The 144,179-nt window shown below is 38.1% G+C and overlaps 6 protein-coding genes across 7 annotated transcripts; 2 read left to right on the plus strand and 4 right to left on the minus strand.

The window, feature by feature from the left end:
* Positions 1-23,901: 23,901 nt before the first annotated feature.
* Positions 23,902-27,615, plus strand: slc35g2b (solute carrier family 35 member G2b). Its single transcript, XM_030123684.1, has 2 exons — positions 23,902-24,232; positions 25,476-27,615. Exon 2 carries the CDS (start codon positions 25,505-25,507, stop codon positions 26,753-26,755), a length of 1,251 nt encoding a protein of 416 aa, XP_029979544.1. The 5' UTR covers positions 23,902-24,232; positions 25,476-25,504; the 3' UTR covers positions 26,756-27,615.
* Positions 27,616-29,064: 1,449 nt separating this feature from the next.
* Positions 29,065-58,273, plus strand: nck1b (NCK adaptor protein 1b). The gene is given in 6 exon segments (XM_030123349.1): positions 29,065-29,260; positions 38,994-39,046; positions 39,619-39,805; positions 39,808-39,858; positions 52,651-53,405; positions 54,662-58,273. Coding segments are annotated over 4 exon segments (1,179 nt in total). The 5' UTR covers positions 29,065-29,260; positions 38,994-39,046; positions 39,619-39,633; the 3' UTR covers positions 54,863-58,273.
* Positions 58,274-59,253: 980 nt separating this feature from the next.
* Positions 59,254-68,175, minus strand: bdh1 (3-hydroxybutyrate dehydrogenase, type 1). The gene is made up of 5 exons (XM_030123350.1): positions 67,637-68,175; positions 65,694-65,804; positions 63,986-64,127; positions 63,736-63,888; positions 59,254-60,558 (listed from the first exon to the last, which is right to left on the minus strand). The coding sequence occupies exons 1-5, from the start codon at positions 67,841-67,843 to the stop codon at positions 60,092-60,094; spliced, it is 1,080 nt and encodes a 359-aa protein (XP_029979210.1). The 5' UTR covers positions 67,844-68,175; the 3' UTR covers positions 59,254-60,091.
* A 4,216-nt stretch (positions 68,176-72,391) lies between these two features.
* On the minus strand, positions 72,392-85,783 carry gyg1b (glycogenin 1b). Of its 2 annotated transcripts, XM_030123579.1 has the most exons (8): positions 85,648-85,783; positions 83,814-83,949; positions 83,529-83,703; positions 83,252-83,414; positions 75,805-75,931; positions 74,863-75,079; positions 74,517-74,555; positions 72,392-73,260 (listed from the first exon to the last, which is right to left on the minus strand). In XM_030123579.1, exons 1-8 carry the CDS (start codon positions 85,652-85,654, stop codon positions 73,117-73,119), a joined length of 1,008 nt encoding a protein of 335 aa, XP_029979439.1. In that variant the 5' UTR covers positions 85,655-85,783; the 3' UTR covers positions 72,392-73,116. The 2 variants fall into 2 exon arrangements, with proteins under 2 accessions (XP_029979439.1, XP_029979440.1); XM_030123580.1 differs by lacking the exon at positions 74,517-74,555 and having other exon boundaries at positions 73,117-73,260; positions 85,648-85,782.
* A 2,287-nt stretch (positions 85,784-88,070) lies between these two features.
* cpb1 (carboxypeptidase B1 (tissue)) lies at positions 88,071-95,041 on the minus strand. The gene is made up of 9 exons (XM_030123943.1): positions 94,980-95,041; positions 94,802-94,895; positions 93,414-93,515; positions 93,210-93,314; positions 92,234-92,344; positions 92,047-92,137; positions 91,761-91,963; positions 89,258-89,342; positions 88,071-88,352 (listed from the first exon to the last, which is right to left on the minus strand). The coding sequence occupies exons 1-9, from the start codon at positions 95,030-95,032 to the stop codon at positions 88,165-88,167; spliced, it is 1,032 nt and encodes a 343-aa protein (XP_029979803.1). The 5' UTR covers positions 95,033-95,041; the 3' UTR covers positions 88,071-88,164.
* A 3,045-nt stretch (positions 95,042-98,086) lies between these two features.
* On the minus strand, positions 98,087-103,564 carry agtr1b (angiotensin II receptor, type 1b). Its single transcript, XM_030123942.1, has 2 exons — positions 103,367-103,564; positions 98,087-99,319 (listed from the first exon to the last, which is right to left on the minus strand). Exon 2 carries the CDS (start codon positions 99,212-99,214, stop codon positions 98,132-98,134), a length of 1,083 nt encoding a protein of 360 aa, XP_029979802.1. The 5' UTR covers positions 99,215-99,319; positions 103,367-103,564; the 3' UTR covers positions 98,087-98,131.
* Positions 103,565-144,179: the final 40,615 nt, after the last annotated feature.

The following is a 144,179-nucleotide window of genomic DNA, read 5'->3' on the forward strand; positions in this document are numbered from 1 at the left end:
CATGGCCGCCTCCTAAACATAAAAACACAGTCCGCTTGTTTACATAACAAACCAAAATGTCACTCGGGCCTTTTTTGGAAATTTTGTCGCAAAGTGCATTGTGGGAATGGGAATTCCACGCAGCAGCAATTTCACTGTCTCTTTGTGAGTGCTGAACCCAAATATGGCCTTTACCTCCATTTGCCGACTAGACTCATTCTTTAAAACAACCCTGGTGGACTGGAGAATTCTACATTGTAGCGATCTGGCTCAATTTTTTACTGAATCTGTGAGAAACCGCTTTCACTTGGTCACCATTCCCACAATGCACTTCACGCAAAAATGTCCAAAAAGGCTGGAGTGACGTTTTGGTTTGTTATGTAAACAAGCGGACTGTGTTTATGATGGAGTCAATTTTGAAGTTGTTCACTGTGAGGGAAGCGATTTAGGTGGATAAACAGAAAGATTAATGGATTAGTGATAATTAGGCTGTCGCTCAGTTTTGACAAATTTGAAAAATAATTTCTGATGAAAGTCATACGGTGCTTTAAATGACAAGTAAAGAATCTGAATCTGAGAACTGAAACAGCAAAAGAAAATTAAGTTACAGTATTTATTAGAACTTATCTATCTATCTGTCTGTCTGTCCGTCAGTCCGTCCGTCCCCCCCTCCCTCCCTCCCTCCCTCCCTCCCTCCATCCATCCATCCATCCATCCATCTATCTATCTATCTATCTATCTATCTATCTATCTATCTATCTATCTATCTATCTATCTATCTATCTATCTATCTATCTATCTATCTATCTATCTATCTATCTATCTATCTATCTATTTCTTTTTTCTTTTAATTCTACTTTGTATTTCTCTGTGATTTCCTTTGATGTTGATGAGATTTAACACTCAGAGGTTTTGAGTCTAAAAGTCAAAACCAAGGTTTATTTTTTTACTCTGATGTATATTGGTTCCAAATATCAGTTTGTGGTCTCCTTGATTACAAATAACCAGGATCAGCCCTGAAAAACACACATCACAGTATAACCTTATTTGCCCCTCACACCCACTGGTTCTAGCCTAATTAAAGACAGTCAGACATTTTGTATCTGAGGTTATGTTTTCAGGGATTTTTTACTGTGATGTATATTGGTTCTAAATATCAGTATCTATAGTGGTCTCCTTGATTAGGAATAATCAGCATCAGCCCTGAAAAACACACATCAGTAAATCCTTATTTGTCCCTCAGGCTTATTGGTTCTTTCTTTTTTTCTTTCTTTCTTTCTTTCTGAACACAACACTTAAACTTTATATCTGGTTTTGCTGAATACATGAAAAATGAGTATTATTGACATTTTAATTATTCTAAAAGTCAAAGCCAAGGCTACATTCAAGGCTACATATCAGTGAGTGGTCTTGATTATTAACCCTTTCATGCATAGTGGTCACTACAGTGGACAGTTATTCTACAGCTGTTTTGTTATATATGCACTGGTTTTGTTGTTTTAGGTCCATATCAGCCAACACAGTGGACACTTAAGCACCATCCCATACACTGACACTCATACCATTACTGTAACTTAACTGTTCTTGATAAACCTTATCTAGAGTAACATGTTTAAGTGTAAATCAGTTACTTTTGTTGTTATTAGTCTGTAATTAAGTTTTTTTTAAACAAAAGTTGTTGGGTTTTTTTGCATTATATCTCCATGAATTGTGTAATGACTGGTATTAGTGTTAAAATGTTAGAAAACATTAGATTAGCAGCATTAAAAATGTCTGGTAAAGGTTCATACTGTCTTCCACATATAATTATTGTAGGTAATTCATTTATCAGACAAACTAATAAAGCAAGTAAACAAACAACTACCCCTGTCTGGTAAATGAATTACCTAAAATAAGCATTAAAAATGTTTTTATTTCATAGTTTTCACACAATATATCAGTAAATACATGTTTATTTGCTTCAAATATTAAACACATGGTGTCCAACTGTGCAGACATTTTTGCGGCTCCATGTAAAATAGGTTCAGAAGAAAATTTTCTTTAGGCATGTTTTTTTCATGTCTAAAGAGGAATAAAAACACTCAGGAAATAATAAAATCTTGATTCAGGGTCTCATAATTCATGCATGAAAGGGTTAATAATTAGTATTAGCCCTGAAAAACACACATCAGTTCACCCTACTGGTTCTTTCTTAATTTTCAAGATAGTTCAACAATTTGTGGTTACTTTTTTCTTTAAAAAAATAAATAAAAATGGGACGGTACTTTCTAATTTCTAATAACAGCAAAGAGCTCTGGTTTTAAACAAGAAAGTCCTCAAATTGCTTTTATTGGGACTACTTCCAGCTGTGGAAAACATACATTTGTTGTGCCTGTAATTGTTTACAGCACCAGGGCAATGTGTGTTCATTACGCGTTGTAATGAAGAAGCATGTCCCCTGGTGCAGCTAAGTGAATATCTGTAAATAGTTTTATGGACACCATTGGTGGTCCAACGACTTAGAGGAATCAGATGTATCCGTTTTTGGCTTTAGGGCCAGTACTAATCAGGTTATTAATGGTCCTAGTTTTCTCATGGAATCTGTCTGTAAAGATTCAAAGCTATGATGATACTGAGCATGTTGTTTAAATTAGGCAGTTTCTCACCGGCCACCCAGGACTAGCTTTTCCCTTTCCATGAAGCAGCTTGTCTTTAAAGTCGGAGGTGCATCAACATAAATTCTCATTTTATGGAGTGGTGTTATCAAAGAGAGTACATGTGATGATAAATTGGAGGATTTTGATTTAAGTCTGTTTCAGATGAGGCTCCAGTGGATCCATAATCCCCATCGTAAATCAACATGCGCTCCGACCCTTTTCATAGCCAGTACTTCATCTTTAGACACCAGGGCTCGGATGCAGATGATTTTCCGTCAAATAATGGATGGTGCTCCCTGATAATCCGGCCTCATATTACCCTGTAATTACTTGTGTGAATCACGATACTGTCACATCAGTCAAAGGCCAGTTTGTTGAAAAGAGCCATCACACTTCCCTCACCTCACCTCTTCATTCTGCATTATCTGGGTAGAAATGCATCAGGTATTGAATTTGATGAATGTATCTGACACCTGCACAGCTTGTTTTGAGGCAGGCCAGTGAATCCACAAAGGACTTTGAAGGACACATTTATTCTCAGGCGCTGCAGTCAATCTGATTTCCCCCGCTGCTGGATGAGATTGATTTTACCCAGGCCCTTGTTATAGCGTACGCTTCATTGATCCGTTTTTTTGTCTTTCATGGTTTGTACCACTGTACTGTGATATTACTATTTCACTTCTAATAACAGGCCAATCTAATAGACTTTTAGCATATTCAGTTGTGATCCGAGGGGATTTCTCCTAAAATCTACATTCAGACAAGACACACAAATACCATTTAGGGGTCGTAGGAGTATGATTTCCCCCTAGGGAGCTGTATTTCAGTGGAAAATGTACTTCTTCGTCTTATAAAGTGAAGACAATCAACCCATAGGTGTGTTCTAAAGTCTTCCCAAAAAGCTGTTAAAGCATTTTTCAGGTGTCTGTGACCTTTCAGAACCTAACAAAGAGTTTATAAAGACTACTTTCTTCAAAAGTGACTTCATATCAAAGCAATTTATCATGATGGATAGAAAAATATGTCAAGAACTCTCATTCTCATCACCTCAAAACCTCTTACCTTCAGAGAGAACAATGCACCTGTATCTTAAACACTGGCTACTGTCTGATTTATTTCTGAAATGTGTCTGTAAACAAATGTGTTCGTCTGCACTATCACGTATTTACATAAACACTATTCCAGAGTTTTTTTTTTTTCCTTTAAGTTAACCCATAAAGACCCAGAGCTACTTTTTGGAGGTTCCTAAATTTATTTATTTTTTTCCTATATTTAACTTTTCTTAAGTGATTTATCACTATTTATTATGACATTATCGTCTGTATTTTGTATTTATTCAGTGAACATCAGATATTTTCCTATTTTAAATTTACTGATCATGTTGATGTTTATAAAAACTCAGATTAAAGTTGAGGGTTACTATATCAAAAACAGAGAAAACTGAAGAAAAAAGTGACATTTTCAGCAAAATATATCATTAACTGAACATAAACCAATTGTGTCCATCCACTGTCATTGATTCAACTCCATGGGTTTTATTGGGGAATCGATGTTGTAGAAGATGACGGTGTTTTCACGTTCACTACGGAGCCTCTGAACATCCAAATGGGTCATATCTGATGACCATGAAAAGATGACAAATTGTATTTTACACCAATTATTTACATGTATTGATAGGATTAGTGGATCAGAAGTTATTCAACATTTTAGATTAGTACACAGGTGTCAAACATGTGGCCCGGGGGCCAAAACTGGCCCGCCAAAGGCTCCAGTCCGGCCCGTGGGATGAATTTGAGAAATGCAAAAATTACGCTGAATATATTAACAATCAAGGATGTTGAAATCATTTTAGGTCTGTTCAATCTGAAGTGGGTCGCACCAGTAAAATACTATCATAATAACCTATAAATAATGAAAACCATTTTTTTTTCTCCTTTCTTTTAGTGTAAAAACAGTAAAATTACACAGACTACAGACTAACCTTTTACAAAAAATGTGAATAACCAGAACAAAAATGTCTTAAGTATGTGGAATTTTAACAATATTCTGCTTGTTACTCAATGTTGTATTTGTAGATCCACTGTGATCTGTAAGTTGTGATGCACATGTATAAATGATAAAACTAAGGCGTAATATTGTTAAAATAGCATTTATTTTTCTTAAGAATTTTCAGGTTGTTCCTATTTGTTGATGTTATGTTCAAGTGCAGTTCGTACATGTCAACCTTTTCATTAAGGAATTTTCCTTTTTCACTCAAAAACACAGAGAAAACATTGGAGTTGACATTATTTATCAGTTGTTATTCTATCATTTATATTATTTTACTGGTCTGGCCCACTTTAGATCATATTAGGCTGAATGTGGCCCCTGAACTAAAATTAGTTTGACACCTCTGGATTAGTAGATGCTTTTGGTCACCGGTGGCTGTTTGAGTCTTTATGGGTTAAAAAAGCAAATCAGTGTTTCTCTCAAATACAGCAGAAGTTAACGGTGAGCGAGTGCACATTAGATGGACATTTATGCAAAAATCTGATAAGCTTGTGTTCATAAATGGGCTGAAAGCAAGAATTATTTCCGTTATCAAGTAGTCTGCTAATCTCTTTCTCAACTAGAAGCACGCGGAGAGCGCAGAACTCCGCCAAGGGTGATCAGTGGCCCCCCCCGTGGGCCCCCCTACGCCAAGGAGGTTATGTTTTTGCCAGGGTTTGTTTGTCTGTCTGTCTGTCTGTCTGTTTGTCTGTCTGTTAGTGTGCAACATAACTCAAAAAGTTATGGACAGATTTTGATGAAATTTTGTGGTCTGCGGCCCCCCCGTGGGCCCCCCCACCCCCGATCACCACCAAAATTTAATCATTTCTTCCTTATCCCATTTCCAACAAACCCTGAAAATTTCATCAAAATCTGTCCATAACTTTTTGAGTTATGTTGCACACTAACGGACAGACAAACAAACAAACAAACAGACAGACAGACAAACAAACCCTGGCAAAAACATAACCTCCTCGGCGGAGGTAATAATGTGTATGATCCCAAGTGAAATCTTGCTTTTTTTTCCAATATGTATTAAAAACCCAGGGATATTTAGAGCTAGCCATAGAAAGAAAGGAAAGCAGTAACATTTTAGGAGCCAGAATTAGCATGAGAAAAAAAATCTTGAACTATATTTAACCCAGCAAAAAGGTGTTAGATAAATACTTCAATGATTGATGTGTTTCATTACCATAATTGATGCAGTGAGTATCTTTTTGTCTCTTAATCCCATCAGTTTGATAGACAGCATAAAGATTGGACTGTGTTTCAGTGGAAAACGGTTATGTGGTCTGATGAGTCCAGTTTGACCCTGTTCCAGAGAGGTGAAGTTATTACCCATCATGCCTAGTGCCTACAGTAGAAATCTGTAGGAGCAGTGTTTTGATCTGTGATTGTTTCAGGTGATCAGGTCTAGGTTTTGTAATGTTACAGAAATAAATGTTGTGACATTGCATAAGTGTGTTAAAACACGTCACAGTGAATATTAAAGCTAAAGGCAATTAAATATTAGACATATTCAAGTGTGGGGTTTTTATTTATTTATTTTTTTGGCCAGGTAGTGTAGAAACAATTAATCATTATCAGGGTTTCACCCATTAATTCTTGCCCCGTACAACAGCAGGTCCCTGAAAAAGGCTAGAAGCATTATTGCTGATTCGAGTCATCCGTTATCTGACGAATTCAGATTGCTTCCATCAGGCTGTAGATACAGCCAACCACTGTGCAGAACCAATAGGTTATTCCATCTGCCATCCGGCTGGTTAATGACACTCTTTAATTATTGTATTGTTGTATTTGTTTTTATCTGTTGTCTGCTTGCTGACTGTTCTGCTGGCTGCAAAATAAATTCCCCTTCGAGGATAATAAAGATATCTCGAACCTTGAACCTTAATTTCTTCTGTTAGGTAATCAATTATTGTAACTGACTAATGATTTTGTGTAAAGCAGTAAACCATGGTAATCTATTAAATGTACAGACAAAAGCAGCAATTTTATAGCACTGATTTATGTGGAGGCATGTAGCACAAAATTATGTAATCCTACTATAATGGACATTTCTGTGTCCAGTGCGTGTTTGTTCGGCACATGTTTGTCTGATCGATGTCCTGATGTTGCAGCACAGGAGGGCGTTTGTATGGGTTTTCCTCATTGTCGACTAGGCACAATTTTATGCCCGTATTCAAATGTTGTGAGGTATGCTGGGCAATTTTAACAGGGTCCTAGCTCACCATAGACCGGATCCCTGCTAACCTCGGAACGGATCCCAGCTCACCACAGACTGGGTCCCTGCTCACCTCTGACCGGGTCCCTGCTCACCTCGGACCAGGTCCCTGCTCACCAAAGACAGGGTCCCAGCTCACCTCGGACCGCGTTCCAGCTCACTTCGGACCAATTCCAAGCTCACCACAGACCTTCACACGCTCGATTGCTGCCAAACTCACCAAATGAATACAAACAGTACCTGACTATCTACTAGGCACAATTTCATGTCCGTATTCAAATGTTGTGAGGTATGCTGGCCGCTTTATCCTCTCATGCTATTGTATAGTGGCACCACGGGTACAATGCCGCTAGTAATGGTAAAATATGTAATAATGCTATAATTTTTCACCTCATTATGTATCACATTTTGTAATAAAATACTTGAATGCATTTTGTAATAAACTTTTCTGCATTTTACTTATTACATATTGCAACACTTATTACAAAATGTGGGTATAGCACTTTTTTGAAGTAAGAAATGTAATAATTTGGTGCATTATGTAATAAACCATCAAAATTGATGCCTTGATTGGAATTGGCATTCCAGCTTAATTAGAATTCCTTAAAAAAACTAGTAGGATGTTTCATTGGTCGAAGCTAAATCAAATGTAACTGTATTCATTGTAGTAGAGAATGTGTTTGTAAGCTAGAGACAAATGCTGCACTAATTAATTTTTACTGACAAGAAACTTGCTGGTGCAATGACATTTTGAAGACACAATACAATAATTTATTACAAAATGTGGCAAAGTTTCTTACAAAATGCGTTCAAGTATTTTATTACAAAATGTGGTGTTATTGCATAATGAGGTGAAAAATTATTACATTGTTACATATTGCACCATTATTACATAATGCAAGGCGACATGGTGGTGCAGTGGATAGCACTCGTGCGTCACAGCAAGAAGGTCCTGGGTTCGATTCCAACACTAGTCGATGGGGGTGGAACCTTTCTTTGTGAGGTTTGCATGTTCTCCCTGTGTCTGCATGGGTTCTCTCTGGGTACTCTGGTTTCCTCCCACTATCCAAAGACATGCACTGATAGGATAATCTGTTAATCTAAACTGCCCATAGGTGTGAATGTGAGAATGATGGTTTGTCTCTATATATGCCAGCCCTACAATGAACTGGCAACATGTTTAGGGTGTACCCCGCCTTCATTCATAAATAGCTGGGATAGGCGCCAAGTGACCCCCGTGACCCTAGTGAGGATAAAGCGGGTTCAGAAAATGAATGAATGAAAGAATATTACATAATGCAGCACTACAAGGCAAATGAAAAATAATGGTGAATATCCCATAGTTTACAGTTTCTTTCTCCTTGCCTTAGATTTACATACTCAGTAGACTGACACCGGTTCCTGAGCCAACTGCTGAGATGCTAATCAATACCTATCGATGTAGAGTAGATGCATTTGTCTTGTGCTGCGGGTGTGAGCTGCTGACTTCTACATCACCATATACAACCTTTACAGCACCTACTGTCATAAAACACTCACATCAATCTTGTTATTGTTCCGTGAACAGGAACTACAACCTGCTTCGCTCTCTCACAGAGTGAGAGTGTGATTAATGCTGTCCCACTGTGCTTCATTTTGCAACTCATAATTTGACCGACGCTTTCTTCTTGTTTTCCATAACTGCATGATGGATGCACCCACACTGTAGAGACATTCTGGCTGCCGCAGTTTGATGACAATAAAAGCAAAACATCTTCTTTTCATGTTTGCATACTGACTTCAATAGCTCCATTTATCTGTCTCTATCTAGCTTATATCTATGTTGGAGACCATAAAAAAAATCAATGGCAGATAATGATCCATTTGTACATTTGCATAATTGTACATCTAATAAATTGAGCAGAACATTTATTTGTGATGTGGGAGCAGAGGAGATGTAACATTTTAATGGGTAGAGAAGACGTCAAGTCAAAAGCTTTACATGCATTATAGATTAGTGCACACACAGTGTAAGTTACCCACACAAAAGATTGCTGTTTCAGACCAGGCTGTGGCATTCATCTGAAGGAGGCTGATGCACAGGCTAATGAAAACCAGAAATGGCCATGTCTTAATCACAGACTCTGACGTAAGGTTAAACTACCTGGGGCGAAACGGGCTGTGTCTGCTCCAGATGGTATTTCTAATCTCATTTTAAAATAGAGCTGCATGTTTTCTGTGAATGTCATGCTGTAGTGGTCTTTTTTTTTTGTTTCAGATTAATCTATAGTAAACAAGGGCCTGTAGTTCAAGAAGCCAAGCAAATCCACTCAGTCTATTGAACAGTGCAGAGGTGCTGTACCTCAGTGCTCACTCATGTGCTTGACTTGACTCAACTGTGTCCACCCACGGTGAAAGCTGCAGACGTCTTATCCACTCGTGTGCTCTTGAGCCACGCTTTACAAGCTTACACTTGTAGTCGCAGTGGCAAACAACACGGCTCGCTGTCATCCCAGACCTCTACAAGTCCCCTCAAAATGTCACTGAGGCATCAGTGTCACAGAGGGTAATATCACACCTGCTCTTACTTTGTGTCATGTCAAACTGATCTCCATACAGAGATGGACGGGTAATCCGATAGATTCAGGTGTACATGTCAAAATGTATCTTCCGGTCTGATTTTATTGAATATTCCACACCTTCATTTGATACGAGACAGACAAGACACAATGGAAAAGAAATGTGGAGTGACATGGAGCTGGGTATGTCAAGACTTTAAATATATATTTAATATGTATTATATTTTTACCTCTCAGCCAACTTCTGGCCGAAGGGTTATAGTAATCGTTTTGTCATCTGTCCATCCATCCGTCTGTCCATCCGTCCGTCTGTCTGTCTGTCCATTCAACGACATAATCACATTATCTAAAGGATGCATTGATATATCTGCACCAAATTTATACTGTGGATGCATCTTGGCATGGAGTAGAAGCCTATTTAAAATAAGTGACCATGACCTACTGTTTCAAGGTCAAATGGTCTTGTGCAGTTATAATATCTGACTACCTTCAAATATAAATATGATTGTAATAAGTTTTACACAAATCCATCCATCCATCCATCCATTATCCACCACTTATCCGGGGCCGGGTCGCAGGGGCAACAGTCTAAGAAGGGATGCCCAGACTTCCTTCTCCCTAGACACCTCCTCCAGCTCTTCCGGGGGGACCCTGAGGCATTCCCAGGCAAGCCGAGAGACATAGTCTTTCCAACGTGTCCTAGGTCTTCCCCGAGGCCTCCTACCGGTGGGACATGCCCGGGACACCTCCCCAGGGAGGCGTCCAGGAGGCATCCGAAGCAGATGCCCGAGCCACCTCAGCTGGCCCCTCTCGACGTGGAGGAGCAGCGGTTCTACTCAGAGTTCCTCCCTGGTGGCTGAGCTCCTCACCCTATCCCTAAGGGTGCACCCAGCCACCCTGCGGAGGAAATTCATTTCGATCGCTTGTATCCGGGATCTTGTCCTTTCGGTCATGACCCAAAGCTCATGACCACAAATACAATCTAATCTAAACTGTAGGGCAGTAACTTTCAACAGAGTCTCACACTATATTTAGCCGAGGGGTATTGAAAGTGTGCAGCACATTATGTTTTATATATGTAGACATTGTATATGTTAACATCAGCTCTTGTTTGGGGGTGGCCATGGCTCAGATGGTAGAGCGGGTCGTTCAATAACAGAAGGGTTTGAATCCCGCTCTGTCCCAGTCATGTGCTGTTGTGTCCTTGGGCAAGACACTTCATCCTCCTTGCCTCCAGTGCTGCTACTCACACTGGTGTATGAATGCGTATGAATGTTTGGTGGTGGTCAGAGGCGCAGTAGGCGCAGATTGGCAGCCACGCCTCCGTCAGTCTGCCCCAGGGCAGTTGTGGCTACATATGTAGTTTACCCCCACCAGAGGCAGAATGTGTGAGTGAATGAATAATGGATCCACTGTATGCACTTTGAGTATGCATTCATATAAATCTAATCCATTATGATTATTATTATTATTGTTTGTTGGCTTAATTATTACATGTCTGAAATAGGGATTCTAAATTTAACAGAGCTTTGTCATTATAGCCATGAAATACAGAAAGCAGTGGTACATTTTTCTGTCTGAGTGATGAAAACTTCTTACTGCACCGCGAAATGTCACAGTAATAGGGAGAAAAAAAAAGGAACAAAATTAACAGCTGCCGGAGCTTTAGGATCCAATTATGCTCGGCCTCGGCTGCTCAGAGGAGCTGATAATATCACAGTAAGCGAAAAAAAAAAGTGTAAAATCTCATCATCTGCTACATCGGGTACAAGTTTGATGAGCAGAGTGAGGAGCACGATGAAAACTACTTTTTTCTTGGCTTTATGTAACTGTGATTGGATTAATATTTTGGACTTTTTCATGTTAAACATAGAATTTTATTTAGTGAAAATGTTAGGACATTTTCTGAAATGTGATAAAACAAATGTGTGATTTAGTAATTCACCTTTATTTAACTGACAAACATGCAAAGACAGGTCAGTGTTTTCCAGGTTGTGACACAAGACAAAAACAAAAACTGAGAAGTTAATGGATAGATATACAAGATATGCATTTCTGTCAGATTCCACAGTTCACAGGTTAACTGGGTAAGGGGTAGAATTTGCACAGTAAGATGGGTCATTTGCACCATGTTTCACGGGAGAATTGTCAGTAAGTATAAAAAGAATATTTCTAACTGAAAAAGTGTGAGGGTTTTCAGTCTTTTACCATTAGCAGAACATATTACTGCGAAAAGATACAGGGACTCAGGTCAAGCCACTACTGAAAATGAGTGACCTTCGAGCCCTCAGGTAGCATTGAAGTAGAAACTATTATGATACTATGATGAATATAACCATATGGGCTCAGGAGGACTTTACAAAACCAGCACAGTGTCCTGCCTCCTCCAGAAATACAGCCTGAATCTGTATTACATAAGAAAGAAGCCTTGCATCAGTTTCTGTGCCGAGTTCTCCACACCCAAGCTCATCTCAAATAAACCAACAATGGAAATGGAAATGAGACCATGTTTCAGCTTGTTTTCATGAAAAATACTTTTAACAGTAGTCGCTTTTCCATTGACCCTCAAACTGCACCTATATAACTTCAAACTTTGCCTAATGGAAAAACGCCAAAACACTTGTTTTTCAATGAAAAGTTTTTGCGCTAGCAAGAGGTGTTTTTTTTGGGTGTAGCAAAATTGGTATATCGCGTAAAATTGCAATGGAAAGACCTTTTTGCACAACTAGAGTCACGTGAACCAAAAAAACAGATGTAGACGGATGTTGCAACAAGCAAGGAAGAAGACTTTTATAACAAATATGGAGGTATGTGTAGACACACAAGGAAACCGAATAATTTCTCAATTTAGTAGGGGATAGTGGGGTAACGAGCATTCTAGATTCAAAACAACGGTTATTTACTGTATGTTCATTGCCATGTTTATGGAATGACTTCTCACAATAAGAAACAAATCATCACATTTTTGATTTAATGGAAAAACCGACATTGTGCTTTTAAATATCGGTAAAGTTTTGCGCATACACTACCAGGCAAAAGTTTGGACTCACCTTCTTATTTAAATGACATGAGATGGACCACAGATGGCCAACAAGAGCTCAGCATCATTTGGAACTCCTTCCAGACTTTTGGAAAACATTTCAGGTGATTACCTCATGAAGCTCATCAAGAGAATGCCAAGAATGCACAAAGCAGTAATAAAAGCAAAATGTGGCTATTTTGAAGAATCTAAAATATAAAACATGCTTTGAGTTTTGTCACACCTTTTTAAACTACATAATTCCATATGTGTTCATTCATAGTTTTGATGCCTTTAGTGAGAATCTACAATGAAAATAGTCATAAAAATAAAGAAAAACCAGGTGAGTCCAAACTTTTGCCTGGTAGTGTATGTCCAATGGAAAAGCGACTAATGACAAGTACAAAACCAGCATTTGTGATGGTGTGAGACTTCATGAGTGCTGACTTGCAGATGTGTGAAGGTACACTGCAAAAAAGGGGTGTCTAAAAACAAAATAAAAACACTAAATCTGAGGAAAAAGGTACTTGAAACAAGTGAAATATTTGTCCATGCAGGAAGATAATTTCACTTGACAAGATTTCTTGAATTAAGATTATTAAATGTAGAAATAATCATGTCTACAGATGCATGAACACTGAAAATAAGAAATTAACTCTTAAAACAAGATAAATGATCTAACACTTCTAAATCTATGTTGTTGTTTTTTTTATCTTGGTAAGAACCAAATAATTTGCAGTGTATAATCAAAGGGAAGAAATCAGTTGGAATTACAGAGAGATTTGACAGATTTTTCTTTGTTCTGCATGAGTTCCAACAGGATAGGTTCAAGGTCACAGAGGTACTGGACTCTCCTGCCTCCACAGTCCACCTCTGTGTCCTATTTATAATGTGTAGATATCATGAAGAGGAAAATCAAACAACAGCAATCTTAGACGGTTGAGCGGTTTGTCTTGTAAACAGCAAGAGTGAATATGAATTCCAAAAGAGAAAGATGATGTAACAGTGGTGAACATGCTTCTGTTCAAAATCTATATATATATCTATACTGTTGCCCATAAAGTTGGAATCATTTCATTTACAGATATATTCCTCATTTAACCTTCCTCTTGTGTGAGCTTTCTCTTTCCATCTCCTATGTTGACAGGTTGGTTTTAACCCATGTTTTAATCAGCTGTAAAATACACTGAAAACAATTATCTATCATCCAATTAGTTTCCCATCTCTTGCTTACCTTGTCAGGCTTCCTTATCCATGAAAATATTGGTTTTAATATTTTTGGCCTCTGAACCTTTTTTTTTTCTGTATACCCCTGGACGTGCACTCTGCAAGTCACCAACTCTATACTGAATTGACCTCACATGTCTGGACATGTCCGTCTTTGCTTGTTTTGTTTTTGTGCAGGTATACTGGATAACAAGGCAAAATGAGAATCCCCAAAATTTGTTTGTTTGTCTGTCTGTTAGCTCGATAACTCAAAAAGTTATGGAAGGATTTTGATGAAATTTTCAGGAAATGTTGATACTGGCACAAGGAAAAAATGATGAAATTTTGGTGGTGTTCGGGGGGGATACGGACACTGATCTGCCTTGGTGGAGGAGTGCTTTTCTAGTTGCTTTATAATCTTATTTTTATAACTGGGTTGAAACTGATCCTAACAACACAAAGGTCATAATTTCAACCAGAGCATTTCATAATTTAATGACAAAATATTTTTTTTGTATTATTTTACAAATTTACTCATTTTTATATGGTTCATTTATGTATTTAAAACCTAAAATGGGTTGGTGCCGACCCTAATGCAAGAGGAAGGTTAAGTCCTATTTAAACACATCAGTAATCACCTTTGACCATGTACAATGAGTCCCAGTTATACGTTATCTATCAACAATAAATCACAATTGTTTCATGAGAGAAGGTAAAAATATTTTATTGCAGCTTTATGGGCAATAGTGTCTTTAGGTAATATAGACCAGGGCTTTTCTGTGTAGAGTTTGTGTGTGTTCCCCATGCTGGGTCCGTGTATGCTAGGTTGATTTTCCCTTCACTGGCCAAGTAGGGTCCAGAGTACAGCCAGTAGTGGAAATGCTCACCTGACCAGGCCTTAGCATTCCAAACCCTCCAGTCAGTGGAAGCTACTGGTCTAGACCTGGAGTTGGTCCCCACGTGTCTTCAGTGGCATTGTACGCACAAGGGCGTATTAGGATGGGTTAAATACAGAGGTAGATATTTCCTATGGGGACAGTAAAAGGGAATTTTACTTTTCTGTATTTTACTTAGGTCAGGGAAAAAAGAAAATCTGTGCTGCTTAATATTTTTATCACTTAACAACTCAAACTGGCAACAAATCACAGGTTTCATTGTGTGATTATATCTTGTATTGACATATGGGATATATATATATTATATATATATATATATATATATATATATATATATATATATATATATATATATATATATATATATACATACACACACACCCGTAAAGACCCAGTGCTACTTTTGTGTCAGTTCCCAAATGAATTTTTCTTTCTATTTAACCTTTCTTAGATGATTTATCACCATTTATTATGATATTATCCTCTGTATTTTGCCTTTTTCACAGTAAATCATGTATTTTCCTATATTCGGTTTCATATATTTTATCTAGATATTCATGAAAACTCAGATTAAATTCAATGTTAATATATCAAAACAGAGAAAACTGAAGAAAAAGTGACTTTTTCAGCAAAGATATCAATAAGTGAACATAAAACAAGCGTCTCCTTCCACTGTCAGTTATCAAACTCCATGGGTTTTACTGGTGAATCAATGTTGTAGAAGATGGCGGTGTTTCCATGGTAACTATGGAGCCTCTGAACGTCCAAATGGGTTATATCTGATGACCATGAAAAAATGAAAAACTGTATTTTACACCAATTATTTACATGGATTGATAGGATTAGTGGATCAACAGGTATTACATAGTTTAGATCAGCAGATGATTTTGGTCGCCAGTGGATTTTTGGGTCTTTATGGGTTAAGTAGGTCAGGGAAAAAAGAAAATTTGTGCTGCTTAATATTTTAATCACTTAACAAGTCAAACTGGTAACAAATCACAGGTTTCATTATATGGTTGTATCTTGTATCGACGTATGGGATGTATATATATTAAGACGGTGTATTATTACACTGTCTCATTCTTGTATTTTCATTTAGGGTCAAAAAGCATCGCAATACAACAGAAGAAGCTCCTCTTTAGGAAAGTGGGAATCCTCTTCCACTGATAAATAATTTAGAGGGCCAGATTTAGAACAAAGTGCTGACTTGGCCTATTTATGATTCATGGATGTATGACGTTCTATTTGACTTGCGTTCTTCAAACAGACAGAAACACCAAAGTGCCGAAAGCTTGCCGGGGGGAAGGAGCTATTCTTAGATGTTTAATGTTTAGAGGTGGCTGAGCTGGAACAAAAGTTTGAACTGGTCTTTCTGAGACAGAGTAAGTCAGTAATGCAGCGGTGAGGAAGTCCATGATGTCTTTATTTGATTCTGAGAAAAATGATAAAATGACTACTAATACTTTTTAATGAGTATATATTTTGCGTCCCATTATGCTTGCATTAATATTACATTCAGCTAGATCCACTCACTTGCTTCTCAGCCCTGAAGGTGAACAAAACAAGAGCCACATCTATTCTCTCTCGACTGCCCTCATCAGTAACACCCACACACAAATTATCTATTTATCCTGCATTTATTCTGCTTTATTTCCTTCATGTCAGCTCTTGACCTGCTCTTATCTTCTATATGCTCCATAAGTCTGTCAGTCCCTTTACCAAAAGAGGGGATGGTAGTTTGTCGCTGCCTGCTTTCCAGCCAATAAAACCATGATATTACTGCTTAATCAATGACAGATGGCTGTGGCTGCAGACAGAAGATAAATGACCCACGCGTCTGTTGTGAAAGCCTTTTAGAAGGACTGGACCAGCAGGGAGGAAAATAGGTGATCAATAAAAGGCACACCTCAAGGCTTTTATATTCTCTTTACACACACCCCCAAAAAACACAAAACAAAACAAAACAAAAAACAAAGGTAGTTAGGGGTAAGGCATGTACAGAAAATAAATGATTAAATAGACAAAGGAGGTGAAGATAAGGCAGAATTTCGACTCCTTTTAATAATTCGTCTACAAATATCACTGTAAAAGCATGTGCATACAGAAATAAAACAGATTAAATACATCAAACAAGAGTACACAATATTACACTCACACTTAACTCTCTGTATAAAAAACCCCTGAGATCATTAATTAGTCAAGTGTGCTTATAATTGCTCTTGTCAAACACGACAAGCCCTGACACAACAGCTCAGTTTCTGACATGAGCTATTTCTGATCCAAATAAGATACAGCAAATGATTTTGTTTTTCTCTCATGGGTGAGATTCATTCCAAAATGACATAACACGAGGCATGAGGAGTGTTATTTCGATGTGCTCTGATGCATGAGTAATCACCTAAATGCAATATCTGTACATATACTGTTTCCACCTTCGCTATATGTTACAGCGCAAATTCGATCCAGCTCAAAAATCGCCTCAAAACAAATATCTATTCCATATTTTTAACCACAGATCTGTTTAAAAAGCACAATTAGCCTTTTTGACTTTAATAATTGGGTGTTTAGTGTTGAATTGAAGTTTCAGAGTGCAATAAGAATGTTTTTTTTTTTAGACTTAATTCCACTCATTCATGCAAAAAAGCAATGACTATCACACAATGTCATGTCCAATGAGGATTTAATATGCAGTTCTGTGTAATAGTCTTAGGCCACCTTCAGCTTCATGATTTTGAAGGGCTGAAATAAGCATACATGTTTATTTTATATTCTCTTTTCTTCAGATATAACAATAAAATACAATGAATACACGCACAGCCTTAAAAGACACACAAAAAACTGAACTATATGTGTTCTACAGGTTAAAGGGAATATATAGTGTGAACAGTTGGAAACATCTGACGTGTGCATAATGAAACCTGGCATAAAACACCCAATCCAATCCAACTTTATTTGTAAAGCACTTTAAAACAACCACAGTGGACCAAAGTGCTATACAGAAGAATAATTACAACCAAAATAGAAGAATAAAACACAGAATAGATTGAAAGACATAGAACTGTACAAAAAAGAAAACAGTGCTGAACAGAAGACTAAATAAAACCCAAATAAAAGAATATAATACAAGAATAGATTAAAAAACATAAAAAGCCATACGATTAAAAAAAAAAAAAGAACAATAAACCACTACCAAATAAAAACAATAGAATAAAAATAATACCTTCAAACATCTCACATGGATTCAAAAGCCAAGGAAAAAAAAAAACATCAGAAGATGTATGCAATAAATGTCATATTGTCTGAACAAAAGGGGTAACGACATGTAAAGTGCAAAGGGAGGTTACATTAAATACAACCACTTAGGTTTACAGGAGCTGTTTATTCCCTGTATTTTTTGTTTTTCATGTTGCACATACTTCATATACTGTATATCCAGATTGTATCTAAACCAACAAACCTAATGTTGACATAGGACTTTTGCACATTATTGTACATCACTGAAAATAATATCTGAAGTCCATTTCAGACCTGAACCAGCTTCAATATGCAAAAAATTGCACTCCCTTTTACATTTAATGAACATATTTCCTTTTTTGAAACTTTTGGGTCAACATCTCAGAATAAAAAAAAATATCCCAGTGATACATAGTTTTTTTTTTTACTGCTGTTTAATGACCCAAACAGCATCTAATTGTGACATTTGCCTGTTTTATAGGAATACTCTGAAATTCAAAATTTCCAATATTAGTGTGTTATTGGAGGACATAACAAGACTTTATTAGTTTTGTGAAAATTTTCAAAATCTTTTATTGTTATGTAGAAAATCAAGGTCATTGAAGTTCCTTTCTCATATGTGGCAAAATAAGTAAACAAATCCAGGAAGTACATATAAAAAATACAAGAAAAACACATATAAGGTGAAAGGAACATGTATTTTAGAACATTAGAACATCACATTTGGAACATTAGAACAACAAAAGTGCTGATCCAGGCACCTGTCGACATACACATTATCCCTTTGAACAGCCTTACTTATGGAATTTTTCAAAATCTTTTATTGTCATGTAGAAAATCAAGGTCAGTGAAGTTACCATATTTGGTTCCTTGGCCATATGTGGCAAAATAAAGTAATTAGTCAAAAATAAATAAATAAATCCGTGAAGTACATTTAAAAAATACAAGAAAAAACACTTGTTAAGTGAAGGGAACATGTATTTTAGAACATTAGAACATCACATTTGTAACATTAGAACATCATCCAGACCCCTGTCCACATCCACATGATCCCTCTGAACATCATTCCTTACATTAGTACCATTACTTCATGGTACCTAACGAAGCAGGTACACTCACTGTTCATGCAGAGGTGGACCTTACACACCCTGCAGACCACACTGGACCTGAGATTGTTGACTCACTGTAATTGTTGCTTTCACTGACTTGTAATGTGTGTGGAAATGCTCAAAAATAGTCACTTGTCCAATAAAGAGTTAAAGCAGTGTTTTTCAACCTTGGGGTCGGGATCTCATGTGGGGTTGTCTGGAATTCAAATGGGGTTGCCTGAAATTTCTAGTAATTGATGAAAATAAAAATTTACTTATAAAAAATACAGTGAGTTCAGAGAAACGATCACAAACATAAAAGACATGACAAACGCTGAAGCTGAAACTGAAGCACTGTGGTTCTGTTTATCTTTCAAATGTTCATTGTGGCCAGTTTCAGATGCTGCAGCTCTTTCATAATTCATAGTTTGAGTTATTGTTTGTTCAGTATTAATTGTCAGCCTTGTAAATACAAACTGAATGAATGAATGAATGAATGAATGAATGAATGAATGAATGAATGAAATCTTTATTTCGAACATGTAAACACAAAAGCAAAAATCAACCAGCAAAATATAAGTACTGGCACATAAATGACTGATAAGCAAACAAACCACAAAAATAATAAATAAATACTAATAGTAATTATTATTATTATTATTATTATTATTATTATTATTATTATTATTATTATTAATAATAATAATAATAATAATAATAATAATAATAATAATAATGATGATGATAATAATAATAAAACAAATGAAATAGAATTATACATGCTCGAAAAGGAGTAGGAAGAAGTAAAAACTTATGTACTCCTACCCCCAATAACTGGACTGACTGTACATATCCTGACGAAGGAAAATTCACACTTTGTGCAGTAATCTCAATCTGGCTTTTTTGTCTCTGTCCATAATAATATACATTATATAGCCTAAATATCATCTAAAATTAACGTTTATTGTGCAACATAGTATAGCAAACTATTACATGATCAAAAATGTTAAAGTTAGAATTAGAGTTAAAGGTATAGAAGTGCAGAAGCTGAAGTGTGTTTTTTTTTTGCATTACAGAAAATAATAAACTTTCTAATCGTCCATTGGCAGCAATTTGTCTTCATTATGTACTCACATCTGTACAGAGATTTCAGTAGATTCAAAGCAGTTCACGAGTGCGGACACTGTGCAGCTGAGTACACAAGCTTCTTACAGGAGGGTTACTTGTAAAAGGACTGCATCTGACTAGCGTCTCCCACACCAGCTAATAAAATCAATAATCTCTTATGACTAAGAAAGTAAGGATACCATCTGTCTGTGGAGCCTCTCAGCTGCCTGACATGAAATTAGTGTAGTCAGGATTAAGAAGGCTTAAAGGGCTATCTCCCCTGAGATATTTCTTAAATCAAACTCATTTTTTTTCTGCACCACTGTTTAGAAAGATAATATAAAGACCTCCAGCATTTCAGTTCCTTGAGCTCATCTTCAAGAGCCTGAGTTGTTCTTTAGGCAAAACATCCATGAATTTCTTACATCAGATGGTGAAAGACAAAAAAAAAAAAAAAAAAAAAAAAGCACACTATTACACACACAATTACTATTACTGCTCCCTGTTTCATTGGGTTCAATGAACTGTCAGGCAGTTAAATAGAGTTTACTGTGTTTAGGATTTCTTGGTTTATTCCTTTGGCGCAGACACTGGATGTAAAAGCAGTTACAGCTTTACAACCCCCGCAGTCATTTTAAAAGTCACTATTTAACCCTAGTGTTATGCTTCTGCTCAAGAAACACAGGGAAGTGCCTCTGACATTTTATGAGGATTGCATTAAAACATGACATCCAAATGTAACTAAAATTTTATTACAAAAATAAATATCCCATCTTTATAATAACAAGTGGTGCCAGGCATAACAAACCCTGCCCCTCAAACATATTGTAGCTTATTTTGGCATCGATCCAGTTTATATCATCATGTCTATGTGTGTGCTGATGTCAGCATATGAATTGCCTCTATATACAGGGTGGGGAAGCAAAATTTACAATATTTTGAGGCAGGGATTGAAAGACAGTGCATGACCAATTAGTTTATTGAAAGTCATGAGAATTTATTTGCCACAAGAAAATGTACATAATAGAAAATGTTTTTATTCTATGTGTCCTCCTTCTTTCTCAATAACTGCCTTCACACGCTTCCTGAAACTTGCGCAAGTGTTCCTCAAATATTCGGGTGACAACTTCTCCCATTCTTCTTTAATAGTATCTTCCAGACTTTCTCGTAATAGTTTTGCTCATAGTCATTCTCTTCTTTCCATTATAAACAGTCTTTATGGACACTCCAACTATTTTTGAAATCTCCTTTGGTGTGACGAGTGCATTCAGCAAATCACACACTCTTTGACGTTTGCTTTCCTGATTACTCATATGGGCAAAAGTTTCTGAAAAGGTATGGATAATAGTGTTAGGTATGATTATGACATCAATATATGTTTGGTTTCAAAACAATTGACATAGTGCCTGCTGAGAAAAAAACAACTAAATGTTCATTGTAAATTTTGCTTCCCCACCCTGTATGTGCCAAGTTTGAAGTAAATTGAAACAAAGTTGATGTTTTTATAGACAAGTGAAATCTTGCCCATTATAAGTAAATGAAGAAAAAAAAGATTTTAGAAATTTATAAAAAATTGAAACTTTGACCTATTTTTCCCAAAATGTCAACACATCTATTCTGGGTCACTTGCAATCTATAAACCAAATATGGTATGAATTCAACCAATAGTTTTATTGCTACAGGCATTTCAAAGTTCGCTCATTATAAGTAAATGGAAAAAAAAAAAAAGATTTGAAAAATTAATGAAAAATTTGAACTTTGACCTATTGTTCCCAAAATGTAATGAGATTTATTCTGGGTCACTGGCAATATATCAACCCAATTTAGTATGAATTCAACCAATAGTTTTGCTGCTAGAGTGTTAACAAACAAACAAAGAAACCAAACCAAAAACAATACCTTCGGGCGGTGGGGTAATACAACATCCACACTCCAGAACGACTTAACCTTCAAACACCCAAACAGCTGCTGGTGACCAAAAGCATCTACTGCCTATTTCATAACCTCTGAACCACTAAGCCTATCAGCACATTTAAAAAATTCAGATAAAATGCAGGCTTTTTAGTGAACGTGGAAACACTGTCACTTTCTGCAACATTGATTCACCAGTAAAACCCATGTAGTGTGTCAATGACAGTCACTTCTTAAGTTAAGTTATGATACATTTTGCTGAAAAAGGGACTTTTGTTACAGTTTCTCAGTTTTGATATAATAATCTTCAATTTTGCCCAAATTGTTACTAATGTCTACATGGTCAGTAAATTAAACACATCATTAGCCTCATATCATAATTGTCTAAGTCAATATCACTTACTGCATACTTGTTACTTTATTTACTATTGTTATTATTACTATTTATGTCATTCAGTCACTTTAACAAATTTGTTTTATATTTTTTATTTTTCTATTGTATTTGATGTTTATTGTCTTGTGTGTCTGTACATTTGAATTTCCCCATTAGAGGATCAACAAACTATATCTTATCTTATCTTATCTTATCTTATCTTATCTTATCTTATCTTATCATAATTCATATTTTTGGCCAAATTGTCATATCTGCATAACTTTACTCTCCTAACACTGTTGCTTCATTTAATGCAAATATGACAATTTGGCCAAAAATATGACTTTAGTAATTATGCTATGAGGCTAATGATATGAAAAATGCATCTTTTTTCTGAAAAATTTGTTCAAGGGTTAAACATTTCAAGGCTGTCATTGTAAATAAGAAACATTTAACTGTTAAAATACAGGTTATTCTACATTACGACTCTAATGCCCTCAAACATCTCATGCTTATAATGCTCCAGACCTGATATCTTTTTATTTTCTTTGATGTTGTAAAGCCCTTCTGCTCTACTATAACTGTAATATAATCTGCTACCTCTGTGGGTCAAATATAAATATTTAATCCCATAACATTAATTTTCACTGCTCTCCACTTTATGGGATTGTTAAGAACTTAATGTAAACGCTGGCATGGAGCTAATTGCTACAACATCACAAATCACCCTCTATGGTGTTATGTACCAATTAAAATCACAGTCATGTAGCAGAAGTCGTGGCTGTGGCAGCTACTGACAGTATGATCTATATCACCAGCTGAGGCTCCTGTTGCATTGCTGGGGGGATGAACTCAACAATCTAATTTCAGTGCTTTCAACTTCCCCATATTGAAGTGACTATAAATTTATACCCGCCTTTTAGCAGTTTTCACACAGTAGATGCCTAAATTGACTTACATATGATATTCTTTTTACATTAGCAATTTACACATGACTCTTTTTTTTTTTTTTTTTTGGCAATGAGGTCGAAGACAAGATAGAAATGCAGGAGCCTGATCAGGAACATGCACACCAGAGAGAAGAAAACACGTGGGCTTATTAGGTCTCCAACAGCAAATGACAAGATCCCAGAGGGGGTTGTGGGAATCCTAACCACTGCTACACTATGAAATAGCACATTCATTCAGAACATATAGAAGAGAGAGAGAGAGAGAGAGAGAGAGAGAGAGAGAGAGAGAGAGAGAGAGAGAGAGAGAGAGAGAGGTAATGTGGTTAGAAATGAGCCATGTAGCAGATGGTGAACCCCACCCTTCAGCACGTCTACATCATTATGAGATTATTATTACATAATTAAACACGTATGGTAGTTGAGGAAATAAAGGCAGAATACAAACTGCTTGATTTTGTTTTTTTTGTGTGTGTTTTTCTTTTTTACTCTTCTATGGGAGATTAAACGCTGCTTTCAAAAGTGTATGAATTTTAATGTTAAAATCACGTTGCTGATGATGACTGACCGACGCACATCCCTCTCCCCTCTGAGAGATGACGAATAAGAGCGGGTTTAGGTGTGAAACAGTCTTACAGGGTGAGGGAGGAGGGGAAGAAAAGGAGGAGGAGGGGGAGGAGGAGGAGGAGGAGGAGGAGGAGGAGAAAGCAAACCACTGGCTGTGACAGTGACAGTTGCTTCTCTCCTCGGTTTCCCCCCCTCAGCTTCATCTTCATCATCCTCATCATCCTCATTAGCCTCAGCAGCAGCAGCAGCAGCTTCAGCTTCATCAGCGGCAGAAGCAGCGACCACAGACGGCGTGGAGAACAAATACGCGTCACGCGTCTTCAAGAGGCGCTCCACTCGAAGGGGAAGATGGGGAAATGGCACTTGACCAAATGTAGGGATCAAGAAATCACACAAAATCTTCATTTATGACACAAGCCTGCGTTTATGCACCAGTAGGAACTATTTAAAGAGCAAAAGGTAAGACATTTGACACTGTTTTTGCTTTCTGCGTCCACTTGGCACCATTACGCAAATGCATCAAAAAAGCCGCCGTAGAAATAGCTTAAAATTAAGATTTTACAAAATACTAAATGCATACTTTGACACATTTATCTTTATTCTAATGTTTGACCAGGAAAAGAAAAGATTTTTCTCATTCATATCATCAAGTCTTGCAATTACAAATCCGAAAAGATCATTTACCCGAAACAATAGGTTTATTAATACGTGCATTTTTTTTTTTTTTTTTTTTTTTTACTCTTAAGCGATTTTTCTTATGGGAGAAATATTAAGTCATAATTGTACAGACCGTTCAAACGCTCACAGCATTGCATTGATGCATTTGATTTCAGTCTTTCATGGCTTACTTTTTGGTATTTGGGATGATATTTGTAACCCTGACATCAAAATGACCACAATATGTAATTATAATGCAGAATCAAGTTGTAATTGCAAAAGCAGGGACGACCCAAAGCTTGAGAAAAAGAGAGAAAGCAAATAAGAGTATCTATCTGCCCCCTTGTGGTTTTAATTCATGCTGTGTCTTAAGGGATTTAGAGAATGAGTGTTTGTATGCAAAAGAAATGAAAAAAGCTAATTTTATTGAAAAGTTAGACTTAATATTCTCATTTACTGTGTAATGTTTAAATAACATGTAGTAATTTTATCTACAAACCAAATATGCAAATTGTCAAAAAGTACACTCCAGAAAGCACCCTCATTCAGCCCAATTTAGCCCCTTCAGACATTCCTTTTTACAGGATTTGTTAATTTATGGTGTGTGGCTCCATTCATCCCATAAGTGGCCCACATTCATGTATCATTCCCTCCGTGGTTTCCTGTTATGTAATTTCATCCCCATCAGCCTGCATCAGCCTCACAATGTTTGCTGCTTATATGAGCTTGCATGGGATATATAAAGAAGTAACACAACACCAGTATAAGACTGAGCAGAGTAAAAAGGTACGTGAGAAAGGAGTGAGAAGTGTGTTTTTCCCCTTGTGCACACATGTATGTGTGTGTTTGCATGGTTGTAGTTTGTGTTTGTGTGTGGAAGTGTGGGGGATGGACACAAAGCAAATGATGGATTATGCAAACATGAGCACTGTTTTGGAAAATATCAGCTTTAAACTAATGAAAGAAATCAGACTACAGTTCTCAGCAGTATTACAGTGTTTTTTTTACATGATAATGCTGAAATGATTCTCACTTCATTTTTCAGATTTTACCCCTTTCAACACCTAGAAAAACATGGATGTATCTTCATCTTCACTGCAGTACGGATCAAAAAAACGGGTTAAGATTCACCCAAATACAGTCACAGTTAAATATGCCACTCACTTCCCTCAGCCTGGTGATGAAGGCTATGATGATGCACCCTCTTTTGAGGAGTTTGGCGCCTTTGCAGAAGCTAATGTTGGAAAGAGACTTGTCTCAGACAGTAAAGGGGGCAGGACTTTCTTTGGAACCATGGAGACGCAGCCTAAGCAGCCAAGTGTGCAGAGGGACAAGGGAGTTGAAAGCCAGCTGGCCAGCTTTGGTGAGGCAAATGTGTTGGCCTCCAGAGTCACCTGGATGGCCTTGTTTGGGGCAGCGGTGGCTCACGGTTGCGTGGCACTGATCACCCGTTTAGCAGCTGACCGATCGAAAGTGCCCTCACTTGAGCTGCTCTTCATTCGCTCTGTGATCCAAGTGCTGTCCATCCTGGTGGTCTTCTATTACCACGAGGCTCCCTTCGGTCCAAAGGGCTACAGGCTGCGACTCTTCTTCTACGGCGTCTGCAACGTAATCTCAATCACCTGCGCCTACACGTCCTTTGCCATTGTCCCACCCAGTAATGGCACCATCATGTGGCGTGCCTCCACTACAGTCTTCAGTGCTGTTCTGGCCTTCCTGTTGCTGGATGAGAGGCTGGGTTACACAGATGTGGTCACAGTGGTGGGGAGTGTGTTTGGTCTTTGCCTGGTGATGGTGCCCAACATAGCTGATGAAGAGAAGTCCAGGCTGGGCTTTTGGAAGGAGGCCTTTGGCTACACAATGACAGTGATGGCCGGCTTGACCGCTGCCCTCTCTATGATCGTCTACAGAGCCATTAAGGAGCGTGTCAGCATGTGGACGGCACTCTTCACCTTTGGCTGGACGGGCACAGTGTGGGGGGCCTCCACCATGTTTATCATGCAGGAGCCCATCATTCCTCTGGATGCGGAGACCTGGGGCTATTTAACTGGGATCTGTATCTGCTCTACTGTGGCGTTCCTGGGAGTCTACTATGCTCTGAACAAGTTTCATCCAGCCTTAGTTAGCACCGTGCAGCATCTAGAGATCGTGGTTGCCATGTTTCTCCAGCTCATTGTTCTGAGGATGATCCCATCCGTTTATGACGTCATCGGAGGCCTGGTCATCATGGTCAGTGTGTTCACCCTGACAGGAGTCAAGCTGTACAGGGTGAGCCGGGCCATTCGACAGGATTACCAAGAGATCCTAGACTCACCCATTAAATGAGTTTAGATATGTCAGTCTACCTGTTTACAAATGTTGCTTGGTTGTGCAATTCAAAAGAATGTCTGGATCATTTGGCAATTTTGTATTGTTGTGTTGTTGGAAGAGTGCCAGTTGTGTAACTAATGTCTTAATATTTGTGTGTGACATAAAAGACAAATGTAATATGGTGACCTTTCCCCCTTATAGTACTGCTTTAATGTCAAATTGTGTCAAGGACCAAAATATCAGCAAAAAAAGAAAAAAACAACAACAATCAGTTTAATTTTTGTGATTTTCTTTTCAGCATTTGCAATCATATTGAGTCTGGTCTTGTGAGTGGCAGTGAAAAAAAAAACGTTTTAATGATAATTTTCTAAAATGATAACATGAAATAAGAGTGGTGTGTTCTGCTGTTGTTGCACTGCCACACTTGTCACACTCTGTAAATGTCAGCCCAGAGATCATTCATCCTACATACAAAGAATGAAATAATAAAAATAAATACCACCAAGTTTTCTTTAAATAAAGGGTATTGATTTTCTTACCTTCAGTCATTGCTTGCCAACACAACATTTTTTCTTTAAAAAGCCATAACCTTTAGAAGAGTGTGTATCATGAGGTCATGGTAGCTTCTGCTGCATTACATTGTGTAAAGGAAATTAATGCCATATATTATTCCATGCACCATTTTCTTTCAGTAATATTTGTGCATAAACTGCACCTTTCAGTGATTTCCCATTGACTCAGTTATTTTCTGGCTCTGGCTAATGGTTGATATTTAACACTAATGATCACATCCCTGGATGTTGCCTCTGTTTTCTATCATTCACATAAACTATGTCCAGAGGCAGGAGCACTGTATTGAATTAAAGTCCCTTTAACAACATGAGACCTTCTGCTTTTTCTGTAGTATACGATTTTAGTGGCACACCAATGACGTTTCCTCTGTGCATAGAAGGCGGTCTCTGTGATTTCCCTGAGGCAAAGTAACAACAATGGAATGAAATAAAGGCATAATGATGATGAAAGCAAATGAAAGGAGACATGTTGCATGATGTAGTTATGACACAACATAGTTGTTTCACTAAGAGCCCAGCAGGTGGCATTCACAATCCACTTCATTACATGACTGTGTAAGCAGAAGTAACGCTTTACCAGACCAAATTATTAATAGAAGTAGTGGTGTATGCAGTGGTTCACAGTATATGGCTGGTTAAGTTCACTACTTCAACACAATTTTAACACAAAACCCTTCTGTGTAGAAACCCAATTAATTACAGCAGAAGCAGAAGTTAAAATGATCAAGACACTTTTATGGTAAAACTGAAGATAATTGTGGTTTAGCCACACACGACAGAAGTGTTGAAGAAGTCAATAACAGAGATAAATATTAAAATACCAGACAGTACAAACAAAAATAAAAATGCAATTGTTTTCTTACTTTGATTACATAGGTTATACTCTTACACTGGTACAGCAGAAGCCTAAAAACTGAAATAAAGCCCTTTTATCCTTCTATATTCTTGCTGCATCATACTCATGTTCTGAAATGCTCTTTTTAATGCTGAAAACAGAATACGTGTGGAGGAGGCCCATCTGTTTGAGCAGGAAACAGACTGCATCCTGCAGCGAGCTACACAAGCTTCCAAATTACTCTGCAACTCTCTTCACCGCATACATGTTTATTAAGCATCATCATTTCCCAGGAGGAGCCACAATGGAATTTGAGAGCAAGTTATTGTGTGTCTCTGTGTGTGAGCGTCATTGTGGAGATGACTTGGCATTTTGCTTTGGCTATTTTTCAGTTATTGTTTATTATCATTCATTAAGGAGCCTCGCAAAAATAAATAAATAAATAAATAAATAAATAAATAAATAAATAAATGAGTAAATAAATAAATAGTTTTGGTGCCAACAAATAAGTTAAGATTTGGCTTTTCCTTTTTGTTTGACTTGGCAAATTGAAAAAATAAATTAACCTAATATGCAGAAATATGAAGGTTTAATGACACTAAACGAAGATCACTGTTCAGGAAACTTTTATTTTTAAGTTAAAGCAAAATCCATTAAAAACACTAAAAGGATGAAAAAACTGCTTCCCTGATTTTTTTTTTTTTTTTTTTTTTATTGTGATAATGGTGACGCTTACCAATCGAGAAATGATAGATGCTTGTATGAATGCAAAACATCAACAGCTGCAGTGTGATTAACCGACAGCTTCATCTTCCAATCAGAGGAGGCTTTGTTGTCCTGATCCAATCAGATGGAGCAGGCGGAACCTGGAGTGTGAACAGCTTGTGTAGAGGCAGCTAGCTTAGCCTTAGCCGTTCTGTGCAATGACATGCTTTGATATAGAAATGCTACTCCAACGGGGCATAGGGTTTCATCTGCTAGGCTAGCTCCTTCAAGTGGAAAAATTACTGGCAGCTTGCTGGTACTGTGGACATCACTCCTGTGCATCAACTTTCAGCCTGCGTGACACTCAATTTCTCCTGGAGATAAGAAGAAGTGACCGTCAGAAATCAGGTAAGACGTGTTGTGACTGAACAGAGTATGAATCTGGATCTGTCTCTACAGCTATCAGATCCAGGCTACCGCACCAACGTCTCTCACGAAAGCTACAGGCTAGCTGCTGCTATCCTTGAATCCACCGAGTGTAACAGTTAACTCACGTCGGCTAATGGCTAACTGTTAACCCAGACAAAACCAGTTTGTCGGCTTGCCAACATAACCAGCATACTGTTATCCACCTGGCTAACGGTTAGTTTGGCTGTGGGCGTCATATTTAGGACACTTTAAAGCGTTTTTTTTTTTTTTTTTTTTTTTTGGGGGGGGGGGGGGGGGTCTGCTTACACGGTTTAGCCAAGTTAGGTAGCATGACACGCTGTCAGGCTTAAGTCATAAGATAAACGTTCAGATAAAACCGCTGCATGTATTAAAATGGGCACAATTAAATTAATGCAGGGTACTAAACTAAATTTATTTTTTGATAATGGAAACAGAATAGCTACAATTAACAAGCCTCCCAACGGAAACGCCAGTATTTTAACACACTGCATCCTCAGGTCTTAATTCACTATTTTCTATTTTTTTCATCTTTTAGCTAAAGGCTAATGTTACCAAAGCTCAAGTTGAAGTTGTTGTGCTCTGAATGGAGAGACAAGCCTGGTCATGGTCACGATGGAGGCATTCTTCAACATTAACTTAGGATCTCTTGTATTCATCTTATTGGGAGAGACTACCCTAAATGTTGTTTTGTGGTCAGTTTATCACCAGTTGCTCTCCTACTAATATGGCTTTTGTTATGCATCTGAACTGTAGCTTCTACTGTTGCATCAAAGGTTTTATTAAGTGGTGGAATGCTCTCCTACAAGTTGGAAGTATTACCCATAAAGACCCAAACACAAACTGGTGACCAAAATCAATTACTGATATCAAATGTTAAATAACACTTGATCCACTAATCTTATCAGTACATGTGAATAACTGGTGTAAAATGCAGATTGTCATCTTTTCGTGGTCATCAGATATGACCCATTTGGACATTCAGAGGCTCCGTAGTGAACGTGGAAAGTAACATCATCAACATTGATTCACCAGTAAAACCCCTGGAGTTGGATCAGTGACAGTGGATGGAGGCATTTGGTTTATGTTCAGCTGATAATATTTTTGATACTTTTTCTTAATTTGTCTCAGTTTTGATGTAATCTTTGAATTTACTCTGAGCTTTAATGAACAATCTACATGGTCTGTGAATTAAATATAGGAAAATACACAATTTACAGTGGAAAAAAGAAAAATAAAGAGGATAATATTATATTAAATGGTGATAAATCACTTAATAAAAGTTAAATGGGGAGAAAAATTAATTTGGAAACTGCCACAAAAGTAGCACTGGGTCTTTATGGGTTAATTTGACCAAAACTCAAAGATATTTCATGGCAAAAGAAGTAACAAAAAGCATCATCCAGAAACTGGTGCATTTTGTAAGACAAACTACGTAATCATTCTCCAATTGGCTGCTGATGTCATAATTGTGTACAGATAGTGATTGATCATGTGCTTGAGATGCAATTAAACAACACCATCTGTAAAAGTCAGTGAACTGGCATCTACCTGAGAGATCTGTAAAAGGAGAACAAAAGTACGGAAACCACTTCTGAGCTAGATTTTAGATAATTGCGCCCTTTGTTTACTTCTTGACATTGTTTCTACCTTACACAACCAAAGCCAGACTAAATGTGATGCCTCAGTAGCACAATAGGCGATAAGGCTGTTTAATTGCTGGCAAGCTCATGTAGCTTGTGTTTGTGTCACCTGTTACAAAACGTGTTAAGCGGAACTATGAGACAGCAGATTATCATGGCTGATTTCGGGTTTGTATTAAATTAGTTCAAAAAATAATCCAAGACGTGTTATGTGTGTGTTTATAGTATAGTTTCTGTAACTATCGTCACACTGATAGCTTGTCACAGTCTCTCACAAAGTTTTCAGGGAGGTGAGATGCAGAGGGAGGCATTTAGTATACTGTGGCTTATTTCATAGTGGGAGTAAGGGAGGCTTAGAGGCCTGGAAATGGCTATTAAAAGACTAATAGATTAAAAAAAAAAAAGCCTGAACCACTGTGCTCCATTCATGTTAACATCTAGGCCATGAATTCATATTCAGATCTGAAGGCTCTCCTTGACTCTTACCATTCAGTCGTGCATGCTGATATTTCAGCGATGTGGCCATATTGCTTGGCTATGTACTGCCACTGGCCTCCAGCAGCCAAATCTGTCCTCATAGCCTGGAGAAAATACCAACTCTTAAGAGCCAGAGACTGATGTATCAGAGAATTTCTGTGGTTTAGCAACAACCTCATGAATCTATTTTAATATATGATCTCAGGCTTCTATTGAAATGGAGAAAAGGGGGAATTTCTCCCATAACTGTCTAATCTCATTTGTTACCCTTGTCTTCCATTTCCTCATTTTCATATGTGACTTTGTGTTTGTTTTCTTTTTTGTCTGAAACACCTCCCTGAGACTATCCACGCATGTAGACATGTTCAAACAGTCAACATTGAAGATAGGCTCCATAAGATAACTTGGCTCGGGTCACCTGCTTTAAAGAGAAACTTAGCTCTGTCAAGGCAAAAAGAGTAAAAGCAACAAGGGGGAGAAAGATAAAGAATTTGAAGAACAAGCAGAGCTGAAGATATTCTTGAAAATGTCCCCCCCCCCCCCAACTGTTAATACATGCTGCGAAAACACGGAGCACACTTATGGTAATCAGTGTTATGACATCTTTTCACTTCTGTAAAATCTCACTGTTTGGGTGACTGTGGTTGAAATATTTGCTATCTTTCACAGTTAGAGTAAATGATTTTACTTCCCTTTACACAAAAGAAAAGAAGTTTCGGTTTCAGAGGTGCTTTTCTTTATTGGTTAATTATGGTTTTTTTCTTTACTGGGTTTGGTGGCAAAAATGAGGATGTGTGTACTAAATACTGTGTGATGAGAGATGTTATCTTTGAGAAATGCACCATTCTTCCACTTTCTTGTGAATTTATACAATGTCTGCTTTTTAGAAATACTTGTATGCAACACACGGTTTCTTGGAAAGATGTTTTGTCTCCTATCAAACGCTGTGTTCATCTTGCTGATTTATTGCATTGTAGACCCTAGATTTTTGTGGCATCACCATGCAATCTGGAATGCCTCCTGTGCTCAAGATGCTCATACACAAGTTTCAACATGTGTCTCTCTCAGACCTCTGTCCCAAGTGGCTTGTTTAGTCCTATTGTGACAGCACCCTAGGGCTCGTATTTGTCAGGATGTATGAATACTAAGAGGAAGCCAGTGTATCCATTTCACCTCTCTGACACAGGCTGACTGGGATTATTATCTTGTGGTTTACAAATTATTTCCTATTTTGACTGCAGCAATAGGTTTTTTTTCCAGAAGATTGCAGTTGCAATGAAGTATACAGCTACAATACTCTGTAAGGGAAAATTTAGATTTAATGTGAATCAACTCTTTTACTGGCTCATTAATGCTTCTAGCAGTAGCCGGACAACATAAGACCGCAAATAGTTTTATCTTATGAATCCTTCTACTTTCTAAACTTGGATTAGTCATCTGGAAATCCCCTAGAGCTTTCTATGTTAGTGAAGTAACCTGAAGGTTTATTTTGTTGATGCCTTCATCCCAGATTGCTTGGATGTGGCCATAATTGGACCTGGTAGTTATAAGCAAATAGACCACCCAGAACAACAACGGGCAACTCCCGCAACCAGCAGGGCGTGGATGCGGATGTGTAGGCTCTGCTGGTTTAGGTGGGGTCTTAAGAAATAGATCCTTTCTTACCTTGAGGTATTATGTTCTATGGGGTGTCTGCTTACGGAGAAGTTTTCAGTTTAAGATGGAAGTTCTGCTGTTAAAGCAAGTTGAAGACGCATTAAATTAAATTTTTGCAGCTATTAATGCAGTGCTCTTAAAAGTGTGTTTAGCATGTTCAGATTTGACTCCCTCAAGTACTCTGCTGGTTTGATTTGTTGTGGTGTATGATGGGAATGCTTTGATCAGGCTTTTAAGTGCTGATAGAGATCACAGATTAACTATTTTTTTAAGTTAGTATCCACATTAGAGACTGCACTATTTTTGTGTTATATTGCATAATCACTCATACTGTTGTGGGCTATATCAAAAGGCTCATCTATACCATCATTTGCAGCAGCACTGATCTGCTTTCATGTTACTGTATTTCCACAGACATGTCCCTCTGCCAAAATTGGATTTTTATCAGCTGTGTCTTGCAGCGTGGCGTCTCCACTTGTTTTTCAGCCACAAAAACAGCAGATTGCACCGGTGCTCAGGATGCGCCAAGCAAGTCACCAGTCGCATGATATGTATGTGGGTTAGACTGTGACATCGATCCTAATGATTATGAAATGTAAGGTTCTGCTTCCTCTGGGAAGTGAAATAAGGAAGTGAATTGTATTAAACACATATTATATTTGTTAATAATTTGCTTTATCTATATTATGCATTGCTCCATTGCCAGATTTAGGAATAATGTAATCTGATATGGATGATAGCCCACTCTGACAGAATATTTATCTTTAATAGCATTGATACAATAGATTTGAGTGAGAAATGGTTCAGTTTATGTGCATAACCTTTGCATGACAAGATTCCCCTTAGATTAATAAATTAACTATTTTTTCCTTTAAAGGAGTGATATTTAGCTTTTTTAGATGGAGTTATGCATTTTAAAACATTTCTTGTGGTCTACATAAACTGTAAACGTTATGCTTGGGTCTAAATTCTTCATGCATTAAACTCCACAGGCCCACCATCTTCAACTCTATTTTTGAGTAATGACAGGAGAAAGGTTGTTTTGAGCACTGGCTCTTTAAATGCTAGTGCCCCACCCCCTCCAGGTTGGTGACTGTGCGCTCTGTCCCGTTCAGCCACAACCAACAATTGAACATTTTAGGTAATCGGCTCGAAGTTTGGACATATTTTCAGTATGGACTACAACCGCTGCCACTGACAAACAATTATGGCGTACTTGGAGAAATGTTCGTCGGAAGTCTTGACCTTGTATGTGCAAATGTCATGATGTAACTAGTTAAAAAACATAACAAATTAAGAAGGAATTGAAACAGGTTGTAGAAATTCACTTGATTTTTGCCGGAATGAATATATAGATAGCTTTGTAGCACCTGGAGGGTTCAAATTCAAACTTTTTGAACTATTGGGGTCCAAATGCACAAATAAATGTACCAAAGACTAATAAAAGTGGGTTTAGCAAAATATGACCCCTTTAACTTAATCTGCAGATGATTATCATATGGCTTTACTCTACTTCCACACTTGCTAACCTTTTTTAATGAGATGTTAAAAGCAAATGTAAAACTTTTGGTGTTGGTTGTTGCCATTAAAGTAAATCTCTGGCAAATCTCAAAGGACCAGAGCCCCAGTCTATTTTAGGCTATTCCCAACTGCCGTGGGTGATCCTTGGGGGTGGATAACCAACTGCTTTCACACAGTCACGAGTGCAGCTTAAATCCCGGGCCCAAACACTAGAGGCTCCTTAATTAAGTTTTAATATGAAAACAATTGTCCCTCAACAACACTGGTGTAGAAGTTCTTACGAGCCCTGAACATGATCTCCAAAATGAGGTACACTGGCATCCATGCAAAGTAAGATCTGAACTCTCCTGAACTTAGGGGGTCAGGCCTGCACTCTGTCAGATTGCATCACTTTCCCATCATCCGGTCACCCTTCTGTCCACACTTCCTGTCTCACAGCTGGCCTGCCAAGTCTCCCATGACCCTTTGCTGCTATGCTGCTGTTTTGTTATGAGAGAATCTAGGACAGCTGGGTTGAGATGCAGTCTCATGGGTTTTAGTTGCTGTGGTTCGATGTGAAAAAGAGCACAAACATGCATTTATTGGTCCAATGCTGTCCTGCACTGTTTATTTGTGAAGCAGACACGACCTGTGGCTAAAATGTAAGTTTTGGTGTTAGTTTGGAGGAAGCGCAGCAGTGCCAGAGGGGCTGAGTGAGGAGCGAGCATACAGAGCACATTCCAGAAGGCAGCAGAGCCCTGTGATTTTAGCAGGCTGTCACAGGGATTAGGTTACTCTGCCACTGTGAGCTCATGCTGTTGCTGTCTCAGTGCCTCAGCAATCCTGCTGAGCAGTGGTACAATATTTACAAAGGGAGACAAGGGTCCCTAGTTGTTCTCTTGGGCTTCTTAAGCCAAAACACTGTCCGACTATTATTATGATGTCATTTTGATAAAACCTGTCAGTCTAGTAAATACTGAATCAAAACTGGACGAAATTCCTCTTTTTTTGAGCAGTATATGCCAGTTTTCATGCATAATAGTAGTGGATGTCCCAGTGTAATGCATTACCACGTAGGCCACTGGGAGTGCTCTTTGACTTGATCAACACATGCAGAGATATAAGGGTTTGTGGCAGCAGCTGTAGACTGCAGGATGTGGTGAACTCATGTCACTGACTGTTGTTTCATAGTAACACAAGAACTTCGCAAAGTTGCACACTGCATCTCTATTACGCCACAAATGTGCAGTTGTTGTGGTTTGTGGTTTACAGCGTCATTTAAGCCTCTTAAATTTTTATCGACAAGCACAGAGGCATTTTCTAAAACCTAAAACGTTTAAATCTCTCCCCTGTGCTTTTTTAAATATGGCGGTGATAATGGTGCCAGACTTTGGTTAGTGGTCTTTTGGTGACGGGAAACAGTTGTGACCAGTGTTGGCCCTCTAGAGAACATGAGTGGATTACTGATAACATTGGCTGACCTGTCATTCTGCTGCTTTGGCACTGGATAAGATGGGTGCTGTTAGTATTCAGGAGTCTACTTACTGTGTATATGCATGAGAGGAATAGTTATATTAATTATAAAATTATTACACTGAGAAGCATTATCATAATAGGTAGAGGTGACCTAGTAGGATATTAGGATGATGTTTATCTAACCGTGGTCAAGAATTATTCAGTCAAGATGGTTAGCTGCTGTCATGTTGCTATCAGGTTTCCCAGTGTTTTCCACCAGTCTTTAGATTCATGGCTTGTTTGCTGTGCAGTCATAACAGTAAATATGTCAGTAGCTTTTACAGCATTAATCCACAGATTGCTTTTCTTCTTCAAATGAAAAGGCTTTCCACTCTTATTACTCACATTGCAAGGCAGCTAAACATTTTAAGGGAGATGCTACAACAGGGAAATGGGGAAAACCCTACAGTTACCACTGACCACCAGATCTGACCACCTGTCTACCATTCTATGTGGTCTGGTCGCCCTTGTTGACAACCACAATGCTCGTGCAAAGGGATCCTGGTTTTGCTTTATGTCTGGTACTTGTGTTATTTTCAGAGTTGGACTTGGTTCTGCAAAACATCTCTACAACTGGTTAGTCATTACAAATGAGCGAGGGCTACCTCAGCTGTATGAATTTCTGAAAAGCCATAGATGCACATGAAAAACAACTGAGCTCAAAGATTTAAATGGTGGCTTCATACAATTGCTTGTTTACTGTCATTTCCGTAATTCTGTATTGGAGGAAGAAACAAAACTAGAGGCACAAACGTAAGCACAGGTCATACTTGGATCACTTGGTGAACCTTAAGTTAATCAATGCAAATGGTAAACAGTAGAACTGGGTACCTACACTGTGCCAGGCAGCAGATTTAATGGACATCCACTGTGGATCTGAATGTGACACCATTTGAGCAGTTTGACCTGTCTGACCTCGTGTTTAGTGCTTTGGTGTGGCAAGTGGCCTTGGCTCAGTCTGCAGCTGCGAGATTAGCTCAGAGCATCTGTCGCCTAACTTTTTGATCCTCCCTCACATCTGCACTGTTGTAAGTCACTGTGGCGTTAGGGTGCACTTAGTGCTCAGCCACCCGAGATGCAGGGGGTGATGGCAGCAAAAAAAAAAAACAAAAAAAAAAACTGGGGTCCAAAGTCTGTGTGAAAGTATGATAGCGAAGAAAGTGATAGCCTCACGATAATGGTTCTGTCACACACTGTTTAGACGAAAAGTGAAGGAAAACATTAAGCAAGTGAGAGATGTGGAGGGAGGGATGTTGTAAATGGAGAAGGACCACATCTACGTACTCTTTGGCTGACAGTTTTCCAGCCCAGCCCAGGGAGTGGAGAGGTTGTTGCCTTTGTCTTGGTGAAAGAGGCAGCACTTGAGGAAAGTAAATCAGCTCTTTGTTTTTTGTGCCACTCCCTAACATGTCTCCCATTGTATATTAATTTAATTAGAAAAATGAGTTAGTATTAACATGGCATGAGATAAAACCACAGTGTGTACACCATTATCTTATTTGGTACATGAAATAAAGTCAACAACACCCCACATGGAGAAATGCAATCTTAACCCCTTTTCTATAGCTTGTTCAAGGCAGGAATGTTGTCTTTAATTCCATGACCAATCACAAAATAGAGGGAGACCTTATTGTTTTGCCCTTTAAGCTGGAAGTTTATGTCCATAACCTGTCATTGGGAAATTTAAAAATCTCCTTTAAAGTATCATAATCACAGGGTTTCTAAAGAACAATATTGCAGCATCTGACACCAGGTGACCCTACTTCCTTTAAAGCTTGCTCTAAAAAATACAACGCAGGTTTACTGTCTCTTTTCAGCTATTACACGCCACACATTACCGTCTCCTAAGTAACAGCATAAAAGGAGAAAAGCACTACTAACTTCAGACAGCTTTAGTCAAGTTTCTGTCAGTTTCCACCCTATGCTTATTTGTTGTTTATTTTGCTCCTCTTGGCTAATCGTGCCAAAACGTAGCTCTGCTCCCCATACGCCTTGTGTTTGCCTAAGATCAGGTTCTGGGCCTATCTTAAGCCCAGCTGCAGCTGAAACCTAGACACTCATGCTTCAATAAAAACTTAGAGCTCTCGATCAATGAGGTCAGTGTCTGGTCCCTTAAGTCACTCAGGGGGGGAAACTCCATCCACTCTGATGTCATGAGAGTGTCAGTGGTGCCTCACTCTTTCAGTGCTGACCCAAGTGTGTGTGCAGTATTAAGGCTATGTGGGTCATGAGACTAGTTGTTGTGAATATGCCTATTGTCAGACTAGATTTCATAGTGGATCCTGTGAAATATTCAGTGTGCTTGCATCAGAGTTCTAAGAAATCAAAGTCTCTGATCAACCACATTTCAAACAATTCACAACACACACTTTGGAATATTTATAGATCTGTGTTACATTTACAACAGTCTCCTTATTTCTAAGCGTTCAGCAAGTGAACGCTCTTCTCTCTGACTTCTTCATTACCTCCTACTGTTATCTCTCGGTCTTCCTGACTGTCGAGTTCATGTTTGACTCGTGACACAATAGACAATCGTTGTCGAGCTCCTGAGAGGAAACCATCTTTTCTGTAAATAAAGAATCTGGATTCTGAAAAACTAGCTCCACAGTTTCTGGCAGCAGTTTTAATGCTGAAAACACAACACAATAGGCGTATGTATTTGTTTTTTTTTCAGGAGTACAATTGGTAAGGGTAAATTAGGCTTCAATAAACTAAACCATGGGGATAATTTATCAGGATTCCAGACTGGAATAATTCAGCTGGGTGGTTGAAGACAATAGCCCACATCTTGGCATGAATGGATGTTAGTTTACGTCATAAATGTCTGTGGCTAATGTGGACGGCGAGTTGCTTATATCTAATAATCAAGAAGGTTGCCTTGTTTCTGTTCCTCTTCTTCCTAGGTCAGCAGAGAAGTTGAAAAGCCCCTGAAGGTCTTAGCTTTGATGCAGTACAGGTACAGTTTTCTGTTCCCTAAACATGGTACTTTTAATGTGCCTCCTAACCAGTGATTGTGTCTAAAATAGCACAGGTAGAGATTAAAATGTGTATGAAGGCCGGGCAGGCAGACTGGAAACAGATACTCTGGGTGTATAATTAGGTCAAATATGTGAGCCCTGATTCCATAGATGCTTTTACACTGTTCTACTACTCTGTACTATTGTTGTAATTTTACTGTGTACTGCACTTAACCAGTGATCATTTGTTTCTTTAAAAGCTACTTCTGAGACCTTTGCTGTTTTCCCATAGTAAATTATGTGACGTATGTTTTGTAGTATTTTTAAGAATTGGCTACAGTTTTACTTTTTTTTTTTTTAGTCCGTATAATCCTGTTTGATTATTTGAACTTTATTCCTAATGCTGTGGTGATATAACCTGATGACTGCACCTTTTTAATGATACAGTTTTGTCCATTAATGAATTAAAAGTCTTCATCTACAATATTCATTCAACCCATCTGTTTGCTTATTTCCCTCTTGAATGTGAATTTCATCTGTCTCTGTTCTGTATCTTTTTTTTTTCCATCAGTGTACCTAGTGCAAGATGACGGAAGAGGTGATTGTCATCGCCAAATTTGACTACATGGCCCAACAGGACCAGGAACTGGACATCAAGAAAAACGAGCGCCTGTGGCTCCTTGATGACTCCAAGTCCTGGTGGAGGGTTCGAAATGCCACCAACAAAACAGGCTTTGTACCTTCCAACTATGTGGAGAGGAAAACAGTGCCAGGAAAGCTTCTATTGTCAAGAACCTCAAAGACACACTTGGTAAGAATCAGCAGCGGTTTCTTGAGTTTACAAGTCAGTGCTGAATTCAACATTTGATAGTTTCATAAGCACTGGCCAGAAACTATGCTTAAGTTTACTCTCCTCAAGTCTCTGTTTAAAACTTCAGTTAACCTGCATAGATAACTGATTTCTAAACATTTATACATCTACAGTTGCACACTGCATTTTTTTTTAATTTGCTTTGTATTTCGTTTTGTTTTGTAACATAAACAGAGGCAGCAGCAGATATTTTATGTCTGTGTTATCTTGACCACAGTTTTGTGGTGTCTAAATCATTGTTAGAGCCACGACAGGAAGATGGTCTCAGGTTGATGTTTCATTGGTTGAAACATTGAACTACTTTTTTTCCCCTCACACAGCATTCACAGTTGAGCTTTAATGTCTGATTGGTGTGTATATAGTTTACTGACTGGTACAGGAGGATATTTGTCCATTATATGTTGAAAAATGTGTCAGGTAAGGTGTTGATTTTCATTTTTCCAGATGCACATTTAGAGGAGATGTAAAGAGATACAACTTAAAAATTACAGAGAAATATTTTCTGTGTAATCCAAGCTGAATAAGCATGCTATGTTGTTCTGTTAGTGATCACAATTGAGGATTTCCCCCTTGCTCTTTTATCATGACTGGAATTGATACAGCGCAGGTGTTGTCTTCATTGTCAACACAACAGTAATATTTCTGGGCACCGTCATGTGCCAGGAGAACTCCATGCCAAATGTAACTATGTGCGTAAGCCAAGGTTACTATTTGTCTTAGCTTAATTCTTTTTGATGACAGACATTCATGATAATTTGGGATACTCGCTGTGACCACTGGCATCTAGTGTGAAACGCAGCCAGACAGCCTGGCATCCATTTAGTTTAAGATTTCATTGTTGAGTAATTTGTGTGCTTTTATAAAATGTGAGGCATCTTTGATTATTTCCAACAAGTTCTTTTGAGAGCATTACTGTCCCTGTTAAGATCATGATGGGATAATCCTGTTTGTTGGTATACTTCTGCCATTCTTTCTCAGATCTCATTAGATCAGGTTAAAGGTTGTAAAGGGGGATTTGCGATGGTATTAAAAGGAGACCAAGTAAAGACACTGTACGGGTTTATTATAATACTGATGAGCAAATCCCTTTGAGCTGGTATAATATAAGCTGTGGATTTATTGTTCTTGCGATGCTATTGCCGTGTGATTATCCTGCAGTCTTTGTTTTTGGGAATATGTTGAGATTGTTGCGTTAACAGAGGTGTCTTTCTGTCCACTACATCCCTTGTCACTGCTTTAATTGTGTTGGACCTTTTCTTAAGGGCAGATTTATCAAGTAGCTTCCAAATTTTGTACCGATTTTGCATAAATATCAAAACAAACCAAACTAGTAAGACTGAGAAAAGGCATGATGTTCTCTTCTTTGTTCAACTTTGATGTGGTGATGATCAGACGTACATAGGGGGACCTCTGCGAGGAAGCCCTGGGCCTCAAAGTGGCTTTTTTCCTCCATAGAGGACCATAAAACACGGGTGTTTTTGGTACTGCTTACCAGAAGTGTGTCATCCGTTTTAACAGTATCACATACTGCAATGTTTGCAAAACACTTATCTGACATGTGAACTGTGTCTTCCTGTTCGCTGCTTAGTTTTTTTTTTTTTTTTTCTTTTGTGTGTTGGGGGAGTGTTGTGGTAAGAAGACGCTGGTGACATTCAGGGGCTATGTGCTCAAATGCTATAATGAAAAATGATACAACAACAGGAAGAGGCCTCTTGAGGCTTTTTATATGTACAGTTCATTCATTTTTCACTTTCAGTGTCACTTGACTGAAACCTTCAAGTAATTTGGGTTAAAGGGTCATGCCAGTGATTTCAAGATGAGATCCTGATAAGATGCAGCTTCTTGAAAATAGATTCAAATTAAGATCTGAGTAAAACCTGCATCCTACACATAATGCAACTACTTATCATACTTGGATGCTTTTAGAGTGGTAAACACCCACATCTTTCAAACATCCACGCCCCCATTCTTTTATAAATACCTCAGACTTTCTGTTACAGCATCATTATTGCCTGAGACATACACTGAACAAAAATATAAACGCACCACTTTTGTTTTTGCTCCCATTTTTCATGAGCTGAACTCAAAGATCTAAAACTTTTTCTATGTACACAAAAGGCCTATTTCTCTCAAATATTGTTCCTAAATTTGTCTAAATCTGTGTTAGTGAGCACTTCTCCTTTGTCCTTTGCTGAGATAATCCATCCACCTCACAGGTGTGGCATATCAAGATGCTGATTAGACAGCAGGATTATTGCACAGGTGTGACTTAGGCTGGCCACAATAAAAGGCCACTCTAAAATGTGCAGTTTTACTGTATTGGGTGGTCCAGGGGGGTCAGAAAACCAGTCAGTATTTGGTGTAACCACCATTTTCCTCGCACAGTCTTCTTCATGAATTCTCTGAAACAGCTTTGGAGATGGCTTATGGTAGAGAAATGAACATTCAATTCACAGGCAAAAGCTCTGGTGGAGATTCCTGAAGTCAGCATGCCAATTGCATATTCCCTCAAAACTTGTGACATCTGTGGTATTGTGCTGTGTGATAAAACTGCACATTTTGGAGTGGCCTTTTATTGTGGCCAGCCTAAGGCACACCTGTGCAAAAATCATGCTGTCTAATCAGCATCTTGATATGCCACACCTGTGAGGTGGATGGATTATCTCAGCAAAGAAGAAGTGTTCACTAACACAAATTTAGACAGATTTGTGAACAATATTTGAGAGAAATAAACCTTGTGTGTACACAGAAAAAGTTTTAGATCTTTGAGTTCAGCTCATGAAAAATGGGAGCAAAAACAAAAGTGGTGCATTTATATTTTTGTTCAGTGTAATAAAGCTCTGGAAATTAAAGAAAAAGAGCTATTGCATTGGTTTATTTTGCCTTGCGGTGTTTATCTGCAGAGTGTTTTGTGTACGCATATTTACGTGTCACTTGGTCAGACCCTGTGTTGTCATGCACCACAGCCGTGAGCCCCCGACACCTTTCCACCTGTCACTACATCCATTGATCAAGTAACTTCAGGTGAACAGCTGCACAGACACACACAAACACAAACTCAAGTGTCAACATGGGCTAATGTAAAACATGAGCTAAAACAGATCTAGAATTTACTGGTAACACAGAAAGCTTCTAAGTGCTTCACCTTCTTGTCCCTCATTTATTATCTACAAGGAGATTTAGGGCATTATAACATGGAAGTTGTGGGTGGTTATGCTTTTCTTTTACATTTGCGTGAGAGAATAAGTGAAACTCAAGACCACACTTGTCATATGTTATGTGGGAGGAAAAATCTTTGTCTCTGTCTTTTTTTTTTTTTTTTTTTTAATGCAAGCCTGTTGCAGGGTGTGGGGCGGTGAACGTGTGAGGGTATGATCTGTCTTACATCGCTGTGTTTTGTTGTGTGTGTGCATGACTTTGTGTTTGAGGATTCCCGTTTCCTGGGTTTGTCGTGAAGTTATGACTGTGTCTCTACAAACAACTGCAGTCATGTGACACTTGAACAGCATTCAATGAGTCACTCAACCATTGCACTCCTCAAAGATACCAAAAAGTGATTCTGTTATGATTCAGGCCTCTTTCAGAGTTCGATCTGCTGGGAAATGTTGCAAACACCACTTCACTTTCCCCATATCTCCTTTCTTTCATCTCTTTCTTGCTCTGTCTCTCGGTCTGTATTTAAACCCCCTCCTCTTTCTTTCCCTCTCCATGAGGCCTCTGTGCTGTGCCTTCCAGAGCTGGGATAGAGGCCTCTTTATCCTGCACTCTCATTGGCTCACAATGACCACATGATCACAGAGTGGGCTGCCCTGCTCCACTATCCGCCCAGCTCTCTGGGTGTTCACATGGAATAACTCTACAGCTGCAGTGGGAAGAGAGCTGGGGCCGGGAAAGAGAGGGAGAGACAGCGAGCCCAAAATGGACATGGCTAACCTATTCAAACATTTCTTTCGTGAGTCTTTAACATTCTTAGTCTTGTGTAACTGCTCAGTGTGTAGTTGTTCTGACTATTGGATGTTTTACAAGTGGTTTTCAGGATCTTTTGTGTGAAGTTTGAACAGGTCTATTTTCTGTCCTTGGCTGTGCTGGAGTGGTTGTCAAGATTTTTTTTTTCCATCTTACTGATTTTTTTTTTTTTTTTCACTTTGGTTGTAAGACGGTTTCAGCTTCTGGTTAGCCAAATGAATGTGTCATATTTAGATCAGACGGAAACTGATTTTTGTGCTAACATGTTGTGCTGGCAGAGAGGGGGAAGAGGGTGTCTTAACAGCTTTTTGAGGCTGTGTCTGTGTGAGCGGCTGCAAAGACTGGGTGGATATGCTTTGAAAAGCCTTCTGCTGAGCCGAAGCCTGTAATTGCCTCAGCAATCCTTCTCTGTCTCTTTCTTTTAAACACACACACACAGACGCACATAGTAATCCTACTCCATTTTTTCTCCCGCATTTGTTAGAGTGAGTGGGCTGCAACTCTGTGGATTACATTATCATGCTTTAAGACCCTCACTCCACCCTGATTGGGAATATCTCAAGACATGGCTAAAGTCTGTTTTCTTTTATGTTACCCTCAGGGCGAGCACCCCCCCCACCCCTTCACCCCAGTCATGAGCTACAGTTGAAGGGACGCGGGGTGCTTATGTAGAACACTGTAGTCATTGTGCGTAGAGGAGGAAGGGGTCTGTACTGATTGATGGGACACGGGTTCCCATCTCCTTCACCTCGCTCGGTTATCAGAGGAATGTCAGTACCCCGGCAGCTCCGTGGGCTGTGGATACTTTACAGCCACGCTGACACACTTTTTCAAAAGGCCCTGGCGTACACCCATGCTGTAATCTCACCTTGTAACTGTTGAGTGGTATCTCCTGTCTCTGCCTATCTCTTCTACATGGTGTGTGTTTTTAGTGTGTGTTTGTGTGTCCACTGACTGGCCTGAGAACTGCTCTCAGTCTAAACAACTCATAATGGGAGAAGAAAATTGTTCTTAAAAAAAAAAAAAAAAAGTAGAGATGAGCTAATAAAGCTTTTACTTGTGTAAACTGAGGGCTGTTAGTCTCTCTCTCTCTCTTTCTCTCTTTCTCCCCTCCCTCTGTTTTCCTGTTTCTCAGCCACCCCAGCGAGCGGAAACTCTAATTTGAGCCACATTTCTCTGTGAGCTTTGGAGGAGTACAGGCCAGAGAGGAAGTGAGAAGTTAGGAGGAAGTTGAATCATTGTGCTGGGTCTGTCTGCTGGACCTTCTGGCAGCCTCTGTCCCTCACTCCCTCGTTCCAACTCCCGCTTCTTTTCTTCCAGACTGCTCTTAACTCTTCCCTAGCCAAAAAAAAAAAAAAAACATAATCGAAATTAAGCAACTGACAGGTTGGTCGTCAACATGACTTGGGCCTGACTTGTTTTCTTTTCTACAGCTACACACTTGTCTTAGTCACCAGGATTTGCACAAGAGGAAGTGAGTTGTAGCCAGTGCTGTAAACATGTTGGTAGAAGAGAGCAGTGGAAATGTCTCCACCGCTGCTCGACTTGTCTATTGAACTCGGTGCTCTTATTTCTATATTATTAATGTAGCTCTCCTAAAGTGAGGACCTCCTGTTGAGTTGCAGTAGTTTATTGGATATGCTGAATAATGCGTATTTTCTGAAGTCTCTGTCAAGAATCGGGCTGGATATGATGCTTTTACATTTAGTCCTGACTGAAATGTGTGCATTTAGCTGCTTACTGAACAGTCAATGGGATCAAACTATCGATCAAGCATTTCCTGAATGATACAAACGTATTCCAGTTTTATAATACATTATGTTTTGGAGTTCATTGTAGCTTCTTGTGTCTAGTTTTGCTTCATTTTGAAAAATTAAAACACAATGGTAAAGCATAGCCTGAATGATGCAGGACTGTCAGCTAAAATGAAATTATATATAGACTTTTCATTTGATAACAGCTGTGATTAAGAGGCTTTATAGTTTATCAGTAACCATGTGCTTATAGTACAGCTCGACCTACAATACCATGTACAAGTGCGACTGGTAAAGATAATGTTTCATTACAGTAGAAGATACTGGGGTAATGACAGCTGTTTCTTGGCTGATGCATCATAGCAGCAGAGTCATAAAGAAGGATGACATTATGGAAAGCATTTGTATTGAACTGAGTAATTGGTACTGAGGAGAAGAGGAAAAATATAGGTCAACTAAAAAAAAATGTTTGGGAGCTGCTGGAAATGAATGAAACAAAAAAAGACACTTTATGTACAAGTACGGCTGATACCTTTGAGCCTTTGTACTGCAGTATTCTAGAGGTTCTCAAATACCAGTAGCCTGGCTTGAATCATACCCTCTCTGACTTTAGATGTGAAGATGATATTCGTTGGATTTAAACCAACCATCCATTTATTGGAACATCAGGAGAGGTTCTACTTGGCGTTCGCTCTGACAGTAATGTACTGTTCAGAGCAGTAAAAACCAAATGGAGAGCTCTGCCTCTTTCCTTCTGTCTGTTCTGTTCCATCACAGAGACTGATGGCTGCCTGTGTTTGATGTCTCAGACGGCTGAAGTTGAAAGAGCGCTGCACGTTTCCTGCGCAGCTATCAGTCGTCCATGTTTGCACCTTGATTGAAGCGCTCGTTTTAAAATAATCTTCCCTGCTGAAGAATACGCCAGCCCTCTCTCCCGTGCTCTCCTTTTACTTTGTTTGACTCACTTTTCTGACAGCATGTGGTGTCATTACATTTAATGTGCATGCCTCACACTAGACTAGACCATATGGCTGTGTTGCGTGATATGTCTCTTTGTGACACATTGTTGGCAGACAGAATTGTTATTGATGTGTAGATTGCTTTTCTGTGGTCTCGCCGCAACTGTTGCTGTGTAATTATTTAGGCAACTTGGCTAATATTGCAGTTAGGATATGATTAGATATGATGAGGCATCAGGATGTGATGGAGTGACTTCACCATTAGATCGGTCACAATAATCGCACAATTGCAATTATTTGAGCTGACTGGGATCATTTTGTGTAATCACATTCATTCTCTATCATGAAGACTAGATGAAATTGAGCTGGATGAAACTAACAAATGCATTTCCATCACTATTTTCCCATTGTTTTACCACTGTGGGATTATTTAGCCCTGTCCGGTTCTTGTCTATAAAGCCTGAAAGGCAAACATAAGTGCAAGTTTTCTTCCTACTTTTATGTTTATTGACAATAAAGGGCTCTTCTTACTCATTGTTTATAATTCAACAGTGAACACGGCAAAAAATGAACAAAGAACAACAATTAAAGCATTAATCATAACTCATCACCTAAAAAAAGGGCATAGATTTGCATGCTTTGGGTTTATATCCACTATTTTCCTCCACAGACACACACAGTTATGTCACTGTGTTTTATACTTAGCCATGTCGCCACCCCCCCAAAAAAAATGAAGGGATGCAAGGACCTTTTTTCATCACCCAGAATTTAAGTGATTGATGTTATTATAATATGAAAAGCTGGTGCATAATGTCACCACCTTTTCCACTGTGGAAAATGTCCTCTCATGCCAGGTAACTATGTTAGCTTGTGTAATCTAGTAAAATGACCCTGGTGTCTGTCATGTGTAGGTGAACAGCAGTCATTCTGTCAGCAGGAGGAAGCAGCAGAGTGGATGATGTGACTCAAATGATAAATTATAAAATGTCACCATTAATGAATTTTACTTTATCATAGAAACACAACAGTAGCAGAGCCTGTTGATGAGGAAACAGGTGCATATTCAGGTTTCTAGGTGAGGTTAACCTGGGATATATTAATATATAAGTAAGTAAGTAAGTGTTTCATGTTGTCCATTTTGGAAAAAAAATAACCTTCAATGTTTGGCTGTCAAAAATGGAATTAATTTGATTAATCGAGGTTTTCCATTGTGAAAATCATGGAAAATGCCTAAATTGCAAAATCAAGATTATGTTGAGAAAGAAAGCTCTACAGAAGAATAAACTGGAAAAACAGCCTCTTTGCTTTTAGCAATATATTAACTGTGATGTGTTTCTCCAAACATGTGGTATATAATTTTTATAGTGTGTTTCTGGGTAGAAGGACTGCAGACACAACTTACCTCAAAAATAATCAAGTAAAATTGTGAATTGTAAACAACATTTAAAAAAAAAAAAAAAAAAAAAAATTGGCCATATTGCCCAGCTTTAAATGACCATTTTTATTTGAACGAGCTGGTGTCAGAACTCATTATTTAGAATTGCCTTCAACCATGTTTACATTCTGTCTCATTGTGTTGGTGTGAGTGGTACTACCGCGCTTGGTCCTGACTGACACATTCACAGTAAACTTAGACCACATACTTAACCTGCAATTTACACATTTATGAAATGCATTTTAGTCTAAAATATTTTGAGCTCATCTTCATTTCGCTGCTGCTGAACATATCCAGATGATCATGTTCTGTTGAAGCAGAGGGATGGTCAGACAGCCTGACGCGGGGTGTTGTCGTCCACAGAGGAAGAGCCCTGGAATGGAGGGAAGCACAGGGGTCGAAAGGGCTCTGGCAGACAATGGACAGCCAGCCAGCATAGGGAGGCCCGAGTTAAAAAACTAAACTACTTCCTGTCTGTCACTGGTGGCTGAACAAACTCCCTGTCACTTTCCTCTCTTCCTCCTGGTGCGCCTCATCCAAAACAAAAAGTGATTTTTTTTTTTGTTTGTTTGTTTGTTTTTTTGTACATGATTACACTAATGTCTTTGTCATTGTTTGAGGTGATTTACTACCAGTTGACGCAACATGATTTCCTTCCTCTGGATCCTACTCTCAGGAAATACACAGGAAAAAGCATCTGACGTCTAAAGAGAGAAAAATTTCCATGCGCAATGTTTTACTTCTCTTTTAAGACTTACCCCTGGTAGCAGCAATGTAGTGGCACGGTTTGTGGGTTTCAAGGGAATCGCTCAGCCTACACATCTGCGTACACTCATGGAGAGTTCATGCTTAAGGCAGTATTTGGGGTTAACTTCAGGTGTAGAGATCAAGATCAAATAGTGAGAGGAGACGGGGGCTTCCTTTGGCTTGGGCAGTGGGGAGCCACGGGGGGGATGCTGTTTATTTTTAGCTCCTTTACTACTACTACTACTCCTGCTACTACCACTGGTCTCTTGTATTCATCTACTGTCTGTTGGATACTGTGTTATTATTTGAACAGTTTATATTTGAGCAGTCCTGACTCTTTTCCAATCTCATGATACAACCTTTTGTTCTCAGGTGGGCAAATTCTATCTACTATTTTTATCAGTATTTGGATATTCCATTCAATTCCTGTCTTCCTTACTGGTCATGTTGTGCTAAAGCTGGCAGGTTTAGGTGATACTGTGATCTAGTATTAAGGCAAAGTGGACTATAATTAAAGATTCCCACTTTCAGTCCTAATGTCCGTCACAACAGGCACCATATGAGTCCTGTCTGCTGTGATGAACCTCAGACTGCTTAGTCACCATAATGTGCTTTTCACTGGACAAGGAGCAGTTTCTTTGACATATGTTCAAATAAAAAAGGAAATTATGTGTTAAAATTCGACTGAAATAAAATGTGTAATCTGTCACTGTTAAAAATTTCAGGGTAGTTGTTGGTGTGTTTTAAGGTTCAAGGATTATGTTCAAGGTTCAGCTTCATTAAGCTCAAAAACCTGGCACAAAGTCCAGGCAGTTTTTCCCTGAATCAGTTACTCATCAGTGCAGCCGTGTCCACCATTATATCATTGGTGTGAAAGCGCCATAAGATAAGAGCCTCTGTTAAACTGTGAACCAAAGCACAAACTCACTCTGAACCTCTGACAACAAATGAGTTCACCCAGAACACAATTACAGATGGTCCCTCAGAAGACCTCAGTAAAACCGCCCTGTCCTCCATCGGCAAATCTCAACTTTGCTTTATTACTTTGGCTTAGATTGATCATCTAGTCAAATCCAGTGATCCTCCGCTCTGTGCGTTTATAATGCAAAGTGTTCGTGTGACTGCAGCAGGAAGCAGCAAACAAACTCCCTGACAGAACAGTGATAAGAGCTGTTACCTGACCAGAGAGATAAAAAATAAGCTCTCCCTTGTCTCAGCTGGAGCTAAAGGATTTTTTTTTTTTTTTTTTGTAGAGTTGACCTCTAACCTTTGTTTGGAGCTAACTAGGCCATTTCCAACCGTGCACAAGATACATCCTGGGGCTTGCACCTGCACGAACATTTTTTTTTTTTCCATCCAACATGTTCTTGTGATGTTGAAGCCGTGTGGTACTAGATTTTGTTAGTGCATTTTTGTACATGACAAAAAAGCGGTAAATTTAGGGCTGGTATATGAAAAAAAAACAAAAACCTTGTGCTACTTTAAATGTGTGCCAACCCCACTATATCTGTGTCTTCTTTTTGCAGTTATATCTCTTTGTGATGTTGAGACTGCACGGAGGCATGACTAGACCAAACCTCCACGTACAGACATCAGCTCTTAACACCCTGTCTGGAGTCTGTAGTTATGTACAGTGGTGGGGCTAATAACAGGGTCTACCTGGAAGCACTCTGACTTTGGACTCTCAGCGCTACCATGAAATTTGTCTCCTCTGCCTGAGTCACGGACACCTTTCAGTAACAGTTTATCTGTGGTAAAACACATTCAGTACGGCGTTGTGACACATTAGTCATGTTCCTAGCTCAGAAACAAACACACGCCATCCTCCCAGAGCTATCCAGTGGACTACACCCAGCCTTTCTGTATAATTTTACCCAGCTGACTTTTGATTATGCAAGCAATGGCCTTGCAAACGTAATCACAAATGGAGTCGGTGCTTCGGTCTGTGTCAGGCATAGGCGTCTGCCTTCGCTTTAGTCTCGTCTGCCTGCCTCCTCTAGAGCTCCTCTCTGCTCTCCTAATTAGTAAGAAGAAGGTGTGATTTCACCACTGCGTCCTCTGTGAGCTTTGCAAGTTTCATACAACTGTTAGCATGCCAGACTGCCAAGTGGAAATTCTTGACCAGTTAAGATGATGACCACACCGGCCTGCCAGAACTCTTTGTCAGGGTTCTGAAGAGAATGGTATTCCCCTGCTGTTACTCTGGAATGTGTTCCAACTGTGTTACGAAACACAAGATAATATGTGATCACATCTCTCTTCACTTGTTTCATGTTCGGGTCAAGAAAAAAATGCATAAAAGGAATAAAAAACATCCACTTGTCATATTTTAGGATGTGATTTGCATTTGTGTGTGGTACCTAACTGGGACATAAGATTGAGATTGGTAAAAAGTTAATTTGTTGTTGAACAGTTATTGATTAGATGCATTATTTTCCTAAAATGTATTAAACTTGTAGCATTTTCAAGGTTTGAAAGGTTAAGGTTCTGTCATTGTAGCTTGTTTTGTTGTTTGACTAAGAACCAGTAATTTTTTCTCATTTTGTACCTATACTGTTGAAATTTTTAGAACACAGCTCAGAGAAATGTAAAACAAATCTTACTGTTGTAATTATATGTATAATTTCTCTAGAGTAGTAGAGAAATCTCAGCATCGTTTTGTTTTTTTTTTGCTCAAGTGTTATGTAGAAACAGTTACTATCCTGCGCCTCAGCCTTGTGATGGTCGGGAAAACCCTGGGTTTTCTGACACAGATGCTCTACTTGTTTCTTTAAACGATAAAAAACACATCACAGAGCCTTGTTCGGTACTCTTGGTGACATGTTGAACACTAGTTTATATCAGAAGAGCTCCAAGGGGTTAAGACATGGTGCAAGCGAGTACAGGTCTCACACTTTGACAGGAGCTTGACTAGATATGTGACAAATGATCCCCCTTTGACCACAGTGACTCATGTGAGTGAGTCTGTTTATGCTTCAAACAGAAAGTAAAGAGTACTTCTATGCTGAGCCACAGCTGATCAGATCTTGATAAATCTGCTCTTAATCATCCTCACATTACACAGATGTCACAGACTGTCCGAATGGTGGGGAGTGATGTGGGAGTGGAGTTTTGAACGGGGGAAACAAAGGCCAGGAATGACGGCTATGGAGAGTGATGGCAGAGAGGGGATGTTTGGTATCCCGCTGCAGTGCATGTAACCACAGGTGTAAGGGCAGCTGAGTTTATTAGTGCAATGTGATTAGTGGCAATGAGATGTTCAGCCCGCCAAGGCCCAGCTAATGGTGAGCAGGGCACCGTTTTATTCCCCTCATTCACAGACCTCAGATAAACCCCTTTACAGCTTGGCATTTATAGACCTGTGCCAAAGCAAGTTTTCGTCTCATGGTGAATTTCTCTTTCAACCACATGAGCATTGCTTTTTGTTTCCTCAGCACCCAGACTTAATCCCAAAGAATGTATTTTGGCTTGGAGTGTGTGTGTGTGTGTGTGTGTGTGTGGGGGGGGGGGGGGGGGGGGGATGTATTTGGTTTGAGGGGTTAGGGAACTGTAATATTTAGCTCTACCCTCCCTGTATTCCAGTGCAAGCCCTAATGCTGCTTATCGCTGCGTCAGATTTTTCTAGGATTTTTTTTTCCACCTTAAATGTTAGGATGTTTTCTTTTTTCAGTTGTGCATCTGCTTTCTGTTGCAACTTGTTTCACCTTATGTGACTTTCAGGCTTTCTTCAAAGAACCCAAAGCTCTGAGTGGCTGTTGGTTTAGTGTGTCGTCTGCCTTGTAATAAACTCTGTGACTTTAACTTAGTTTTACTGCAGAGGATAATGTTGTCTTTATAAGCTCTTACACCTGTCTGTGATTATTTTGTACAGGAATTGGAAAGGTGAAGAGCAGAAAGGGGGGAATGAGAGACACAGCGTCCAATGCCGACACAGACATGTACGCCGATAACGGCGAGCGGCTGTACGACCTCAACCTGCCAGCGCTGGTCAAGTTCAGCTACACAGCAGAGCGTGAGGATGAGCTGTCTCTGGTGAAAGGAACGCGGGTGGTTGTCATGGAGAAGTGCAGCGACGGCTGGTGGCGCGGCAGCTACAACGGACGGTCTGGCTGGTTTCCGTCCAACTACGTGACCGAGGACGTGGATGGGACGGCGGGGGGAGGGGGCATGGGCGGGCTGGGTGACCCAGCAGGATCTCTAACGGAGAAGCTGGCAGCTGTGGTAAACAGTACCACGAACGGGAACAGAGTGCTGCACACAGTTCAGGCGCTCTACCCTTTCAGCTCGGGTAACGACGAGGAGCTGAAGTTTGAGAAGGGGGAGGTGATGGAGGTCGTGGAGAAGCCAGAGAATGACCCGGAGTGGTGGAAGTGCCGCAAAGCGGATGGACAGCTAGGCTTGGTGCCTAAGAACTACGTCACTGTGCTGGACTCCACCTCTCATAAACCCACAGCAGGGCCCGCCGGGCCACCCACGCCTGACTGTGACTACATCTCACCTTCTGGCACCGGGCGCTTCGCAGGGAAGGAGTGGTACTACGGAAAGGTGACACGCCACCAGGCGGAGGTGGCTCTGAACCAGAGGGGCACAGAGGGAGACTTCCTCATCCGAGACAGCGAGTCATCGGTATGTAGTCTGCACATGCTCACTGGTCTGGAGGTCTGTTGGTGTCTGTGGTGGGTCAGTAGTAGAAGTTTGAAACTGAGGTGGAAGGAGCTGAACACAAATGCATTAGTACTGGACATTAGTGCTTCAACAACGAATCGATCTTAAGAGTTGGCAGCGAATTCAGCAGTTGATTTGTTGGGTCTTGAGCATGTTAGTACTGAAGCATGCCCCACTGCGAACATAATGTAAACCTAGCTTAAGATAGCCTACATGTCATGATTACTTTAGCTCGTTAGATAGTCAGACACTATCATCGTAAATATAACATTTTCATCCATCTCCATTTATCAGGCCACCAGACTGTTACCCATCATTGACTGGAACTAATACATACAACTCTAGTTTGATAACCCATAACCGGAGCTGGTTGAAGACCATATCTTGCTGGTCTCTAGCCATAACAAGCCTAGATAGCGGGCGAGTGCTGTCTAACTGTACCCGAAGCCATTGTGGGCATGTAATCATTAGTGACTTGTCTGCAGCCTATATTGTTTTGGTTAAATACTGGCCTTTGAGAATTGAGTCATTTGTGTTTATCCAATGAATTAATTAGTTATTAAAATAATTTACAGATTAATTGATTGTTAAAATTATTGTTAGTTGCAGCCCTACTGGATGTAAATGTAGTTTTCAGGCTTATAATTCTTCTACTTTTAATCCCTACATTTTAACTTTCCAAATGTGGAAACTGAATTATTGACAATTGCTATATACAAGAACAGCTTTGTCTAACAGGAGAAACAAGATGAAAACAATTTCATAGATGGAATGACATGAAAGTGATATAAAAGATGAAACAGCTGATGTAATAGATGTAAAAGAAATTTCATGAGGAAAAAAAGCTACATAAAAATGAGGACATCTAACTACATAAAACACAACACACCTGTTGTCTCACGTTTTGTGGTTTGGTATTTATTTTCTTGAATTTCAGTGACTTTTGTGCATTAAAATAAACAAAATGAGTTCTTAAACCAAGATGAAAATGCTAAATAATAGTAAGATAAATGGGACTAATACTTAATTTTATACTTTGACTATATTTCAAATCGTGCATTTATTCACATGTGCTTGAATAAAGAAATCAAATCTGTTCTACACGTTCTAGAATATCAGTACTTTTATTTGAGTGAAGAAAGTTTGAACTTTTGTCATCTCTATTGAGACGCCGTTGGAGTACAACAGTAACAGTCTGTTTCCTTGTTCTCTTACAGCCCAATGACTTCTCCATCTCCCTGAAGGCGCAGAGCAAGAACAAGCATTTCAAAGTGCAGCTGAAGGAAAACCTTTACTGCATCGGACAGCGCAAGTTCAACTCTATGGAAGAGCTTGTCGAACACTACAAAAAGGCCCCGATCTTCACCAGTGAGCAGGGAGACAAACTGTACCTGATCAAGGCCCTGGCTGCCTCCTGATCCTGCTCTGATCTACACACACGCACACACACACACACAAGCATGCTCATACATAATTCTAAACCGCATCCATTTATATATATGTAAACACACATCCACCGACAATTCACACAGATACTCACAGCAGAACACACACTAACATTTAAACTCCAAGCCTGAGGACTTAACACATCATCAGGACTTAAATGCCGAGTTGTGAGCATTCCAAGAGGAGGTTTGGAGAAAGCATGGGAGAGACAGATGCACGGACGGGGAGACAAAAGGACTATGGACTCCTGAGAGTTGACTACAGACCTCTTGGTCGCCTATTTAAAATTATCCAGATGTGTTAGGTCATAGGCAACGCCATGTATTTCCTCCTGTATCGATTAGATTTACATTTAGATTTCTTTCTTTTTTTTTTTTTTTTTTCTGTTGTTGATAATATATAATCTTTTTAACAGTTTCTTTTTAAAAATGTGATGATTTTTAACTGTATCCAATACACGGCAACCACCTTTTATAAGGCATTTAGAGCTCTTTACAGGTCTAAATTTCAACACTTTATGTTTGTCTTAACTCTTCGTAGCCGTGGACTCGCTAATCCACAACCTCTGCTAACTGCTAATCCTGAATAAAAATTAAGTGACCAAAATATATTTATTGATACAATTCTGTTAGGATTCTGGTCGTAGAGATTGGAACGTCACACTGTGCATCTGTTTATTTGAGGATTTGGAGGATTCCTCATACTTGTGTGTAGTCAAACTAGCCATTCTCTCTTTTTGTACAACAGAACTGCTTGTCTCACATATTGCTGTATCCGTATTATGTGAATGTCGCAAAGCAGAGGCACGGCAGACAGCGGAGCTCAACACTCATCCCTCGACTTTGCAAGTATGCATGCAGACAAAAAAAAAAAAAAAAAAATCCGCTCACACTTTTGAAGAACAGAGATGGGGGTCACGTGAAGAGTCAAAACATATTTCCCTCCTGATATTCTGGAGATTTCCTCAGTTAGGACACTCCCACCCCCACCACCACCACCACGTCCTCCTCCTCTCTGCTGGAGTGTGACTGACAGCTGATGTGACCTCCCACTGTTGCCAAAGGGGACTTTTCTGTGGAGATAAGAAAGGAGGGGGTGGTGTTTTTATGTGTGTGTTAAGGGGAGGGGGTCGACTTCCAAACAGCCGGCGTTTCTGCAGAGCTGTGATGGGAAATGGACGGCTGTTCGAGAAGATGATGTCACTGCTTCTGAATCAGAAATCACTGAAGGGAACGGAGGAGGAAAGGGTCACCCAGTGGTCGTGTTTGTGTGGTTGCTTAGCATATACGTCAACTGAGAAGGCGAAAAGGACTTCCACAGAACAATTCCCCATGTGTGTTTTTTTTTTTTTTTTTTTTGTTTCAGGCTGCTTATGTCCAGCTGATGTCAAGTTAGAAAACAGTGTTATCTTTAAATTTTTTGAGTGCAACACATGGGTTATATTTACAGTAAAGTTCTATGGTGAATGGCTTTTTGTCGAGCGGGGGGGGTGGGGGGGTGGACCAAGTAGGACCTGAATGGGAAGGACCAGCAGTGATGATGAAGACGACGAGGATGATGATGATGATCGCGATGCCGGCGATGATGAGTTCTCCAGCTGTGGCGACTTGGACCCGCACTGAGAAAAGAAAGTAGAAGCCAGAAGGAGAAAAGAGAGAGAGGGAGGATGGGGGATTTCACAGATGAGGAATGGAAAAATGACCCTAAAAAACAAAAGCAGTGAATTAGGATCTAGGGAGGAGACTTGGATGATCTTTTTTTTTTTTTTTTTTTTTGCTGGATACAGTATCTGGAATACCACTCCCAGCCATAACGGGTGGGGAAGTGAATGGAGGCCAACGGCTGATGTATCACAGCAGAGACTTTAAAGCATGGATGTCTAACTCATTTTAGTTCAGGGGCCACATACAGCACATCAAACCAGCCGGACCAGGAAAATAATAGTATAATTGTTCATTTCGTGTGAAAGGATAGTTTCACACAAAGAAACAATCCAATTTCTCAAGAAAAATAAGCATCTGGATTATTTAAGATATATTCTGTGTCATTTTTGCACTTTGCAGATTCATCCCGTGGGCTGTTTTTTGGCCCGCGGACTATATGTTTGCCACCCCTGCTTTAAAGTCTAAAGAAAGTACAAAGTCTGTCGTGCCACAAAGAACACAAAGGACGGGTGTGAACCTTTTCTCTCCACAGGACTCGACACATCTAAACATACATGTACTCAGAGCTGTAAAAGATTAATTACAAACAGGGCAACAATTACCTTTCAGTTTGATTTATGGAGGGTTAAAACAGTTCGGTTTACACCTTCAGTATGACTCACAACCTTAAGTTAACTGTGATTACACCCCCTTATGTCATCTGATTAGAAACAGTAGGAATCACCGTTTCAAGATGAAGTTGAGATTGTAATCAGATTGAAACGTAAGAGTTCTTTCTGGTTTAACGCGTAAATCACAGTATTGTTTCGTGAATATGGTGTAAGTGAATACTGTTTTAGCCCAATCTCACCTGTATCATTATTCGGATCTGTGATGGAGATCTGTATTTGGTGTCAGTCATCAGAGTTGGGTTACAGGAAGTCTTTTACAACACCCCATGCCTGACTATTGTATCAGTGCCATGTTGCTGACACTAGATGTAAGATAGTGTTTGCCTCAAGTAAGAACATCTACAAGACCTGTTTTGTTTAGTTTTTTGTGAAATTTCCTCCCTGATACACAGCTATACTGCATCTGCAATATGACGCAACATTAAAGAAGTGCGAACCGCCAACGTAATGTGCCCCAGTTGGAGGGATTTAGGAGATTTTAATGTGCCTTCACAGCTTTCTGTCGACCAAAGGTTTAGCGTCCCTTTTTATCATCCTCGTTCTTCCCACTTCTCTTGTCATTTGGTTAAAGCTTTGCATGTGCGTCAGTTTGAGCGTGATTTAGTGAGCGATGTATTTGGGGGTGACGTACTTCTCAAAACATCCTCACAGGGAAGGGTATTTCCTCATGAAGCGCTCATCGTGTCGATGTAGATGTCTCTTATTTTTTATTCCTGTCACGCATAAAATGCCCATTCGTTGATATTGTGCGTAGTATCAAGTGACCTTACCATGGCTGATTTCATCCAATATGACTTCTTAAGTGGTCAGTGAATGCCTACATGTACAGTATAAAATATGTGCTGATGTTCATTCAGAAACCTACTCCCAGGTGTGATGTAATCATGACCTGAATCTTATGTATGAGCACCTCAAGTAACGGTATCACATATTGTTGGTTGTGAAGAAACTGTCATGGTTTCCAAGGAAAGAGTTTTTTATGTCTGTATGTATTTCATATAAGACTAGTGTAAGACATTCACTTTTGCAGTTTAGCCACTTAAATATTTAAAAAAGAAAAAAAAAAGTTCCTCAATACATGTTTTACTTGATATACAAACACAAATTTGCAGTATCTTCCTGCATAGATATTGTTATAAACTGGGATCCTATCATTTTCCATCAATGCAGGCCGCATGAGCAGAGCCTTGTAGCTGTACAGAAATGTTTTATCTGCTTAAAAAAAGACATGAGGTCAGTTGTGATGAATGTTATCCAGAGATTTTTTGTTTTTTGTTTTGTTTTAGAAATCAAACTTTTTTTCTTTTTTGCTCATTTAAGAACTACAAGGCAGTAGCCGACTGCTTAAAAAAAAAAAAAGCCTGAGAAAATCTTGAAGCTGAGATTTAATTTCTTGATAATATTCAGACCAAGTGACCCGTGTTGACTTTGGTGCTTTTTGTGCTGCTTACATTTCTATGGTGTTCTTTGTCTCACAAAGCTTTGTTCTTGTTACGAGAGAGAGTGTGGAGCAAACAGATTCATGCTGTGGAATGATTCAAGGCAGTGCTGTGAAATTTAATGTCATGCTCTTAATACTGTTTTTAATGGAGGGGAGATCGTCTTCAGGTGTAATAATTTAGAAGAGTTTATTAGAGTGTTCAAAAGACGTAATAATAAACAAGAGAAAATGCTGCTGTGTGTGGTTTTTATGAGGAGGAAATGGAAAGGATACTCTCAAAATAGATTAAGTTTTATTTGCGTTTTCATTTCCTGTTTGAGTAAAAAAAAAAAAATCAAAATGTTATGTTTAACCTATTTACAATTGCCTTTTAGAGTTTACTTGTAAAAATCAGGCTGCCTCTCCATCTGTACTTAATCGTTGCTGTAATGTGTTTCTAATTTAGCTCAAATTGGGAGAGTAATCCTTTATGATGGGACATGATTTATATTTGAGCCAACTGTGCTAGTTTGTGATGTTTTTGCACCACCTGGTGGTTATTTGACTCATTACAACACATGCAGTCCACATCCATTTGTAGATCAAAATACAGCACATTTTAATCATTTTATTTTAATTCATTCTTGAAAAAAATGACTGCAATTGGACTACTGTCAAAATATAGCATGGCTCTATTCATTCACAACAGTGCATATACAAAATGCTCAGCAAAAAAAAAAAAAGACATGGAGAAATTTTTTGTTAAAGCATGCCCATTAATCACATCAATCAACCTCAGTGTTGAAGTAGCACATAAGGATCACATGGTGCATGTGAGACAAAGTGGGTTTGTATTGTTGTTACGTAAGTTCACTGCGATCTGAGCCAAATCTCACCATGGTCATACAGTAGCTGACCTCGGTTTGTTCCGGCGTCGGCCACAACAGAACAGCAGGAGCCGTCTCTTGAGCTTAACCAGCTTTGGTCTTTGTGCCAGTAGGGGCCCAGAAAATTCCCATAAGGCAAATATTAAACAAAAAAACCAATCACATAAGGTCTCACAAAGATAAAATAAGGGGAAAAATATAATCTTTTTTTTTTTTTTTTAGAATACACCACAACAAGCAATAATGATGCAAGGTTTATAGCTACGTGTGTGTCATAGCCCTGCTGCTGATATTCAACACAAAGTAGTTACTACTTATCACGGAATATGTCTGTATAGATAAAAAGTTATCACATACAAAAAGCAAAGTGCAATAATTTACTTACAGTTTAAAAAAACCATTATGTTTTTTTAAGGCTTGATCAGTGAATGATTTCAAGTGCTGAGGAATATGTAGCAGAGACCCCCCCTGGAGGGTCGAGTCTGTAGATCGGTGTAGCACTAGTTGAAAATACGCTGCTGTCTGTGATCTGAGCAGCGTCACATGGAAACGGCTCCTCCTAGAAATAGAGAAAGTCAGATATGGCGCCGGGCAGATGGGTCATCAGCTGGACCCTGATCCACCAGTGGGGCTCCATGGGGTTGTACCGCGTGTAAGGCCGCTTCGACATGATGGCGTCGGTGATGTCATCCAAAACTGGGGTCACTTCCTTCTGTCCGCTGTTGCAATAGGAGCGCATCAGAGCCATGAGGTGCTCGAAGTGGGCTTTCCCATAATCCTCCTTGACGTCTGAGGGGGCCTCGTTCCACAGCTTGTTGGCCGTGGAGGCGACAATGTCTCGGGTCAGGATGCCGGTGGCCACGATGAAGTTCCCCGGTTCGACTACAGACACTTTCACTCCCCAGGTTTTCATCTCGTAGCGGAGGCAATCGGAAAACGCTTCCACGCCGTATTTGGATACGCAGTACGGAGATCGCATGACGTTTCCCATCCGCCCGTACATGCTGGCCAGGTTCACAACACGACCTGTGCAGATTTAAACTCAGCTGAAGACATTTATCCAACAACACGTGATTCCCTTCAAAACTAAAGTTGATCATACAGTCGCGGAAAAAATTATTAGACCATCAAAAGTCATCAAAAACAAAGGTTATGCAATCAAGTACTAACTCCTGTGTGTATCATGTGACTAAAACAGACAAAAGAAAACATGGAATGCCTAAAAGCACTGGTTTTAGCAGTGCAATACCATAGCTACTGATGTAAGAACTTAAGTGATTTTGGTTATTATCAAGAAAACATGGAAAATGGATAGATATCAGCTCTGAAATTAAACTACTATGAGCTATTTTTGTTGTTATCATTATATTTGTCCAAACAAATTGTACCTTTAGTTGTACCAGGCATTAAAACGAACAAGAAATTGAAGAAAACAAGGGTGGTCTAATAACACTGGTCAACAACAAATTTATTGTTTAAGTTTTTTGAGCTGATTTAGGATAATTTTGGTGTGCTGAATCCAAAAATCACATTAATTTTGCTCAGTCAGGTCAACTTTCTGAACTATGCTACATATTGGCTTTTTAACATTTTTGCTTATATTTATGGGCATTTTCACATCATATGATACAAAATTCTTTCATATTTCTTGCAATAAACGAGTTCTGAAGATTTTACTTTTGCCAATTTATGATTAATGTTTTTTTTAATATTACAGGTGAATGAAATGGCTTCAACTAGAAGATCTTGCAAAAATAAGCCTGACGTATTCTGCTACATCTGCGGTGAATACACCATTGTACCTAACAGGAATCAAGTCACAAGTTTCATAAAGTGCGCTTACCAATCTTGTTTTGGTATTAATTATTATATTTTATGTGAAGATCAAATTTTTCAAAATCAAATTAGCAAAAAAACCTGACCTGATTGAGAAAAACAGATGACATTTTTGGATTTAGCGGTGCAAAATGGTCCTAATTCAGTTGAAAAAACCTTGACAACTTGCAAAAAACATTTTTTTTGTAACCCAGTGTAATTTTTTCTGCGACTGTAGACACTTTCATACTGCGGCATTTAACTTTATCTCTAACTGTTTGGGCTATGGTTCAGGGTTCAGCTGTTTTAACATAAACATATTCTAACAGAGTCTCTGGATCTTCCGCAAATCATTTAACAAGATCACTGTTTTCTGATCAGTCACTCATTAACAACCTCCTGACAGATACACTCTTCTAATACAGAACAATAAGCCTTTTTCCAGACGCTGAATATCCTCAACAAACAAGGCAAATCGACAGCACCATCAATAAATACAGCTTATATTTTTGAATGAGAAACTATGGATTTGTGCTCAGGCATTGTTAGCATTCCTCACAAGAATCATGGGACAAAACTATGAATGGTTTCTGAACCCTCTAACCTTTACTTCCTGTTCGGAATGCTGACAATGTTTCTAATCCGTATTGAACAAAACTGGGGAAAAAGACAAGTTAAAGCCAATGTGTTGAAGCTAATTTTTTGTAGTTGATGTTAATGTTTTGCACATTCTTTAAACCTACAGTCGGCAGAAAACACCCTCCTCCTACAGCCAAAAGAATTAACTATGTACACTGTTGTGCATAGAGTTGGAATCATTTTCTTTCCAGACACATTCTTCTTTTTAATTCCTATTTGTACACATCAGTAATGATTAAATACTGAGTCCCAGTCACACTTAATCTATCAAGAATAAATCACATTGTCACCAACAGTGTATAAAGATAGAGGTGACAGTTTCATGCTGCTATGAAAAAGTAAAGCTAAAATATCCTGACTGTGAGCAGCCATGTTTATTCTGTGATGAGACACAGTCTGAGCGGTGCAGTTTTATCTAATGGATCATTACAGTCGTCCATCGCCTGTTTATGTTCCTGCTTTCTAAAAAAGTGACCATGACTGACCAAAATCTTCAACTGCAGGTTAGATTTACCAAAGCCTGACAAGCCATGAAGTCTTGTTTCCTTACAAATTACTTGTAAATAGGCCACAGTTGTAAATAAAAATGTTTTCCTAACCAATAACGACCCAAACATCCACCGTCGACCAAAAGGATCTATTAATGTAAACTGTTAAATACCTGCTGATCCACTAATCCTATCAATACATGTAAATAATTGGTGTAAAATGCAGTTTGTTGTTCTTTCATGGTCATCAGATATGACCCATTTGGACGTTCAGAGGCTCCGTAGTTACCATGGAAACACCATCATCTTCTACAACATTGTCAATGTTGGTTTGATCAAAGACAGTGGATGGAAATGCTTGGTTTATGTTCAGTTACTGATATATTTTGCTGAAAAAGTCACTTTTTCCTCAGTTTTCTCAGTTCTTTCTCAGTTTTTGATATAAAAACCCTCAACTTTGATATGAGCTTTTATGAACATCTACATGATCAGTAAATTAAATACAGGGAAATACCTGATTGTACTGATAAAATGCAAAATACAAAGGGTAATATGATAAATAAATGGTAACACTGGTCTACAAGGAAAATGCTTCCAGAATAAAAGTAATGACATTTTACCACATGAGAGTCACTGATAAGGAAAAATCAAGTAAAAAATGCTGGTTGGCTGAACTTTCCAAGATACAGGCTTGGGTCAAAATGTGAAATTCAAGAATTAACGAGAGAATGGGTTTGACTCAAAAGGAATATTTGTCTCAGAGCTACAAGATCTACTTCAAAACACTGTCTGCACATTAGAATACATTCACTTTACAGGTTCTATTTAGTGGAAGATTTATAAAACTATTATATAAATGTACATAAACCAATATATATGTGTAATAACACTTAATCATATACCTTGAAAACATCAGCAAACCAGCACTTTTGTCATTTATTTTCCAATTAATTTTATTAAAATACATAACATTTAGCACAATTAATCTCTGAAGCAAATCATTTCTAAAAAATTGTAGACCAGTGTAATAAATCACTTAAGAAAGGATAGATATAGAGAAAATATCATTTGGGAACTGACATAAAAGTAGCACTGGGTCTGTATGGGTTAAACTGTCCTGCCTGGTTAAATAAAAATTAAATTTACAACGAGATGAAAGGTTAATTAAAGGATTTTTGCTCGTTGACGCCAAAAATACTGGCGACCGAAGCTTTAGGAGGATATTTTATAACGTGTAACAGTATAATTTTAAGTGGCTGACCTTTAGCCCTGCGGATCAAGGGCAGAACAGCTTTGGTGACCCTGATGGTTCCCCACAGGTTGACCTCTGACACCTGCTTGTAGGTGTCCATGGACGTGAACTCTACTTCTCCGAACGTTGACACTCCAGCGTTGTTCACCACAGCCCACAGACCTGGGTCACGCACAATGACACATACGACACGCCACAGAACCTTCATGAACAAACACCTTTAATGTGAGGCAGTGATGGTGGAGGCTGAGTTCCCTACCTCTTTCCGAGTCCTCCAGGTTGTCTTTGATATATTCCACCGCTTCCTTCACCTGCTCTTCGCTGCACACGTCCAGCTGAACCACCTTCATTCGATCTGAGTGGAACTCTTCCAGCTCCTTCGCACCTTCTCCTCCTTTATCCTGCCCAGATGAAAAGGCTTCTCAGTCACACAAGACATAGTTACATGACATCGATCAGGGGCGTCAAACTCATTTTCTTTCAGGGGCCACATTTAGTTTAATTTGATCTGAAGTGGGTCAAACCATTAAAATAGCAGCATAATAGCCAAGAAATAATGACAACTCAACATTTTTCTCTTGGTTTTAGTGCAAAAAAAAAACAAAACAAAAAACATTCAATTGTGAAAATACTATCCTTTCACAAAAAAGATGTGAACCTGAAAAAAATGAAATTTCTTAAGGAAAAGTAAGTGCAATTTTTACAATATTATGCCTAAACTTATCATTTATACATGTGGAAGGTGCAAAACATTTGGAAACAGGCAGAATATGGGTAAAATTACACTAATTTTCTTTAGACATTTCAGGTTGTACATATTTATTCAGGTTATTCCCATGTTATTGCTAAATGATAGTTTGTAAAAGTAAATATTTTCATAATGTAATATTACCAAGAAGAAAATTTGGAGTTGTCATTATTTGTAAGTTATTATTTTTCTTGAGATCATATTGGTCTGTGTGTGGCCCTTGCACTAAAAAGAATTCTACACCCTTGATTGTTTATATCTTCAGTGTAATTTTTGTACTTTCCAAATCATCCCGTGGACCGGATTGGACCTTTTGCTAGGCCAGTTTTGGCCCATGAGCCGCCTGTTTGACACCTCTGAGATAGATACTAATTTATATATTACTTTCAGAAATTTCCAACCTTTTTTCTTCAGAGATCCGATTGTAGAAAACAAAAGTGTCCGTGGACTACTCACAGATTTTTATTACACTGCTGCCCATACAGTTGGAATCATTTTGTTATCAGACACAATCGTCTCTTTAATCCTGTTTATACACATCAGTAATTGACCTTTGACCTGATGCAATGATTAAATACTGACTCCAATTTACACTTTATCTTTCAAGAATAAATCACACTGTCACAATCATTTCATTAGAAGAATGAACTTTATGGGCAACCGTGTATTGGTGACATTTTTTTTATGTAGCTGATCTCAAATCAGCTGGATCAGCTTATTTAATGTAAATATTCACACCATGTTGGAGGTCATGTGAGAAGTTGAGATGAAGCTTAACATCATTTATATTTCTAATTTTAATCCATATCCTATGCTACTGTAGCACTGTAAACTTAGCCACTATGGGACTAATAAAGCATTATCTTGTCACATATTTTACCAAATACTTGTAAAATCATGCATACTTGTGAAAATTTATAGTTAAAGTCTAACCCACTGAAGTTGCTTAATTTACAATGTTCACCAACAGCAGGATAACTTGTTTAACTGGTGAAAATAAGGGTTTTCTGTCATAACGGTATGGGATGTCTAGACAGAATCATACCCATGCTTACTAAGTGACTTTTTATCAAACAAAATCGATATGTTATGTTTCATTTAATCATTTCTCATTTAGTTTGCTCATATCAACAGAGGTCAGAGTCTATTCCACACATGGAACAAAGGCTTATTAAAAGCTCCTTCCAAAATGAAATCTGAGTTAATGTTTACCCCGCACCTTCAGAAAACATCCAGCGAAGACAGTGAAGCCGAGCTTGTGCAGATGTTTGGCAAGTGCATTTCCAAACCCACTGTCGCAACCTGTAACAAACACTGCTTTCCCCTTCACCTGCAGACAGTCACACAACACAGGAAATCTTACATGCAATGACACTGGATCATACAATATGAGAACAGACAATACACCAAGGAGGTCAAACTCATTTTACTACAGGGGCCACGTTCAGTCCAATCTGATCTCAAGTAGTCCAGACCAGTAAATTAATAATCTAATTTATAAATAATGTCAAGTTCTAGTTTTTCGCCTTGTTTTAATGCAAAAAAGCAAAATTACATTATGAAAATGTTAAGACTACATTTAAAAGAAATGATCCTTTAGCAAAAAATGTGAATAACCTGAACTTCCAGTTCAGAAATCTCTTTTTCGAGGTCTCCCTCAAAAAAGAGATTTCATCTCAAGGGACTTCCTGGTTAAATAAATAAATTAAAAAAACTTCCATGACCTTGAAATTTCTTAAGAAAAATAAGTGCAATTTTAATTTGGCCTCAGTTTATCATTTACACACATGCATTACAAGTTACAGATCAAAGTGGATCTACAATAGCACAAAAAAATCAAGAACAGGGATCTGGACCAGAAAAACACAGCACCCATGACTGTCAACATCCTCTGTATAATTTTTGCATTTTGATTCATCCTGTGGGCCACATTGAACCCTTTGGAGGGCATGCAATGACACTGGATCATACAATATGAGAACAGACAATACACCAAGGAGGTCAAACTCATTTTACTACAGGGGCCACGTTCAGTCCAATCTGACCTCAAGAAGTCCAGACCAGTAAATTAATAATCTAACTTATAAATAATGCCAAGTTCTAGTTTTTCTCCTTGTTCTAATGCAAAAAAACAAAATTACAATATGAAAATGTTCAAGCTACATTTAAAAGAAATGATCCTTTAGCAAAAAATGTGAATAACCTGAACTTCCAGTTCAGAAATCTCTTTTTCGAGGTCTCCCTCAAAAAAGAGATTTCATCTCAAGGGACTTCCTGGTTAAATAAATAAATAAAAAAAACTTCCATGACCTTGAAATTTCTTAAGAAAAATAAGTGCAGTTTTAATTTGGTCTTTACCATTTACACACGTGCATTACAAGTTACATAGATAGATAGATAGATAGATAGATAGATAGATAGATAGATAGATAGATAGATAGATAGATAGATAGATAGATAGGCAGGCTTTATTACAGACTCATGGTCCACATTAAAAAGCAAACAGACAAATACAAACACAATAAAAAAAAAAAAAACAGATCAAAGTGGATCTACAATAGCACAAAAAATTTTAAAACAGGGATCTGGAACTGAAAAATACAGCACCCTTGACTGTCAATATCCTCTGTATAATTTTTGCATTTTGTTTCATCCTGTGGGCCGGATTGAACCCTTTGGAGGGCCGCTTTTGGGCCGCGGGCTGCATGTTTCACTACCCTGCAAAATACTAAAATGTCACTTTTATTAAGAGGGAAAAGTATCTTGAAAATAAGGGAAGATCTGGCCAAGAAAGCAGCATTAACATTACAAATACAACCAAAAAGCAGTTTTCTTTGAGGAATACACAGATATAGACTAAAACTATGCAGTCATGTGGTATCATGCAGAAAGAGTTTAGATTTAAGTGATGTTTGACGGATGGTTTCGTTTTTGCTGAGTCCTTAACATACCTAAAACACATTCATAGGTTATTTAACACAGAAGTGGACCACTAATGCATCTGTGTCTAGTTTTCCTCTAAAATGCATTATTTCACCGTCACCATCAGGATCAATGTGACATATACTGTTAATGTTAGGACAGTTTGTTTTATCGACGTGTTGCAGAATTGTAAATTATTCATGTGTCTGAGTTAAGGAACAGTCCAGGCTGTAACATTACCTCCACCAATCCTCTGGGAATCCGAGGCGTCGCAACATACAATACAAAAAATAAATACATCACAACGATACACTCGGTGACACTGGTCTCCGGTAATCCCAAAAGCCTCATGGATGCATTGAGGAGAGCAGGCAGTCCGAAGCCCAGGAGCACAGTCAGAAACACTGAAAATGACACCAGCAGGACCACTCGCAGCGCGGGGGCCATCTTGACGGAATGGTGTGTTTACTTTCCAGGCGAAGCAGTCTACATCACCCACCACAGGGTCACGGCTGCAGCCACGGCACGCCCCCTGGAGTCACCAAAATCCACATGTGCCGCTTTCAGAATAACGGGGAAATGTCACGTTCTGCGTGGGTGACTAATACACAGTTCACGCACCGCTAGCTAATGCTTAGCTAACGGAACCACCAAAGTTACTAACATAAGACCGGGGTATTAGCACAGGTGTGAACGGTGGAGATTTCAAAGCTTTTATCTTAAATTATACACTGTTTCTTCATGGGGTTAATTTCGCTAAAATCGACTAATTTTCTTTTCTTTCTTAAACCATCCTCGGAGTGTGTGATAAACAGGAGACCAGCGAGTTCCCTGTGGCTGTCAGTGGGATGGAAACGAAACCGGAAGTACAAGGAGAGAATTATCCTGTTTCAGTTTTCATGGAATGGACTCTATGCATAGCCCCGCTACTTCCTGAACTTTAGGTGGGTCGTGAATGGCTCCTCAATCTATTTGTGTTTTTTATTCCACGCAACATATTTAACCCTTTCATGCATACTGGTCACTCCAGTGGACAGCTATTCTACAGCTGTTCTCTTGTATATTCATGGATTTTGTTGTTTTTTTGTTTGTTTGTTGTTGTTTTTTTACACATATCTTTATTAAAGTTTTAAGACACTACATGTCTTTTATGACATGAATTGGTAACATTATGTAGATCTCTCCTGAGCATAAACCCCCAGAATCACAAGCTCTCCCCATAGTTTTCACACAATTTATCAGTAAATACATGTTTCTGTGTGTCAAAAATTTAACGTGCAGTGTCCAGCTGAGTGGACATTTTTGCAACTTCATGAAAAATAGGTTCATAGGGAATTTTTTTTTTCATTATAATTTTTTTAATGTATTTTTTTTTTTTTAATTTTAATTTTTTTTTTCTTTTTTTATTTTTCAGAAGAAAATTTTCAATCACATTGTTTTTTTCACACCTGAAGAGGAATAAAAACACTCAGGAAAAAATTTTGATTAAGGTTCTCATAATTTGTGCATGAAAGGGTTAAAAATGTTGGAGGTTTACATTTTTTATTGTCTTGTAATTATAATATCACCAGACTCCCTTTGAAACTTTCTAAATTCTATCAACAAGCTCTACTTTCTTGGAAACTTTGCTATACACACAATTTTTCTCCACACAAAGCTATTATTTGGAATAATGAAAACATTATTGTTAGAAAGAAATCTTTTTTTTTACAGAGCTGGATTGACAAAGGCATTATTTTCATTAATGACCTCTTTGACCAAGATGGGAACTTATTAAGATATGAACAATTTATGACAATAAATTCATTTCCAATTCCAAATAAAGACTATAACTAAAAGCGATCCCTAATGGTATTGTCTTACTTATGAAAAATCATCTTAGTTATCTAACATCGCAGACAAATAAATCTTGTTTATTGATTAATGGCATTAATATTTTTAGTTCGAGCTGTAATAACAGACATATACGTAATGCACTGAATGAAAGGAAGAAAATCTCCCCCGGAGGTAAAGCAGTATGGAATTCAACTTTTTCTAAAAGTGAGTGGTCAAAACATGGTCATTACCATATAAATACCGTGTTACAAACAAAATTAGTATTTTACATCTCAAAATTTTACATAACATATATCCCTCCAACGCTATTTTGTGTCGATTTTATGATGTGGAAGAAATATGTAACTTTTGTCAATCTGAATCTACTTTACACTTATTCTTTTTATGTGAACATTCTTCTAATTTTTGGTCCAAAATTGAAAATTATATCAGATCTAAAAGTAACAATAAAATAAATATAACATCCCAAAACATAATTACTAACAATCTAGAATTTATTGTAAATGTATTCATATTATTTGGAAAATTTCATATACATAAAAACAAATATAATAAATAAAACACACCCAAATTTTAAAATCTTCCTATTAGAATTTGAAAATTATAATAAATCTTTAGAATTCACTTATAATAAAAGAAAGCACTAACACATTGGCTATTTATAAACAATTTTTCAATACTGACTGACCTCTCTGTTGCATTTATTTATTTATATGTGTCAGATTTATTATTTATTTATTTATTTACTTTTATTATTATTATTATTATTATTATTATTATTATTATTATTATTATTATTATTATTATTATTATTTGTATTTTATGCCTTGTATTTTTAAATCTATGCATTATTTTCTTAAACTTATATGTTCAAATGCTTTTTCTCTTTTGACATCTTGTTTGTTTAAAATTTTGTACTGTATACTCAAGTGTTGTTAATAAAGTTGTTAAAAAAAAACAAAACAAAACAGGTGGGTCCTTAACTTCCTGTCTTTCATTATTGGACACACTGATTAATCCAAGTATGCCTAATTAACCAGTAGTCACAACGAGAAGTAGCAGGCACACCTGGATTAATCAGTGTGTCCAATAATGAAAGACAGGAAATAAAGGACCCACCTGAAGTTTAGGAAGTAGTGGGGCTGTGCATAGGGTCCATAATCAATTAAGAATTTGCTTTCAGTACCACAGTAAAAAGATGATATACAATGCAAAGTATGTGCTCAAAAACATAAAATATTAGCATGTTGGTTTAGGGAGACCAAAGATACGCGTTCTCGTCTGTTTTTCACATTTTTTCAATGTTTTCAGCCTTGATTGAATGTGTCACTATAGCCAACACAGCCCAGTTTGTCATATCAGAAATGACAAATTAATTCAAAGTTATCTCTAATCATTAATAAAAGTGTATCCTTAACAGTTATATTACAATGTACCGCTGGCATCTATTTCTGAACGTAGCTGACATTAGTATTGTTTTTCTAACCCTGATGCTTCCAACGCTGTTTCTCTAGGTCATGGGTGGGCAACCTTTACAGAGTCATTTTAGAACTGAAATAAAAAAAAAAAAAACTGTCTGGAGCCAAATGTTTTACCTCAAAGGGGAGACTGTTTAGGATTAGTTTGTACAGAAAATGTCAAGGATAAATCAAAGTTTCTCTGCGTTCAATTTACAGAACTACAAAGAAATTACAGAACTACACTAACAAAATCTGACATTTGTCATATTGTGTTTGTGCAGCAAAAATTGACTGGTATATGAAGCAAGTGGAGTAAACAGAAAATAAAACAGTCTACTTTTACTACTACTAATACTTTTTTTTTTAAATTCAGAATGACTTTATGGTTGCGACACTAACAAAATGTGTAAAAAAAATAAAGTGTTATACATTTCTATATATTTTTTGACAAAGCCACATGGAGCCACTTGAAAAGGGCCCAAGAGCCAAATGTGGCCCCAGACCCACAGGTTGCCTACCCCTGCTCTAGGTGATCAGATCCAATTTGTGGTCCTGAGTATTTATTTGTCATATACAGGGGTTGGACAAAATAATGGAAACACCTTAAAAAAATCAACAAAATCTAATTTAATATGGTGTAGGTCCGCCTTTTGCAGCAATTACAGCCTCAATTCTCCGAGGTATTGATTCATACAACTTGTGAATTGTTTCCAAAGGAATTTTAAGCCATTCTTCAGTTAGAACTCTTTTAGAGACCATGGCGGTGGAAATCGACGTCTTACTTGAATCTCTAAAACTGACCATAAATGCTCAATAATGTTGAGGTCTGGGGACTGTGCCGGCCATACGAGATGCTCAACTTCATTAGAATGTTCCTCATGCCATTCTTTAACAATTCTAGCTGTATGGATTGGGGCATTATCATCTTGTGGTGAAGGTGTTTCCATTATTTTGTCCAACCCCTGTATATTATGACCAGATCTACAAAAAAGTATTGTATCCACTCAGTGTTACTGTGTGTCAACTCTGATACCATATCATTTTTAAAGTAACCTTAAACAATTTTGTAAACTCATGAGGGTTTAAGCTGTTTTTTTAATAGTTTGAATGATTTGATGCATAATTGAGTTCAGCAAATATTAATGCAGAAATTGGGCAAAACAAAGCATGCAACTTTTGAGAAGTTGGGCAAGCTAGATTTCAAAAGTTGCTTAAATTAGAATAAGACAAGTTTTAACTGAAATTGAATGATTGTTCAGTGTGGATGCAACTTTAAAGTTTAGTTATTTTTGAGCCTAAATTGTCCTTCATTGGATAATAACTGCAGTGATTAATATCATTACATTCTTTAACCTTGTAGCTTCTCATTTCTTTAATAGTTTGATAGAGAGCATAAAGATTGGACTGTGGGTTGATGAAATGATCTGATGAATCCAGTTTGACTCCATTCCAGAGGGATGAACACATCAGGATGAAAAGAGAGGTGGATGTGGTGATTACCCATCATGCCTCGAGCCAACAGTAGAAGCCTGTGGATCTCTACGTTTATGATCTGGTGTTGGCATGATTGTCAAAACACCAAGGTAAGTGAACGATAATCACAGTAAAAGTCGGCACAATTAAGTTAGTTAATTAGTGTGGAACATAGCTAGGCTGTACATAAAATAAGTATACTGCATAAAATAAACACATTGGCAAATACTTTCAATGACATTTTTAATATTTCAAGATGCAAGTTTGTTGTACAACCAATATCCTCATCAAGTAAACATCAGCAAGTTTAAAACCAACTCACCTACGGATAAGGACAAGAGATGCTAGTCAAGAACAGAGGGTGATGGCAGTAGCGAGAGCAAAGACAATAAGGCACTGAGGATCTAGTGCAGTGTATGTATGGCTAAATGACCACACCGAGTGGCCTTCAGAAGCACTGTAAACAGGTTTTAATGTTAAACAAAGTTTGTTTTAATTCAAGGTAAGAGAATAAACTGGATTCTATTAAGTTAAAGAACATACTGCTAGATGACTGCATAGTAAAAAATGAAGAATGTTCATTAAGTACTGTGTAAATATTCACACAGACACAAAAGTTCAACTCCTGATGCCATCTCCTTTCAAGGGTATTAACATGAAGAAAAGAAGCAGACTATTCAGTCAGAGTGCCTACAAAAATAGTGAATTTATTAGAAATTGTGCTGATTTTCTTCAGCGCAGGAGAACTGATAGAGCTACAATGTATAATGTCAACACCAAATAGGAAATCTGAGGGCATGAGATTTTACTTTTTATGTCCCATTATATAACTGTCTTTGGAGCATTGTGGGGTAGTGCTGATAGAGAGGCTCAACTAGTGTCTAGCTGAGGCCTGTGGTGTCAGTTTGTTGAACTGCAAGTGCTCTTTTAATATCCCACTTCATTCCTTCTTTATTTGAGAAAAATATCGAGCTTTCTCTGGATATTGTCAAATGAGTCCCTTCCCAGGTAGTCCGCCTGACCTTGCTCCCATTTCTGCTTCCGTTCTTCTGAGGACATTTGGGGTTCCAAAGCTTGTGCATGTGAACTGAAGTCCTGAACAGAAATATGAAACAGAGTGGGAAAATACAAATTAGTGACAAGGACCAAACAATATTCATCTGTTGTGTTCAGTGCTTTTAACTAGTAAAAGTATGCATTAGATGAATTGAGGCAGGGTGTCATGCCCCTTGTTAGCAAAATTACTTCAGTGCATCCCTTTATCAACCAAAGAAGCATGAGGAAACCCTCCCTGAGTAAGCCCACTTTACTTTAATTAAAAAAAAAAAAAAAATAGTAGGGAGAGAAGGAAGAACTAAAGAAAATGGATCTAACCTCAAGTGTCCTGAATGGAGGGAGTTCACAGTTGTGTTTGGACACTCATGTGCTTTTCCCCATTAAAAATGTTTCATATAGTTTTAGAAACATGCATTAGTATGCAAGTCCAAGAAATAGCTTCAAATACTACTATGAAAACTTATTAATGTGTATGTGCTCTGAATAGACATTTTTTTTGGACAGGTCTGGTACATGGCTCTTCAGTAATTTTGATAATTGAGTGTTTAACGCTCCAGAAGGCAGTCACCAACCACCTCTAGTGGTGAAGTAATGGGATAGGTTAAGATTACTGGTCAGGAATTCATAAGTACTCGGGTGTTTCCAGTTGTTTGAAGGCTTTTTGTTTCTAGGTTAATTTGTCCTGAAAAAAGACAATTTAGACTGACTTTCACTTGTTTCTAAAGTGTTTTTTGCTCATTGGTAAGGTGTTAAAAAATGCTCTGTGATGGATTTCAAAGGCTTTTTCCAGGAGGTCAAACAGCCTTTGGTGGTGAGCCATTTTTAACTTTATTTGCATAAGTGAAAACAATTTCCAAGTCATTAAGTGTTCCCCGATGCGTTTTCAGCCATTTCAGAGGCTGCTTTAAGTGGTCGGCTATTGTGCATCATGTTGCCATATTAGAGCTATAATGAGAATCAAAAAACATGCATTTCTGGATGCTTCTTAGCCCTTTTCCTGTGGTCACCAACTACATCTGGCAGACAAGCAGTAAAGTTATACTATGTGCTCTTAAAATAGACATTTGGATACTTGTAGATAATTGCCAAGTCACATTATAGTTCAGTATGTGATGTAAAATGTATTTGTGTACAGCTGAATGACAGCATTTATCTCTTCCACATTAATCACCACAGACACACAAGCAAAAGCTCTGAGGTCATTTTGAACACTAGCAGTAGCATTTATCAAGTCGCCATCTAGTGGTTGTTAATTGCTACAGCAGTAATAAAAACTGATTTCCTTTTTCTCATACCTGTCCACTCTCAAAAGTACCCATGTCACTGTACGGCAACTTTATCAGATGATTAGAAAACAGTCAGAAAAGAGGCAAGAATCAGTGAAAGTCAACATAAAACCACTAAGGGAAAGAAAAAAAAAAGTGACAGGAAATTACACGACCTATTCTATTCTGATGTAGTACAATAAATTAATTTCCAAGAAGAAAGAAAAAACAACCAACATTGACTTTATTATCAGTCCCCCGGCTCTGCCTATGCCTATTAAAATAAAATTAAAAAAAATCTAAAGAGATGATCGAACATATGCCTGAAGTGTAACAACATGGCTGCCATTTCAGCAAACACACAATGTTTATTCACCTCCACACATCCGGAGTTGAAAGGCTGGTCTCCATATTGTTCATAGAGCATTGGCACCACGGCACTGGAGTACAGGGTCCACCAGTCCAGGAGGAAGGTGGGATGTGTGGTGGCCTCTTGCACACTCCCTGAGATCCGTTTGGTTTTGGGGTCAAAGGTGTAATTCCATGGCTTGGTCTTGCCTAGGAAATGGACAACCTTGGCATTGCCACCATACCTGGAATGAGACATGGGGGTAAATGGTGGTGTAGAAAGTTTAAAGAGACAACCGATCCATGTAATATAGTCAATTTAAATACCATCAGAGCAGGATAGATTTTATTTAATCTGACATCTCTATCTGTACACAAATAAACCTGTATCTGGTGCTGTGGGATTTGTTTTCTTGCAAATGTCAGGCCTGCCAAGTAGAAGTATTGCTGACAACCAACAACAAGTAAATACATGTTTATCCCTGCCATCCTGACTTGGTTGCCAGGAAATGTCAAACCTAACACTTTGTTGACGAGGGGTTTGTTCCAGTGAGAAGATGCAGATAGACAGTGACTGTCAGAAGACCAGGGGGAGTTTTAGTGCACAATGACCGATACCGCTGGCAAACATAAAAGAGCTTTAAATAAACTGCTCTATTTTTGGATTCGCATCAGCTGTTCAGAGCTTTAGGGGTGGACATCCAACCCAGCGCCACAGTCTACTGGGGGGCTCTTTAGTGGAGCTGCTGGAATCCTACTGCTCATCTCACTAGTAACCTGATGTTACTTCACAGTGTCACCATTCGTTCATGTGATCGTGTATCCGCTTACACCTTGGCCTTGTATTCTTGACGTGCCTTTTTCTTATGCAGCAATGTTTCAGTCTCCTATACAGACCCAGCACTGCCGCACATTACGTTGTACACTTCTGGAGGGCAAGTGTAAACAGGAAAGGAAACTTGGTGCTTACTGCTTAAATGCTGGTAGGTAAGTATAGATGGCTATGCTGCTGAGGTTATAGATGAAGGGGAGGTGTTTTGATATGTCAGCTGTTGCCCAATCACTGAAGAAGCCATTCAGAACGCCTTGGTCTCCCCCTGCAAAAGAGCAAAAAACACAAGTACAAACATATGACTTCATGTGGAAAGAGTTTACGGTCATGGATTCAGTAGCAGAAGTCTATTTTCTAATAGCTGACATAGCACTACAGTGACCATACACTCATGTGCTGTTCACACAATGCTTTTAGTGTAAACATGGCTCCATTCTGACAAACAATCCATAAACTTTGAAAGGAAAATATATACAAAGCTGCAATTTGAGAATAAACTTTACCAGTTCATCTTTACATGGATGAAATAAGATAGTGGGTCATTGATCTCTTCCAAGTCTAGATTTTAAGCAATGGCAAGGACTTCGGCTCAAACATTGAATAGAAGCTTTATTTGTCATTGCATAATAAATACAATGAAATTGCACATGTCCCCCACATAACCCCCCCCCCCCCCCCCCCACAAATAACATTCTTCTCACTCATAAATACATTCAATAAGCACAACAAACACACCGAAACACATAAATATTAAAATACTACTCTATAAAAGTGCAATTATATAAAAAAAGTGCATCTTATATAAAAGTCCTCTGGCTTGGAAGAACCTTAAATGTACTGTATGTATTGTAGGTGGCTCCAAAAAGCCCTGGCTTCCTGCTGTGATAGGCTTACATTGAACACCTCTAAAATACCAAGTCAGAGTCATTCTGGGGTCATTCTTTTTATTCCAACTGTTGTAATGTATGTCTTGAAATTTTTCCTCCATTACTTAAGTCCTGGAATGTCAAAGTTTTCTGTTCAATCTGGGATTATATTGACAGTTTGCTGATCTGCCAACTCTTTAAGAGGATTCTATTAAAGAAAACCAATTGTTCTTGAATGCTCACCTGTAGTTGTGGTTAACTGATGACACCAACTAGATGTCAAAATGATATTGTTAATCAGTAAACTTCGAACATCATGTAATAGTCATTAAGCTAGTGTTCAGCCTCAACTCCCCCCATGACCCCTTTTGCTCTCAAAGCTCCGCCCTTTCTGTCCTTACAGACTCCCATCCAGCTTAGTAAAAACAGGTCATCCATTGTACATAGCCTGTGTTCTCCTTACAGCTCTGTTCCAAACTGGTTGCATCAGTGTTGCTTTATATGTACATGAGCTCCTGCAAATCTCAGGCATTTCCTGTCGGTGCCATGGATACCATCATGTAGACGTTGGGGCAGGTCATACCAGGGCATCAGGATGGTTTTAATGGGCTGTGCTCCAATTCAACAGTGACAAATACACAAAATCCATTTCAGGTCAAGTGGATGTACATTTGAGTGAACAGTCTGACATGTCATGAATTTTAGAGTAAAGTTTTAAGAGGGCCTATTGCAAACAAGTAAACATTTGTAATGTCTCATCTTAAACCTACATCTGCTTCATTCTATTTAAAAGTTTTCAATGGCCACATCAGATTTACAGTATGTATACACCACCGAACCCATTTTTAACTGTAAGACAGCAGGTTCATTCTACCCCACCCACCTTTAATGTTATTCCTGCACACATTCTCCAACTGTCTTTAGTAGCTGAAGGGTCAAAACACTATTCGAAATCTCTCTGATGGGACATTTGAGAGATAATTTGACAGATTAGTGCTGCTAAATGACCCACACTTTTACTTTTAAATTCATTTTTGCTTTAGTTGGACCATAAGGGATTATCCAAAACAAGGAGCTACTTTATATTAAAATAAATGTTGGAATGGCAATCAATTAAAGTTCACTCTCTGACGGGACATTACTTCTTTTTGACCCTGAAAAATATTTGTCATACCTTGATTTGTAGTAGGTATAGCAAAATCCTTTTACAGTTGGTGGTATGGACCTGCCGTGGGAAGCAGCAGTCGACTAATGAAATAGACTTTATAAAAAGTTCCCACATGTTTAGTGACCGAATCGATTCAGTTAAAACATCGAGTCCTGTCAGAATGTAGTCAAATGATCTGCACACCTGTGACAGCCACATTAATTAGCGTTTCCGATTCCATTGGTGTGCATTTGTCAGTGTTCATCTAAGATCAGTCCAGACAAGCAGTTGGCAAGATGTTCCCACTTATTCTGAATAGAGAACTAGTTCCCCCTCACTGGGGTTTTTAATACCACGCCATATGTCAAGACTGAGCACAGTGAATGCCTATAGTGATCACGGTGACTGCACATGATGTACAGAGTCTGTCACATGGACATTACTGTCGACACCCTACTCTGCTGATGGCATCAATAGATCAGCATGTTATAGCAAGGCGCAGGGATATTTAGAGGATGTTCTTGTATCTAATCCAACACAGCGGTGAGGATTTATTCACCTGATATTTGACAAAGACGAACTGCCTGTTGTTCGCCCTCTAAACCATCTGAGCTGTTGTAGAACAAAGTAGTTAGAGGGAATGATCTGTAGAAGTAAGATTGTTTGACATGAATAACTGCTACCATACTCTTAAATAATGAGATACTTCCTCAAAAAACACACATTCTGCTACTGTGCATTATGCCAACTGAGCTAATGAAAGCCATGTTCACACCTGACCCCCGTGCGAAGTCTGAGTGTTGACTGTTGGCAGAGTACATTCATTGAACCTGTCACTATCCTTCACATGTATTCAACAAGTTGCACAATGCCATCCCTAAGACATCACCACCAATCCACCCCTTATGCATGAAAATCTAAGTTTTTTTTATGCCAGTGTTTTGTAAAACTTAAGCACATTATGGCACCAACTATTAAAAGAAACACTTCATCAAATGTCTGGTCAGATTAGTGATCTTTGGTTTTAGTTTGATTTCCTTTGGTTTTTAATATTCCTTAAAAAGGCACTGAATACTTTTTGTATTTGTCCGGAAACTCAGACTGTGAATCAACAAATTCAAGTGATACGAGGCCTATTCATGACTACTCGGCTATAAATAATACGACCAGACACAAGTATGTGAAGTGTTTTGGGTTATTACTAATTTTCAAGTGAAGCTACCTCAGGTTTTGGAGCCCAACTCTGTCAGTAGCAGCTCACATAAACAACCCCACATCCCTATAGAGTACAGGGATACCTGATATTAAGCAGGTCACCCGTTACCTTTAAGTGTTGAATTCTTCCTCCACTGTAACACATTAGATCTGCACCTAACAATTTCATTCCCAGCCACAAAAAACACTTCATTCTAAAAAGAACAAGCATAAACATGACAAGTTCAGTGACTATTCGAACTAAACCACTGTAAATCACTCACGGACTTGACACCGGACCAAGATGAGTTGTGGTTGGCCTCAGCGACAACTTTCACATGTTGCTTTTCTACAGCACAGGACTGTACAGTATGTCCAAACTCAGACTGCTGCAGTTTTAAAATAACACGCATAGCTGTGCTTTTTCTGTACCCACAACCTCACCCAAACTTTAATATGGCCCAGAGCATCTTCATTTTGAAGGGATGAACAGAGCTCAGCAAGAATGTGCATCCAACTCTGCCAGTTTATCTTGGCAGTCGGCTACAGTGGAACCACAGATGCAGAGAGCAGAGCCTCTGCATTCACCCACAAAATTATTCTTGTTCCCTTTCCTCAAGAGTCCTTAATATTATCCATGATGTGCAGAGAGACAGATGAGTGCATGTGTACATCTTGTATTCCTCAGAGTAGAGTGAACACAAATGCTAAAGGTCAAAGCAACTTCAACTCATGCTCCAGTGCACATGAAAAGATATGGCTATAAATAAGACGGCTTTACCCATTAGCATGCCATTAGGCATACAGACACACACATTACATACTGGGTGAAACCATTTAATCAAATGGCCTAGTACTTACATTCTCATTGACTCAGATGCACAAATGTTCCCTGCAAAAGTTAGAGACAATACTTTCTTTTGTCATTTGTTGCAATCCTGATATTTGCCAACAAACACACGTAGCAGCCAGAATTAGTCGGCACTTGAAAGTATTGGCCACGATTAGGCAAACTAATTAGTTTTTCCAGTAAACTCTCCATCACAGACAGTCTTTCATAGTATCAGACGGGGAAACAACTAGTAATTTAATCTGTGCTACTAACAAAGACAATGCCCGGCTCTTCTAGACCTCACTCCAAGTTGTGTTTTTTTGTTTATTTCACAACCATTTCCTTTGTTTACTGGTATTTGAGGTTGAAGGACAGAGAAAACTACAGTGTGAATGAACCAGACTAATAATAATCAACATGGGCGGGGTAACATGAGACCAATATATCATGAGCCTTAAAAGTTAAATGTGTGGAAGATTTGGTGGGGATTTGAGAGGATTCACTGACAGGAACGCAACAGACTGTCCATAATGATTCAATAAGTATTCAGAATAGTCATGCGAGGACATTAACTATTGAGTTTAACCCTACAGTCATCCATATTTACAGAGGGTCTAATTCAGAATCCACCATGTTTCTAATGCAGGTAGAATCCAGCATTAAAGTAACTCATCACTTACTGAGTGGTTGAGTTTGAACCCTTCAACTAAAAGTCAAGAATGCATAAACTCAACACTGGCTCTAGTGTTTTTAGGTCACTGTAGGGGAGGGGGAAGGGGAGGGTAGAGCAACACAATCTGTATATTCACCACTAGAAGTCACTAAAAAAATGACACTATTAACTAGGGATGCATCAATAAAGATACCAGTATCGGGTATCGGGTCTGATATTCAGCGTGTGTACGTGTTCTTGTAAAAGTACTCCTATACAACTGCACTGATACCACTTATGGCAGCGTGACATTTGCAGTTCAGCGCAGCAGGTACGCAGCAGCAGAGTAATGTCAGCAGTGTGGAGATTTTTCAAAATAAACGACGGTGACAAAAGTAACGGTGACTGCAAGTAACGTTAAAGACCAAGACTGATATGGACGGAGCATTCTGTCTGTCCTCTGTATACATTCCATCCGTTTTCCAGGTGCTTGCGGATGCGTACCCGGACGGAGAATACCCCCAGGAACTGTGTAGGTAGAGGATCTGTTCAAAGAGCGACTGTGTGAGTGAAAAACTGACATATTTATGCCAACTACCATCATCAGTATCAATATTAGCATCCACAAAGTGCTTATGACTTTGGTGGTAGCTAATGGGGATCCTTTTAAACATTAGTGGTGTTTGGCCAGTCTGGTTAATTAGGAGCGGCACCCCCTGGTGGATTGATTGAGAAACGCTCATTTCAACGCGTTAAATGTCAGTAGCAGCACTTTGTTACAGTCAGACTAATGACGACAATAAGGCACATTGTCAAAAGTAACCAAGACCTGTAATGGTATTATTAAGTACTCATATCGGCACTCTGTATCACCAAGTACTCAAATGTAAGTACTTGTACTCTGTCTGGAAGAAAGTGGTTTCAGTGCATCCCCACTCTTAACCTTTAGGAACTCTTGTTTAGAAGTGCCAACATAATTTCAAGGCATGCAAAGCATCCCTTTAGTACATCTTTCTAATGTTAAATTTGAACATATTAATTAGGATTTTTTTTTTTTTTTTTTTTTTATAAACCTTATTCACTATTATTGGATGTCCTATGATATAAACATTATACAATAAAATACAGCAACTAACCTAACATACAGATACTAGAGAAATAAATAAATAACACATTTAGCAATAACATGTTTTGTCTGCATCTTTGTACACGATCTTCTGTTGCTAGGTGCCTCAAAACAATAGAGGATGATTTCAGTTTACATACTCTCAATATTACTTCCATTACTACCCATCACAATAAGAGCTCTCAATACATATGATCCATGGCAGACCATAAAGGAGTGATATTTTGCCTTGTTAAAATGGAATTATGCATTTTAAAATGTTTCCCTGTGGTCTACATAAACTGTAAATGCTATGCTTGGGTCTGAAGTCTTCATTAATTCAACTCCACAGGTCCATCTTAAACCCCACTTCTGAGTAATGACACCAGAAAGGTTGTTTTGAGCGCTGGCCCTTTAAATGTGAATGAGCCCCTTCACACCCCACCCCCTCCAGGTTGTGGACAGTGCTTTCGGTTCCATTCAGTCACTTGGGTTTATTAATACGACCAACAACTGAACATTTTAGGCAATCAGCTTGAAATTTGGACATATTTTCAGTATGGACTACAACCACTGCTGCTGACAATTATGTCATACTCTGAGAAATGTTTGTCAGAAGTCTTGACCTTATATGTGCAAATGTCATGATGTAACTGGTTAGACATAACAAATGAAGCAGGAATTTAAATGGGTTGTAGAAATTCACTTGATTTTTGCCAAAATGAATATAAAGATAGCTTTGCAGCACCTGGAGGGTTCAAATACACAAATAAACGTACCAAAGACTAATAGAGTGGGTTTAGCAAAATATGACCCCTTTAAGGGGTAACCAAATAAAATTATTTTTTGCTGAAGCTCTATCTGGTGCAATGTAGTATTGTGCAAGAGTCCAAGTCATTTCAAAAGTCTGCAAAGCTGATTTTATCTGCAAGTGCAAGTTCTGTCATGATCAAGTTGACTGATATTAGATTTTTTTTGGGTAATGAATGATTGTACAGCTCCAATTATTCATAATGAAAACCAACTTCATGGAACGCAAAAGTGATTTTCTAATAAATGTGAAGTCATGACGTTGTCAGTGTCTGATCCAAAACAAAATGTCCAGTAAACATGATATGGAGCCAAAATGACGACCACAATTCAGCTACATTACACCTCACGGACAGGAGTAGTTGAATGTCAACCCGTGCTCTGTGCAAAACTGGGCCTCTCAAATTTACCCTCCACCCCACCCGGTTGAGCCCCTGAGAATAACTCAGCGGAGCTAGATGGTCTGTGACAGGAGGGCCTTGTGTCCGGGCAACAGGCTTGATAAAGGCCTTACTTAGAGGAAAAGATAAACAAGAACGATCTAAAATCATGTTACAGCAAACTAAATGTTACTCAAACAAGCCAAAGCTTAAATATTTGAATATGACTGAACGACTGCTGATATAGAAACTTAACCAGAAATGACAAATTTTAGACCAAATCAATCTTGTAATTTGGCGCAAACAATGTTTTCAGATTAGACTCAACTGAAACAATCAATTCAATAATTCGTATCAAAAATGACAATATACATATAAATAATTATGACAACAAATTCAAGGCTACGACTCAAGTGAACAATTTGGAGAATAAATTATCATGAATTTTGATTACACTGTACATTTAATCTTCGTATCAGTAACCAACAGACACATCTAAGATGAAGGACTCAAATATGCGTGATTTCACTGAAATCATTTCGGCAACAAAATGCAGGAAAAGGATATGAAAAAGCAGAAGCATGTCCCTTTTGGCTTACCATCAAAGCTGCCGTGTTTGGTGCCATACTCTAGCAGTCTGCCGTAAGTCTCCATTGAGGGACAAAAAACAAACACTCCAGAGTTGAAGCAGTCAGGCCAGCCGGGGTCAGGAGCAGCTGACAGTTCTGCTCTGTCGAACAGCTCGTCTATATTTGAGAGCACCTAGGATGCAAAGAAAAAACAAAACAAACATGTTCCAATGACTATTGTTAGAACGGGACATTCAGTCCGTTTCATAAGGACTTTAATAAGAGAATCAACAACATTACTTCTCACCAGTGTGTCTGCATCCATGAAAACACACTTGGAGTACTGTGTGAGTGTCCAGCAGTGGAGCTTGGTGAAGGTGACGCCCAGGTCAGGTCTCTTCATCATTGCCAGATGTGCCGTGTCCCCACTGTCCAGCACGTCCACCACTCGCACCTCATCAAAAATCCTCTTCAGGACATTCCTAGTATAAAACAGCTCGAAATGAGTCACCATTGATAGTACAGGTGAGAAAAGAAAGCAAACAAATACCAATATGGGTATTCCCTAAATGTTGTGTCGCAGGTTTCTTACCGGCAAGGCTCTGATACTTGGGGACCAATGAGGGCAACCAGCTTCTTAGATGTATTGTGGTTTCGCAGGGACTTGCCCAGAACCATAGCACCCCGAGCATAGTTGTCATTGGTAGCCAAAGTCACAAAAGCCTGGTCTGTGGAGGAAAGAAAGGGAAACTTCAGTCATTAACACTTGAAGGCATCACCAATATAAAAAAAGGGAATTTATCAAGAAGCTGACGGATAGTCGAATTTTAACAGCCACTAGAAAAAGTGTTTGGAGAAGACAAAAGCAAATAGTTTATCAATTGGCAAATACATCATGCATGTCTGAAATCAACTGAACAAATCCAAACTCCACAAGTCTTTCAAGTCAGGATTTTCCCCCCATTTAAAGCTCTAAATGTAGTAGTTCAGAGGATGTCCTTTGTGCTAAAAGCTTATAAACCATTCTGACTGTATATAATTTGTATTTCTCCTACTTCTCATGTCGATAGAAAGTTAAACATGTCGCAACCTCCAACTATTGAAGCAGTAATACCATGACACGCATAATGAAATAGCTGCTATGCTTACACTGCAGCCACTTCAAATGATTTAAATAGGAGGTGGTGAATTAAATATCGCATTAAGGTGAGTTTTACTAATAGTGTGGTGCCTACTCGGTGTGTCACGTCTAACAGTAGAGGGGAAAAATCTGTCAACTACCTGCCAAGTCATGTTTCTGAACAATGACTTGCCTGTGAGAAGGCACATAAAGTCGAGATGACGAAATTATCCTGGCAGCTGGAGGGGGGGGGTGGGGGCTGGGGGGGGGTGGACTGTTGCATTCATCCTGTGTGAGTTGTATCCCACACCCCTTACTACCTGCACATTTCCCCATTAAAAATCAGCCAGGAAAATGGAGTCTGTCTGGCTAGTGCTAAGCGCCACACCTCCTCTACTCTCACACCCACTTTTTAATTGGTCAAACCAGTGTATGTGCATGTGGTTTGGTTTGGCACAGATATTTAACCTCCTAAGACCCAGCAATGCATTTTTATCCTCTGTAGGAGACAGTTTCACAGCTTTATTGAAAAAAAATTAAATAAAAAAAAGCCATCCACTCCAAAGGAAATGTTTTAAAATGCATTTGAACAAACTGTTGCATCATGCTGTCTCCAATGAAGGCAATTAATTAATGTTAAAAAAAAGGTACAACTTGTACTTTCCTGGGTCTCGGGAGGTTAATTCTACTTTAAAGATGCTGAAATTTATTCATCTGTGCAGAAAAGGCTGTGGATTCTCATGGTGGACTGTGCACACATCCTTTCATTTGGGCTGAGGGACAGATTCCCTGTAAGATGGCACCTCAAAAAGGGACTACAAATATGTAGAATCATGATGTACTGAAGCCCAAACTTACTTATGTAATCTCAAAAGGCTCCAAATAGCCATGTGCAAAGTCATTTAATCATGCTGTTGAGAAAGGCTGTCCCCAGTGGAGTATGTATGGTTATTTTAATCCTAGTTTTCAGTGCAGCTGGACAAACAAATTGACTTGAAATGAAGACAAAATGTGTCCAAACTTACCCATGTCTTATATTGTTAACTTGTAGTCAAACAAACAGGCATTTTTTGTCAAATAAAGTAGCTTCATCATGCTTTTTTTATGTTTTATAATTAGAATAAATAAGGAAACAAACAAATCTGTCGACCAAACACACTTTTCTTTGACATTTATCACCGCCTCAAACAAAGTGCGTCTAATCTCCTGAAATTTGCGTCTTAAATGAACAAACTGCGCTTCACAAAACTAAGAAAGAACCATGTGAAGGCGGACGGAAAAAAGTCAGAAATAGAAAAGCACATACCAGCCATGACGGAGGAAGAAGTCAAAGCTACTGCGTAGCCTGGACTGGGACACACACAACAGCGTGGAGGAAAGGACTGGCTGGATATACAGAGGTGGATTTATAGCAGTATGACAGTAGCCAGGCGCTGCGTCACGTGACGAGCTCCACACACCCACCTGCCTCCGACGTGAGCCTCCACACCCCCTGCAGTTCACAGAGTTCAAGGATCCACGTATTTACACTCAAAATCTGTAAGCATGCATGCACAGAAAGACTTTTGCATTCTTTTCCTCTGCAGCTGAGCATCAAATCATCCCTAAATTCCCATCTGTGTTTATAATAATAATAGTAATTCTGATCCTTTTCTGCAGCCTTGACCTTTATAGCACCCCCCCTCCCCCCCGGTGGTATCATCTTCACTGATCACAATGTGGAGATGAGGATGGTGATGAAGATGATGCTGTAAAGAGCTGCTGACATTAACCCTTTCATGCATAGTGGTCACTATACTGGACATATGTTCTCCAGCTGTTCTCTTGTATATTCATGGGTTTAGTTGTTTTAATTCCATGTCCTCCTGAGACTCAGCAATGCATTTATGTCCTCTGTAGGGGACTAAAGTTGGACAGTTTTAATAATAAAAAAAAAAATGCTGCTCATTGCAAAGGACATTCCATTAAGAAATAAATAAATGAATATAATTTTAAAAATGTATCTGAAAAAACTGTTGCATTATGCAGTTTCCAATTAAGATGACTATTAATGTAAAAAAGCTAAAGATTTTCATTTTACTGGATCTCATGAGGATATCAACCAACACAGTGGACGCTCATGCATCATCTACACTGACATTCAGACCATTAATGTAACTTTGCTGTTCTTGATAAACCTGATATGCATGAACATTTTTGAATGTAAATCATCTGCAAATTTTCTCAAACAAAAAGTTTTTTTTTTTTTGCATATTATCTCCATAACTAGTATTAGAATATGACAAAAAGTGAGAAAACATCAGATTAGCTGCATTAAAAATGATTTTATTTCATAGTTTTCACACAGTATATCACTTTATGATGATGGGTTTTAAATATATTTGTCTTTGCTTCAAAAATTTAACACATGCCGTCCAGCTGAGTGGACATTTTTGAAACTCCATGACAAACAGATTCATAAAAAAAAAAAAAAAAAAAAAAAAAAAAATCAATCGCACTGTTTTTTTCATGCCTAAAGAGGAATAAAAACACTCAGGAAAAAAAAAAATCTTGATTAAGGTTCTCATAATTCATGCATGAAAGAGTTAAGGACATCTTGTTCCATTAATTGGAGATGAAATGATGTCGCCACCTGGTGGAGCAGAAGCTTCGTAGCCCAGCAAAGGACAAGACAAAGGGGCAGTCTCAGAGGTCACTGGTCTTTATACTGAATTATGCAACAGAGGATTATTTTTAGTGGTCACAGGAGTCCTCTAGAGTTATTTGTCAGATGGACTGGTGTAGACGTGCTGATCTTCTGTTGAGTGAAAGGGAATTAACTGTACTTTTCATGTTTCTCATTAAATAAATTTGTCCTTGTTCTGTCCTTAAAATGCACAGAACAGGGTGTTTTCTCTGCAAGATTTTCCACTTTCACGTCCCTTTGTGTATTTCTGTCATCCATAGTCTGTCATCCTGTATGTGTCACAACACTACAGATACCTTATGCTTCAGAAATGTGTGCCACTGCAGTTCTGATCCCAGCTGATCTTTGGCTCCTTTATTTTCTCCGCTCAGTCAGATGCTTAGCAGAGCAGAGACCCTGCCAAGGAGTACTCTGTGGTTGTCACGTACTGGGCTACTGCGCTGAAATCCTTAAAGAGTGATACCCACACCCACCCGACCTCCGCCACTGGATCTGTGCCAGCTCAACTAGAGCAATCCAAAGGGACTGATACAGAAAAATGAACCGATCCTTTTGATTCTTGTCTTCATTTATGATTATTCAGATGAAGGGACAGATAAACATTTGGATCTATTTGTAACAGAGCAAGCAAGTTTAATGGCTTGCCAGTATTGAGGTTTATAAGCACGAGCATCACTTTATTCATGATACATTAGTAGTTTTGTCAAGGAGGTCTTGTTATCGAACTATTGCACCAAGTTTCATGAAACTCAGTGTAAGGTCAGGGCATGGGCCTGGAATGACCCCATTATATTTTTGAAGACAATCCATAAAAGGAGGAGGAGACTGAATGTTTTTCCACTTGGGGTGCCATTCTAGTGTGTATTTTTTTTATTTTTTTTTTTACATATAACAACAAAAGTAGAGTCCTTCAGACACCATATTATCATATACACATAAAAAATTGATTCAGCATGTGGGGATGGATCATTGATTTTATTGTTTGCACTCATCTTGACATTCTGTCAAGCACAGCGAGGAAACATGGCGGGTGGTGCCCGTATCCATGGATACAGGCTGGAGATGGCTGAGAGGTTGGAGGGGCTGGGGGCTGGTATAGAGGAGGGGAGTTGGCAGGGGTCCTGGCAGTTCCTCTCCTTAATAGAGGTTCTTCTGCACGTAGGCGGCGATGTACTTGACGGCCAGCATGGTCTCCTCGCATGTGGGCTTGATCTGAGACTCTGGCAGCAGGAAGCCGTAACGACCAGTGTCGCGCAACTCGAAGGTGTAGGAATATTTCACTCCCAGGTCATAGGCCCAGTCGTCAGAGCCTCCAGCAGCGGGGTCTGAGGGCAGATAAGGAGAAGGAGATTATGCAGAGTAGGCTATGCCGATGACCACAAACAGACTGAATGTGTTATCAGCCAAATACCAGTTTGGCCCAAAAAAAAAAAAGAACCATTGTTCGTGGAAATAGCTGTGGCTCCTGATAAGTTGCTATCTTTTGTTGCCTCTAGAGGCCACATCTTTTGAGATTTGTGCATCGTGAGCACATCACAACGCATGCTATTTGATAGAAAATAGGCCATAAAGCAGTATTTTTTAACCTTGGGGTTGGGACCCCACATGGGGTCGCATGGAATTCAAATGGGGTCGCCTGAAATTTCTAGAAATTGATTTTTTTTAAAAATTACAAGTAAAAAAATATGGTGAGTTGACAGAGACAATCACAACATATAAAAGACATGACAAACTGTGGTTGTGAAACTGAAGCACTGTGGTTCTGTTTATCTGTCAAATGTTCATTGTGGTCGGTTTCAGATGCTGCAGCTCTTTCATAATTCATACTTTGAGTTCTTGTTTGTTCAGTATTAATTGTCAGCCTTGTAAATCCAAGCTGGACTGACTGTACATATCCTGACCAAGGAAAATAAAATTCTCACTTTGTGCAGTAATCTACACCTGGCTTTTCTGCCTCCGTCCACAATAATATACATTATATAGACTAAATGTTTAATAAATTAATATTTATTTGCAGCATAGTATAGCAAACTATTACATGACCAAAAACAAATTAATTTTAGCAAAAAAAAAGTCTCTGTTTTGAATGTCTGGGGTCGCCAGAAATTAGTGATGTTAAAATGGGGTCACGAGACAAAAAAGGTTGGGAACCACTGCCATAAAGGTTCTTCTCCATCAGCTATTTCCTCCATGGAAAGGGGAATGCCACTGTACTGTTTCCTGTACTTACAGATGGTTGCAGCACCAGGCCCGCTGGTGTAGCGGGTACCGTACAGACTACGCAGAGCAGCAGAGGCCCCCTCAGCCACCTTCAGCTGCAGTACAGACAAGAAACACATGTTAGCTGTGAAACAGATAAATCAGCTAAAGAACTGTAATGCTAATTATGAAAACATTACATTCGTTTCATGAGTCAAAACACTCTTTTAAAGTGAGAAGAGGAAAAAACAATGCTAACAAGGTACATCTGGTGCTAAGAAATGCAGAAATATGCTCTTAAGGCCTCAAGCATCCACCATTCCTTGCACTGGTTAATGCGAGATGTTTCACTGATATTACAGCAAATAGGAAAATGCTTCAGTGTGTTCACACAGGAAATGAAATATCTAGAGAAACGCCCTAGCAGGATATTATATTTCTGGAGAGAAAGATGAGTTATCAAAGCCCTTCAGAGTTCTTTTGTTCTGTAAAGTGTCAGAAGGAGCTTAAATTATAAGTGAGTAGCGGCAGAGACGTGTGATCTGCCTCAGTTAGTGTGAGAGCTGGAGCAGGGGTGTGAGTGTTAACTGCACAGCCCTTGGACACCCCAGTGAGAGGTAAAAGAGCCATGAGAATGAGCACATAAGCAGTGAGTAAATGATTTGCAGCAGCTAAGTGGGGTTCTTAGATAACAGTCATAATGGCACTGGGTTGGTATTAAATACTTCGAAGTATTAAATATTTCTGAGTTGTTGTGATTTACTTGAATCATTTTAAAAAGATATATACGATGATGACTTTTTTTTAAATCCTTGAAACATATGTGACAAACTTGCTCCAACATTGACAAAGTAAATCACTATTAATGTATTTAGAGCAGCAGTAATGATTTGATGAATCCCTTTTTCACATTCTGACACTGATTAATACATTTTTATATAATTCTTCAAGCAAAAAAGGCAAATGGCAGCGAGAACTTGAAGCATTTTTTTTTTTTGTCACAGCAGAATTCAACTGATTATCTTTGCATTTTACTGTAGAAAATTGGGGCAAATTGCGGTAGAACAATATAAGCTCAGCTTCTGCCTACTCCTTTTCTGACATAAAGTATTGTTAACCCTTTAAACCCTAAGCTTAAAATGGTCCATCGGGACTTTTTTCTCTTATTTTGACTAACTAAAAGGTTAGAAAATATGCTGTGAGTGAGTCCATTTGCCCATTTTTCCAAAGCACATTTTTCCAGATCTTTCAAAATCTAGCAAGTATTTGCAATGTAATGCATGTTATAATACTGCTAAAACTTCTAGAACAGGCGTGAGTGAAATTCCGTAATCACTCAATAAAACCTATAAAATGCAACATCTCAGGTTTCAGAAACCATTTCCAATTGCACAAACAGTGAAAGAGTTACAGCCATCCAAACAGCATATGCAGGGGGTGGTTTTAAAGGTTTTAAAGAGTTAAAGAGCCATAATAAAATTGTTTATATTTGTTTTCTTTTTTGGTTAATTTTTTTTCCAATTGTTGGAGTGTCCTTTTAAATCTGGCATTTCTTTTGCCCACTTTGGTCAAAATAAAGTTTGTCTATCTATCTATCTATCTATCTATCTATCTATCTATCTATCTATCTATCTATCTATCTATCTATCTATCTATCTATCTATCTATCTATCTATCTATCTATCTAAAAAAGCTAAGGCAAGAGCAAATTAAAAAAAAGGTGTACTTCTGTTCGAAGGGTTAATCTTTGGAATGGCCTGGAAGATCGATTAAAACAGTGTAAAACAACTAAAACTTTTAAAAAGATGTACAACTGAACTATTATTCAAAAATATCAAGCTCAGGATTGACTATAGAAAATACTTGTTTAAAAGATTAGGATTAATATTGGTAGTTGAGATAAGGACATGATTTACCTGAATTAAAATTAAATATGTATTCTCTTCTGCTGTATATTTAGCAATGATTACATTGAAAAAAAATTTTTTTTCATTGTTTGTTTGTTGTCTTGGAAAGATTGTGTTAATTGTAAATAGGGTTGGGCAAAATAAGTCTTTACTTCAGCCTAAACCCTTTCGGTTGCATTGCATATGGAACAATGGATATGTTGTTTTTGTTTTTTGTTTAAAGTAATTAACAACTGAATAAACTACTACTACTACTACTACTACTACTACTACTACTACTACTATCTCTCTATCTATCTATCTATCTTGGATTGGTGGTTGCATAAAAATGGCTATATTTACCACAACTTGGGCTGTTCCATGGCCTGAGTCCACAAAGGATTGAACAAACACTACATGTTTGCTTAACTCGTAATGACAGTTATTATTAGTCCTGGATATAGATTTATGTATTATATATTTCCAGCATTGCATCAATATAGTTGCTGCACCATAGCGATGCATTTGACACTGCTGTGATGGATAATTATCTAGTCATTGTGACTGACCAGGCATGTCATTTAATGCACTCACTGCCCTCATTGTGTCTGAACAACACGTCATCATTGACAGGTGATGCTGACTGACCAGTTCACTGTGGTGTGCAGACAGCTCATAGGTGTAGGAGTAGGGGAAGAGCAGCAGCTGGGAGTAGGAGTGGACGGTGATGTAGGCCTTGATGGCAGACTTGTTTCTGCGGATGAAGTCAGCAACATTCTTGACCTCGATCTCAGACTCAGGAGTGTACCCACAGAAGGTGTCGCTGCAGGGGTTGCTGGAGGCTCCGATGGCTGTAACAATGACCTCAGCATTTAAAACCACAATGTATGTAATTCACAGTTTTATTCATGAGATATATTCGTGTCACACTCACTGCACCAGCCAGCGTTCCAGTTCCTGTTGGGATCAGCTCCGACGCAGCCAGATCCAGATCTCCTGGAACGGGTTTTCCTCCACATCCTGTTCTAAAGTCCGCAGTGGACAAATTTCACATGAGGCATGAAATTAATCAGGAAGCAGATTCTTTTAGACTGGACAATGAACAAAGACATGTAACATACGCTCTTGTGGGTGTAATCGTAGCCATCAATGTTAAAGACGGGCAGAACATAGACGTCCATCTGGTTGAGCAGGCTGGTCATCTGAGAATCCTTGCCATATGTGGACAGAGCCTGATGAAGATGGGAAAAAATTTTAGTGTTCTATCAATAACAGTAACACAAGCAACATGACAAAAGACCAAAAGATTAAAAGATTAGACATTCCAGGATGGTCAGTGAATAAAGATAAGATTTAACCCATAAAGACCCAGTACCACTTTTGTGTTTAACCTTTCTTAAGTGATTTAACACCATTTGTTATAATATTATCCTCTGTATTTTGCATTTTTTCAGTCAAAATCAAGTTTTTTTCCATTATTTAATTCGCTGATCATGTACATGTTCATAAAAGCTCAGATTAAAGTTGATAGTTATAATATCAAAAACAGAGAAAACTGAAAAAGTCACTTTTTCAGTCAAATATATCATTAACTAACATATAACAAGTGTCTCCATCCACTGTCATTGATCCAACTCCATGGGTTTTACTGGTGAATCAATGTTGTAGAAGATGACATTGTTTCCATGCTCACTACGGAGCCTCTGAATGCCCAAATGGGTCATATCTGTTGACCATGAAAAGATGACAAACTGCATTTTACACTAATTATTTACATGTATTGATAGGATTAGTGGATCAACAGATATTAAACATTTAAGGTCAGTAGATACTTATGGTCACCAGTAGCTGTTTGGGTCTTTATGGGTTAAAAGTAGTGGTAAAATGAGTATCTAACATCTAAAAGCAGTGGTGAACTGCTTTACTATTGCATCTAAGCTGTGCCCTGGAGCTGAACGCAGGTGAATAACATCAGAAATATATGATGGGGCAAGGCATGAGCTTTAAAAATAATCAACATTGACTTAATCTGAATCTTGTACACTATGAAGAGCCATCGCTGTTGAATGTTTGCCATTTCCATCTATGAATTCATACCTCCTTGACAAACCACTGGCAGAAGGCAGGAGAGATCCACTCTCTAGCATGAATACCACAGTCCATGAAGATAGCAGGCTTAGTGGAGCTGGATTTTTTACCAATCTGAGGGTGTTAAGGGGAAAAAAATGCATGTTTGTTGTGTCAATGCAATAACAATATATGTAAGAAACATTTTTCAGGCGATACTGATCATTGCAGTACCTTGAGCAGATTCATGGGACGTCCCTCGTAGGTGTTTCCGATCACCTGCTTGCTGATGAGATTGGGGTTAGAGGAGGAAATGGAGGCAATCCAGTCTTGGATCTGCAATGAAATGAATATGAATGATAAGAATGGAAAAAATACAACTCTAAAGACAAGTAAAAAAAAAAAAATAATAATAATAATAATACTACGAGATATTTTTGCTTGGAACAAGTGAAAATGATCTTGGTACGATTTCTTGAAATAACATTTTCAAGATCTATTGTCTAAAAATAAGTTCTTACAGGGTGGGGAAGCAAAATTTACAATGAACATTTAGTTGTTTTTTCTCAGCAGGCACTACGTCAATTGTTTTGAAACCAAACATATATTGATGTCATAATCATACCTAACACTATTATCCATACCTTTTCAGAAACTTTTGCCCATGTGAGTAATCAGGAAAGCAAACATCAAAGAGTGTGTGAGTTGCTGAATGCACTCGTCACACCAAAGGAGATTTCAAAAATAGTTGGAGTGTCCATAAAGACTGTTTATAATGGAAAGAAGAGAATGACTATGAGCAAAACTATTACGAGAAAGTCTGGAAGATACTATTAAAGAAGAATGGGAGAAGTTGTCACCCGAATATTTGAGGAACACTTGCGCAAGTTTCAGGAAGCGTGTGAAGGCAGTTATTGAGAAAGAAGGAGGACACATAGAATAAAAACATTTTCTATTATGTAAATTTTCTTGTGGCAAATAAATTCTCATGACTTTCAATAAACTAATTGGTCATACACTGTCTTTCAATCCCTGCCTCAAAATATTGTAAATTTTGCTTCCCCACCCTGTATATCTCACTGAAAAGTTACTCTTTAGGTGATTATGTCTTATTTTAAGTGTGATGAGATATTTTGACTAGAAATGAGAAAAATACACTTGGTAAGATTTGGATTTTTGCAGTGAACTTACACTAGTATATGGTCATTTGACAAAAACGTGCATGTTTTTATGTGGTGTTTTCTTTTGTAGTCATTTTAATTCCACAGTAAGCTGTGTACTATTGTTGCGTTCAGCTCAGCCCAACATAAGTGGATTCATTTACAGACGTACAAACTAGCTGTCGCAGACAGCTTTTACCCCTATGCCAGAAAAATACTGGAGGGTGTCAGACCTCTATCACTGGCAAATAAAGTGTGGATCAGGCTATGAGAGACTATCACACATATATAAAGACAATGCCAGAGCATAAATGATATTTTATGATCTTGTTATAATTTAAGTTTGGGGTCTGTGTCTTTTGACTAGATATGAGAAAAATATACTTTGAAAGATTTTGATTTTTTCCAGTGAAGGAGCAAAAGTCACCTCAAGAGGGCGTTATGAGTCAGTTGTCTTCTTACCTCGTTCCAGGTGTTGTACTTGGTGTAGCTGTGGGCTCTGGGAGAGGGTCCAGACTGGCCATCAATAGCTTCCTGCAGATCCTCAATGAGGACCCTGAAGATGAGGGGGAAAAAAACATGATATTATCTATCACAAATTCAGTGCGGAGTCTCCTTGTATTTTTGTTTTGTGACTTACTCATGCTCCATGTCACTCTGCTGCAGCCTGGTGTAGACCAGATCCAGGTACATGGCAGGAACATGGATATCCACATCAATGTCGATGGTCACCAGATCAGCACTGTCAGGTCTCCAGAAGTCAACCTGCAGATGGCGCCAAACACAAACACTTGAGCTTCAAGAGACCAGATTCAGCCTTTCAGACACTCATTTGACAAAGAACTGGAAAGAGAATGTGAATTTGTTATGGTGGTATATGCAGACAGAATATGATTTAAGCATTAAAAAAAAAAGCTGCAATTGGACATGATTTATAAGTGTAAAGAAGCACTGAATTAATTATCAGAATGAAAAGAAAACACCAATTTAGCCAGTTCTGCCATTAGCAGGCCAGTTAAACCCCTGTAGTGAGTGAGGTTAACACTGCAAGGTGAGGGTGTGTGTGTGTGTGTGTGTGTGTGTGAAAGCAGATAGATACCTGGATGCTGTCAGCCAGTTCTTTAATGAGGGTCACATGCTCATCAAGCACAGGCTTCAGACGGAAGACTTTTTCTCTGGTAAAAAAAAAAAAAAAGATTAAAAATAGAATCAAAATAATTCTTAGTCGAATAAGAGGAAAATTTTGGGTTTATTATTCCAGAAAGTAGGCTCCACTTTTCATCCAAGAACAAATAGCGCTACCATTTAACTATAAATTAAAAAGTATTATGGTAAATTAAAATGAAAACATACTGAAATATATCAGTTAAAAGCTGAGATAGACAATTACCCAGAGAAATGAATAATAATCTATGTTTTTTAATGCACTTTACACCTGTTATATATAAATCTCAAAGTGCTACAAACCAGGAGGTAGAAATCAGTCACAAGACTAAAAGTGTATTTAATTTTCCAGACAAATGCTTTAAATCTTCTAAAGGCCATATGAATTAAAACTGCTGCTAGAGTGGATGTGAATGTTGACCTATAATCAAAACACTTACAGTAAATTTCAATTCTTATTTAGTAATTTGACACAGCAAGTAGGCAATCATACTGTGTCACCAGACCTAATCATATAGTCATGAGTGCACTTTTTTGCTTAATTTTTTTATGGTAATTTCTACAGCCAAAACTATAAAACAAATAATCTGTACAAAATTTACCCCTCGAAGCGAGTGACTTCAGCCAGGGCAACAGCCACCAATCCAAAAAGCACAAGGATCTTCATGTTGGCAGTGAGGTAGGTCTCACCTCCGGACGGCACTTATAACTCCTGACCCACCACGTTTCCACCAATCGTTATCTGTGATGCTGCAACTTGTCAAACATCCTCCCCAAAAAGATCCTGTACCATGCACCTGTTATTTTTAGATGTTACGTGGAGAATCAAGGCCCCAGACGATGTTTCGTTAATGATTAATATATAGTAGAGACAAAACCTCCTCAAAGTCATTTCATTTGATGATATAATAATAATTATAACAATATCTTAATGTTTCTTCCTCACCAGTGAACTTATGTCTGGATGTTGTGGGGATGTTTTCAAACATAATCAGGATGATTTCCGACACATAAAGAAAAACATAACACTTAGGAGTTTAAATTGTCTTTATTTTTTTCATATTTTATACTTGCACAAACTTTACACTTTTCAGAGTAGAAAATAAAATTTGTCACGTTTAAATAGCACAAAGAACCACCACATACAGTATATTGACAATAATCACCCTTCTGTTTGTATTATACATTTATTTTTTTATACAATATTTTACTCCCAGACTTTGCTACATCTCAGCAATTTCAATCTTTTGCAACACATAATATATTTTCTCAAATGAAGCACATAGTTTGGCGATACAGTTCATCGTATACAGGCACTAGCAATCAGATTTGTTTATATCTTTAAAAAATTTGCAGCAAGTGTAGTGTGGATCGGATGATGTACTTGACTGGAATGAAGGTAGTAATAAGTATTTCAGTCACAGGAGTGTAAGAACAACTCTCTGAGCTGCGACTTTATACTGACTATTGTAAGTTCACTGCAAAAATCAAAATCTTAACAAGTACATTTTTCTCATTTCTATTCAAAATATCTCATCACACTTAAAATAAGATTTTTTTTTGCTTAATTCAAGATTTTTTTTTGCTTAATTCAAACAAACAAAATCTGCCAATGGAACAAGTGAAATTGATCTTGGTACGAATTTCTCTTTCAATTTCTTGAAATAAGATTTTCAAGATCTATTGTCTAAAAATAAGTTCATATAACTCACTTACAAGTTACTCTTTAGGTGATTATGTCTAATTTTAAGTGTGATGAGATATTTTGACTAGAAATGAGAAAAATACATTTGGCAAGATTTTGATTTTTGCAGTGAACTTGCAATAGTCTGTATATAGTTGTTTGACAAAAACATGCATGTTTTTATGTGGTGTTTTCTTTTATAGTCATTTTAATTCCACAGTAAGCTGCGTACTATTGTTGTGTTCTGCTCCGCTCTGCCCAACATAAGTGGATTCCTTTACAGAAGTACAAACTAGCCATTGCAGAGAGCTTTTACCCCTATGCCAGAAAAATACTGGAGGGTGTCAGACCTCTATCACTGGCAAATAAAGTGTGGATCAGGCTACGAGAGACTATCACACATATATAAAGACACTGCCAGAGCATAAATGATAGTTTATGATGTTGTTAAAATTTAAGTTTGGGGTCTGTGGACACGATTTCCACTGTTGAATGATCTGATGTACACACTTTGGAAAATATATTTCTACTTTGTAACATAAGGCACAATGACAACAACTTGCACGACATGCATTCTGTACCTTATAGAGTATAAATGATGGGATAAACATTCTGTGAATATGTAGGCTTTTCTACCAGCACTAGCATCTTTGTTATAGTATTTATGTAATGACACTGACATCGAGTTAAAAAGGTAAGTGAGAAACACTTGCCAACATAAATGTGCCCTGGGTGACAATCATTCTGCAGATAAGCATGTACACTGTAGTAAATGTCTATTGAATGTACTCAGAGCAACACAAATACAACAGTAGAGTCAATCTGCATGGTTCAGTGCTTGATAATACAGTTGGGGCTTTAAGGGCAAACAGTGTTTCCATCCATCCCCACCTCCTCACTGGAGGGAAAAGAGAGTGGATTTGTACAGTTTTTTTTTTTTTCATTCACTTAATGTCAGAAGAGGCCTTGCTTTTGACTGTGAGGCTCAGTGCCTCAGAAGCACGGAAGGAAAGTGCACTCATCTTGGAACTGATACTGGGATGAGGCCCGGTCGCTTTATTGGGTGAGCATCGTAGCAGACGCAGCAAGTTTTTGCGAAAGTTTTTTCCCACATATCCGTACACAATAGGGTTAACGCAGCTGTTGAAGTAGGCAATGCATATAGTGAAGGGCATGGCGGTATCAACGATGTCTTCGATGCCACAGTTCTCCACTACTTTTAGCTGGATCAGCAACTGTATGAAGTGGAAAATCTGATGGGGCACCCAGCACAGGAAAAAGGCCAGGACAGCTGCAGCGAGCATGCGCAGTACCTCGTCATCCCTGGAACGGGAACTCTTCTGGATGTGTCTTGCCCTCAGCAGTGCCCGCACAATGAGGCAGTAGCAGGTGATGATGATGATGAAGGGCACCAGGAAACCCAGCAGGCTTTTCATCAGGCTGATAGCCAACAGGAGCTCCTGCAGACTGTAATTTACAGTAGAGGGGTGCAGAATGACACACATTGTGATGTTTGAGAAGTTGTGAACTTCTCTGGTCAGCACTATGGGCACACTGAGCAGAAAGGCAAACACCCAGATGAGCACACAGGTGATCCACGCATACATGACGGTGCGGAACCTGCGTGATCGCATGGGGTGAACAATGGCCAGATAACGGTCAATGCTGAGTGCAGTGAGAAAGAAGATGCTGGTGTAGAGGTTAAAAATGGCAAGCCCTGCACTGGTCTTGCACAGGAATTCTCCAAAAGGCCAGTGGTAGCCCGAGGCTGTGAATGTGGCCCACATGGGTAAAGTGATGAGGAAGGTGAGGTCAGAAACAGCAAGGTTCAGCACAAAAATATTGGCCACTGTCTTGAGCTTTATGTAGCAGTAGATGACGGCCACTACCATGCTGTTTCCGACGATACCGATGACAAAATTACAGCCGTACACGATGGGCACCACGGTGAAGACGAACTGATGACGTCCAGACAGGCCGCACGTCAGGTTCATCCCTTTTGTTTCTTCTGCAGTTATGTTCTGCATTTTGGCTTTTAGTGCCAGATCCTGGAACTTTTAAACAGGGGCCCCTGTCGGCGGGGTGCGTCTGTGGTGACTGATACAGGCCTTGGGCAGGGGCCTCAGTGAGTCCTATAAAAGAAACACAACAAAAATGTCACAGGCAATCTCAGGGAAGAGCTGTCATTACCACTGGCATGGCCCATAAACGCTAATCCACATGAGCACCCATGAAAGTGCTCACCCTACACCAGCTCATTAAAGACCTGCACATTAAAGCCATCCTGACGCTTTATGTTATTTCTGTAAAATAAGAAGCCATGAAAAACAGATGTTGTATGTTATTCAATATTCCAAAAATGCCCTTTGAAACATCATTATTCAGACAGTCTGCATTCTGCCGTCTCCTTTAAATCGTCTCTTGGCTAATGAATGGCAACAGTAAAACTGTACTGTGTTTATCAAATGGTCCGTCCATCTGGGTGGACTGTCGGCACCCGGAAGGAGAACATTTATGCTTTGTGTTATGACCTGTGTTAATGAAGACTGCATGGCAAAGTGCAAGCTTGGATAACAACGCTATTAACCACTGCAGTACTACAGAACAAGGAGGAGAGAAAGGGTTTAGGCTCCAGTCACTGTAAAAGACATGTCACGTTTCAAACCCTCGGTGAGTAGAGATACATTGTACCCAGCATGAGAACTTCTAATCAGCACACACCTAAACAAACAGGACAGCAGGGATTCTGCTCTGTGGAAACTTTGCTCTGTGAGAAAATCAAACCTGCGCGCTGCGGAAAATATGCCTCAGGCTAGTTTTTGCTTCATTTGTACGAGCAGAATGTGAAGTGGAATAAAAACCAAATTCTCCCTCTTTTTTAGACTCTTTATGTCTAATAGAATGGGATCATTAGTAGCACTGATGTAATAATATTAGCATAAGCTTCAAGTGTACTATTACTGAGACTACAATGAAGGTTTCTGTAAGTAATTATATGAAAAAAACAATATGGTTATGGTTATATTCAAACTAAGCGGTGAAGCAGAGGAAAAATCCCTACCAATATTTTACATACATTTTTAATACGAAGTTGCCTTTTTTATATTTTATGGAATACTGAATAAACAACCAGAAAAGAACAGGGGATTCTCTGATCAGCCCTCACCTCGGCTGGTGAGTTGCCACAAGATGGCATTGTAGTGTCAAAGTTTTAATCTATTTCCATTTTGTAGCAGGCCCACATATCAGATATCATGATGAAAAACCTGCTGAGAAGTTTTCTGCAAATCGTAAGTCCTGCCATATCATTTTAATAACATTAATACAACTGATTCTTGCAGAAATCCTTTTGCCATTGTGACTTTTATAGCTTCTGCGGACAACGGTCTGTCCACAAACCCTTCACTCTGCATTCCTACTGCCCTCTGGTAAGCATTAAGACTGCTTCTGCCCTTCCAGTCAAACTATTTTATCTCCAAGTGAAAGATCCCCTTATTTTCCACCAGGTTTCAGCTGATGAATTCTTTGAAAAACCCCTCTGAGCACTAAAGCAACAACCGTATCGGTTGCAGATGTGGGGATTGTTGAGTGTGGAAGATGTGTGGGTGCCAAGGGCAACAGAATAATGAAATATCTCTGTGACTTTCCTGCACAGACTCAGTGTAGAAGGCACAGTAAAGCACCAACACAGATGTCATTGCTTGGATTTGCTGTACATGTGTTTTCTTTTGTTAATGATTATAACAGCGGGTGCGGGTGGCTGTAAATTTGAAATGTACAGAAGACAGCGACAAAACACATATCATTTTCCTGGTTTAAGGATTTAAAACAGTTCAATAAAAATATCCCTTGGTGCTTAGAATATTTTTGATGACCACAAATGAAAAAAATATGGGAGAAAATTGACACCACTTGCCTTCTACCAGTAATAGAGGAGTTGACATTTAAACTGCCAGTATTTTTCCATGAGGGAAATGCACAAAGCGAGGGGCGACAAGAGGGGAGTGACCATAAACAACACTGATAGTTATTGCTGCCTATATATGTAAGTGAGGCCCATAATAAAGGTGAGGTGGCACAGGCAGAAGGTGACTCGGAAGCGGGTCTATTAGTGATGCTGTGTCCAGTGCGCTGTATCTCAGAGTGAGATGGCACATTACTGAATGACACCCATAAACCCTGGGTGACCACAGACAGGAAGGTAAACACTTATTTCACAAGGTCCACCAGCAAGCTGCATCCTCTTGGACAATAGCCTGCAGCGCTTTGCACTGTTTGCAAACACACCGTTTACAATGCTTACATTGAATGATAAAAATCTGAATAAAAGGGAAGTTTGGGCACTTTTTTGCTCCGCATTGTCGTGGTTGACTCCTGAAGGACACTGCAGCAACTGCACTCCAGTGACAATCCTATTTCGGGGTATTTGAATGCTTGGGATCATGGGAATTTCTTAAAAAAAAGTTAAAGTAAAGTTAAAATCACAGCCTTGGGAGAGAAGGCCGGGTTGTGGTTGTGGACACAAGTAAGATTCCCATCAACAGAAGTATCTGGGGTTGCCTTCAACGTGAGCACCACCATCTGGCTGCCACAGAGAGACACTTAAATATCTGGTTAATGATTTATACCATTATGAAGTGAGGGTTCATCTTACTGGATACACTCGACCTAAACCTCCCAACTCAGGATCAGACTCTCCTTTAGTGGTCCTGTCTTTGGTCGGGGGAACGTTCTGCAACAGCGGAGCGACTTCCTTTGTTGGAAAGTGAAATTGTACTTAATAAAATACAAACTTAATTCCCAACTATCCATCACTGACACACACCACTCCTGAACTGCACAGCCAGTCTATTCATCCTCTTTGTAGAGTAATACAGGTGTCTACTCCCTCCTTTAACTCACCCCCTCCTCTGTATCAAGTTACAGGTACTATTGGAGCCCAAGAAGAAATAAAGCAAGAACAAACTGAGGAAATGTTTTACATGAGAAGAACTGTGTTGTTGAGGAAATAAATAGATGCATCTTTTTAGATTCCGCAAACTAGAGACAGAATTCACATGTCTCTTGAAAAACATCCTTTTTTACAACATAAGCAGAGACAGACATAAGCGAGTGACTGTGTCTGTGGATTTAATGTGGAACTGACGTCCGGTTGAAGCAGACGAGCTAATGGAAGTATTGGCCTCAGAAACCATGTCTGCATTCTTTTTGTTTACAAATCAGATCGTTCATGTGACTTGAACAATTAAACAGGACACTGCTTCTGCTTCTCAAATCTGCTGCCATTTCCTGCACTGTATTTGGTGAAATATTCCATGTGGACTTAGACTATAATAACAACTCAGACTATAAATCCTGTTGACTCCACTTAGTTTCAATCGTCAGAATAGCTGGTGTAAAATATATTATACTGTATATCGTGAGATTGTGTTTAATATTTAACATTTTCAATCCACTGGACAAGCATCTGTGTCTAATGTAAAAAAAAAAATAAGCATCTGGAAAAGTGGCCTCTTACATAACTCTTTGCACACAGTTTGCACAGTTTCAGCCCCTTTTCTCCTCAGCATGTTGTATCTCCATCTACAACTTCATTACCCTAGATCTCCTCTCCATAACTTGTTCCCTCATCTACCCTATTTTCTCCACCATCTCCTCTTTTCCTGTTTGTCTTTGGGATTAAATTCTTCATAAGTGAGGATTTTCAAGGAGCACAGAGCTACTGTTTATCAGGAAATGGATGCTATCCTTGATAAGATCCTTGGCATTCATTCTCCTCTGGTATGGTTTGTCTACTGTCATTTTTCCCAACACTTCTCACACAGTAGATTCAGTTTTTAGGTTATGCACCTTCAGGTCTTTCACTTGAACAACTGAAACAAACAGCGGCAACAGGTGGCACCAAACAGACCAGCGAATACATCTAACATGATGATTTGTTCTATGATTTTCTGAATGTGAACAAAGAAAGATAAATATTGACAGAAACTGAAGCCTTTCTGGTGTCGGTGATGGAAAATTAAAAACACATAAAAGTAGTTGTAATGAATGTAAATGGGTTTATCCAGTAAACGAGGCTCTTAGCAGAAGACAGACTTGAAAAACAGAAAAACTAAAGTTGTTCAAACTGGTAAAAAGTAGTCTAAACATGTTGATATGGAGGTAATGTGAGCTCTTACCTGTGTTGCTGGACCAGGAGGCTGTTGATGCTTTCAGAGTCGGGTACACACACAGATAGAGAGACCACCACAGTATGCCACTGGCCGCTTCTGATTCAACTTAAGTGGTGGAGCGAGACGAGCAGGAATACCGTCTGACACACAAACACACTGACTCACACCACCCTCCTCCTCCTCCTCCTCTTCACTCTCCAACGCACACACATCACTGATGAATGAATTGTACCAGAGCCAGCCAGCTACACATTGTCCTAGCCCATTTCTCCCTGGCATTAACCCAATGGTCTCTGGACACACACAAACAAAAATACACTATAGTAGTACAATGGTACTCCTCCCTCTGCCTCTTCCTCCACATTTCAACATCTGCTGTTGTCGTTTTTTAATCATCAATTTCCACGTAAAAATGACTCATCCTAATGATAGACAGAACTGACTAGAACTTGAAAACTCTTAATGCTTACAGCAGCGGTTCCCAACCTTTTTTGGCTTGTGACCCCATTTTAACATGACAAATTTCTGGTGACCCCAAACATTCAAAACGGAGACTTTTTTTTTTTTTCTAAAATTAATTTGTTTTTGATCATGTAATAGATTGCTAGACTATGTTGCAAATAAATGTTAATTTTAGATGACATTTAGGCTATATAATGTAAATCTTTTTTAGTAAGTTTTAATTTTTTAATTTTTTTTTACAAATTATTAGAAATTTCAGACGACCCCATTTGAACTCCAGCAGACCCCACGTGGGGTCCCAACCCCAAGTTTGAAAAACACTGGCTTACAGTTTCTTAGTTTTATCTCATTACTATTTTATCTATTTCTTGTTGCTTGTTTTGTGTGTCCTTTATTAATTGTTGTACCCATATTTTAGCTGTTTATCCATTTTAATCTATATATTAAACACTACATTAAAAACAACAGTTTAATGTATAAGCACCTTTCAAAGATGCAAAGACAAGAATAACACAAGAAGGCATGAAAACATCCAAATAAATAATCATTAGACCAAGCCAAACTTACAGTTTTAGTTAATTATTTCATGTGTTCATAGTTTTGTTTCTTATTTGATACGCCTCCTTTCTCAGTTCTTTCGGCTGTTTTGTCATTTTAATCATGAACTGTGATTACTTACTTTATGTATTTTATGTAACCTTTCAAAACTACGCAGACAAGACATCAGAATCCATGAAAGTAGTCAAATACATAATCACTACAAAAGGCCAAACTTAAGAGTTTCAGTTCATTATCTTACCTGCTCTTTGTTTTCACTCTTATTTTACATATCTCCATCAATTAATTTACCCATCTTTCAGCTGTTTTGGGATTTTAATCATTACGTGACAGTGTTTTTGACTGCAGTTATAAACTTTATTGATCCACAAGGGAAATTACATGGTCACAATAGCTCAGTTCCACACAAAAACACTCTTGAAAAAACACTAGCAAAAATTATATAAAAAGGAAGAGATAAAAGGAATAAATAACATTAATAGAATACACTAATAAAGCCGGAAAAAACAAGATTTACATATGTACAAATCTACAAGAAATGGAAGTAAATATATACTATATACATACAGGTGTGAAAGCGACTAAGGTGCAGAAATGTGACTGTGTGAATGTGTTATCCATTATTGTTCTTGTCTTTTAGTAGTGAAAGGTGATCACAAATTCATCTACTGTTAAAAATCAACTGTTAAATTAAAATTAACGTGAAACATACACACGTATGGTTGCCAACGTCTTATGATTTGGATAATCTTTCTTTTAAGACTTGTTGCATTTCTATTCATGCACTTGCACGTGTCTCATCCCTGGACTGTCCCTGTCCTTTGTCCCACTCACAGCATGAAAGGAATGACGCTGGCTGTCATTGTGATTGGACCTGTCGACACATTCTATTAATAGTCGCCACAAAATTACCCTTGGGTTGGTTTTAGTTGTACGAGGGGCTACAACAGGGGGAGACTGGCAGGGTGGAGCGAAACAATTTCACTAGTTTCTAGGCTTTTTAAGAATATTTCCTGTTTTGAGAGTGATTCAGCTGCCATTCATGTGTCCAACTGTTCCTACAGAGGCAAACGTACAGCGGCAGAGTGTGAATGTGTGTGTGCGCTTGTGTGTCAGGGTTGGAAATGACAACTCCCCACGGTCAAGTTGGCTTTGTTGAGGATATTTAAGTGGAACTGAGGCACTTATTGAATAAAACTAGTAAAATTGCACTGTAAAAAATAATTTCCTTCATTTTACTGGCAGGGAAGGACAAAGATTCATTTTAAAGGTGCACATTTTAAGGCTGTGAGACCCAGCATTGAAATAATATGAAAGGATTTCTATTTTTAGTGGCTGCAAACATCCATCAGACGCAGCTTGGTGCTAAAGACATTTGTCTCTCACTATTTCTTTTCTTTCTCAAGGCTTTGACAGGTGTTGAGAAGTGGGTCGCCTCACCTCTCCGCTGCAGTCGGAGGCCGCTATTGCAACTGTCATAGAGATGGATAGTGATGGATGAGGCAGTGTGGCTGTCATTCCCTCAGTCTCAGTGTCAGCGGTGAAGAAAGCCATCACCTAGGTTAAAGACAAATAAGGAAAGAAGGCGAAAAACAAACACTTTGGGCTAAGTGGGGGTCTCGTTTGGTGGCTTTTGCTCACTCAGGTGTAACCTAGTTATTTGAGAGCGATCACATTCACCTGGTTTTCACGGCTGACAGCACTTCGAAGATAAAAATGGGTCAAAAGGCAATAGGTACACAAATCTTTAGCTGTAATTTGCAATACATACCTGGCACACACTAGAAGCTTCTTCAGTGTTTATACCTGTCATTTTTGGAGGAGGCCAGGTAGCAACAAAGAGAGAATCTCACTTTATATCTGATACACAGCAACAGAGCCATTTACACCTCCAGGGGAATATGAGCAGGCTCCATTATGTCTTCAATTACTCTGAATGATAAGGATCATCCATTAGGTGTTATCTTATTGCATATCCTGTCACAGTATTAAGCTTCTGTATCATCTGCACAATCTCAGTTTAGCTGTCATTTGCTGCAGTGTTGTGCAAGTTACCACTAAACTGTAATACATTACAAATAACTTGTTACTGTTATTTAAAAGTAATTCCTTACCTTGCATTATAAATGTCTCAGAATTGTAATGCGTTACATGTAGGGATGTAACAATTACCGGTATAATGATAAACCGCGGTAAAATTCCCAAAGGTTAGTATTACTGTTTAAATTCTAATTATCATGATAACCGTGTATGATTACAGCACTTTGAACACAAACTTGATATGAAAAATGATCCAACAATGACAATAAGGTGCCATCTTTAATGCACATTTGTATGTTTGGCATGACATTCACTGTTTCAGACTCATGTTCATTCAGGATCCACATTTAGACCAGTATGAGCTAAAGTGGATCAGAATCAGTCAAATTAGAACAGAATAAACTAGAAATAATGACAAATACAAATGTTTCTCACACCATTATACTAAAAATACACTAAAGTATACAAAAATATGTAAAAATACACTAAAAATATACTAAACTACACTAAAAATATGTAAAAATACACTAAAATATACAAAAAATATGGAAAAATACACTAAAAACATACTAAAGTATACAAAAGATGTGCAAAAATACACATAAATACATATTTTTAATGCACATTTGTATTTTTGATACTTACATGTTAATATTTGAACGTTTCTGCAACAGAAAGTACATTGTGCCTATTATTATTATTACCTCCGCCAAGGAGGTTATGTTTTTGCCAGGGTTTGTTTGTTTGTCTGTCTGTTTGTCTGTCCGTTAGTGTGCAACATAACTCAAAAAGTTATGGACAGATTTGGATGAAATTTTCAGGGTTTGTTGGAAATGGGATAAGGAAGAAATGATTAAATTTTGGTGGTGATCGGGGGTGGGGGGGCCCACGGGGGGGGGGCCACTGATCAGCCTTGGCGGAGGTCTGCGCTCTCCGAGTGCTTCTAGTTATTATTATTATTGTTATTTTTTATTTCAGTGTGTGTATAAGTACTTTTTGAACATTTTGACCACATTTCAACAATACTGCTATAATAATGATAACCATGATAATTTTGGTCACACTAACCGTGATATGAAATTTTCATATCATTGCATCCCTAGTTACATGAGTCTTCTATTGTTTTTGCTTAACATACAGACTCTTGTCATAAATTGTCATTGCCCCCCCCCCCCCCCCCCCCATACAAGAGATAGGAGAACCTTGGGACGCATAAATTTGTGCCCCGAAGTGCATGTGGACGGATAGCTCAGTAAGTAACAATATGGTCTATAATGTTTGAATCCCACCAGGAATGCTTGCATTTTTTTCAACGTTTTCCATTTTCAAACAGGTGGTGTGCAGATAAATCTGCAATTGATAAAGAATTCTAACTAGTCATAGAATCATTAGCTTACCTTGTCATTGCTGACCTCAGGGCTCATGCTAACTAGCTTTTGTAAAGCAGGGTTAGTGTTAGCAATGAGCATACGTCCACGTGGCCAGTGGACTGTCTTCTTCTGTCTTCACCCACTGGCTGAACACCAACCAGGAAATAGAACTTTCCTGACACATTTTTGATTCCTAAGGTCTCAGAGTCTTGCTGTTTTTCTTTTTTTTGTTTTTTTTTTCATTTGAGCAATTAAATTATGAGGTGGCTACTGACACAGTGCTGTGGCATGAAATATAATTTTGTCTATTACCACAGAGCCAATCAGCACCCTCATTATATAATGTGTAGACTGGTAATTTTCACATCCTGAAAAGCACTAAAGCAATGAGAGAGCAAATAGGTCAGACCTTTAAACAGTGGGGATTTAGCTCAGTAGGTAATGCTTCAGACTACAATGTGAAAGACTCAGGTTTGGTTCCTGGTCAAAGCAGCATTTTTTTTCTGCAGATTTTCAAATGGGGGGGCGGGGGGGTACAGCGCCAGTAGGTAAAATCCGACATTGATATAAATCAGCCACTGGGACAACGTTCAGAATGCAGAAATCGGAGCACAGCACTCAATGAACTGACACAGAACTGAGAAGTAAAACAGCACACTGCTGCATCTAACATGTAGCTCCGCCCACCTCCAGCCTCAATCTCACTGACTGAACAGAGCAAAGAACACCATAAAACAACATATAGAGTATTTAGAACAATAAATCCTATTTTATACTACATACTATCACTAATTTGTCATTTCTTCCATCAGTTGCCACAGTACTGTGGTTGCAAAATACGCAAAAGAATGCATGGAAGTATACGCCATATGTCACCACAGTACTGTGGCAACAAGAGGCAAATGAGTTCACATAAAAGTATCCATGACTGGCTCTAGAACAAATGCTAACATTTGATTGGCTCTGTGACAATAGACAAACCCATATTTCATGCCACAATACAGTGGCAGTAGCCATTGCCATTAAATTATGGGTGAATAGTGTGTTGTAACGCATGCGTTATTGAACGAGAACTGAGTAAAATATTCCTGAAAATTGATTAGTAATGCCTTACACTACGGCGTTACAGCAAAAAGTAATCCATTACTTTTGGAACACATTACTCCCAACACTGCACATGAGAAGTAACTGCAATCTATAACTGCAATCTATATCTGACTCACAGGAAGAGAAGAGAGAGTTTTGTATCTCACATCACATCTCCAACTGTATTTTCCACAAAACAAATAATTCTCAGCCGAGACAGGATGTTGTTGCAACACCCCGTGCCACAACACTGATTTCAACTTGTCACGTACAAGCAGAAACAGATGTTGATTTAAAAATGTTGAGCTGCAGAGACCAGATTATGAGGGAAATTAAATCTTGGAATGGGATTGGACATATTTAGACATCGAGGGATGATGTTTATTTAAGGTTGTGTTTGGCTTGTTCACAAAGTACGACTTCATGTCCTTGAAATGAACTCAATTATGTTAAAAAAAAAAACAACAAAACTCCAAGAAATGCGCATCCCAAGATTATTCAAGTTGTGCAACATTTATGAGCCTGTTGTAATCGTAGTAAAATGCCAAGATAAGGTAATTTATCATTTTTTGTGTAATGCATCACTGACAGGGGAACAAGGCCAGAAAGAGGACAAGGCTTCAGCTCTCATGTTCGTACCCTGGAGGTGTGATAGTGGGCGATGTTTTTGCTAACCAAATCACTCTAACAAGATTAGCTGTGTTAGCACTTAAGCTGTTGTAGAATGAATTGATGACTGAGGTAATTACTGGTAGCATGGATCACTGAGGAGAACGATGGACCTTTTAGGCCAGAACAGCACGGCCAGTAAAATGCCAAAGCGTCACTGAGCCACCTGCTGAAGAAAGACAATATTCTGTGAGGTTTTAAGACTGAGCTCTTACTGTAAAGTATGGACGAATATTGAATGACAGCGTATCTCTTACATGTCTGAAAACATATTTAGAAGCAAATATGATTTGAGTTTTTAACATTTTGGTGCTACGTGGCTTTCATCAAACCCCCTCATGAAATATGATGTAATTTTAACATATAAAGACCCAGTGTGACTTTTGTGGCAGTTCCCAGATGAATTTTTCTCACTTTTTAACCTTTCTTAACTCTTTCAGTGCCATGGGCCGATTAAACCGGCTTTACGAATACAACCTTTAAAGTGCCACGGGCCGATCAGATTGGCTTTGGAGAACACGCCATATTTGTGTACAAACAAACCATCCACCCCCATTTCTTTCTCACATTTCGATGACGTTCTTTCTGTGTCCCCCTTTTGAGACCAAGCAGACGGGAATTTGAGGTCACGCGACCAAATAATATTTTTATATCTTTTTAATGTTTCTTATTCTCTGGTGTTTCATCAGAGGGAGCCCTCCATGCCGGGGGGCGGCTGTGGACTCTGGGGGCTGTGGCGCCTTCTCTCACTGGGGTCCGCTCCTTTCTGGTGGGTGGGGGTCCCAGTTGGCCCTCTCCCACTAGTTGGGATGTGGGGCTGTGTTGCTGGTGCCGGGTCGGCGGCTGCCTCCTGGTGCGGATGGCTCCCTGAGACAGCGCCTCCTAAATTGATGTTTTACTTTTACTTGTACATTTTTGTTCTGGTCTACCCGTGCTCAGTCAGTCTTCTTAAGTATGTGTGAGCTTGTGGGTTTGCATGTATATGTGTGTGTGTGTGTGTGTGTGTGCGGGTGCGGGTGAGTGGGTGGGTGTGGGTGGGGGGCGGTACTGATTTTTAAACTGATATGTAAAGCACTTTGTGCTACAGTTTTTAATGTATGAAAAGTGCTATATAAATAAAGATTATTATTATTATTATTATAAATTATGCAAATTACGATCAATAATGAATCGGCTGCGTCCGGTGCGTTTTGAATCTAATCAGCAATCGGTCGGATGTTACCGAGCGGTTTCCTGCAGGATTCTTCAAATATTATAAAAACAACGCGAAATACTGAAAAATGGCCAAATTTTGTGGCACTTTTAAGGCTTATTAGCCCCTTAACTGTCTGGCACCGAAAGAGTTAAGTGATTTATCACCATTTATTGTAATATTATCCTCTGTATTTTGACAAATTTTCAATGAGAATCAAGTATTTTCTTATATTTAATTCACTGATCAGGTAGATGTTCATAAAAATGTAGATTAAAGTTGAGGGAAAAACTGACTTTTAATAAGGTATCAATAACTGAATTTAATCCAAGTGTCTCCATCTGCTGTCATTAATCTAACTCCATGGGTTTTACTGGTGAATCAATGCTGTAGAAGATGACAGTGTTTCCATGTTCACTACGGAGCCTCTCAACATCCAAATGGGTCATATCTGATGACCATGAAAAGATGACAAACTGCATTTTACGCCAATTATTTACATGGATTGATAGGATTAGTGGATCAGTTTGTATCAGTAGATGCTTTTGGTAGACACTAGATGTTTGGGTCTTTATGGGTTAACTTTAACACAGTGCCAAGTTGAATTGGAATCAGATTTTATTATATAACAGAAACTGCTTGTTCTTTCCTCACATGTCTCTTGTAATTAAATCCTTATTGCCTGAATTTGACATGAAAAAGTGCTATGTCTTAATAAAAACCATATTCCAAAGGGAAGCTTCTTGATGCATGCTATTTGTCAGAAGTCTCTTTAACATAGACTATACATCTTTTCTCGTAGTTTGCATTCTTCTTCATGGTTCCCATCTGAAATACATTTCGAGACACTGAATATCATAGCAGGAAAAGCACAGATGGAAATAATTAAAGTTTGTTCCAGCAATCAGTACAGTGGATATTAACAGTATTAGTTACACCTGTATTTGACAGGTCAGACTCTATGCAGTGAAAATGTGTATAGAGCTTCACCTTATAAGGTACTGTCAAGGTTTGTAATTTTACTTGTGGTATGGCTCTGGGGACGGTCTGTCAGTCTGTTACCAGTCCTCCACTTCAGTTTGGACAAAAACATCTCAGCAGCTAAAAGTAAGCAGGGTGAGTTGACACTTTAAATGTAATCATCATTCAACACATTTCAAAAACAGTTCAGGGCTATATATTGATTGTTGGGGTAAAACGGGGACAGTTGTAGCCAATTCCTACAATCATAAACATACTAAAACTATGAAACAAATTTTGTACATGCTCAGAGAAACTTTCCCTTCGGACCATTTTTAGATCTGGATTCTGGACTCTAAAATGGTGGCTAGTGTTTCCAACCTAAAGCTATATCCTGCTATTGTGCCCTACTGCTTTGTCTGTTGTTTGTTTGTCTTGAGAGTCTGGTTTCAACCGACTCTATATGTAAAGTGTCATGAGATAACTTTTGTTATGATTTGGTGCTATATAAATAAAATTTGATTGACTGATTGATTGTCAAAGCCCGTTGTAAACTCAGTTTTTACAGGTGCTATATAAATAAAGTTATTATTATAATCATTTCGGCATATGACAACAAAGGTTCTCTGGCCTCTGGAATTACTTGTTTTGTGGCCAAATGCACTTGCTAGTGTTTCATCCACTTTAAGATCTCCTCGCACTTTTTGCAAAAACTTTCTGGACTCTAAAGAACAAAAAAAAAAACATATAAAACCTCCCTGACATAAACAAGGCATAAAACTGGCTTTTTGTCTACTTTCACATGCATCAAATTTATCATTGTAGTAAGAGTTGCAGTACCACAGCTGACCACACGGGAACTGACAGCAAGGCTAACGCTAACTGTCAGCTAGCTCCACTATTAGCATCTATTTAGACTTCTCAAAGAAATATTGTGGTGGTTTGAAGGTCATTTTATCAGAAGTCCTCTATGTACTCTCCTGTTTAACCCTTGTTTTGTTGACTTATAAATAACAAGGGGAGCATATGTCACAGTAATTTACTATTATTATTAAGGCTAGCCTGGCATTATCATGTGTCGACTGCATTATCATAAAGCCTGCTACAGACTCTGCAAAAACAGAAATTTTTTCTTGCTCCCAGGGCTGTGAGAACAAAATGACGTCATTTTATTCTTACAACCCTAGTTTGGGAGTTCTCGCAGCTTGTTCTTGTATGTATGTAGCAGGCTTAAGTAAGCATTGGTAAAAAGCTAGCATATATGTTTAGCCTAGCATAATGTGTAATAGTTGTGCTTTTCTGGTGTGAATAATATCAGAGTAGAGCTACTAACTATATATAATAAGCTGCTAACTGTTAATTCCTAAACTGTCAAGGATCTCAGTGTTAATACTACATATGCTAGCTAATGCTGTTAACTCTGCCATTAAACTACTTCAAATTGTAAAATTTATTTATTTATTATTATTATTATTATTATTATTATTATTATTATTATTTAATTATTTATTTATCATAAAATTAAAAAAACCTGAGGCTGTTGGGAATGTATAATTCACCCATTCATCTGCCACCTGTGTCATGACCTGTCCTCTGGAACCGGTTTGCTTGGTGTTCTGTCTCCTGCTGTGACCAACTGACTCCATCTGACCTCTGCATTTATGGACAAAGCAGCGTTTTCTGTCACTGCTATGGTAGGTTGGATCTGTGACACATTTTCCACCAGTCTGCTAACAGGTTATAAATAAAGCCAATCCGGTGTTTGTGAGTGTGACATACATCACTTGCCTAGGTTGGAGTTTTGCTTGACTGATACTGTTGAGCATTTGCATTACTTGCAATGGTTGTATTTTTTGTTGTATGCTGCTTAAGTTGTTTAGAACTTGTTTTTAGCTTACCAGCTGACAGGCCGTAAGCTATTGTCGTCATGCGGCGTCCATCGTCATCTATCGTCCATAACAAAACTTTCAATCGTCTTCTTCTCCAAAACTACAATTCCGATTGACTTCAAACTTGGTATACAGCTTCTTTATGATGATGTCAACAAAAGTTAGTGAAATTGTTTGGATCTTGATCTGATTCTGGATTTGGTGCGACTTTGAAAAATTTCCCTGTTATAAGAGATAGGAAGTGGATCGATGCAATAACTCAGTAAATATAAATGATATCCAGTGTAAATTTCTACAGTCCAGCCCTGATGGGGAGATGACCAAAACATAATGTCCACATGCTGATCAGGATCTTCTTCCGGATCCGGGAACTTACAGAAAATTTAACATGGGCTCTTATGGGGAAAAAATTTCAATCGTCTTCTTCTCCGAAACTACAGTTCTGATTGACTTCAAACTTGGTATACAGCTTCTGTATGATGATGTCAGCACAAGGTATTGAAATTATTTTGATCCGGATCTGATTCTAAATTTGGTGCGATTTTGAAAAGTTTTCCCATTATAACAGATAGGAAGTGGATTGATACAATAAATCAGTAAGTATCAATGATATCAAGTTGGAATTTGACTTTTTTACAGATCTGATTGGAATATGACCAAAACATGGGTTATTTCTGTAATATAATAAATACACATAACTGGGTGATGGTAAATGGCATCTGGATACATTTCCCAAAGCTTTTAATTTGGCCGGTAAGCTACAGGGCCATTGGTCCTATTTTTCTTACAAGTTATGAAGCTTTCATTCTTCCAATTCGCATGGATAAGTAGGCCTAAGATGATTCATGCTTGATAGTTGTTATTGACTATTTGCTCTACGGTTTCCCTGTTTTGGGAAATGCAATTCAGTGTCAGTCATGGTTTCATGCCTTAAATATTGGCTTAAAGAGATATTTAATACCTTTAAGGACTTCTTGCATACTCATATTGGGGTGGCCATGGCTCAGGTGGTAGAGAGGGTCATCCAATAACAGGGTTGGCAGTTCGAATGCGTATGAATGTTTGGTGGTGGTCGGAGGGGCTGTTTGGCGTGAATTGGCAACCATGCTTCCGTCAGTCTGCCCCAGGGCAACTGTGGCTACAAACTTAGTTTACCACCACCAGAGTGTGAATATGTGAGTGAATGAATAATGGATCAATAATGTAAAGCACTTTGGGTGCCTTGAAAAGCTATATAGAAATCTAATCTAATTTATTATTATTATTATTATTATTATTATTATTATTATTATTATTATTATTATTATTATTATTATTATCATTATTATTATTATATTGCCATTTTTGTAATGGAAATGATGAATTAGTGAGATAATACATTTAATCTATGTTATGTTCATTTTCATTTATTTGCTTTATCCTACTAGTTTGCTGTTCTGCGCTTTAAACTGTGGCTATACTGGAGTAAAATCAATGCTTTCATAATTTTACACCATTGTCTTAATAGCCATTTGCTGCTCATCATTACTGCATAATTCTTAGAGAGTGTGGTTAATTTCTTCCAGTCAGTATTTTTTCTTCTTTGCCCACATGTTTTAAATCACTCTGACTGCTGTTATTCCCACTGCTCATAGCATTTAAACCCCACTTTCAGTACAAATAGAACCAAACTCTAAGTTTCCATTGCTTGTCATTTAGTGCTGGGCCTGTTGATAAAGAATGTTTGGATGCCAAATATCAACTTGTGCTCTGAGTTCACATAGTAAATCAGTTTCATGACTAAACAACACACATCTGTCAAATTAATGCATTACTACATGATATGCGGTATGCAGGACAGCATGTTATCATAGAGTTGTCGATGTGGACACATTCCGTTACTCCAAGATTGACATTTTGGATCCTGATGCCATAATAACAGAGGACTTTTTCTGGTCTTACATACAGAATACAAGCGTCTTAAAGCTGATGTAATGCCACTTCATAACAAATATTTTCCGGTACTTCAAAACAGAAATGCTGAAAATATGTGTTTTTTCTTTTTGGTCTAACAGAGAACCAACACTTAAAAAAAAAAAAAAAAAAGACAATACAAACATCCATCTGTACAGAACTAATTGCTGGGCTCTTGACAGCCCTAAACACTGAGCGCTACATATATCACCTTCATATGGCTCATAAGGGACTCATCCAATGTGACTTTAACAGGGCTTTTATTTTCTCAGTGTGCTGCGTAGGTGTCAAGGACAGCTCAGACACCACCCATCTGTTGCAGTCAAGGCTCGGAAAATATTTACTGCTCTCTCACATTGAATAGACCTTGTTAGTGCCACTGCCACTGAGTCAAAGTGCTGTTTGCGTGGGAGGATAAAAGGAAGTGGACAACAAGTAACTGAAAGTGTGCATTGTCACGTCGCTGATTGTGTTGTTGTCGTCATTTGGTACTGTACTAATTAGGAATGTGTGCCCAACCTGCCATGATACTGATGTTGGATTGACCTTTGTCCTTGTTCAGTAACTGCTTAGCGTCACGGAACTTGCTGACCTAGAAGCTGACCCAGTCGATGTAAAATTATGTGACACCACACTCCTCTCGGTAGAAGCAAAAGAACAGATATGTCAATGACAACAAGTCTATTATACAAACAGGAAGTGTCTAAGAGATTGGGGAGAATGGTGGGAAGGCCTCTAACAGGCCTCCAAGAGCTACATTGTTTAGGTCTGGGCTCCCCAAGGTTGCATTTTTACATCTATGCACAGGGAGGGATGGGAAAATACTGCTGTGGTGCTGAGGGAGGCTTGCTAGTTCTTCTTTAGTGTAACCTCTCCCATGAATATTTTAAGCACTTTAGTAGATCTTGGGAGGATAAAAAGTCATTCATGCTTCCGTCCGGTCCTGTGAGGATTATCAGAGGGATGACTCTTGAATTCAATAAAACAGAACCTGTCATGTAAATGCATTTCTCTTGCTTCGTTGAGGTACTATCTTTTCAGCCAAACAAGCTTTTATAGGCTGAGTTAATGGAGGAAGAGGTAATGTTGCCTTCAAGCAAGGAAGTGAGTATGTGCACTCAAGGTTTGATTCTCTTGATTAAAACATTTGTCATTCCATTTGCGACATCTCAGACACAGATTGCAAGAGTGTAAACAAGTACATCAGTCTCTGTGTTCTTTTGTCAGAATAGTTTCTTGTTATTCACTTGACAGCAGTAAGACACTAAACAAGATGGGTGTGTGAAGTCAAACACAGGTCTTAACTCTTCTGGTCAGTCACTTTTTGTGTGTATGTCTGTGGGGGTACTGTTGTAGATTATCTGGCTATTGTTGTACATATTTGTTCAGTACATTCAGCTTGTGAGCGTCTGCATGTGTGTGTAAGACCCTATGATTGTACTGGTGGACAAGTGTCTGGAACCTGTTCTTATCCCCTGCCAGGCTTTCCTTACGTAAACAGTATGTGAACAGCATTGAGTTTTCTTTCTCACCCATGACCCCCTCTGTTGTACAAGAGCCACAACCAAGCTGGGAAATATGATCGCAACTCAAAGACAACCACATTTTTATGCAAGGAGAAAACATACAAATATTAAACTAACATCATGAAATCTTGCCTCTAATTTTAAGATGAGAGGATGTGTGGGAATCTACAGGGTATCTACAGTATCTCTGCTTGTACCCACTTCCTCCAACCGAGCGCTTACTTTGTAGGGCTGCTGGGAGTTTGGGCTCAGCTGAGTCAATAGCCCTGAGGCCCTTCGGTCCATATAAACACACCCCGTCCTCCGGGAAAAGGGTGACTTGCGCCATGCTGGCGGTGTTTTGTCATTTCTGTAGTAACAAACAGATTAGTCTTTGACAGATGTGTTTGGAGGAAACAGTTCACTCTTCAGGCCCTGTCGTACAACAAATAAACACACTTTCCTTTGTTATAATAAGGGTTGTAATTTGAGCAGTGGATAATGCATTTTAAACAAACCACAGTTTCCCTGGATAGAGCAAACTATGGCATTGAAGTGAAGTGACGATACAAAAATAATAAATACACAGTGTTTGAACAATAATATCAATCCAAACACTCCAACAGGAATAAACAGAAGAGCAAAAAAAACTATTTAATTTATTATTGATATTCAAGTCCTTTATTGCCTATAGGGAGACCATCACCCCTGTCCTTGATGGGCATGTGGTTCCTTCATATAAATCTACTTTTAATGTTTTTGACCCAGTAAAGCACCTACTTCTTCTTTTTTTTTACTCAAACAGACATGTTGGATAGGAAAAAGTCAAACATGGTTTAAATATCTTCTCAAAAATACAATGAAGTGGCAATTATTGTTATCAAATGCAGTAGGTGTTTCAGTTTAAGTATTAGGAGGAGTAGAGAGAACAACTAGATATAGTAAGTATTGTTTACATTTTGTTGTCCAAGCATTTTAGCACTTTTCTCCTGAGTGGTATGGTTCAGGTTGGTACAGTACAGTTTCTTATTTTGTGTGTTTCCACTGTAAAGGTGGCTCAAACAACTGACCCATACATGCACCATTTCTTGGTTGGCTTCCATAAGAAAATGGTACGGTAATTATAGGGCAAAACTAGACTGGTGTCACCTAAGACAATGTTTTGCTTTGGTGACAGAAAAATGTCAGTCTTTGCTCTTGGATGTCCTCCACTGTTCGTTGTTGTTGCACCAGTATGACGATACACTAGGTCTTTGGCCTAAGCCCCGCCTACCAAGTGAGGTACAACCAAGAGTGGAAACACTCGCCCGGCCAGGCCTTCCCATTCCAAACTGTACTGTACTGTATCAAAAGGAAATGTGCGAGGTGTGAGGTTGTTAAAATTTACCCTGACTTCATGTGCTTATGGGAATTATGGTCAATACTAGTTATGAACTTGAAAATAACACGTCCGACACTGTTTTACCCAAGTAATAGGTCACGGTAAATTGTGTGTCAGCCATTTTTCATTTCACTATACAACAACAAAAACACTTGAACACAACACACTCGTCATTCTGAATCCATTCATTTCAAGTGGAAAGGATCATCTTCCCAATAGCACGTGAAGGCAGCATTAGTATAAAATCACACACTTACTGGATAATCAAAAATGTTTAAAATCACTTAAAAATATTAAACTACATCTCTGGTACCCACACTCAATCTGTTTTTTCTGTAGCTAACACCTAAAATCATTGACTGATCTGATTTCTCCTGCAGACATCACTGTTGACATTTTCATATCACATATGCACATATATACGCGTAAAACCACATATGTACATTTAACTAAGAGTGGTATTATGTCACGCCCACTGACAGAAATCTTGGAGTAATAACACTGGTCTACAAGGAAAATGCTTCCAGAATAACAGTAATGAAATTTTACCACATGAGAGTCACTGATAAAGAAAAATCAAGTAAAAAATGCTGGTTGGCTGAACTTTCCAAGATACAGCCTTGGGTCAAAATGTGACATTCAAGAATTAACAAGAGAATGGGTTTGACTCAAAAGGAATATTTGTCTCAGAGCTACAAGATCTGCTTCAAAACAGTCTGCACATTAGAATACATTCACTTTACAGGTTCTATTTAGTGGAAGATTTATAAAACTATTATATAAATGTACATAAACCAATATATATGTGTAATAACACTTAATCATATACCTTGAAAACATCAGCAAACCGGCACTTTTGTCATTTATTTTCCAATTAATCTTATAAAAATATGTAACATTTAGCACATTTAATCTCTGAAGCAAATCATTTCTAAAAAATTGTAGACCAGTGTAATTGATTCAGATGTCACCTTCCAATCACACATCAATAAAGTTGTCTAGTCCTGTTTTCTCAATCTCATTTCAAGAACCAAACCAATAGTCCCACACTCCGATCTGGAAACAGTTATCCACAGACTTGACGACTGTAACTCACTCCTGTCCAGCATTAGCCAAAAATCACTGTCCCGCCTCCAACTGGTCCAGAATGCAGCATCTACGCTTCTTACTGGTTTTAACAGATGATATCACATCACCCCAGTCCTGGCTTCACTCCAGTGGTTTCCTGTGTATTTTAAAATTGACTTTAAGATTTTACTGATCATTTTTAAAACCCAAATGGGCCTGGCCTCTAGTTACATAGCTGACATGCTAGTCAATTATGAGGCAGTACGCAGCCTTAGATCCTCGGGCGGAGGGCTCCTGGCTGTTCCAAGGTCGAGGCTTAAATCGAAAGGTGACGCGCCTTCTCCATCAGGGCCCCTGCACTTTGGAATGGCCTACCCCAGGAGATAAGGCTTGCGTAATCAATAACATCTTTAAAATTTGAAGTGAAGTAGTAGTTTATTCAGTCGTTAATTACTTGAAACAACAAACAAAAACAACATGTCCATTGTTCCATTTTCAATGCGACCAAAAGGGTTTAGGCTGAAGTTAAGACTTATTTTGCCTTACCCTATTTACAATTAACACAATGTTTCCATATGAAAACAAAACAAAACAAAAATTCGATGTAATCATTGCTAAATATACAACAGAAGAGAATACATATTTAATTTAATTCAGGTAAATCATGTCCTTATCTCAACTACCAATATTGATCCTACTCTTAAGTATTTTCTTTAGTCCATCCTGAGCTCCGTATTTTTGAATGATAGTTCATTTGTACATCTTTTTAAAAGTTTAAATTGTTTTAGTCTGTTTTAATCAATCTTCCAGGCCATTCCAAAGATTAACCCCTCTAACAAAAATACATCGACTTTTATTATTTGTTCTTACCTTAGCTTTTTTTTTTTTTTTTTTTTATCAAATGCCGGTTCCCCTGAGGCCATAGTGACTTTTCCTACATTCAAACATCTCCTGGATGTAAAGAGGGAGAAGATTATTGTGTGCCTTGTACATCACTACCACTGTATTAATGTCAACAAGATCATGTATTTTCAGTAAATTAAGCTCTGTAAAAATAGAATTTGTTGTTGCATAAAAATCTGCATTAGTAATAATTCTGATTGCCTTTTTTAAAATCCCCTCTTAAAACACATTTTTATAGACTTGCCTTTATGTAAGGTTGTCCCTTTTTAATGTTGAATATTTAATTTTACCCTGTTTTGGTTATTCATTTATATTAACATACATGATGTTTTATTTTATTCCTTCATTTTTGCATTGATTTGACAGCATCATGTTACGTAATTTCTGCCCTCTCTACTTCTATACACTCAAATTTATTTTGAGTGTGATGTTTTCGTGTTTGCTGTACATATGTCTTTTATTGTGTTATTTTTTATGTTTTAGTGTCTTTGCTTGCATCTTGTGTTCTTCTGTTATGCCCTTCTGCTTTGTCTGTCAAAGCACTTTGTAAACTCAGTTTTTAAAAGTGCTATATAAATACAGTTATTATTATTATTATTATTATTAGTAGTAGTAGTAGTAGTAGTAGTAGTAGTAGTAGTAGTAGAAGTAGTAGTAGTAGTAGTAGTAGTAGTAGTACTATTATTATTTGTACTATTATTATTATTACTATACTACAAAAATACACTATATTGCCAAAAGTATTTGCTCACCTGCCTTGACTCGCATATGAATTTCAGTGCCATCCCATTCCTAGTCTATGGGGTTCAATATGACGTCGGCCCACCCTTTGCAGCTATAACAGTTTCAACTCTTCTGGGAAGGCTGTCCACAAGGTTTAGGAGTGTGTTCATGGAAATTTTTGACCATTCTTCCAGAAGCGCATTTGTGAGGTCACACACTGATGTTGGACAAGAAGGCCTGGCTCTCAGTCTCTGCTCTAATTCATCCCAAAGGTGTTCTATGGGGTTGAGGTCAGGACTCTGTGCAGGCCAGTCCAGTTCATCCACACCAGACTCTGTCATCCATGTCTTTATGGACCTTGCTTTGTGCACTGGTGCACAGTCATGTTGGAAGAGGAAGGGGCCAGCTCCAAACTGTTCCCACAAAGTTGGGAGCGTGGAATTGTCCAAAATGTTTTGGTATGTTGAAGCATTCACAGTTCCTTTCACTGGAACTAAGGGGCCAAGCCCAGCTCCTGAAAAACAACCCCACACCATAACCCCCCTCCACCAAACTTTACACTTGGCACAATGCGGTCCGACAAGTATCGTTCTCCTGGCGACCGCCAAACCCAGACCCGTCCATCAGATTGCCAGATGGAGAAGCGCGATTGGTCACTCCAGAGAAGGCTCCTCCACCACTCTAGAGTCCAGTGGCGGCGTGCTTTACACCACTGCATCCGGCGCTTTGGATTGCACTTGGTGATGTATGGCTTGGATGCAGCTGCTCGGCCATGGAAACCCATTCCATGAAGCTCTCTGCGCACTGTTCTTGAGCTAATCTGAAGGTCACATGAAGTTTGGAGGTCTGTAGCGATTGACTCTGCAGAAAGTTGGCGACCTCTTCGCACTATGCGCCTCAGCATCCGCTGACCCCGCTCCGTCAGTTTACGTGGCCTACCACTTCGTGGCTGAGTTGCTGTCGTTCCCAAACACTTCCACTGTCTTATAATACAGCTGACAGTTGACTGTGGAATATTTAGGAGCCAGGAAATTTCACAACTGGATTTGTTGCACAGGTGGCATCCTATCACAGTTCCACGATGGAGTTCACTGAGCTCCTGAGAGTGACCCATTCTTTCACAGATGTTTGTAAAAGCAGTCTGCATGCCTAGGTGCTTGATTTTATACACCTGTGGCCATGGAAGTGATTGGAACACCTGATTCTGATTATTTGGATGGGTAGGTGAATACTTTTGGCAATATAGTGTATAACCAGATGAACCAAGAGAAAGGAAAAAAATTATATATGCTAATATGTAACTCTTTACCAGGAATGTTTCAGTGTTTATTATGAGTGACTAGTGATGGACACATGACAAATAAGAGAATGTGAATTAGAAGTGCACACACAGAAACCCACATCACAGTAACCTTAAAAGGAAACTCTCAGATTATTGTTTGATCTCCTTTGGTTCCACAGCACGGCAGACTAACATTGTACATTTTCCTGTTACTCATTCCTACATTTCCATCCCCTGTGTGCATTAACGGACATGACTCAAATGGAGGCAATAACCTTTTCCTGAGGACGCACTGTGTCTGAGAACATATTACGGTCAGATATTTTAGCTGAGCTCCAATGCACCAATTGCTCATATTCCATAAAGTAGTCTCTTAATGGCCTTAACTTGCATCTTTCATTCTCCATTTTCGTCATCAGGCTCCTGCACGATTGCAGCGTATTCTGGAAATGCTTGACCTAAAGTAAGCAACGGGTCAAAAACGATGTTCCAGCCAGCTCCAGCAGACTTCTGTTCAATCTCCCAGTGCTTTTGATGTGCTGATCTACACATTAAGCATGTCCTGTTCAACTTCTAGTTCTTCAAAATGGATCATAAACCCTTTGGAGATGTATTTGATTTCCCTGGTGTGTCTACTAACTTTTTGTGAACATTTTGTGAAACTTTGCCTACTCATTCCCATCATATTCTGCTTAGCTGTCCTTGATTTGGGAGTTTGTCTTGGCTGTGTTTTATAAGAGTAGATGGCATGAAGGTCTTGTAATCACCACATACTCCAGTCAGTGGAAAGGAGGAGGCCATGTTCTCCATGATCAATGAGGTTACAGTTTCAGGAATTAAGCCAAGGAATTCCTAAACTGGAGCCAAAATGACCCAAAGTGTTTTCACAGCAGCAACCACTTTTTCCCCGAATTATAAATAAACCTTGTCAGAATTCAACACTAAATTAATATAAAGCCACAGAAAATGTTACATGATTATTTTATAGCGATTTAATATGAAAATATATTCATATTTTTCTTTAATTCTAATATTTTACCCTTCATGTGTCATTAATCCCAAAAAAATCTTACCTATATAAAACACTTCTTTTGCACTGACGAATGATGACCAGTAACTAGTATATTCAACATGATATCATGAATTGCGTACAGATAACACGCCATTTTTAATTGGCGTGTTATCTGTATGCATTATAAGCTTTCTGCGTGTTTGTTCATGCCGCATAAAATACCACGTGTCTAGCAGTTAGGTTTAGGTTCAGGGTTAGGGTTGGGGTTAGGATTAGGATTAGGGTTAGCGATTACGGATATGTGAACCGGAGATCTTGGCGTACACTGACACACAATCAAATGGTGTTGAATAACATGCAAAAGGATAAAAATACGTACATATAGCACACCAAATGCCTTAAGAGCTGGCGTGACATACAACACAATTTCATGACATTAGTCTGGTATATTACAGCTAATGCCATGTACATGTAGCTGGGTATCTGGAAAAGTTGATATTTTCTCATGTGTTTTTGCCTTTGATCCACATGAAAAGTCTGGTTTAGGTCACTGAAAAGTATTTCTGAAAACTCCTTCCAAAGTTGAGATTTTGGAAAAGTCCATTTTCTTGCATCTGTACAGAGGGAAACACAGTTTAAGGGTCCTGAACATCAAATATGCATAATCAAAAAATGCATAAATGTCATGTGTGCAACCTTTGTTCATCGTAGCCCTAACCGTATTATGGTGCTCTACCAAGTATACAGGTTTGTGTAGATGAAAGTGTTTCTGAAAACGGTCAGTTGTATACAATATTATTGAAAGCAGAGGTGGGGAAATATCAGTTTCTATATTCAGCTACATGTATTCATGGTCTAACACTACTTTTGCTCATCTCCCGCATGCACACCACTATATATGAATGAATCATTATCTTAGATTGACTACAAACAGCAGACAAAGCTCCTGTGATGTCAGTCATTGTACTGTGCACTGTCGTTTTGAAGCCTTCAGATGGTCGTTGTCATCTTGTTTTTTTTGGACACAAGTGCCTGCATAGAGAAACAAACTCCCACCCCTTATGGTGATTCCCCATGGGATGTTATTTAAAAAAAAAAAATAAAAATTACAGTCCAAGAACTATAGTTATAGTCCATGGCAAGAGACATATAATTGTTTAAATGTAATTTGAGTCATTCCATTTATGGCAAAACTGACAAATATATATATATTTTAAATAAATAAATAAATAAATAAATAAATAATTGTTAAGTTAACTAATGAAGGTTGTTGTAAAACTGTTTAACTATCAGACTGTGAAAATATGTAAATACAAAGACGAACCACCTGAAAGTCACAGAATTAACACCATCATAACTTTCTCTCTCCACAATCTTTTCAAGTTGTCAGTGAAGATATCTCTGCAGCTTCAACATGATCTGATGTGTAGAGAATGTCAACTCTTGTAATACTTTTTCACTTCACTCTCAAAGAATGAGGTAAAAAATGCAGCGGTAACAGCCCCTTTTGGTGTTTGTCCACAGAGTCATATCACACTAAAATACAAATAATTTTACTGTCTTTGCCACAAACTGTGACTTTATAGACTTGTAAAATTATATTATAAATAAAAAAAAAACAAAACATCAGTTATAGTTGATGGCACGATCCAAGTGAAATCAAGAAATTATTTGTCTCATCACTGACCACCGTTCATATTTTTTTCCCCCACATACAGTCCAATGAGCACAGCAGAAGGGGTCAGAGGTCACCTCTCTATTTGGATAAGAGTTTGGAACTTGGCAAGATAATGCAAATTTTCCAAAAACACTGACAACACCCATGTACTTTCAGCTACTTGCTAAATGTTCACACATACATTTGTGCTTTGTAAATGTAATATCAGCTTTCCATAATGAATAAACACAGTAATTAGGGCTTTATGGTCTGATTAGCAGGTTAGTATACATACCTTATAATTCACTAAGAATGAGAGTTAATATTATCCAAAGAGGTTACACTAATAGGCTGTATGTTGTAATCACATACTGGGAAACTCCATGACAGAATCCCCTCATGGTCTTGCAAGAGTAACTTCTTAAACACAACTCTAGTAGAGCTGAAAAAAAATCTGCTTTATTTTGTAAACAGGCTCTAAATGTTGGACTCAGAAGCAGGTTCACCGTCAGTGAAAGCCAACATGGCAGACATGGACAGATGGCACTGACCTTGTGCATAACTTTAAACTTTAATATAATCCAAACAGGTGAGTTATAAGAAAACACTACCCCTTTAAACCAAGCTGCAAAGATACAGTATTATTTCTGCTGTAAATCTGAGGGTCTAACTGATCTTATGTGCACTCTATGAAATAAAATGTTGAAATTTGTTGGAATTAATTCAAAATGTTATCCAACTTGTTCCCCAAAATATGGTTTTTAAATGCAAAAAGATGTTGCGGTTATTTGCAAAGATAACCTACTAATAAATCCAAAGTAATTGTGTCAATGAATCTAAAGTAAAGTATTGCTTTAATGCTACAACTTAAGAATTACATTTTCTAATTAACAGTATTGGTTTGGATTTCCACAGATTTCGTTTTAAATTTAGTGATGGGAAGTCCAATTCTTTCACCTAACTTGATGCTTTCGGTTCGTTTGTTGCGAATCAATTCCAAACCGTTTCATTAATTTAAAAAAAAAAACAAAACATTATAGATAATTAGATAATTCATAGATGGATAGAAAAGAGAGATATTAAGGGTTAGACCTCTTACTACATGGGTATGTCAAGCGGTGTAGTGGGTTAAACAGACCCTTGGGAGTTCATTCGAGACCAACGCCTGCAGAATGTTTTTTGTTAAGCTGGTGAATCAAGTGAATCGATTTGGAATCAATTCACAAGAGACAAACAAACCAAAATAATCAAGTTAGCTAAAAAAATCAGTCTCCCCATCACTAAATTTACAACAAAATGTGTGTAAATCCAAACCATACAGTTGATTAGAAAATGTAATTCTTAAGTTGTAGCATCAAAGCAACACCTTACTTTAGATTTATTGACACAATTATTTTGGATTTATTAGTAGGTTATCTTTGCAATTAACTGCAACATCTTCTTACATTTAAATAACCATATTTTGTGGAACAAGTTGCATAACATTTTTTATTAACTCCAAAAAATTCCAACATTTTATTTCTTAGAGTGTGGCCATTAATAGTGGCTGCTGCTGTATCCTGCAGGCAGGAAACAGGTGTATAATTTGTACAATTTTATTTCATTCTTTTATCATGAAAGACTTAACAATAAATAGATTCTTATTTTAGCAATCCAGAATCTGACCGAGAAGTGTAATATTATGGACAGGCAATTATTACAAAAAGTCTATGGTTTAAATAGTTAAATTCCTACATTTTCATTTTGTCAAAGAGAGTAAGATGTGGATAATTAATGTGTTCTAAAGTTATAACTGTTAGAAAGTGTATGCACAGTTAAAGGGGTCCCCTCTCAAAACACATTGCAAAGTGCTCTGAAGCGGCAAATAATATTATATAATTTGCCACCTACTGAAACACTGCAGCTGCAACAATATGGCGGTATATGAAAAATTCATGCCATATGGGACATTTAAGCCAGTGTACTGGGTCATCTAGTGCATTCACTTAATGCAAATAGCTGCTTTCAACCCTTTAAAAGCTAAAAATACTTGCTTTTGTATTTTATATGATTAATATTATGGATTTGAATTCAATGCTCTTAAATTGGTCATAAGATGCATGTAGTTTCATTATTCCCCTGATAATCACAGAGGCATTCAGCTGCCCCATGGGTGCTCATACTGTAGGTTTCTGGGGTCAGTTAACCCCTGCTGGGAGCGCTGGAGTGAATGGGAGGAGGAGCAGAGCCTGGAGGAAATAACACAGCAGCGGGGTATCTCATGCCAATCAACATACAGCAAAGTGAGAAACATTAGCCAAAAGATTGATGCTTGCTGATTTCCCCAGACTGTGTGGGTTGATGATTTTACCCTTGAGAGGAAAGACTGGTTTGTGTCTACTACAGCTTAAATGTCACTGTTGTTGCCTTGAATATTATTTGGTGCAGTTCAGATTTTCAGTGTCGTAAGTTTCCTTATTTACCATAAACCAGTGGTTCCCAACCTTTTTTGGCTCATGACCCCATTTTAATGTCACAAATTTCTGCCGACCCCAGACATTCAAAACAGAGACTTTTTTTTTTTGCTAAAATTAATTTGTTTTTGATCATGTTATAGTTTGCTATACTATGTTGCAACTAAACGTTAATTTTAGACGACATTTAGTCTATATAATGTATGTTATTATGGACGGAGGCAGAAAAGCCAGGTGTAGATTACTGCACAAAGTGAGAATTTTATTTTCCGTGGTCAGGATATGTACAGTCACTCCAGCTTGTAGTGACAAGGCTGACAATTAATACTGAACAAGCAAGAACTCAAACGATGAATTAGACTGGGTTACAAAAAATGTTTTTTTGCAAGTTGTCTAGGTTTTTTCAACTGAATTAGGACCATTTTGCACCGCTAAATCCAAAAATGACATCTGTTTTTCTCAATCAGGTCAGGTTTTTTTTGCTAATTTGATTTTGAAAAATTTGATCTTCTCACAAAATTGATTACATTTTTGTGACTTTATCAGTTGATTTTTTATATAGTTCTCACCCAAAATAGGTTGTTAAGGGTTAGTATTTTTTTTGTTGATTCTGTAATGGGCTGTGCCATTTGTGATTGTTGTATTTTTGTAGTTTTTTTGTTCTCTTCCTTGTGTGTGGGTGTGTTCTGTTTTTTTCCTCCAACAGATAGCAACTGATTGAAGATGAGCTGCAGGAGTGGTATTGGTGTGCTGGCTGCTTCTGATTGGTGCTTTGGAGTTGAGCCGGGAAATTTAAAGGCCAGATCTTCATTCCTTCAGAGACTCCTCTCATTTCATCTCCCCCTCTGTGCAGACCAGCCTTTTGTAATTTTTTGTTAGAACTTTGTAAAAACCAGTGATACAAGGAGGGAATCTTTTTCTTTAAATTTTGTTTGGTAAGACTGATGTATTTTGGTTTCCTTCGTTTGTTTTTGTAGAACATTTTGATTCCCTTACCTGATTTAATTTTTCTTTTTTTGTAAATAAATATCTCATCCTGCAGTGCTGTTGTTGCTGGTCGTTTTGTTAATTTGCTCCTGTTTGTTAAGGGACATGGAGGGAGGGGAGTCTCATATCATGTTGTGTCTCGGCAACCCCTAGACCGAGCGTAACAATGTTTTAAGAGAAAAAAAATCATTTGATCACTTGATTCCTTGTTAGGTACAATGGTGTATTCACCGCAGATGTAGCAGAATACGTCAGGCTTATTTTTGCAAGATCTTCTAGTCGAAGCCATTTCATTCACCTGTAATGTTAAAAAAAAAACAATCATAAATTGGCAAAAGTAAAATCTTCAGAACTCGTTTATTGCAAGAAATAGGAAAGAATTTTGTATCATATGATGTGAAAATGCCCATAAATGTAAGCAAAAATGTTAAAAAGCCAATATGTAGCATAGTTCAGAAAGTTGACCTGACTGAGCAAAATTAATGTGATTTTTGGATTCAGCACACCAAAATTATCCTAAATCAGCTCAAAAAACTTAAACAATAAATTTGTTGTTGACCAGTGTTATGAAAGAGCTGCAGCATCTGAAACCGACCACAATGAACATTTGACAGATAAACAGTACCACAGTGCTTCAGTTTCAGCTTCACAGTTTGTCATGTCTTTTATGTATTGGGATTGTCTCTCTCAACTCACCATATATTCTTTATTAATAAGTTTTTATTTTTTATTTCTATCAATTACTAGAGATTTCAGGCGACCCCATTTGAATTCCACATCCATATTCCACATGGAGTCTCGACCCCATGGTTCAAAAATACTGCCATAAACCCATAAAGACCCAGTGCTGCTTTTGTGACAATTCCTAAATACATTTTTCTCTATTTTAACCTTTTTTAAATGATTATCACCATTTACTCTAATATTATGGTGAAGAGGGAGCTAAGCTGAAAGGTGAAGCTCTTGATTTACCGATTGATCTGTGTTTCGACCCTCACCTGTGGTCATGAGCTCGGAGTAATGCAGTGTTTTTCAACCATGGGGTCGCCTGAAATTCAAATGGGGTCACCTGAAATTTCTAGTAACTGATAAAAATAAATAAATAAATAAATAAAAATATGGTGAGTTGAGAGAGACAATCCCAATACATAAAAGGCATGACAAACTCTGAAGCTGAAACTGAAGAACTGTGGTATTGTTTATCTTTCAAATGTTCATTGTGGCCGGTTTCAGATGCTGCAGCTCTTTCATAATTCATGGTTTGAGTTATTGTTTTTCAGTATTAATTTGCAGCCTTGCATCAAAAACAAATGAATTTTAACAAAAAAAAAATCTCAGTTTTGAATGTCTGATGTCACCAGAAATTTGTGACATTAAAATGGGGTCACAAGCCAAAAAAGGTTAGGAACCACTGGGGTAATGACTGAAAGAATGAGGTTGCAAGTACAAGCGGCTGAAATGAGTTTCCTTCGCAGGGTGGCCGGGCTCAGCCTTAGAGACAGGGTGAGGAGCTCAGACATCCAGGAGGGACTCAGAGTAGAGATGCTGCTCCTCCACATCGAGAGGAGCCAATTGAGGTGGCCAGGGCGTGTAGTGAGGATGCCTCCTGGATGCCTTTCTGGGGAGGTGTTTTAGGCATGTCCGTCTGGAAAGGAATCCTCGGGGCCAACCCAGGACACGCTGGAGGGATTATATCTCTGGGCTGGCCTGGGAATGCCTCGGGATTCCCCCGGAAGAGCTGGTGGAAGTGGCTGGGAATAGGGTTGTCTGTGCTTCTCTGCTGAGGCTGCGGCCCCCACGACCTGGACCCGGATAAACGGATGAAGACAGTATGGTACGGTATTCTAATAATATGCTCTGTGTTTTCCATTTTTAAGGCTTAAAGACCCAAACAGCCACCACTGACCAAAACCATCTACTGATCTAAAATGTTTAATAACTTCTGAACCACTAAACCTACAAATACATGTAGATAATTGGTGTAAAATGCAGTTTGTCATCTTTTCATGGTCATCAGATATGACCCATTTGGACTTTCAGAGGCTCTGTAGTGAACGTGGAAACGTCATCTTCTTCAACATTGATTCACCAGTAAAACCCATGGAATTGGATCAATGACAGTGGATGAACACACTTGGTTTATGTTCAGTTAATGATACATTTTGCTGAAAAAGTCACTTTTTCTTCAACTCTCAACTTTAATCTGAGCTTTTATGAACATCTACATGATCAGTAAATTGAATATAGGAAAATACCTGATTTTCACTGAAAAAATGCAAAATACAGAGGATAATATTCTAATAAATTGTGGTAAATCAATTAAGAAAAGTATAGAGAACAAATATTTTGGAATTGCATTAAAAGTAACATTGGGTCTTAATGGGTTAAGTGAAAATCAGGTATTTTCCACTATTTAATGTACTGATTGTGTAGATGTTCATTAAAGCTCAGATTAAAGTTGAAAGGTATTACATCCAAAACAGAGAAAACTGAAGAAAAAGATGATTTTTTTCTGAAAAATACATCATTAACAATATAAACCCTTTGTCTTCATCCACTGTCATTCGTCAAACTCTATGGGTTTTACTGGTGAATCAAAGTTGCAGAGGATGAAGGTGTTTCCACGGTAACTACGCAGCTCCTGAACATCCAAATGGGTCAAATGTGATGACCATGAAAAGACAACAAACTGCATTTTACACCAATTATTTACATGTATCAGTAGGTTTAGTGATTCAGAAGTTATTAAACACTTTCGATCAGTAGATGGTTCTGGTGGTCGATGGATGTTTGGGTCTTCATGTTTTAACTCTGAGTGGTGGCATCCCATTTTCTGCTTTATGTCTGCATTGTCGCTGTCATCATGGCCTTTAACATGCATGATTTGACTTCAGCACTCCCACTCTCTGTCGGCATGAAATGAAAGGAGGCGACTCACCACAAGTTAACTCCTAATGAAATCCGTTCCTGGGAGCTTTGTAAATATTTTCATCCTCTCCCCGAGCCTGCTGATAGACTAATTCCACTCACTTTCCTAATTAATCACTCACTGAGGAGTGGAAAGAGGCCGAGATGGGAGGACCAGGATAAGTGGACACATGGCTGTTGTTGGAAACTGTCCACATCGACACCCTGGATGCAACCTTAGCTCGTCCTCTACTCATTTTAACACACACATGCACAAGCAAATAAAAATAGACCTCTGTAGCCTGTGTATCTGTTGGCAGTGAATGTATTTATACGTAGCAGACATTCCACTGTTAGTTTGGAGCATAAAGAGCTAATTATCTGCCTGTCTATCAAACAGAAAGGCAAGGTGTTGGTTCACTATGTTATTTGGTTAAATCCTCAATAAAGAAAGTGATATCCCATCTGAAAACACCAAGATTAATTGGATTCTATCATCGTGTTTTAAAGTGGTGGCTTTAAAACACCCATAACTGTGTGAAGACACTTGGGACTTTTGACATTACAAGACTTAATATTTTAATGGATTTAGGAGGATCTAATCGCATAAACTGAATGTAATATCCCTAATTATATTTTAACTTGTGCATTGACCCGTAGGGAACCATGGAATTTAGATGAGGTAGTTTTTATGCAGGGGAGAGCTGACTTTTGGGAAAAGATGTTAGTCTACATTTTATAAGTACTGACATAAACATTGTTTGGTAAATCATTCTTTAAAACTTTAAACGACAATTAAAATAGAATAGAATCCTTACAACCTCAGATTTAACTCATGAAGAACCAGTGCTCCTTCTGTTGCAGTTCCCAAATATTTTTTTCTCTATTCAGCCTTTCTTATTTGATTTATTACCATTTATTATAATATTATTCTCTGTATTTTGTGCTTTTTCAGTGCAAATCAGGTATTTTCCTATATGTAATTCACGGCTCAAGTAAATGTTCATAAAAGTTTAGATTAAAGTTGAGGGATATTATATCAAAACGGATAAAACTGAGGAAAAAGAGACTATTTCAACAAAATATATTATAACTGCTGGTTATTAAATGTGCCCACGCTTCGCAGTGATGTCCACAGCAAGTTTATTCTTCACAGAAGATAGGTGGTACACTGTGAAAACACTGTGAAAACTAAATACAAACAGAAAATTAAACAATGTTTCACTTAAATGTCATTCATACACAACACTGTAAACATAAATTAAAAGTCACTGTTACCGTGTTCGCTTGGATAACCAACAGAAAAATGGGACGGGGTATAGTTTTCTCTGTTCAGACCCACCAGATCTGTCCTTTCCTCCCGCATTGTCCTTCGCTTCCGTGTTGAGGCCACATGACTGTACGTGACCTTTGACCAGGACGAACTTACTTATTACAAATACTTATTTGACTTACAAAACAACTTAAATTACAACAAATCAGATATTTCAATAATGAAGTGCAAAATAAAATTAACCCAAAAAATCTAAAATATAATAATCAGGTTAATAAACTGCTGTGTTGCCATAGCAACTTGACGACCTCAAACTCTATCTGTTACATATATCATTAACTGAACATAAAAAAGTGACTCCATCCACTGTCATTTATCCAACTCTTGGGGTTTTACTGGTGAATCAATGTTGTAGAATATGATAGTGTTCACTATGGAGCCTCTGAACATCCAAATGGTTCGTATCTGATGACTATGAAAAGATGAAAAACTGCATTTTACACCAATTATTTACATGCATTGATATGATTAGTGGATCAGAAGACATTAAACATTTTATATCAGTAAATGATTTTGGTTGACAGTGGATGTTTGGATCGTAATGAGGTAATATCAACACAATGTTGGCCATAAGTGCAGTGCAGCTCATGTCAAGCAGAATTCATCCCAAAAAAAAAACAATTCTCATACTAAATACTACATTTTAGCCATAATGTGGCTCAGGAGATACATTGTTTTATTGTTAGTGATTATGGAGTTACCAGAGTTTTGGCTGCGTTGGCTGGTCCCAGGCTTGTACCATTGAGTTTTCCCATCGGATTCGTCTGCATTTTGCTAACACTGCTGGTCTGTAGAGAGACGCTGCTGTCAGGAGAATGTCAGATCTACTGTATAAACAAACCACATAGGCTAATACAAACTCCAGTACATTTTTTTGTTTAAATCTAATATTTTTGCACTACATTGCTCAGACGATGATTCATTTGTTTTGTGGATTTTAAAGGCCTCATTATCTTTAACCCATTCAGACCCTGTGCTACTTTTATGGCAGTTCCCAAGTGAATTTTTCTCTCTATTTAACTTTTCTTATGTGATTTATCACCATTTATTGTAACATTATCCTTAGTATTGAGCATTTATTTAAGTGATAATCATGTATTTTCATGTAGTAGTAGTAATAATAATAATAATAATAATAATAATAATAATAATAATAATAATAATACATTTTATTACCTCTGCCAAGGAGGTTATGTTTTTGCCGGTGTTGGTTTGTCTGTCTGTTTGTGTGTCTGTGTGCAAGATAACTCAAAAAGTTATGGACAGATTTGAATGAAAATTTCAGGAAATGTTGATACTGGCACAAGGAACAAATGATTGAATTTTGGTGGTGATCGGGGGGGGGGGTTCTCCGAGGGCTTTTCTAGTTTTTATTTTATTATTACCTCCGCCAAGGAGGTTGTGTTTTTGCCAGTGTCTGTTTGTTTGTTTGTTTGTTTGTTTGTCTGTCAGTTAGTGTGCAACATAACTCAAAAAGTTATGGACAGATTTTGATGAAATTTTCAGGGTTTGTTGGAAATGGGATAAGGAAGAAATTATTAAATTTTGGTGGTGATCGGGGGTGGGGGGGGCCCACGGGGGGGCCCATTTCCAACAAACCCTGAAAATTTCATCAAAATCTGTCCATAACTTTTTGAGTTATGTTGCACACTAACGGACAGACAAACAGACAGACAGACAAACAAACAAACCCTGGCAAAAACATAACCTCCTTGGCATGGGGGGGCGCCCACAGGGGGGGCCACTGATCAGCCTTGGCGGAGGTCTGCGCTCTCCGAGTGCTTCTAGTTTATATTATTATTACTGATCTGCCTTGGTGGATGCTTTTCTAGTTTGTATAGCACTTTTCATTGAACTCAAAGACACTTTACATAAAGCAGATAAAAACAGAAACCAAACACATTAAAAACCGGTAAAAGATGGTGCAAAAGGCAGGTATACAAACATAAAACAGTTAAACATTAAAAGCAATCTTAAATAAGTGAATTTTTAAAAGGGATTTGAAGGTGTTGCTATCAAAGCGGTGTCGGATGGTAGGTGGGAGGGAGTTCCAGAGGGTTGGGGCAGCAATAGAAGAAGCTCTGTACTTCCTGGTTTGGTGCTTGGTTTTTAATGGTGGGGCAAGGAGGTGAGCAGAGGAGGATTGGAGGGTGCAGGAGGGGGCATGGGGCTGAAGTAGGTCGATGAGGTGGGGGGGGGCTGGTGTTGGAGGACTTTGTGGGTGAGTTGGAGGATCTTGAATGTTATTGTGTGTTTGACATGCAGCCAGTGGAGATGTTGGAGGACAGGGGTGATGTGACTGCGTGACCGGGTGTGTAGATGTTCATAAAAGCTCAGAGTAAAGTTGAGGGTTATTATATCAGAAACAGACAAAACTGGAGTGTCTCCATCCACTGTCATTGAGCCAACTCCATGGGTTTTACTGGTGAATCAATGTTATAGAAGATGATATGTTTTCACGTTCACTACGGAGCCTCTGAATGTCCAAATGGGTCATATCTGACAACCATGAAAAGATGATAAACTGTATTTTACACCAATTAAGTTATTGTATTGATAGGATTAGTGGATCAAACAGGTATTAAACATTTACAACAGCAGACCATTTTGTTTGAAGGTGGATGTTTGGGTCTTTATGGGTTAACTAGCTACTACAGTTGCTGTCATGTTAAGTAGAGACCTGCAGAGGATTGAAGCAGCTTGTGATCATAAATCCACTTCCAGACTTGAAAACTATTCATCATTTTGTGAATGAAAACACCGAAATGTTCCCACGTAAGTTTAGGTTAAGGTGGATCACAGCTGACAAGAAAAGCTAATCATTAGAACACAGTGATGTTAACAAGCACAGGCATCCAAGTTTACAGCTGGGTTTAACAACAAATCTGCATTTATACCAAAGCAAATGCACAAATAATAAAGCACATGCTGTCCTATTTACAGGTTGTGATACTAAATGTGATTCCTAATAATGTGGGAACTCCTCCATCTTTCAACAGTAACCACTGGGTGTGAAAGGCCATAGAAAGCAATGAACACAGTGGAAGGTTGGGACTGAGTTGGTAAAAATATATACATATAAAAATACACTTAACCACTTGTTCCTAAACTCTTCAACCTTTGGAAGTGCAAATAAAGATGCCTTAAGGACAGCATCTTGTTGACATGGCAACAGATTCATCCTGGTCTCTGCTCTGAAGTACTATTGTGTGTAGTGCTTAACAGCAGGTGTGTATTCTGGATTTATAGTCCTTAATGATGTAGTCCTGTTACCTATGAAACTTTGCTGACCTCATATTTGCACAAAAAGCTGTGTAACACAACAATGGAAAGAAGGAAGTAGGGAAAGCATAACGAGTCCTCTTTAAGTGACATGACAATATATTTAGATACTTGTATTAAGGACTGTCACAGTAAAATTAATAAATACATAATTGCCAGTTTGTAGGTATTTTAGCAAATTACAATTATTTGGCTTAATTGTTATATTCATTTTCATTCACCTGTATGAAATCAGCTGGATGAAAGTAAAAGAAATGGCATATCCATTCCTACTTCCATGGCATTAGAGATTTCACTGGTGCATTTACTGTATTATAACATCATCTAAATGCAGCTTTACTTCTATGGTTTAACAGCATCTGAGAAGAAAGTTACTTTATTTTGAAGGCCTTAACTTCTAGTTATCTATCATTGGCAGTCATTTCGTTGTATGTTTCCATAAGGTCTTTTTCTATATTATTATTATTATTATTATTATTATTATTATTATTATTATTATTATTATTATTATTATTCTGCCGCCAAGTGAAACAGCAGAGGTTATGTTTTCATCGGGGTTTGTCTGTCTGCCTGCCTGTTTGTTTGTTTGTAAGCAAGATAACTCAAAAAGTTATGGACGGATTTTCATGAAATTTTCAGGAAATATTCATACTGGCACAAGGGACAAATGATAAAATTTTGGTGGTGATGGGGGGGCGGATCTGCCTTGGCGGAGGTCTGCGCTTTCTGAGTGCTTTTCTAGTTAATATTATCATCTGTGCAATTTTTGTGTAAAAATCCCAAAATATAAAAAGAAATGCAATATTTGTTCATATTTAGCTCCGCCAAGGAATGGTGGAGGTTATGATTTCATTGGGGTTTGTCTGTCTGTTGGTCTGTTTGTCTGTTTGACTGTTAGCAAGATAACTCAAAAAGTTATGGACAGATTTGAATGAAATTTTCAGGAAATGTTGATATTGGCACAAGGAACAAATGATTAAATTTTGGTGGTGATGGGGGGGGGCTGATCTGCCTTGGTGGAGGTCTGGGCTGTCAGAGTGCTTTTCTAGTTATTATTATTGTTATTATTATTATTATTATTATTATTATTATTATCTGCACAATTTTTGTGTAAAAATCCTAAAATATAAAAATAAATGCAATATTTATTAATATTTACCTTCACCAAGGAACAGCAGAGGTTATGTTTTCATTGGGGTTTGTCTGTTTGTCGGTCTGTTTGTCTGTTAGCAAGATAACGCAAAAAGTTATGAATGGATTTTGATGAAATTTTCAGGAAATGTTGATACTGGCACAAGGAACAAATGATTAAATTTTGGTGGTGGTGATCGGGGGGGGGGGGGGGGATTCTCCGAGGGCTTTTATATTTTTATATTATCATTTATATTATTATTATTTATATTATTTGTCTTTTCTATATTACAGAAGCCAAGTAGCCTCTGTGTGTGTGCTTGTGTATGTGTGTGTCTCAGGAATCACACAAAATCCATACAGAGCTGACAGCTGCAGTTTGGCATACTTATATGTTTTTGGTAAAGGAAGACAGTTGCAAAACAACAAGTTAATAGGACCAGTATTTTGGGAGATATTACAAATTTTGGAATACAATAGCCTTATAATCACATTGCTATGCCCGGAACGCTTTGGTGGTGATTACTGGACAAATGTGGTACAGCATGCACAAATATATAAACAACTACCACATCTAGAACCCATGGATCCCCACAGGTCAACGCGCTAGTTCTGTAATAATGACATAACATGAACTGAAGACAAACCACTAATATTTCTTCCCTGTGTCAGACCTATTTACAGTAGAGCAAAGGTAACTGACCTACATGTTCATATTCAATTGCTTCAATTATCACTGCAATGATCTGCACGTTTTCGCATATATTCACCTAATATGACACCGAACAGTTGTCTTTAATAAACATTGTGGATATAGTAGAATAAAAGCAAATACAACCGGACCACACAGAAAAGACACCCCGTCCAGTCTTTCTTGCCAAATCCTGAATCACTGGGCTCATAAGTGAAATCACATACTGGCTTTGTTACAGATACTCATCTCCGCACACCATATAAATACAGTCTCTCGGACATGTAATCCATCTCTGGCAGGTGGGATGCACCAGTCACGCTGAGCAAAACTGTTGAATCTGTCTTTCCTCCAAACTTTTAAGGAGGCTTACTTCCTTCAATCATCCTGGTTATTTTAGAAACATTATTCGCTGATGTAGTGATACTGATTGATGAAGATAGGTTTCCACATGATCCTCACGTCTGTTTCTTTTCGAGTAAGCCAAACCACAGATGGAAAACATTTTGGTCTTAAGCCATAAAGATCCAAACATCCACCGACGACCAAAAGCTAAAATATTTAATTCCTGTTGACGCACTAATCCTATCAATACATGAAAATAATTGTTTTAAAATGCAGTTCATCGTCTTTTCAGGGTCATCAGATATGACCCATTTGGATGTTCTCCATAGTGAACATGGAAATGCCATCATCTTCCACAACATTGATTCACCAGTAAAACCCACAGACTTTGATAAATGACAGTGGATGGAAACATTTGGTTTCTGTTCAGTTAATGATATGTTTGACTGAAAAAGTCGCTTTTTCTTCAGTTTTCTCTGTTTCTGATATAATAACCTTTAACTTTAATCTGAGCTTTTATGAACATCTTCATGATCAGTGAATTAAATACAGGAAAATACATGATTTACACAAAAAACTGAATGTTTTGTTTTTTGTTTTTTTTTAATCATAACTTTTATTAAACCAGAACAAAAGCTCATTAAGATAAAACAATCTCTTTTTCAAGACAGCAGCAGCAGAAGTTACACAAAATAGAAATTACGGCCATACATCCACACTAAAAACATCCATAAAACACAATGAAAGTCAATTCTAAAACCATACATTTAACACTAAAATAAGTACATACACATATATGTAACACCACCATTATTTTCTAAAGTTACTAAAAGTGTAACAGCAGTGTTGCTTAAAAGTGTCTCAAAGCAGAACCCGATTTAATCAATTAGAAAAACATCGACATTTATCCTTTTCCCATTCATTTAAAATGACTTTGAATGTATTTAAAGAGACCAGTTCCTTCAGTTTAATCTCCTTCTGTAGGTTGTTCCAGGCAGTGGGAGCAGAACATATAGAAGCTTTCTTTCCCAGTTCTGCTCAGACTTTTGGAACTCATAGAGATAACAGACTCTGACACTGTAATTATTTAAGTCATTCCAACAAATGTAGACCAGCAAATATGATGGAAGCAGACCTAAAATACACTCATAGATTAAAAGAATACCAGTGTTTTAGCCTGAGTGTAAAAAGACCTGTCCATCCAACTCGAACATATAAAAGACAGTGATGAGTCTGAGCTCTGAGGCCTTTAAGAAACGTCAGAGCACCAAGAAAAACAGTGTCAAGGGCATTTAAACACTGAGATGATGCATTCATATAAACAATGTCCCCATAATCAAGACATAAAAGTCACAGCAACAAGTCTCTTCTTAACCTCAAAAGAAAGGCAAGATTTTATCCTGAAATAAAAACTCAATATACAGAGCATAATAATACAACAAGTGGTGTCAGGTACAACAAACTCCTCCCCTCATTCATATTGTACCTTATTTTGGCATCGATCCAGCTGATGTCATCACTTCTATTCATGTGGTGATGTCAACATATCAATTGCCTCCATATATGTGGCAAGTTTGAAGTAAACCGAATTAAAAAAAAAAAAAAAAAAGATGTTTTTATAGACAGAAATTTTGCCCATTATAAGTAAATGGGAGAAAAAAAAAGGTTTAAAAATTTCATTAAAAATTTTAAATTTGATCTACTTTTCCAAAAATGTAATCACATCTATTCTGGGTCACTGGCAATCTATAAACCCAATTTGGTATGAATTCAACCAATTGTTTTGCTTGTTAACAAACTAAGAAACAAACAAATAAACAAATAAGTGGTGCCAGGCACAACAAACCCCACCCCTCACACATATTGTGCCTTATTTTGGAATCGATCCAGCTGATGTCCTCATGTCTATGCATGTGCTGATGTCAGCATATCAATTGCCTCTGTATATGTGGCAAGTTTGAAGAAAATTGAAACAAAATTGATGTTTTTATAGACATTTGAAATTTCACCCGTTATAAATAAATGGGAGAAAAAAAAAGGTTTCAAAATTTCATTAAAATTTTGAACTTTGACCTACTTTTCTGAAAATGTAATTTCATCTACTCTGGGTCACTGGAAATCCATAAACCCAATTTGATTTGAATTCAACCAATAGTTTTGCAGCTACAGACATGTGAAATCTCACCCATTATAAGTGAATGGGAAAAAAAAGATTTTAAAAAAATTTATAAAAAATCTTAACTTTGACCTACATTTCCCAAAATGTAATGACATCTATTCTGGGTCACTGGCAATCTATAAACCTAATTTGGTATGAATTCAACCAGTAGTTTTACTGCTACAGACATTTGACATTTTGCCCATTATAAGTAAATGGGGAAAAAAAGATTTTAAAAATACATAATAAAATTTGAACTTTGATCTACTTTTCCGAAAATGTAATCTTATCTATTCTGGGTCACTGGCAATCTATAAACCCAATTTGGTGTGAATTCAACCAGTAGTTTTGCAGCTACAGACATGTGAAATCTCACCCATTATTATTGAATGGGGAAAAAACAAGATTAAAAAAAAAAAAAAAAGTATAAAAAAATTTAACTTTGACCTACGTTTCCCAAAATGTAATGACATCTATTCTGGGTGGTAGAGTGTAAACAAACAAATAAACAAGCATAAAAACTGAACCAAAAACAACTACAAAAGCACTCAGAGAGCACAGACCTCCACAAAGGCAGATCTGTCCCCTCCCCCAATCACCACCAAAATTTTATCATTTGTTCCTTGTGCCAGTATCAACATTTCCTGAAAATGTCATCAAAATCCATCCATAACTTTTTTAGTTATCTTGCTAACAAACAAACAGACAGACAAACAGATAAACCCCAATGAAAACATAACCTCCGCCGTTCCTTGGCAGAGGTAATAAATGGTGATAAATCATTTAAGAAAAGTTAAATATAGAGAAAAAAAAAAACTTTCAAACTGCCACAGAAGAAGCACTGGGTCTTTATGGGTTAATTGTACATGAAGGAAACTGGTCATTTATTCACACACTTTCCAGCCTCTTGTAGGTTCTACAAAGTATGTACAGTGTAATCTGTCTTAATCTAAAGTAATTAACATCACGTACAGTCTGTTTCTTATTCCAGGGTAACGAAAGAATGAAAAAGGTGTGAGAGAAACTCCAAATTTGGTGGTAATAGGTATACAGCCGTGCATTAAACAGACGTCACACTTAATATGTCCTCTGAAAACTGTCCATCATGTTTATTTAATCACTCCTGATGGGCTTTTGCAGGCAGATATTGGTCTCAGAGCTAGCGCAGTACAAATCAGGTTAGCTCTTACACTGAATGTGGAAGAGGCCTGCAAATCTGGCCCCTGTTCCATTTCCCCTGGTTGCATTACCCACTTCTAACAAAGTTACAGCACACTTCTCATTTTTCATTGGATTAAAAGAGCCATATAGATTTGGACATGAGACATGGCGCTTGTCAATTCCCAAGTGCATGTGTCCTACTGCTCAGTTCACCGCACACACTTTGTATGGCTTCACCTCTTTCACACATGCTTTCTCACTTTTTTTCGTATCTTGGTTTAGTTTGTCACCGACCGTCCTCGAAGCAGACACGCTCATTAGCCTTATGTCTCTGTTGTTTGCTTAACTACATTAGACAGAGGACAATGAGCGTTTACAATGACTCATGCCCATTAAAAGCTGTAAAAAGGCAGGCTCATTGACAGTAATGACAATTATTTTTTGGCTGCAGATTCGTCTGAAGAAATTACAGGCTAAATATTGGAGAAATAACATGATCAGTGAGTGGAATTGTAAATGTGTTGCTGTGTAAATGTGGGTGAGATGGCCACAAGTGTTACCGTAATAATAATTATGAAGAAAAATATCACATTATTAAGTTCTTTCCAATTTAGAGGCAGATTTTTCAGCCAGAGTAAAAGTTGAGGAAGACTAAAATGTTTTTTGTGGTTCTACACCATGGTTAAACAGTTTAGAAAAACTATTACAGTGTAAAAAAAATTTCAACATAAAAGAAAGTATGAGTAAAATTAAGTAAAACAAGAAAGTATTTATACATTTGGAAGTGTTTTAACTGACTTTAATGAGGAAAAAACAAAACACAAAGGAGAATTTTCTATTACAACACAACTGGGAGAAAACGCGAAAAACATTACATTTCAATTTTTTTCGTTCATTTAATTACTGGTGACGAACTGAAGACAAAAATTTGTATTCTTTCTTAAAAGCAAACATCATTTACAGCTAGAAAAGCGAGAAGCAGGTTGTGCTTTTAAACTTTGTTGACCAAGAAAAGTCTCCACAGGAATAATCTTAATTTTGTGACATTTTTCATAATTTTCAGGAAGCAAAATTAATCATAAATTCTATATATTACCAGCTCTATATTAGAATAAATATAATTTCACATTATATTAAACCTATCAATGTGTCAATTTATTGAATTATTCATAGTTGCAAAACAAAAATAAATCAGTAAAACAACAACAATTTACATTTTATTTCCCAGCTGAATGGGTTCATTACTCTTGTAAAGTATCTGTCAAACTGTGTTTTTCTTTGCCAGTGTTTTTATGTATGACACTGCATGCCAAAAGATAAGAGGAGTTTCCTACTTCCTAAAGATAAGATAAACTCCTGAGACCCAGGAAAGTAAAAGTTTAGGCTTTTTATATTAAATTACTGTCTTGATTGGAAACAGTATAATGCAACAGGTTTTTTTTTTGTTTTTTTTTGGTGTTTTTTTTTTCAGATTTATTTTTATTTTTTTATGGAATGTCCTTTATAGTGGACAAGTTTTTTTTTCTTTCTTTTTTTTAAGTTAAACTGTGAAATTCTTGTCTCCTACTGTGGACAAAAATGCTATGACAAGATGAGATGAACCATTATTTATCCCTGATCAGTAGCTGAAAACACAGACGACAGGGTAGAAAAAGGATAAAACATAGCAAAGGTGAAAATATGACTGTGAAACCATACAAAAACTATATGTACTACTATATACAGACACACAGTCTAAACTATGATACAGGCATGGTTTTGTAACAAGATCTTTGTCTAAACATCTGATCATTATTCATGGTTTGTCCTCTTACATGTGACAGTTAATCAAATCATATCATTTGCTGGAGAAAAAAGGGTGACCTATATATATTTATAACTACATTAAGATCACAAATCATAATTTTAGACCTTTTCAATTAGAGTAAAACAAAACAAAAACAACAGTTTAAAAAAAAAAAAAAAACAACCCGTTAAACCTAAAATAAATGTTATTTTTCCTCTTTTGACTCATGTCCTTCACTGTGCATCTGTTTCTTATTATGTATAGGATCTTAAGTTACAACCCCCAGAGCAAGTTATTTTGAGGGACCCCTTAATGACCAATTTGACTGACATTTGAGAGACATATTCCCATATTCTTCTCAGTAACAGACATTTAGTTTTTGTTATTATGACACATAGTACATTTACACGTGGACCTGTGTTGACTATTCTGGGGGATGTTTGTGTCCCTGTAAGGTCTCAGCTGTTGGTTTACAAGCTAAACATGTCTCAGAGAGGCGGGTTCCCATGCCTGCTTTCCATGTAAGTCGTGCAATACGCATTGTACCAAGGAAGTCGGGGGTTTGAGATGTACTTCTTGTCCTTCCAACAGGTTGCATGACTAACCGTGCATCTGATCTGCATTACAGGGTTTTTCTTTTTTTTAACATAGTCCATGTTTGGGTCTTCATTTATTCCGGCCATGATTTAAGTTTGGGTGACTGTAAAAGGAAATAAGGATGTAAAACTGAGGTATGAAAGAAATAAAGGCAGGAAGGAATGACGAAAGAAGAATTAAGCTTTAAATGTAAAAAGCAGAAATTAATAAAGGGAGAAATTCTGGAAGAAGGAACAACTGTGTTAAGAAAAGGAACTTTACCGATCAACTACTATCAC

Source organism: Sphaeramia orbicularis, chromosome 20, assembly GCF_902148855.1.
Source record: "Sphaeramia orbicularis chromosome 20, fSphaOr1.1, whole genome shotgun sequence".
NCBI classification, from domain to species: Eukaryota; Metazoa; Chordata; class Actinopteri; order Kurtiformes; family Apogonidae; genus Sphaeramia; species Sphaeramia orbicularis.

Bases quoted from the DNA above. Each gene is read 5' to 3' on its own strand.
- slc35g2b (XM_030123684.1), top strand. From the start codon at position 25,505: ATGGATGTATCTTCATCTTCACTGCAGTACGGATCAAAAAAACGGGTT.
- bdh1 (XM_030123350.1), bottom strand. From the start codon at position 67,843: ATGGCCCCCGCGCTGCGAGTGGTCCTGCTGGTGTCATTTTCAGTGTTT. The intron at 65,805-67,636 runs GTAATGTTACAG...GACTGTCTGCAG, and splicing joins TTCCCAGAGGATTGGTGGAG to GTGAAGGGGAAAGCAGTGTT. The intron at 63,889-63,985 runs GTAGGGAACTCA...TGCGTGACCCAG, and splicing joins CCTGGAGGACTCGGAAAGAG to GTCTGTGGGCTGTGGTGAAC.
- gyg1b (XM_030123579.1), bottom strand. The intron at 83,415-83,528 runs GTGAGAAGTAAT...TTTGCATCCTAG, and splicing joins TCATGGATGCAGACACACTG to GTGCTCTCAAATATAGACGA. The intron at 75,080-75,804 runs GTAAGCACCAAG...GTCTCATTCCAG, and splicing joins TACCTACCAGCATTTAAGCA to GTATGGTGGCAATGCCAAGG.
- cpb1 (XM_030123943.1), bottom strand. From the start codon at position 95,032: ATGTACCTGGATCTGGTCTACACCAGGCTGCAGCAGAGTGACATGGAG. The intron at 93,315-93,413 runs GTACTGCAATGA...TAACACCCTCAG, and splicing joins GTCCCATGAATCTGCTCAAG to ATTGGTAAAAAATCCAGCTC. The intron at 92,138-92,233 runs GTATGTTACATG...TGCGGACTTTAG, and splicing joins ACGATTACACCCACAAGAGC to AACAGGATGTGGAGGAAAAC.
- agtr1b (XM_030123942.1), bottom strand. From the start codon at position 99,214: ATGCAGAACATAACTGCAGAAGAAACAAAAGGGATGAACCTGACGTGC.